The sequence below is a fragment of the Solanum lycopersicum genome, chromosome 7, assembly GCF_036512215.1.
Source record: "Solanum lycopersicum chromosome 7, SLM_r2.1".
Taxonomy (NCBI): Eukaryota; Viridiplantae; Streptophyta; class Magnoliopsida; order Solanales; family Solanaceae; genus Solanum; species Solanum lycopersicum.
In genome coordinates this window covers 56961366-57105544 of record NC_090806.1, presented here as the reverse complement: position 1 = coordinate 57105544, position 144179 = coordinate 56961366, and the positions used below count along the sequence as shown (strand labels likewise).

The following is a 144179-nucleotide window of genomic DNA, read 5'->3' as shown; positions in this document are numbered from 1 at the left end:
CATCCATCTTCAATTTTGGCTACCTTTTCTGTTTTGCTTTCATCATCCAAGGTAACTATTTTAGTGCTGTAAGATTTCCTGGGTAACTCAACCTCGACACCTAGAATTGAACCCTGTTAGCCAAATAATTCATCACTTGAGAACAAACAATCAGCAATGTTTCACTTTTGTGAAACAAAAAAATGAGGTGATGAGGATTCATAATCAAACATAGGCAGAAAATATATACTTTCTGATAACGAATAAAAAACAAAAGTTAATGAGACACAGTTGAGATCGATGTTGTTCTGACAACATATTTAATGAGACACACTTGATGACATCTTTGTCATGCGGTCAACTCCCATATCATGAAAGCACCAATCAATCATCAACAACTCCCCTTTCCCAAAGTAGTTGGGTCAGCTATATGAATCCTCTAAGTCAATTCTGCTCTACTCATGTCCGTTTCATTCCAATACAAAACCTGGCTTTTAAGTCAAACTAGAGATCTTGAATACTAGAAGAGAATCTCACACTTATTCCAACTAGTTTATGTTGCCTCTTTGGTTCATGTCATACAAGCATCAAACACTCTGAAGTATGTTCATTTCTTCTCACATCAAAAAGGAACGCCATCATTGTAACTATTAATACAGAGAACCAGAATGGGGAACTATTAATACAGAGAACCAGAATAGGGAACATATCAACTAGACATGCTACATTGCCTCTAACTAGGGAGGAAATTATAACACAAACTTAGCAAATATCCAAACATTTTCTTAAGTTTCTTTGGAAAGAAAAAAAAGGGAACTGTGTTATCAGCATCTTTAGAGGGTAAAATTAGAAATCTCATTGTTTTCTGAGGAAATATATTATCAAAGACTGGAGCATACTAGTACCAGCTTCTGCAATCGATAATCTTTGTCCTACTAAGAGAGAAAACCTGAAAGATATTGTAAGCAGTCAAAAGATTCCTATTATCGTTACATTAATCATCAAGCCAATTATTCCAGGATTAAACATTTTCCAACAGATAAAAGATCGTGCGAACTAACAGTTTATAACTTCTTTCTACATCCATCAAGTAAGATAATCTTAAGCTTACAAGTAACTTCTTAAAGCAATAATTCTAAAACAGTGGAGGAAACCTTTAATTCTTAAAGTAAAGATTAAACTAAACCAACAGTGTAAAAATTACTCTTCATATATATAACCTAATAGAGAGAAGCTTTTTCTTTTTTCTAAGACTAACAGCTTAATGCGATCTCTACTTTCTTTTTTTTTTTCTTTTTGATTGGTGGTTATGCGATCTCTACTTTATTAACTTCAATAAAGTATTTTACCTGTTCATAAAGAGAAACTCAGAAGAAAAAAACAGTTGAATTACCTGTTCACCCATGGGTACAGCTATACGACAGTCACAGCTACGGCTACCCATGACACAATGCACACGCCATGATCCTGTAACAGTGATGAACGCCGTATCCAAATAACAATCAGCTTCAAGTGAAATTCCGTTCATCTGAAGAGGAATCAAAGCAGGAGGATCACACCTCCCGTGCACGTGAGGCTGGTAGCTCGGAATATCCGGGTTATCAACGATAGCAGGATCACCAATCACAGCATACAACATAGGAGATTCCGGCAGGTAAGACAGTGAGGCTTTCGCCATCGCCGTCATTGGCTTAGGTGGCGCTACCGCTCTATCCTTTCCGAAATAAATTCTTTTCGCTAGATGCACACCATCTTCAACTGATTTCACAAATTCCTCCGCCATTTTAAATTCCGGCTAAAAGAGAAGTTGAGAATTATGGAATTAGAGAGTCGCTGAGTCGCGGGTTAAAGTAGATCGGAATAATAATTTTCCGACGGTGATGCCGTCGATGAGGGTAGGGATGTCTTTTAGTGTATTGAAGAAAACGAAGCACGTTAAGTAACGTATGATTTTTTATTTTATTTTTTTTCAAGTACAAGTATTGGCTTACAGTTTGTTTTATACGTTGATGGAAAGGAGGGGCCATTTACGTGGCTTAACGGAATAAGTACAATTTTTTGTTTTTATTTTCATTTTTATTTGGGAATAAATGCCGGCCCGTTGCATGGCACTAGGGGTCCAGGCTGGAGTTCATTTGTAGGGAATTAACTCTTTGGCCCACAGGTTACCGTTGGGCGTTGGTTTTATCCGTTTTTAGATATTTTTTGTATTATTAACACACACTTCATTTAATAAAAGGTCAAATTCATTGGGACTCTTTAACCTTGGTAAGATATTTCACTCAGATATCTTAATTTAGCGATATTCATTTTAAATATCTTAATGGTAAGAATTTATTGTGTTATTTTGATACTTTTTTAATATCTATAAAAATATATAATTATGTGTGTTTTACTCGCAAATGAAGTGTAAAGTGACGAATTAAAGATAACAACTGTTATTTATGTAAAAATCAATTTTTAAATAACTAATATTGAGTAAAAAAAACAAGTCAATAAATTAATGATACAGATACTTTTACCCAAAATCATTTTTCTAAAATTTACAGCAGTAAAAAAAACCCATAATCATTTCCAAATACCCCCAACACCCCCGCTTGTCTTCTCCAAATACTCCTAACCCCTCCCCCCACTTCGACAGTCTTCTCTAAATACACCCACCCATTTTGCATTCCGATTCAGCAGTGTCCAGATCTAAACATCTTTGTCTCTTCTTGTTTAGGGTTCTCTAGAAGCACAAAACGATTTGGGCGGACTAGGTCTAGTTGTCTCATTTCACCCACACAACTAGTATTCAGCCCCCTTTTACTATTGTAATTACTGGTACCTGACCCCGTCGGCTTGACATTTTTGCAAGCATCAATCCTGACTCAATAGGGTGATTTATAGAGGAGAATGAGGACAAATGGTTACAAAGTCAGACTAAGAACATTAATGTATGATTGAAAATTGTCGATGTATACTAGTCGGTGCTTGCAGGTCTGACTAGTTGCTTGGCTTCGCCAAAAAAATCTCATCTCTAAAAGCCTGGCTCGCGAGGCGTTCTTTTGCAGTACGGTTTCAATTATCCTCGTCTCGCTCTTGTGACATGCTATGTTTTCCTTCTCTATTCCCAAGTTAAGGGTGAGTCTCATGCGTCCGTTTGTGAATCGCGCTCTCGCGCACTAATCCCTACAGGTGCTCGTAGTGGGTCGATCGTCCTACCTAAATCAATCATCATATCGGTCCCTAGGACCCATTGCTGGAAAGGCTCAGCTTCAAAACCATACGTGGAGCTTCCGTCTCATACGACTCCTCTACGAATGGAGGTGGGCCCGTCCCAAGCTTGTGCGGTTAAGGTTGTTGTACACGAACTCATAGGAAAAGAATTTTTAAAAAAACATTATTTCCCTTCCTGCACGTTGTGCACCATTTCTTTTACAAAAAGCATAATCACATCTTACTTTCTTCCTTTTTTTTATTAGCTCGATAGTGAATGTAAGCATTTCATGAATGGATTTATTCTTAATTCTAAAATATTTTTTCGTCATTTAGCTGAAAATTTCATTCACAATGGATGAAATTTAAATTGGGTAAAATGGTGGTTGAAAATGGGGAAGAAGAAGAAGAAAAAAATTAAAAGTTAACCAAAGAACCATTTCACGCACCTCTCAAGGTGTGAATACACTCATCATGCCATGTAATCAAAAAATGTCAAAATGACACTGCAAGATATTTCATGAGGTGTCTAAAATGAAAATTGTCAAGTTAAGGTATCTAAGTGAAATTCTGTGTCGACTTTAAGGGATCACCAATGGGTTAGGCCTTGATAAAATGATTACACTTGTACCGTGTACTCCCTCCGTCCTTCTTAGTTGTCATAGTTTTCGTTTTGAGAGTTAAATGATACTAGTTCTATTTCAAATTAATTGAATTATTAAGTCATTTTTCATTTTTCAAATTAACTTAATTTTTCATTTTTCAGGATTATTTTTAGAATTTTAGTATTGGAATTAGTTATTAATTAATGTTTAGTTATTTTGATCATAAATTTGATAATACTCTCCCCGTCCGAAATTGTTTGTCATGTTGCGCTTTTCGAAAGTCAATTTGACTAATTTGCAAAGTTAAATTAGATCATATTAATATGATATTTTAAACAAAGAAATTATATATTCTAAAACTATATGAAAAGTATTATTAATTGCAATTTTTTGCATATTAATATGATGACAAAATATATCTTAAAATGTTAGCCAAAGTTTAATAGTTTGACTCTAAAAATAGAAATCATGACAAATAATTCCGGAAGGAGGGAGTCATTAATAAGGATAAAAATGGAAAGTTATATCTGATTTATGTCTTAGTCCTGTTTTCTTAAGGGGTGACCTCAACAGTTCAATTAATTTGAAATGGAGGGAGTGTAAAATTTTGACCAATACTTTAAAATATATTCCATTTATCCAATATTTGTCCACTATTGACTTGGCACACCCTTAAGCAACAATAAATAATAGGGGTAAATTATCTCTTGATTTTCTAATTGAATAAATATTAAACAACTATTTTTAGTAAAGTGGACAACTATTATTGCACAGAGAGAATATTTCTGAGAGGTGTACATCATAGATGTTTTAAATTGACTATACGATTTTGTCGTTCCAACTCCAAAATTGTTCGTGTATGTGCTTGCAATGTGTATTTGTAGAACCAGAGGATGAGTGTCCAATAAATTGAATAAGCACTCAAACAAAAAATTTGAAGTTGGAAACTAAAAGAAATGAGAATTTTTTGCTTGGAGGAAGAAGAGGAAACTGAAGTTTAGTATTGATTATTAGATGATGAAGTTCTACATACAAATATTGTAGTTGTCACTAGCGACAGAGGTGTCGTAGAATTGGTCGAAAATATGGGGGATTTTAATTTGGGTATATTATTATGATGTTAGTGAGTGATGGGTATAGAATATCGGAAAATTACTTAACTATACACCATTTATTATCATATTTTATTATTTCTCCTATCATTTCAAAAATATCAAAAATCTCTTCTTTTCCTTCCATCATTCCCTTTTCCGGATACATTAATTTGAAATCTCATATCCATCATTTTCTTTTCCTTTTTCACGCTCAATCTCTCCATAATTACATCAATCAATCTATTTTAAATTTCAAATCTTTTCTATTCCCAATTAATGATTTCAAATTATTCAAAAGGTAGATTTATTTCCATCACTTACATTTCTGATTTCTTTTATTATTATTTTTAATTTTTCATCTTAAAAAATCACCTCCGCCCCCCTAACCCCATTGAAATCTTGTTAAACCTTTACAATTTCAGTTAATAATAACGTCATTGACAATTTTTCTTGAAAATATTTATTTTTTAAAATGTGTATACTATTGAAAAACGTTCAAAAAAAAAGAAGAAAAAAGTTGGATCTGTCATTGCACAACAATCACTATCAAAGATACAGATTTTTAACGTATCTCGTTTACATCGAGTCTTAAAATTAGTTTTTATTAAAGTTATCATTGATCTGATACATCACTTCTACAATAATCTTTGTTTTATGCAATGTATCATGTTCATATTTAAGGTTTTGATACATACTCTAATATTTTTGAATCCTTTATTAGTGTTTATCATGTTCAATATAAATGTACTTGATACATAAAGTTTGTGCTATGTATCACACACAAAAAGAAGAAGTTAATTTGGAACAATTACATGTTTAATGTATTTTTTAATTTTAAATTATAATTTCTCGAAAAAAATACGATACATAAATAATAATATATCATGTACTAATTTCTTAGTTATGATATATAAATTCGAATTTATACTAAATGTATATGATACATAACAATTACCAAACAACAATGTATCGATCTCAAACTAAAGTCTTGTGAGCAACACTTTCTTATTTAATGTATCTAGTTGAAATACAACACTTATTAATTTAAATTGAAAAGAGCTTCATGATGTATATCTTCTCAAAAATTTTAATTATTTTGAATCAAAATTGAAAGGATTTTCAATGAACCAAGAGAATAATTTTGAAACTCAAAATTTTCAACAATTTTGGATCAAAATTGAAAGGATCTTCAATGAACTAAGAGAAGAATTCTGAATCTCAAATTTTTTGACAATCTTGAATCAAAGAAAGGACATTCGATGAAATGGAAAATTTACAAAAGAAAACGTTGGTCCAACAACAATTCCATCACTTTTGTATCTTTCACAGTTCACCTTGCTTATGCAAAATTTCGACAAAAGTATTTATGAAATACAGAGAACGATAAACAAGAAGAAGAAATTTATTTTAAAATTTTTTCGTTAGTTACACTATATGATTGAATTCTTGACAATAATTTGAAATGAAATAGCCCAATTTATATGATCATAATTTGATTTTTTTTCAATTTTTTTTCTCCTTAATTAGTGCAATAGATGGATGTTATGAGATCTTAATTTAAATTTTTAGTATTTTTCTCCTTAATAAGTGCAACAGATTGATACATAATGTATCAATAATAATGTATCCGGATCCTTAGTTATGTATCCAAAATGCCTAAAAATATGAGATTTGTGTAATTAGAAAAATAAGAGGGATAAAATGTAATTTAGATTTTATACTATGAAATTATGTAAGCTATACTAGAATATTTAGGCGGGTTTTTATTAATTCAGGTGGTTCTTTGTTTTTGGGTTAAATTTAATAAAATATCGGGTAAAGGTACATGATGACGTCACGTGTCCATTGGTTAAAGTGAAAGGAAAATATATATACTCTAATTTTTGGAAGACATAGGCATCAAAATCTCAAGAATATATCATTTTTGAAAATTCAAGGATATATTTATCTTTTTCTCCCAATTGTTAGTGATACTTTAGATAGGAAACTCACACATCTTATAGTTTAAACATGAAATCAAAAAAGTTATAATATTTTATGTTTATTTTTACCCCTTAACTCCATTAAATATTAAATAGGCCTGTAATACTCCCTTTGTCTATCTTTACTTGTTTTTTGTATTATTTTTGAATGTCCAATAATATATGTTCAGATTATAAAATTAATAAATAATTTATCATGTTCTATTTATTTTACCTTTACCATTAAATACTACTATGTTGTGCTTGTTAATCCCTATATCACATCAATAATGGATAATTATTGTTGGACAAGAGAAGTAGAATTTAGTTTATAGATATATCTTTATATTCTCTAATCAAACATTTAAATCCTCCCTACTATGAAAATATAAATACAAATATTAGCTTGAATTAATTTTGTTTTACCATAGAATTGAATGTTTAATTTAAACAAAAAGAAATTACGAATATATATATATATATATATATATATATATGCTAAAAGTGTCTATTTAATTTTATTAAACTTAAGCAATAATATAAATACTTCTATTTGAGTATCTTATTCACAATATGATTATTTGAAAGATTAAAAAATATTTTTAAAAACTTTTAAATAGGAAATGAACTACAGATAACTTGTATTATTAGTAATAACTTCTCTCACTTGAAACATGTAATATTTATATTTTTTATTCCAGTTATCTTAAAATTTACTTAGGTGTATAATAGTTCACTTGTGTATGATTTTTGTAACACTAGTATTATATAAGAGGTTTAAAATAATTCTCACAAAATAAGGAATAACATTGTATGAATGGATCAGGCATAAATAATTTAAGTTTATGATTTTGAAATATAAACAAAAATTAAGTCATATTATTATAAAAACATTTTATATGATTGCTTTAAAAAGAAATTAGATAGAGAAGAACAATTGAGGAGTCAATGAAATCCAAACTCATGTATTTTAATTTAAGTTGTGAAATTTTGACCATTAGTTTATTTTGGAGGATGGACTAGTTTTCTTCTCTTTTATTCTATCGAAAAATTTAATCTTGTAACTTTTTTGAAATAATTACATACCTATTTATTTTACAAGAAACCAATAGACAATACCACAAGCGAATGTACATAAAGCATGTGAGGGCTTTGTATAATTATTTCTTTATACAAATTATAGAAAGAGACACAAAAGAAATCATTTCTGCATTTTGTCCTTTTCCATATATTATTAACTATTTTATTTTATTGAGGTAGATATAAATGTCCTTTGCCTAAAGGACAAAATATGGAAGCACCATTTCTAGTAATTTGTTCTTTTGTATAGCACATGATGAAATGACTTTTTTGCTTTTTTCTTAGTCAAGTCTCATAGAATTTTCGAGTAGGAACAAGAAAAATTTTCAGAAAATTTAATCAAAATTAATATATTTTAATTAAAATAAAAAATATTAGTTTATTATAAAATTAAAATAATATCATAATCTTTTTTAAAAAAAATTCTAATCATTTACTACTTTCATATCTACTGATCTCAAATGACTATACACATTCATACAATTTATCAGTCGAAGATTTTATATATATATATATATGTTTTCTTTCATTATGTTGATATATTGTAGTAGAATATGAAAAATATTAAAAGTAAACGAAAAATATTATGTTTTATTTACATTTTAAGGTTTGTATAGTGAAAAACAGTATTAAGACAAAAAATTACTAAGTTTACACTTTGTTCACAATTGATGGAAGGTGTTTTTTTAATGAAGTTTTAAATTCTTCAATCTATGTTGTTATATTTTAAAAGAGATGCAAAAAATTCTACTACGGAATTAATGAAAATTACATCACATTAAATTTAAATTTCTTTAAAGAAAATGAAATATTCGCAAATCTCATTTCCCATTGTAATATATTATATAATATTCAGCAGCATGTTCATTTATAAAGCATAAAATATGTCGAACAATGTTCGAGGTAAAGAAACGGTATATATCATTGATATATAATTGAAGCCCAGATCACCAATCACCACTAATTGACAATTAATGCATGAAAGAGACGTCATCTTGCATGCCCAATCAATAGTTTTCTTTATATGCTCACTCTAAGTTACATAATACCAAAAAAAAAACAAATTAAAATGTCTTTAAATTATGAAAGACTAGATTAAAATATCTTAAATTAATGGTTTGATCTAATATTATATTTATCGTTAATAGTTGATTATATTCCAAAATAGCACATACAATAAATTTGATAAGACTATGTAGCTATAATTTTGATAATTGTGTTTCATAGTTATAGTTTTGATAATTGCGCTCCATAGATATAGTCGATTTATTTGTTAGGGAAGCTGCAATTGCATATTCCACTTGCCCATTTGTATATTTGTAACGACCTGTTTAGTCGTTTTGAGCAGTAGAATTACTTTTGATAATAACTGACTGTGTCGACGGATCACACGACGGATCGTCATGGTCACGACGGACCGTCGAGTGTCTTCGTGCCAAAACACTTAAACTCTGAAATTTGGGTACGGGGAATCAACTCTCTGAACTTCGCGACGAAATTGCAGCACGGACCGTCGTAGGTACGACGGGCCGTCACAAACCTTTTTACTGAAGTTGAGTCTCTGAACTCTGTGACGACCCTGCAGGACGGACCATCGCAGGCACGACGGGCCGTCACGAGCGGCGTAACCTCGACTGGATCGGATTTCTGCTAAAAGTTTTTAGGGGTGTTTTGGACTATTTATGACAAACTGTATGAAATTAGTGGGTAAGTTTAATAACTTATTTACTTGGGGGTTAAAGGAGATAACCTTAAAATAAACAATGGGTTACTTTTATTATAATGAATTATATGATAATTAGGGTAAAAAGAAAAAGAGAAAGAAGAGAGGGAAGAACGAACGAGAGAGGGAGAAGTGAAGAGGAAAGCAAAGACTTGGAGAAGTAGCTTGCTTGATCACGATTCATCGGTGGAGGTAGGTTATGGTTTATGCTATTTCATAGTAAACTCTAAATAGCGATCGATATGTATTGGGTGGTGTTGTAAAGTCTTCTATATGCTTAATTGTGTTGTTGCATGTTGTGATTATGTAAATGGTGATGAATTATAATGATGATACTGTGGAATCTTAAAAACCTTAAATCCACTCTATTAATGATGATGCCTTGATATAAAAGAAGGCTTGATGAACTAAAAGAATGAGGTTAATGGATCGGGTGTCACGAACCGACACGTAGTATTAGGGGATCGTGTGTCACGAACCAACACGTAGTATTAGGGGATCGGGTGTCACGAACCGACACGTAGTATTAGGGGATCGGGTGTCATGAACCGACACGTATTATTAGGGGATCGGGTGTCACGAACCGACACGTAGTAATAGGGGATCAGAGTGTCACGTTCCGACACAAGAGGAATAAAGAGAATGAATCTTGAATTATGGAAATATGCTCAAACTTAAAGAACCTATTTCCCAAATGAGTATGGTGTGGAGGCTTGAGTCCCCAGGTGTGATCTTGATACCGTTGACTTAATACGTGCTTACTTTATTGTTATTGACACTTGTTCATGTTGTTTGTTGCTTATCACATGTTAAGTGCTATAGTTGATTTTATATTATTACTCAATGTATATTGCTTTCTATTTTGAGTTGGCCGATGATACCTACTCAGTACGTGTTCCTTGTGCTGACCCCTACTTGTATTTTCTTCTCTTTGTTATTTGTGGAGTGCAGCAAACGTGCCATCGACTTCGACTCGTCCGCAACTCTAGCCAGTCTTCAGCACATCAGATTTCATGGTGAGCTATTACTCCTAGCTCGTGCTGGATTCTCTCCTTCACGTCTTGATGTCTTGAAGTTCGAACATGGACATCTCTTTTACTTATTTTTAGCTTCTTAAATACTCTTAGAATTAGAAATTTGAGGATAGATGTTCTTGGTGTGATGACTTCCAGATTTTGGGGATAATAAGTTGATAAACTTTAGAATGTTTATTTATTAGTTATATTAATAAGATTTTGAGTCTTCCGCATTATAGTCTGTTTATTATGGTTGAAATATTGGGGTTTAGATTTGTTAGTCCGCTCACATAGTAGGATAAGTGTGGGTGCCACTCGCGACTCGTTTTGGGTCGTGACAATATTTCACTTGCAAATATACAAACATGGTAAGTATATACAAATGAAGGTTGTAGTTTGTATATTTCGTTTATTTGTGTGTTTATTTCGCTTGTGAATATACAAATAAGGTAAATATATATAAATTCAGTATTTATAAATTAAGAAATTTTTCAGAATTTCTTTTTTTTTTGTATATTTCGCTTGCCAATATACGAACATGGTAATTTATAATGAATTTTTACATAAATCGTATATAAATAGTTAGGGTAAGCATATACAATTCTGAATTTATACAATCAGAAATCGAATTATACAAATATTAAATTTATATAATTAGAGACCAAATATATAAATTCTAGACTTATACAATTAGAAAACGGAATAGCAAACTTTTGGAAAATTGTAGCCACAGATTTAAATAACCGAAAGTGTTACTATATTATACAATATATTCTAAATGTTTGTCATTTCGCGTAATTTTTCCTTAATAGTTTGGTCTAAAAATACTTTTATCGTCACTTATTAGGTCAAAATATCTTTTATCTAATAAATATATTTCTTTTCTCTATAAACATATTTTTTTCATATTAATATTTTATTATAATCAAATTTTTATCCTGCTTATATTCAGAAAAGATAAAACTATTATATTACGATTTTTTTATGGTTATCTAAATAATAACTAATGATGGAGTTAGAGCCCGTGGATTGGCTTTAAAAAGTAGTTTTTAAGTCAAAAATAAAATGTCAAACTAAAATGACTTTTAAGTCAAAAATAAAAAGTAGGAGGAGACCTCTTTTGGTTTCTGATTTACTTTAAGTCATTTTTTTTACTTATTTTAAGTCATTTTTTACATCATCACACGCTTCGCAATTTATTTTAAATAATTTTTTCCCTTGCCAAACACTTTTAGAAGTCAAAGATTGACTTAAAAGTAGGTTTGATTGACTTTTAAGCCAATTTAAACAGGCTCTTAGTATAATCTTGCATATGACATATTATAGAATTAGTCTATTTTAATAGATAAAATGAAATTTAGAAGGGGAAAAACTGTACTTATTTGTTAGTTAAAGTGACTATAAAAGAAAAGAAACAAAATATGATTCTTTAAAAGTAACACTTTTATTAGGAATCAAATGTGTTTAGAAAATAAAAAAGGGAATTTTCTAAATGTGTTGGGTATTTTCCCTTTTTTATTTTCAAATATTTTGTTTAAAAATTACATTTCATACTAAGTATATTCAGCAAAGTGTTGAGATTCAATAAATTGTTTTCAGACGGTTCTTTCAATTTGATGCTTATATATGCTCAAGTCAGTCTTTACCTTGTAGTTAGCCAGGATGAGGGTTCTCTTAGGGACCATTAATGGTTCTTGAGGTGCCGGTCACGTCCAGGGTGTAGGCTCGGATCGTGACACATACCCCAAGCCCCATATGGATGTATGGTTCAAAAATGTCATTTCCCTAATAAAAACATTATTTTTTATTTGGGATAATGCCCAAGTACCCCCTCAACCTATGCCCGAAATCTCAGAGACACACTTATACTATACTAAGGTCCTATTACCCCCCTGAACTTATTTTATTAATAATTTTTTACCCCTTTTAGCTTACGTGGCACTATCTTGTGGGCCCAATGATGGTTGACTTTTTTTTGAACTAGCGCCACGTAGGCTAAAAAGGGGTAGAAAATTACATTTAAAATAAGTTCAGGGGGGTAATAGGACCTTAGTATAGTATTAGTGTGTCTCTGGGATTTCGGGCATAGGTTGAGGGGGTACTTGGGCATTATCCCAAATAAAAAATAATATTTTTATTAGGGAAATGACCTTAGTATAGTATAAGTGTGTTTCTAACCGACAATCATTACCATGAGCCTAGCAATAATATAACGTTTCACCTCACGTTGTCAGACATCCTATATCAATTCGTGTATAAGATGATATTGTGACTATAGATCCATCTAATTGGTCTTCTCAGAGGCAGTGAATAATCGTATGAAAAGTGTAAGACGCCAAAATGAGACAGGGTGTCTAGATCCTAACATGTTTGTATTAAGTCTATAAGTTCCTAAAATTATTTATAATATGGTTTAGAGGTTGTGTGTAAAGTTTGAAGTGATTTGAAAGTCGAACGTCAAGGGACGACCAAAACGTTTGACGACTAATCGCCTAGGTGCCTCGTGTGTACATGTATGTTTATATACTGTGTTTTATGATCTTATTAAGTCCTACAATGATTTATAATGATGTTTAAATATGGTATATGAATTTTCGAGAAGTTTGGAGGTCAAACGACCAAGAAAGTCCAAGGCATTCGAAAGATAGCCCGTAAGATGCTCAACATGTGTTTAGATGGGGCCTAGCCTATTTGGACGAGTTTCAGGTGTTTTATTTGGGTGAAACTTATGTGTAAGGTCTACAAATTGTTAAGGGTTGTATTTACATTGGAAACATTTGGTACTACTTCTAAAGGGCCCCACAAAAGGCCCCACAAGAAGGACCCAAGGTTGGTCGAGACACTGCCTTGGCAGTGTCAATCGACAGCCATTTGGTCAACCAACAGCCCGTAGGTGAGGTCTCGTCGATTGGTACTTATCTTGGGCTGGTATAAATCCAAAAATTGTCCAGGGACCAATCGACGGAAGCCAATGCACGACCCGTCGACTGACCAACGACCAGTAGATAGTTCCGTCGATGGTGCCTGGAACCTGTTGCCTGTGGACTGTTTCATTAAAGGGGTGAATGGGAAATTCACCCTACGTTCTAACCTGACCCCACATGATTTATTTGGTTATTTTTTGGTGTATTTAAGAGATAATAAACGTTATCAACCCATTCCCAAACAACCTCACAAAAATTGAACTTTTCCCTCCAAAAATATTCTCTCTAGAACCTCCATTGTTGGTGAAGCTCAATAACAACTTGGAGCTTGTATTTCCATGTATGAGTCATCAAGTTTTAGAGATTTTAATGTAGATAAAGGTATGGTTATCCTTCATCTATAGTTATCCTTCCATCTAGAGAGTTAATCTCAAAGTTTTCATAGAGAAAATTATGATCAAGTTCTTCTTCTTCATTCTAGCCATGGGTTCTTTCTTAAATTGATTTAAAAATAATAATATGAATGTATTGATGATTATCTACTGATTTGGACATTATTTCCAATCCTATTGCATGATGAACCCATGCTCTTTCACAAAATTAATTTTAGTTTATGTATGGCCTTATGATCTTGATCTTATGCATATAGATTTGTGATTCAATTATGTTAATATGATTATATATATTGTTTAGTAGGTATATTGATGGTGATTCATTGATGAATTACCCATGTGAATCCATGTATGAAAATTTGAACAAAACTAGCCTATGATCTATGTATTCATTGTAAGGTTGGCTTTATGTCGATTGTTGTAAGAATTTTGATTACATTGAGTTGCTTATAGCTACTGTTTAAGGTTATATTATGGATGAATTGTGGGTGTAAATCCTTGATGATTAAATTAAAGAAAGCTTACATGAATTGATCTAGATTCTCTTAGTCTATGAATTAATAATGCTATATTCTAAGATGAATAAGGTATGAATAAGACTTGATTTCATATCTCTTTAGCTACTTCCTAGTATGTACTTTATTGGTAAAATATAATTGATGATCAATACTTTGGGAAAATTAATAAGATGACCTATTCTCCCTACTCTACATTGAATTGATAGTTTGATGCCTACGATAGTAGCTTCATCTTGAAGAGCTTTAAGCACGTTTTCAATATGATTAAGTGTATGATTAGCTAATGCCTTAAATTGATATTATTAATTAAATATGAATTATAATCCATGCAAGTGAAATTGGTTGATAGTCTATGTCCTTCTACATTCTAGAAGGTTAATGTATTGTACTAATTGTAACGTGACCTTATAGTGGCTTATGCTTAACTTCATGTATGATTATGGTACCTTAAGCTACTGCCCTATACTTGATTTATTGATAAAAGAGTAGTAATGGTCAATGATAACCAAAGGCTAAAGGATTGGTAAGAATTCCTTTACTCTTCTACTTCTCTATTTCTTTATAGTAATGTTGATGACGCCTTGTATAGCCATGAAAGAAAATTGATGAATATATGAACATGTGCCTATTATGATACTATGTGAAGCTTATGCCTACTTTCCTATTCTAGTTGTGATTTAGGTTGTATGGCTATTGTGTAAGCATGTGTATATCCATATTAGGGTAAAGTATAGGTGCTGCCATTGATGAGTTAAAAATGGTTAATAATCCCTTACCTATGTACTCGTATCTGAATGCATGAATAAAACAATTTAGGAGTCTTAAGTGTAATATGAAGTTGAATAGTCTCCTATGCTATTGTGTGTTGTGTGGTTAATGCTTGAAAGAGTATTATGGTCTAAGAGGATAGCTGCCTCAATATGTTGTTAATAGCCATTATGTTATCATGTTGACCAATGTACACACACACTCATTTTACATGCATGTTACAAGTAATATAGTTCATGGTGTCTAAATGAAAGGTAGTTCTCATATTCACTAGTGTCTACTACTATGCATGTTAAGATGATGTTTATGAAAGCATGATATGTGTTTCCTTAGCTAGGATGACGTGATAGGTGTACTAGTATGGGCAAGGGTATGGGACATTTCCTATGTATTGCACATGTGTACCTTGATAGGATAGTTCTAGTTTTGGTTTCTATATGTATGAATATGTATGTATGAACATGCGTGTCTTAATGTGTTATGTGAAAGTATTGCTCTCATATATGTATACACACACACATATGTGAAGACCTAGTTAAGAGAGGGGCCTTGAATGGTGTGTTCATGTGTACCCTAAACTAGATGATGTTTTACATATGCTATGTTCATGTGAAGAGATTCTTTACATGATTTAGGTTGATGAACTTTCATCTATGACCTATGATTTAAGCATATAAGGGGATGACTCTCCTAAACCTATGTTTTATAAAGTTAAAATATCATAAAGGTTTTCAATGAAGAGAACTTAGCTTAGCAGCGAATGAATTTGAATATGAGTGTGTGTCCCTTCCTATGGTAGGAAGGCAGGTCACCATAAATCCCATGAGGTGGATAACCATAATGCCTCAATGGGCATAAATAGGGTTTCCCTAAGTGAATAACTACAATGCATAATTTTGGCATAAAGAGGGTTTTCACATGTACCTCCAAGTTCCATAACTATGTTGCCGCCATAGGATACTAGCTAGTGGATCCACCTAGAAATCTATGTCACATTTGGTTCTACTTTGGCCGGTAGACCACCTTCTTTCGGTATAGGGTTCTATGACACCGGATTCCATGTTTAGCATCACATGGTCTGTGTCGGTTAAGGCTATAGTTTCCCTAAAGTAAAATGGACAATGGAAGTAAATGACTAGTACCCTAAATAGAATGACTTAAGGGAGGTTACTTAGGATATGTGGAAGGAAATGAACCCATCTCGACATTGCACAAGTAGCTCCTTAGGAAGCTTTAGGAAGGTGTTCTAATGCATGTCACTATGTATGTGTTCTTTATACATGACATTGTAGTATTCGTCTACTTTTTATGAAGATGTGTATGATATGAGTCTTTATGCTTGATGTTGATCTTGTTGACTATATGATGTAGGTCTTGACTTAACTATGTCTATGTTGTACTATACTCGTATGATGATATGTGTTGGCTTGTGTAAGTAGTATGTATGGTTTTCCTTATGGTCCTAAGGTGATGCATTACACCAAGTATCACTAATGGGTTACTTGGGAAGTTAATAAATAAAAAAGGAAATTACTTCACTATTAAGGGAATTGAGCTCACTGTAATGTGACTCAAAAATGTAATAAATCCTATATGTGATTCTATGAAATGTTTAGCCTTTGAATATGATTGTATGAAGTGTATGAATGATATAAATGCTATTGTTTCAAGGTTTTATAAAGATTTACTCAAAAAAAGGTATGAAGTATGATTTCAAGAAAATATCCCTTTTAAATGCATGTTTTTGCATGGTTGTCGTACTTAGTGCATTCTTGTACTAATCTCATTCTTCTCTACTTTTTACACAAAGTGTAGGTTATGGATGATTAAAGGATGCTTATATGATTGACGATCTTGATATGTGATTTCCAAGCTCAATGAAAGGAATCCTTAAATCCAAGGATTTCCTATATTATAGTTTACTGTAAAGTCTTAAATATTGTACTCATGTTTATGTCTTAAGGGTCGTGTTCCTAATGTATTATAATGTTTTTGAGTCTAAGATGTCAAAAAGTCTTAGAGTCTCTATATGTATTATGAATTATATTTTAAAAATGTATATGAAGTAAAGTTTCTAGCATATGAGGTGCTATGAAAAATTTTAAAATTTTCGCTAAATTTACTATGTCGATGCGATGAATGATAATTGTGGGCTATTATAAGACCTCCGAGAGGTCAAGTACGTCATGTTACTTCTAGGGGGTGCTCCCCGGATGTGAAAATGTGGTATCAAAGTACGAGGTTTTTAAAAGTGGTTTAGGGTCCAAGAAGTCTCATATTGCCACGTCTAGTATTGTCTTGTATCATTGGTGGTGAGTCGCGACACATCAAATGGTACAAGAGGCTATAGGACGATAGAGTTTCACTTCTTCATCATTCTCATATCGTGCCATAGAACTTAACTCTATAAGATCTCTCTCTTATGTTTTCTTATCTGGTGGTCTTTTAGATGTGATTGCTTGGATGAGATTATTTTTATGCTTGAGGGATAAAAAGTGAGTTTAAATGCTTATATTGGTTTTATGGTTTGAATGAGTATGTATGAAGGTGAATTTTGGTATGTTTTGATGATGTGATGCCAATTTTGGCTATATATGAGTTAATGTGAAATATAGCATGTTATGTTGAAGAATGTGTGTCATAATATGGTTAAAGCATGCTAGAAATTGTTATGGTTAGAATGAGTTTCTTTTGGGAATAATGTGTTACTATATGGTTTTGTATGATGGTAGCCTAATACTATGATTTGAAATTGAAATGCTTAGTGACTACCTATGGAAGCATGCTACTAAGAATATGTGCTTAAATATGTTCAATGTTTCTCTTTGTATATATGTAATCCTTGATAAGTTTCTTAGTATGGATTGGAGTTCTTTGTATAGAATTGATGCATATGAGCATGATAATGAATGTAAAAAGGATTTTTTCTATTTGGAATGAAGAATGTGAGTCTTATGGCATGATGAGTTGTAGGATTGTTTCTAACTTCTTATTATGTTGTGAGTCCCTTTATGTTGTGGAATTGATGTTTCCCTAGAATTGAGGGTAGTACTCTTATCTATGTAGGGTGATGAATTGGGTTTGATTGACCTAGAAGTTACCTTATATTAATGTTGAAAAAAAAAAGAGTCCTTAAGACTAAGTCTCCTAGATTGTTTCCCCTAATGATGAATGACCTTGGTGTCTATTGTATTGTATGAAAACCTTATGTGGTTGAATGAGATGATCTAACTTGATAATTGGAGATAAATTGGCTAGATGATAAGGTTTAGAATACCTTGGTGTTCCTATGATAACTTACTATAATCCCTTCCAAAGTTGTAATCACTTTTATGTGATGAAAATGAAGGTTGTTTAGTTAAGATCCTCTTAAGGTTGGGTTAAGTTGCTCTTAATTGGATTTACCCTAAGTGGGGATTGGTGATGGAGTAGTAAGGTTGTAGATATTTTTCTACCATTGACCTTCTATTTTGGCTTGAACTTGTATCTATTGAATTTTTAGTAAGCTTGTTCATGAATAAGAGTTTTGCATAAAGTATGAATTGCATGACCTTATATGTTTGGTATGCATTAATTGACATTACCTTAGAAAAATTGTAAAGATTCCAAGGTGAATGCAAGAAATTTTTTGATAACATCCATGTTTTCTCATGTTAAATTACATCTTGATATGCTAGTTGTGCATTTGACTTCAAGAGGTAAGATAAGCAACTTGTTTAAGTCACTTGTGAGGTGTAATGTTTAGCCTTATAATGAAAATTTGAGTCTCTTTAAAATGAAATATGTTGAGTCTCTTAAAAACTATGTGAATTTTATGATTTGGAATGCATAATTATAGGCTCATTCTTGAAAAGTAAAAGCATGTTTAGATAAGTGCTCATGTGTGTGCCTATGATTTGTGTGATTCCTCTCAAAATATGCTTACTATGAAGGTGATTACTGTGTTAGAAAATAATATTTTGTGAAGTTACTTGTCCTACATGTTGTGATGTGTTTGGTGTGACTTACCATTTAGACTTCACTAGGAAGGAATCATGAGCATGTCTTGGTTAAAAGTTGAGAATTTCTCATTTTAAGAGGAAATTAACTTTGTACCTTGCTTAGGTGTGAACTCATAATACATGTAAGTGTGTTAAGGAGAAGGACATTCCTCCATGGACACCACTAAGTATGGTATGATTGAGTATGACCTTCATGGCACTAGGTCTAACTGATGAAGATCTTTGTCGATTCAATTAACTCAAGTCTATGTGCATTGTAGTATGAGTGCCTACTTGTTTTGGGTATTGTTGAAATCTGCCTATGTGTGGCCTTGCAAGATGATCTCTTAATGAATTAAGGTGTGATGACCATATTATGATTAGGACAAGGATGTTCCCCAAAAACATGATAAGAGCCTTTGCGTTTGATGCATCAAAGAGTGAGTGAGTAATTGTTTTGCTGGCTTGTGTGCATCGAGTGATAAAATGATTTGATGTTGTTAAAAATGTTATGAACTGCTCTATGATGCTTTGAAGTCCTTGTTGTGATTAAAGAGCTCTAAGTGTCACTCGAGGACGAATGTTCCCAAGTGAGGAATATTGTAAGACCCCAAAATGAGATAAGGTGTCTAGATCCTAACATGTTTGTATTAAGGCTCTAAGTTTCTAAAATTACTTATAATATGGTTTAGAGGAAGTGTGTAAAGTTTGAAGTGATTTTGAAGTCGAATGTCAAGGGACGACCAAAACGTTTAACGATTAGTCGCCTATGTGCCTCATGTGTCCATGTGTGTTTATATACTTTGTTATTAAGACCTAAAATTAGTTATAAAGATTTTTAAAGGTGGTATATGAAGTTTCAATAAGTTTTGAGGTCAAACGACCAAGAACGTCCAAGGCGTTCGAAAGATAGCCTTTAAGACACTCAACGTGTGTCTTGATGGGGCCTAGCCTGTTTGGACGAGTTGCAGGTGTTTTATTTGGGTGAAACTTATGTGGAAGGTCCAAAAATGTTTAAGGGTTGTATTTACATTGGAAACATCCGGGTACGACTTCTAAAGGGCCCCACAAAAGTCCCCACAAAAAGGACCCAAGGTTGGTCGAGACACTGCCTTGGCAGTGTCAATCGACGGCCAGTTGGTCAAACAACGGCACGTAGGTGAGGTCTCGTCGATTGGTAATTATCTTGGGCAGGTATAAATCCTAAAATTTTCCAAGGACCAATCGACGGAAGCCAATGCACGGCCCGTCGACTGACCAACGACCAACAGATGGTTCCGTAGATGGTGCTTGCAACCTGTTGCCTGTGGACTGTTTCATTAAAGGGGTGAATGGGAAATTCACCCCACGTTCTAACCTGACCAAACATGATTAATTTGCTTATTTTTTTTTTTGTGTATTTAAGTGATCAAAAACGTGATCAACCCATTCCCAAACCAACTCACACAAATTGAATTTTCCCTCCAAAAATATTTTCTCTAGAACCTCCATTGTTGGTGAATCTCAAGAACATCTTGGAGCTTGGATTTCCATGGATGAGGCATCAAGTTTTAGAGATTTAAATGTAGATAAAGGTATGGTGATCCTTCATCTCTAGTTATCCTTCCATCTAGAGAGTTAATCCCAAAGTTTTCATAGAGAAAAATATGATCAAGTTCTTCTTCTTCCTTCTAGCCATGGGTTCTTTCTTAAATTGATTTCAAAAGAATAATATGAATGTATTGATGATTATCCACTGATTTGGACGTGATTTTCAATCCTATTGCATGATGAACCCATGCTCTTTCACAAACTTAATTTTAGCCTATGTATGTCTTTATGATCTTGATCCTATGCATGTCGATTTGTGATTCAATTATGTTATATGTCTATGTCTATTGTTTAGTATGTATATTGATGGTGATTCATTGATGAATTACCCATGTGAATCTGAAAAAAACTAACTTATGATCTATGTATTCATTGTAAGGTTGGATTTAAGTCGATTGTTGTAAGACTTTTGATTACGTTAAGTTGCTTTTAGCTAATATTTTAGGTTATATTATGGATGAATTGTGGGTGTAAATCCTTGATGATTAAATTAAAGAAAGGCTTAAATGAATTTATTTAGATTCTCTTAGTTTATGAATTGATAATGCTAATGTTATGTAGGTGATGTGATCTATATTCTAAGATGAATAACGTATGAATAAGACTTGATTTCATATCTTGTTAGCTACTGCCTTGTATGTAATTTATTGGTAAAATATGATTGATGATTAATACTTTGGGAAAATTAATAAGATGGTCTATTGTCTCTACTCGACATTGAATTGATAGTTTAATGCCTACGATAGTAGCTTGATATTGAAGAGCTTTAAGCACGTTTTCAATATGATTAAGTGTATGATTATATAATGCCTTAAATTGATATTATTGATGAAATATGAATTATAATCCATGCAAGTGAAATTGGTTGATGGTCTATGTCCTTCTACATTCTTGTAGGTTGATGTATTGTACTAGTTGTAATGTGACCTTATAGTGGCTTATGCTTAACTTCATGTATGATTATGGTACCTTAAGCTAATGCCCTATACTTGATTTATTGATAAAAGAGTAGTAATGACCAATGATGACCAAAGGCTAAAGGATTGGTAAGAATTCCTCTACTCTTCTACTTCTCTATTTCTTTATAGTAATGTTGATGAAGCCTTGTATGACATTGTGTGGTATTGTCCAATTATGGTGGCGGTGTTTACTTTATTCTCAATCTATATATGTGTTGACCATGGCCATGAAGGCAAATTAATGAATATATAAACATGTGCCTATGATGATACTATGTGAAGCTTATGCCTACATTCCTATTCTAGTTGTGATTTAGGTTGTATGGATATTGTGTAAGCATGTGTATATCCATGTTAGGGTAAAGTATAGGTGCTGCCATTGATGAGTTAAAAATGGTTGATAATCCCTTACCTATGTACCCTTATGTGAATGCATGCATAGCAAAAGTCAGGAGTCTTAAGTGTAATATAAAGTTGGCTTGTCTCCTATGCTATTGTGTGTTTTGTGGTTTATCCTTGAAAGAGTATTATGGTCTAAGAGGGTGACTGCCCAATATGTTGTTGATAGCCATTATGTGATCACGTTGACCAATTTACACACACACTCACTTTACATGCATGTTACAAGTAGTATATGTCATGGTGTCTAAATGAAAGGTAGTTCTCATATTCACTAGTGTCTACTACTATGCATGTTAATATGATGTTTATGAAAGCATGATATGTGTTTCCTTAGCAAGGATGACGTGATAGGTGTACTAGTATGGGCAAGGGTATGAGACTTTGCCTATACATTGCACATGTGTTCCTTGATAGGATAGTTCTAGTTATTATTTCTATATGTATGAACATGTGTGTCTTAACGTGTTATGTGAAAGTATTGCTCACATATATGTATACACACACACATGTATGAAGACCTAGTCAAGAGAGTGGACTTGAATGGTGTGTTCATGTGTACCCTAAACTAGATGATGCTTTACATGCTATGTTCATGTAAAAAGATTCTTTACATGATTTAGGTTGAGTAAATTTCATCTGTGACCTATGAGTTAAGCATATAAGGAGATGACTCTACTAAACCTATGTTTTATAAAGTAAAAATATAACAAAGGTTTTCAATGAAGAGAACTTAGCTTAGCACCGAATGAATTTGAATATGAGTGTGTGTCCCTTCCTATGGTAGGAAGGTAGGTCACCATAAATATCATGAGGTGGATAACCATAATGCCTCAATGGGCATAAATAAGGTTTTCCTAAGTGAATAATTACAATGCCTAATCTAGTCATAAATAGGGTTTTCACATGTACCTCCAAGTTCCATAACTATGTTGCCACCATAGGATACTAGCTAATGGATCCACCCAGAAAGCTATGTCACATTTAGTTCTACTTTGGACAGTAGACCACCTCTTTTTAGTGTGGGTTCTATGACACCGGATTCCATGTTTAGCATCACATGGTCTATGTCGGTTAAGGCTATAGTTTCCCTAAAGTAAAATGGACAATGAAAGTAAATGACTAGTACCCTAAATAAGGGAGGTTACTTAGGATAGGTGGAAGTAAATGAAACCATCTAGGCATTGCACAAGTAGCTCCTTAGGAAGTTCCAGGAAGGTGTTCTAATGCATGTCACTATGTATGTGTTCTTTATACATGACATTGTAGTATTTGTCTACTTGTTATGAAGATGTGCATGATATGAGTCTTTATGCATGATGTTGATCTTGTTAACTATATGATGAAGGTCTTGACTTAATTATGTCTATGTTGTACTATACTTGTATGATGATATGTGTTGGCTTGTGTAAGTAGCATGTATGGTTTTCCTTGTGGTCCTAAGGTGATGCATTGCACCAAGTATCGCTAAAGGGTTACTTGGGAAGTTAATGAATAAAAAAGGAAATTAGTTCACTGTTAAGGGAATTGAGCTCACTGTAATGTGACTCAAAAATGTAATAAATCCTATACGTGATTCTATGAAATGTTTGGCCTTTGAATATGTTTATATGAAGTGTATGAATGATATAAATGTTATTGTTTCAATGTTTTATAAAGATTTACTCTAAAAAAGGCATGAAATATGATTTTCAAGAAAATATCCCTTTTAAATGCATGTTTTTGAATGGTTGTCATACTTAGTGCATTTTTGTACTAATCCTGTTCTTCTCTACTTTTTACACAAAGTGTAGGTTATGTATTCTTAAAGGATGCCTATATGATTGAGGAGCTTGATATGTGATTTCCAAGCTCAAGGAAAGGATTCCTTAAATCCAAGGATTTCCAATATTATGGTTTACTATAAAGTCTTAAACATTGTACTTATGTTTATGTCTTAAGGGACGTATCCCTAATGTATTCTAATGTTGTTGATTCTAAGATGGAAAAAAAACTTAGAGTCTATATATGTATTATGACTTAAATTTTATACGTATATGAAGTAAAGTTTCTAGCATATGAGGTGCTATGAAAAGTTTTAAATTTTTCGCTAAATTTACTATGTCGATGCATGAATGATAATTGTGGGCTTGTCTAAGACCTCCGAGAGGTCAAGTACGTCATGTTACTTTTAGGGGGTGCTGCCCCGGATGTGACAAAGAGTCAATGTTATCCTATCCTACTTTAGCTATGTTGTTCTGTGGGACTTTCAAATCATAAGAGAATCTGACCTAGCTCGGTGCTCGATACTACTCCTAAAATAATTACTATAACTTTGTGCTCAATTCATCCATTACAAGTAATGGACTTCTTACATTACTTGAAATATTTTTCAAACACAAGAGACGTGCTTACCTTCTTGAAAACATGCACTTATGAACTTATCTTTAAAGTCCAATAATCAACATAGGTACATATATATATATATATATATATATATATATATGTACGAATTATTTAGAAACTCTTAACTCTTTATGAAATATAACATTTAAACTTTTTCTCAAAACTCATTTTGCTTCCTCAAAAACTCAATGTAAAACTTAAGTGTTGGCTTTGAAAAACTTCTCAAGATTTATAACACAAAATAGGGTTGATGCTAATTATAGATATGAACAAATCAACTCAAGGATATAAATAAAAATATTGAATCTTAATACTTAGGAATGGATTTTTTTAAAAAAGAAACATGAACTCAAAATCAACTTCTCTCTAGATACTCAAATCTAGGGAAAGAATCCTAGATTACTCTTTTACTGATCTGAAAGTAGATGTAGGGCGTGAGGATGAACTAGTCCAACATATGATAGCCTTTCATATCTGGAAGAATCAGGTTCTTGAAGAATCTTGAAGAAGAACTTGATTAGAAGCCTTGAAACCCTCGCTTAAAGGAGAAAAATAAAAAATAAAACCTTTCTTATGAAGTAGTTTCTTGAAATCTTTATGGCTAAGATTTATTATTTTCACTGGTGAATCATAATTGTATGGAGGAATTTGAGTTGGAAAGAATGAAATTCTTCGACAAAAACTTACCTTGAAGAAGAATCTTGGAATTTATGGAAAGAATATTGAATGAAGTCTTCTTCTTTAATTTTTTTCTTAAAGCTTTGCCATAGAGTTTGATGGAGAAAAGAATGATGGATTGAAAAATGAAAATATGATTGTTTAGGACTTTGTAGAGTTAAGAAATTCGTTTTTAAGGTTTTCCTAGTGATATAAAGAGAATAAAATTACCTTATTTAAAAATTTTCCGCGGCTAAAAGGGAACTTCATTACACCAGTTACTAAAATGGTCATACATTTTACTCAAAGATCTAATTGTTGCGAAATCGATGGTGTTTGATAGATAAATCAAAAACCTTTAATTTGGTAGGTTATGATCCATGTAACACTTTATATTCTAAGAGATGTGATCGTTTTAAGTTGACCTAAGTAAAGTCTTATGTCAAAACTTAATTGATAAGGAAACTTTCAACTCAACTTTGTGTTAGGAGTTTTTTATAACCTTAATTAATATCTAATATCATTCTCACACTAAAGAATTTACCTAAAAATTAAAGAAAAATCAAGAGTCACTAAATACAAACTTTTACGCGTTTCAAGAATTGTTTGGGCTTAACTTAGAAATTTCTAGAGCGTTACATTATGTTAGAAGCAAATTATGTTGACATGGAAATTTTTAGACCACACTATTAACGGAAATCATTTTTGTTCAATTTCACATAGTTTATGAACATTTTTACCATTCTTCATATAAATTATTAATTATAGTAAAATCATGTAAAGACATTATTATTATTAAAACTTTATATACTGAACAATGAAAATATCTCCCAGTGTTAATCGACTTTTATATCTTTAATAATGAGATATGATTATTATGTTAACGTAAAAAATAGTAAAATAATGTATTAATTATAGGGTTCAAGTCTTAGCATGTAATAGGATGATGTATTGGCATCTTAATAAAAAAATGAATTCATAAATACAATAAGACTCTCAAATCATATAATTTTTATCGTACTCAAATTCTTTGAAAATTGTATTTTTCTAGAAGCAAACTCCATAATTGAAAATCATAAATTCTTTCAGATTTCAAATAAAAATTATTGTGGTCAAAATTTTAATGGATAAGTCATATAACGTCGTAGGTGAAATTCTATGTCATGATAATGTGGTATCATAACACTAGGTGCACAAGTGATGTGAATTATGAATAACGAATAAGTAGAGTTTTGCTCATAAATATATAGAGTTTCATGTATAAACAAGAGGTTATAAGAAAACTTATAAGTTTATTTTTCTTCTTTCATTCATTTCTTGTGCTGCAAAATTGGGTTGTAGAAATTCTGACATTTCTCATTGTCTTTTCTACTGATAATAAGAATATGTTCTTAGTTCTGTCACTATTATATGGAGATGATATCTCGAATGAGGTGTGAGATTTTTTTTCATAATGTGATCAGGGTAGGTCAGTATAAACAATACATGAACAAATATAAATCGCAGTTTGAATCGAAAACTCAGTAGATTGAGGTGTCAATTTAGGGGAACTTTAGTCCAATAATATTTATGAAATGGAAAGGATGGTATAGAGATCAACGAAATAAGAATGTCCTCATAGTTAGTTTCTTGACAATTGAGCGAGTTGCCTCTACACCAATGAAAGTAATGGAAAGAATGATTGCCTGTATGATTGACATGACACATAGGTGATAGATGTGGAGTATCTAAAGACTACACTTGAAATATTTGGATGAAAAAAAAATGATTTGTTTGAGACACATGAAAATGTTTAATTTCTTACTATAGTTTAAAGACAAAATTGTATCAATGGATCTTATAGACCAATATAAACTTAGAAGATGCGACAAGAAAATAATAATTATGATAAGGTTAAATTAAAGAGCAACTTTCACATATAACAAATATAAAAATTATATTTGTATGCTATAACTATAGTTTGCATAATTGCGCTCCATACCAAACTTAAAGTTTGTTATGGAGTATCAAATTGTATAAATCGTTAAGGCATCAGCTTTGTATAAAATTGTTGACAGCCTCTCATTTGTATAAATCGTTGGTAGACTTGATTTGTATACATCGTTGAAAGTCTCTCAATTGTATATCATTTGCAACCTTTCCTTTGTATAAATCGTTGGCATCCTCTAATTTGTATAAATCGATGGCAACATCTCTTTTGTATAAATAGCTGGCAGTCTCTCCTTTGTATAAATCGTTGGCAGCCTCTCACTTGTATCAATCACTGACAGTCTCTCCTTTGTATAAATCGGTGATAGCCTCTCGTTTGTATAAATCATTGAAAGCCTCTCAATTCAATTGTATATATGTAATTGTTATGTATACTTATTAATGATTGTGTTTGTATATCTACATAAACTTTGAATTTATATACAATTGGATCGAAATAAAACATTTGTATATCAAATCTCTCTCGCTTTATATAATACAAATCATATATTGTGATTTATATAATTTGTGTTTGTATAAAGTGAGAAAGATAGACAATGCAAAAGAGAACTGGTAGAAATTTTTTTTTATTTGTATAATTATAAGTGTATCGGGCGAAACTATATGCATTTATAAAAAATTGACTTGAGGAGAGATTTTAGGAGAAATTTGGAAAGAAAAGATACAAAGGAAATTGTATAAAGTAGTTCTGTAACGACCCGTTTAGTCGTCTTAAGCAACAGACTTCAATTCTGGAAAAACTGGCAGAAGCGACGGACCCCACGACGGACCGTCAAGGGCACGACGGACCGTCGCAGGGTCTCGTTTCAAAACACTTAGAAAATCTGAAATTGGGTACTGAAAATCGACTCTCTGAACTTCGTGACGGAATGGCAGGACGGACTGTCACGGGCGTGACGGACCGTCACGGAGACTTCAGTGAGAATCCACTCTCTGAACTTTGCGACGGCCTGCAGGACGGACCGTCGCAGGCACGACGGCCCGCCACAGGCACGACGGCCCGCCACAGGTTGCACAAATCCCAGGCAGAATCGGATTTCCTTACACGTTTTAAGGGACGTTTTTGGACTATTCTTTCCTTAATTATAGATTTCGTGGGTTTATATTAATAACTCAAATTCTTGGGGGTTAAAAGAGGTAACCCTAAGTCAATTAGTGGGGTATTATCGCCATCTTTTATTCTTAATAATAACTAATTAGGGTAAAAGAAAGAGGGTTTGAATAAGAAAAATAAAAAAAGAACAAAAAAAGACAGAAAAAGAAAGAGAACGAGTAGAAAGAGAGAGAAACGAAGAGGATAGCAAGGATTCTGAGAAGATAGCTTGTTGATTTCAATTCTTTGGTGGAGGTAGGTTATGGTTATTTCATGCTATTCGTAGTAAACTCTTAATAGTGAATGATATGTGTTAGTAGTATTGTAAACCCTTCTATATGCTTAATTGTATGCTTGCATGAATGATGTGATTATGTAATTATGAATAAATAAGCATGATGAAGCTATTGAATCCCAAATCTTGAAAAGAAACCCTAATCTACTTTGATAATGATGATGCCTTGGTATGAAAGAAGGCTTGATGAATGAAAGTAGTGAGATTAGGGGATCGGGTGCCACGTTCCGGTACCAGGATAGAATATGGATCGGGTGTCACGTTCCGACACCAGGATAGAATATGGATCGGGTGCCACGTTCCGGTACCAGGATAGAATATGGATCGGGTGTCACGTTCCGACACCAGGATAGAATATATATGGATCGGGTGCCACGTTCTGGTACCAGGATAGTATATGAGGATCGGAGTGTCACGTTCCGACACCAGGATAGAATATGGATCGGGTGCCACATTCCGGTACCAGGATAGTATATTGAGGAGCGGAGTGTCACGTACCGACACGAGGGGAATAAAGATAATGAATCTTGAAATATGATAATATATCCAATCTAATGAACTAAATTCCCAAATGAGTATGATGAGGAGGTGTGAGTCCTCATTGATGTGCTTGGTGTTGTAACCAAGGGTTATGGTAACTATAAATGCTGCATGTTAAGGATATTAGTTGATTTTATGATATTGCTTAATACATACTGTTCCCTATTTTGAGTTGACCGATGATATCTACTCAGTACCCGTGGTTTGTACTGACCCCTACTTTTATGTTTTCTTCTGGTTATTTGTGGAGTGCAGCAAACGTGCCGTCATCTTCGACTCAACAGTAACTCAAGCCAGTCTTCGTCACACCGGATCTTCAGGGTGAGCTAACGCGTCTAGCTTGGACTGGATCTTCTCCTTCATGTCTTGATGCCTTGAACCTCCGGCATGGACTAGCTTCTTATGTATTTTTAGCTTTTAGAAACTCTTAGAATTAGTAGTTTAAAGTAGATGTTCTTGTGATGATGACTTCCAGGTTTTGGGAATAATAGATGTTGAATATTGATAGTTATTGAATTGGTTTTTATTAATGAGTTTAAGTCTTCCGCATTATTTTCTGTTGATGTTACATTGAAATGTTAAGGTTTAGATTGGTTGGTTCGCTCACATAGGAGGGTAAGTGTGGGTGCCAGTCGCGGCCCGGATTTGGGTCGTGACAAACTTGGTATCAGAGCATTAGGTTCGTTGGTCTCATCACACAAGAACAGGTCTAGTAGAGTCTTAAGGAACGGTAGGGGGACGCCTTTACTTTTCCTTGAGAGGCTATAAGACTTTAGGAAAATTTCACTCTTTCGTTCTTTCTTTCGTGCTACTACTTGAGTCCAATTGGTATCTAGGCGATATGAATTGGTATTTGACCATCTTCACTCTCTTTCGCAGATGTTTAGAACTAGAGCAACGACTACGCCTACGCCAACACCAGCACCGGCGAGACAAGGTGCGTCTGAGCCAGCCACTGGGGCTGTAGCTCGAGGAAGAGCAGCGGCAAGAGGCCGTGGTAGAGGTCGTGGGAGGGCGTCCTCTAGAGGAAGAGGACGAGCACCTAGCCCATCTGATACTAGGGCAGTGACTCCCCCACCGACTGAGGAAGTGATAAGAGAGGGGGAGGATGGGGTGAATGAACAAGTGAAAAATGAGGAAATGCCACCCCAACCTACCCCAGAGATGATCAATCAGGTTCTGGCTTATCTTAGTGGGTTGTCTGATCAGGGCCAGACACCCCCAGTGTTTTCTGCACCAGCACCTCAGGCTCCGGAGGTACAACATGCGGCTACTATGGCTCCCCGCATGGATGTTCCATTGGAAATAGGCACGTTTCCACGTTTGACTACTGGGCCTATAATGACAAATGATCAGCATGAACTTTTCAGTAAGTTCTTGAAATTGAAACCTCCAGTCTTCAAGGGTGTGGAATCTGAGGATGCTTACGATTTTCTGGTTGACTGACATGAGCTACTACACAAGATGGGTATAGTAGAACGGTTTGGTGTTGAGTTCGTGAGTTATCAGTTTCAAGGGAACGCCAAAATGTGGTGGCGGTCACATATTGAGTGTCAACCAACAGAGGCACCACCTATGACTTGGGCCTCATTCTCTAGCTTTTTTATGGAGAAGTATATCCCCCGAACTTTGAGGGATAGGAAAAGGGATGAGTTCTTGAGCCTAGAGCAAGGTAGGATGTCGGTAAATGCTTACGAGGCTAGGTTTCGCGCACTATCCAGATATGCCACCCAATTATGTTTCAGTCCCCAAGATCGAATTCGCCGGTTTGTGAAGGGGTTAAGGTCAGAATTGCGGATTTCGGCCTTACAGATAGCGGCAACGGCAAAATCCTTCCAAGAGGTGGTAGACTTTGTGATAGAAGTGGAAGGAGTAAAGCCAGATGACTTCACTACGACATCGACATCAAAAAGGTTTCGAAAGGGAGGTGAGTTTAACGGTACTTACACTAGAGGACAGGGTTCGGGAAGTTACTAAGTCCGACCAATTCAGTCTTCACTACAGACTGTAGTTGGGGGTCCACCTCCGACCGGTCAACACTTCTCTGAGAGACCTATGCATGAACCCAGAGAGTGCTATGGATGTGGGGAGATTGGACATATTAAGTGATATTGTCCAAAACAGAGTTACAGACCTCCAAATGTTAGAGGTAGAGGTGGTCATGGTAGAGGCCGTTATTCTGGAGGACGTGGTGGTCGAGGTAATGGTGGTTACCAGAACGGCCGAGGTGATGGGCAACCTGGAGCCACTACATCACAACATGGTAGGGGCAACGAACAGACAAACGATAGGGCCCATTGTTACGCTTTCCCTGGGCGGTCTGAAGCGGAGGCATCTGATGCTGTCATCACAGGTAATCTTCTGGTTTGTGATTGCATGGCTTCTGTATTGTTTGATCCTGGATCCACGTTTTCTTATGTATCTTCCTCATTTGCTAATGGTCTAAATTTACATTGTGAATTACTTGATATGCCTATTTGTGTCTCTACTCTGGTGGGTGAGTATGTGGTAGTTGAAAAGGTATATAGGTCTTGTTTGGTAAACTTTGTGGGGAGCAACACTTATGTAGATTTGGTTATCTTAGAAATGGATGATTTTGATGTGATTCTGGGTATGACTTGGCTTTCTCCGCAATTTGCAATCTTGGATTGTAATACTAAAACGGTGACGTTAGCCAAGCCTGGGACAGACCCGTTAGTGTGGGAGGGTGACTACACTTCCAATCCGGTCCGCATCGTCTCCTTTCTTCGTGCTAAGAAAATGATTAGTAAAGGGTGTTTAGCTTTCTTGGCACATCTCAAGGATGACACTACCCAAGTACCTTCGATTGAGTCGGTTTCAGTAGTTCGTGAGTTTCTGGATGTGTTCCCTGCAGATCTTCCTGGTATGCCACCGGATAGGGATATTGACTTCTGTATTGATCTCGAACCGGGCACACGCCCCATTTCTATACCCTCTTATAGAATGGCTCCCGCGGATTTAAGAGAGTTAAAAGCACAACTTCAAGTGTTATTGAACAAAGGCTTTATTAGACCAAGTGCATCTCCTTGGGGTGCTCCGGTTTTGTTTGTAAAGAAGAAGGATGGGAGTTTTCGAATGTGTATAGACTACAGACAACTAAACAAGGTAACCATAAAGAACAATTATCCTCTTCCCCGCATTGATGACTTGTTCGATCAGTTACAAGGTGCTTGTGTCTTCTCTAAGATTGATTTGAGATCCGGTTATCATCAATTGAAAATACGGGCAACGGATGTGCCAAAGACTGCTTTTCGAACGAGGTATGGGCATTACGAATTTGTAGTGATGTCTTTTGGTCTAACGAATGCCCCTACTGCGTTCATGAGCTTGATGAACGGGATTTTTAAGCCATATTTGGACCTCTTTGTGATCGTATTTATTGATGATATATTGGTATACTCAAAGAGCAAGAAGGAGCATGAAGCGCATTTGAGATTGGTATTGGAAATGTTAAGGGAGAAAAAGCTTTATGCCAAGTTCTCTAAGTGTGAGTTTTGGCTAGATGCAGTGTCCTTCTTGGGGCACGTGGTTTCTAAGGAAGGAGTGATGGTGGATCCTTCTAAGATTGAAACAATCAAGAATTGGGTAAGACCCACTAATGTGTCAGAAATAAGGAGCTTTGTTGGGTTAGCTAGCTACTACCGCCAATTTGTCAAGGGATTCTCTTCTATTGCTTCCCAATTGACGAACTTGACTAAGCAGAATGTTCCATTTGTATGGTCGGATGAGTGTGAGGAAAGCTTTCAGAAGCTCAAGACTTTGTTGACTACCGCACCTATCCTTACCTTGCCAGTAGAGGGTAAGAACTTCATTGTTTATTGTGATGCATCCTATTCTGGTTTGGGTGCAGTACTAATGCAAGAGAAGAGTGTGATTGCTTATGCCTCAAGGCAACTAAAGGTTCATGAACGTAACTATCCGACCCACGATTTGGAATTGGCTGCGGTGGTGTTTGCATTAAAGCAATGGAGACACTATTTGTATGGGGTTAAGTGTGAGATCTATACGGATCATCGTAGCCTACAGTATGTCTTTACTCAGAAAGATTTGAACTTAAGATAGAGGAGATGGATGGAGTTACTAAAGGACAACGATATCACTATCTTGTATCATCCGGGAAAGGCGAATGTTGTAGCGGATACTTTAAGTAGAAAGGCGGGAAGCATGGGAAGTCTAGCTCACTTGCAAGCTTCTAGACGCCCTTTGGCTAGAGAGGTTCAGACTCTAGCTAATGACTTGATGAGAGTAGAAGTAAATGAGAAGGGAGGATTGTTGGCTTCTGTGGAGTCAAGATCTTCTTTTCTTGACAAAATTAAGGGAAAACAGTTTGATGATGAGAAACTAAGAAGAATCCAAGATAAGGTATTGCGAGGAGAGTCTAAGGAAGCACAAATCGATGAGGAAGGTGTTTTGAGAATCAAGGGAAGGGTATGTGTACCCCGCGTCGATGATTTGATCAACACTATTCTGACAGAGGCTCATAGTTCAAGGTATTCTATACATCCGGGTGCAACCAAGATGTATCGTGACCTAAAACAACACTTTTGGTGGAGTAGAATGAAGCGTGACATTGTGGATTTTATTGCCAAATGTCCAAACTGTCAATAAGTAAAGTATGAACACCAAAGGCCCGGAGGAACACTTCAGAGAATGCCCATTCCGGAATGGAAGTGGGAAAGAATAGCAATGGATTTTGTGGTTGGTCTTCCAAAGACAATGGTTAAGTATGACTCCATTTGGGTGATTGTTGATAGGTTAACTAAATCAGCTCATTTCATTCCGGTCAAGGTGACTTACAATGCAGAAAAGTTAGCCAAACTTTACATCTCAGAAGTGGTGCGATTGCATGGGGTTCCACTCTCCATCATATCAGATAGAGGTACGCAGTTTACTTCTAAGTTTTGGAAAACATTGCATGCGGAATTGGGTACAAGGTTGGACCTTAGTACTGCGTTCCATCCTCAGACCGATGGTCAGTCTGAAAGGACAATTCAAGTGTTGGAGGATATGCTTCGTGCGTGTGTGATAGAGTTTGGTGGTCATTGGGATAGCTTCCTACCCTTAGCGGAGTTTTCATACAATAATAGCTATCACTCAAGCATTGACATGGCTCCATTCGAATCCTTGTATGGTAGGAGATGTAGATCTCCCATTGGTTGGTTTGATGCATTTGAGGTTAGGCCTTGGGGTACTGACCTTTTGAGAGATTCGATAGAGAAAGTGAAGTCTATTCAAGAAAAGCTTCTAGCGGCGCAAAGTAGACAAAAAGAATATGCAGATCGAAAGGTTAGGGACTTAGAGTTCATGGAAGGTGAACAAGTCTTGTTGAAGGTTTCGCCCATGAAAGGGGTGATGCGGTTCGGAAAAAGGGGTAAACTAAGTCCAAGGTACATTAAACCATTTGAAGTATTTAAGTGAGTAGGAGAGGTGGCTTATGAGTTAGCCTTGCCTCCAGGGCTGTCCGGAGTACACCCGGTATTCCATGTGTCGATGTTGAAAAGATACCATGAGGATGGGAATTACATTATCCGATAGGATTCAGTTTTGCTTGATGAGAACTTGTCTTATGAGGAGGAGCCTGTTGCTATTTTAGATAGAGAATTTCGCAAGTTGAGGTCAAGAGAGATTGCGTCCATCAAGGTGCAATGGAAGAATCGACCGGTTGAAGAAGCCACTTGGGAGAAGGAGGCGGATATGCAAGAAAAATACCCACATCTGTTTACAGATTCAGGTACTCCTTTTCGCCCTTGTTTTCCTTCTTTTGATAGTTCGGGGACGAACAATGGGTAAATTGGTATCTAATGTAACGATCCGTTTAGTCGTCTTGAGCAACAGACTTCAATTCTGGAAAAACTGGCAGAAGCGACGGACCCCACGACGGACCGTCAAGGGCACGATGGACCGTCGCAGGGTCTCGTTTCAAAACACTTAGAAAATCTAAAATTGGGTACTGAAAATCGACTCTCTGAACTTCGTGACGGAATGGCAGGACGGACCGTCACGGGCGTGACGGACCGTCATGGAGACTTCAGTGAGAATCCACTCTCTGAACTTTGCGACGACCTGCAGGACGGACCGTCGCAGGCACGATGGCCCGTCACAGGTTGCGCAAATCCCAAGCAGAATCGGATTTCCTTACACGTTTTAAGGGACGTTTTTGGACTATTCTTTCCTTAATTATAGATTTCGTGGGTTTATATTAATAACTCAAATTCTTGGGGGTTAAAAGAGGTAACCCTAAGTTAATTAGTGGGGTATTATCGCCATCTTTTATTCTTAATAATAACTAATTAGGGTAAAAGAAAGAGGGTTTGAATAAGAAAAATAAGAAAGAACAAAAAGAGACAGAAAAAGAAAGAGAACGAGTAGAAAGAGAGAGAAACGAAGAGGATAGCAAGGATTCTGAGAAGATAGCTTGTTGATTTCAATTCTTTGGTGGAGGTAGGTTATGGTTATTTCATGCTATTCGTAGTAAACTCTTAATAGTGAATGATATGTGTTAGTAGTATTGTAAACCCTTCTATATGCTTAATTGTATGCTTGCATGAATGATGTGATTATGTAATTATGAATAAACAAGCATGATGAAGCTATTGAATCCCAAATCTTGAAAAGAAACCCTAATCTACTTTGATAATGATGATGCCTTGGTATGAAAGAAGGCTTGATGAATGAAAGTAGTGAGATTAGGGGATCGGGTGTCACGTTCCGGTACCAGGATAGAATATGGATCGGGTGTCACGTTCCGACACCAGGATAGAATATGGATCGGGTGCCACGTTCCGGTACCAGGATAGAATATGGATCGGGTGTCACGTTCCGACACCAGGATAGAATATATATGGATCGGGTGCCACGTTCCGGTACCAGGATAGTATATGAGGATTGGAGTGTCACGTTCCGACACCAGGATAAAATATGGATCGGGTGCCACGTTCTGGTACCAGGATAGTATATTGAGGAGCGGAGTGTCACGTACCGACACGAGGGGAATAAAGATAATGAATCTTGAAATATGATAATATATCCAATCTAATGAACTAAATTCCCAAATGAGTATGATGAGGTGGTGTGAGTCCTCATTGATGTGCTTGGTGTTGTAACCAAGGGTTATGGTAACTATAAATGCTGCATGTTAAGGATATTAGTTGATTTTATGATATTGCTTAATACATACTGTTCCCTATTTTGAGTTGACCGATGATATCTACTCAGTACCCGTGGTTTGTACTGACCCCTACTTTTATGTTTTCTTCTGGTTATTTGTGGAGTGCAGCAAACGTGCCGTCATCTTCGACTCAACAGTAACTCAAGCCAGTCTTCGTCACACCGAATCTTCAGGGTGAGCTAACGTGTCTAGCTTGGACTGGATCTTCTCCTTCATGTCTTGATGCCTTGAACCTCCGGCATGGACTAGCTTCTTATGTATTTTTAGCTTTTAGAAACTCTTAGAATTAGTAGTTTAAAGTAGATGTTCTTGTGATGATGACTTCCAGGTTTTGGGAATAATAGATGTTGAATATTGATAGTTATTGAATTGGTTTTTATTAATGAGTTTAAGTCTTCCGCATTATTTTCTGTTGATGTTACATTGAAATGTTAAGGTTTAGATTGGTTGGTTCGCTCACATAGGAGGGTAAGTGTGGGTGCCAGTCGCGGCCTGGATTTGGGTCGTGACAAGCTCTTTCGTTTCTTGAAATGCATGGGGCCTAATCGATTAAAACAAAATTGATTTGGGGAGAGATTATAGGAGAAGTTGAAAGAAAATGGAAGAGAAAAATAGTTGAATCATAGCATCAGTGAGAATTTTGGCGATAAAATGATTCGCACCAAATTTGTGTGTCTTGTACGTTGTAGTTTGTGCGGAGATGTTGTGACATGAATGGAGACATGTACTCTGGATTTTCATCGGAAAAGATGCGATAGTTTGATGTAGAGATCGGAGCAGATGAAATGGAGCACTTCCATTTTTGTTCTGCTTTATTTTGTTTTTGCTCGTTCAATGCATACCACTTTTGGGTATGTTATGTATCCTTTTGTTTTATTAAATAAATGACCCTTTATTGGGTTGCTTTAAAAAAAAATCTTTTGTTTTGTGAAAAAAATTACGGGTCCTAAATAGCAAAAATAGTATAACATTAGCTGCGTATACAAATATATGAAATAGTAGCTATAAAATTTATTTTAATTTAAATTTTTGCTATTATGTACGATAGCAATAATTCATACAAGACAAATTCATATGATGAGATACGTGATTGATCGACTTTTGATGAAAGAAATTTATTTCTTCTACAAAAGGGATGTGTTATAATGGAAATTTTGATAAATCATCCTTGGTGACACAACAATAATATGGATAAAATATTGGTATGAAGAAAATAATGAAATGTACTATGTTTATATCACACGTGTCAGCAATATGTTATGACAATCGAACAAGTTTAAATTGTTGGGGGTCCTCAAATATAATGTTTACTAGGAGTTTGTTACTAGAAACCCTCTTTATGCTAATTAGCATTGTAGTTTCCACGTCATGGGAACATCGAATAAACCTATCTTCCTTTGTGAAGGAACACCTCTCATTGTCAAGTTCACTCGGTGCTAATCTAAATTTCCTTTTTGAAGTATCTTTAAGTCTTTCTTAACATTAATTTATAACATAGGTCTTAGGAGTTTAACCCCTCATATAACATGTTCATAGCTCATAGTTTTTGGGATGACAAAACCCTTTGATCACAAACCCAACATCATGTGAAAACATTACTTCATGACATAGTCATAAGATGTACATGAGAATTACCTTCAATCCCTCATATTAGCATACCTATCATAATATTGCCACCATCATATTCATAGCATGATCATACATTCATAATTTCATCATTCATACTTCAATTAATCAACATTACCAAGGATAAACCACTAATACTACTATAGAATGTTCATGACCTTGAAGATCTTACCAATGGTCTTCAAGAAACCCTTTCAAGACTTTATCCCAAATCCATGATATTTATCCATAAAATCAATTATCATCATTGTACAATAGTTAATTATAAAAGAACATACTCAATTACATTACCTTTAAACATTAATCAACATAATTCAAGAGTTAGGGTTAAGAAAAGAGGGACATTCATGGGTCTTCAAGAATTGGGTCAAAAACCTAAGGTAATCCTTCAAATCAATCATAAAAATTCTTAATCCATCATTATTAATCAAATATATACCAAATGAGTCAAGTTTAAAGGGGACCAACGAATTTGAGCGATTTCTAGGAAATGGGAAGAACATTGAGAAATCAATATAAAGGAACCTTTTGTGGAAAGAAGTCCCAAGAGTGGAGAGTTCTCATACATTATCAATCCTTAAGGATTAATGAATAAAATCCTTGTTCTTGAGCCCTAATTGAAGCTTTGACCTTCTTCTTCGATGGAGTCTTTGTGTAGTGAAAGAGAATTTAGAGAGAAGCTAGAGCAATTGGGTTTTCAATTTGGAGATTTGTTTTGGTATGGGAATGGGTGTAAAATGAATTAAGTTCAATATATACTAAGCCCCTAAATACCAAAAACACCCCTCACTTGGTTGGACCTTTTAATTAGGTCTAACTTGACTTTTATTTTTGGTGTTTTCATCGCGGAACAAGTTCGTGCGGAAGAGGTGTTACCTGGAGTTTCTGGAAATTAATTTTTGGATAGAGAGGTGCGTGAAAACGTCCACGACACGCACCAACATTTTGGATTTTGATGGAGCTAGTCCGTGATGCGGACACACTCCTTCACTCACTGGACAAGCTGTCCTGTCCAAATGTTTGGGTCCTTCTCAAGGATCCCTAGGGTGGTCCTTGGGGGGTTGCACCCAAACATTTTGATCCTAAAAATATTTTTTACCTATTTAAAGCATTTTTAAAAGTTGTACCCTTCATACGACACTCCCAAACCTTCACAAGACCTAAGAACACCTATTGGTTCAATTTCACTAGTTTCTAGACGTCATGGTCGTTTCTCATGTTTAGGCTCTAATACTTCAAAACAAGTTAATTATGTTAGTATAGGTCCTATAACATCATTTTTACCATTTTTAAGTTATTAAACTTCATTCAAATATCTAGCTTAAATAATTAGAATTTCTGAGGTGTAACAGACCTGCATCATGAAAACAGATGCAAAGTTTAATATGAGTATCAAAACAACAAGTACCTAGTAGGCATCATAAGCGACTGAGCAAGGTAAAAATAGACGGAAAAGTAGAATCAAACACAAATAGAGGTTACCATAAATAAGAGCAGAACAATCAGAGAGATAGTTTAAGGATATTTAACATAAACTCAGCTACACCCCCCTTAAGACCCTCTAGGTACACTCACGCACAAACAAGCAAGAATTCAAAAAGACTCGCATAAGCTCGACAGGTACACGGAGAAGCCAAAACTACGAAATGCAACTCCAAACCAACACAACTAACAACTTCAACCTAGTTAACAAGTCTCACTTCAACATCAGGCCACCTAGACCTCAACAACTCCGAGGCATTACCTAGTCAGGCGAGTGTCACATGGGAATATATCAATCCCCTTCAAAAGCCATAATCCAACTAATAAATAGGCAAACACTTCGAGGGGATGCCTAAACCATCAAAGTTTGCCATTTAACACTCTTGGGGGACTTGCCCTGGCCATACAAAGTGTGTGGGGCTGTCAACTTCGAAGAAGAGCTCAAGTAACTTATATCCAACTACCCAACCAGCTAATCACTTCAAGGGCCTTGTCCAGTGCCAGTCAGGTGAGTCAGTTATCACTTCCGGGGCCTTGACCAATCCTTGACAGAGAGTGCGAGTAAAAACAACTTCTTAGAGGATTTAAAATTCCAAACTATGGTGGATCGACGTTCACTACCCACTACCTTACACCAGAACCGACCATAACTCACCCAAACCAAGAAAAAACAATGCCTCTGATAACTCATAGGCAGCACAAAAATGAGAGACAAGCCAGAAGGATCACAATCACTAAAAATACCAAATCTAGGGTCAACTATCATACAAGAATCTGCTATGCCGGTCTACAAGGACCTTGCCCATCAGAATCAACATCGAAGATATACAAAAGTCAACCAGGTGCATGGTTCTACGACACTAGTTTATTCTAGACTAAGGCCAAAGATAAATTCCAATATAAATAAATAGCCAATTAGATATTATGCATGTAACGACAAATAAACAACCCAACAGGTAATTCACGAATACCCAAAACTGAACAACCCCTCCAACAGCATAGTATTAACCCAAAACAACATGAAACCAAACCTACAACATAGTTTCTGAGAAGAAGATAAGAAATACTAGCAGCCCACTCCAGATTCACACAATTCAACATGCATTTACACAATCATGCTCAATCTAAATGAGAGGAAGTCGTAGCCTTACTTGAAGGTCGACCGCGTGCCTTCAAATCACTATACACGAGTTTTCCCCTTCTAGACGACCTCATATTGCTGCCACAATATCAAAAATAGATTCACAACATCAACACGATCATTTAGAAAATAGAATCATCGAAATTGGATATAAACCAATTTAAGAGTCAAAATCGGGAAATATGGGACCCGCTCTCGAATTTCAGAAATTGACTTCGTGAAGAGGTCCTAAACTCTCCCCTTAGCTTGTCTTCCAAAATGAACTAGATATGTTTACCTCCCTTAAATTTGACATTTCGGACTCAATGGTGCATCATAATTTCCATATGAGGTCATTTCGATAAAAAAGTGTACCCCACACCCAAATGCCATTTTTAGCCAATTTTCACCACGGGCCTCAAAATAAGATCGAAATCCCCAAAAGCACACGAAGGGTCATTCTAGATCAAACTAGACATTTCAAAACTAACCGCGCTGACAGAATTTTCATCCGAGCGCATTTACCAAGAATGTTGACCAAAGTAAAATTTAAGCCAAAATTCATAGACTAAAGCCCCAATGGCCCCAAGTCACAACGAAAGCCTCGAAACTCATACAAACCATGCTACTAGCCTAATTTAGCCGCTCTAGAGCTGATGCGATTGTCAGAATTCTCATCTGAGGTCGTTTACCTAAGTTTATGATTGAAATTAATTCTTCAAGTTTCAAAATCTCCAAAATAGGAAAATGAGCATAAAACCCAAACAAACGACCAGTCGACGGAAGACTTAGTGCCACCAATTCATAAATGACTTTGGGTCGCCACAAGAATGCTCTGAATGACGAGAAAATGGTATTAAGGCAAAAATGACCTGAATGAATATTACAACCTCTTAGGGTCATATACGTCATGTCACGTCTAGGGTATAATTTGGGTCATGACACATGTGTACCATAGTTAGTCAGCATAAGAATTTGCTTGGAACCATTAATGATTTTAAATATTGGTCACATCTAAGGTGTAGACTCATGCCGTGACATATTTTTTTTGTGAATCATCATAACTACATAAATCTTAACAAATAGGTGAAAAAGGTGATGATAAAGTTTAGGGAGATCATAAAGGTAGAATTAGAGGATAGGGGTAGAAGATGGTTGGGGGAACCCCCAATGTATCTGTCAATGTTTTCCATAAATCAAGCTTTCACAAAAAAAATTAGGGTTGAAAACATGATTGAAGACAAAAGGAAGAAAAGAAAGGAGGAAAAAAATTCAAAAAATAATAATTTACTAGTGAAATACACGTGCACATATCTGGTTATGACGTTTTAAGGGGTTATATATTTCAATTTTAACAAGTTTGGGGGGGGGGGTAATATGTTAGGTGGATTTGATTATTTAAAGGTAAGTATTTGTAAATATGAATATAGGTGTGCGGGGGGGGGGGGGGTTGACTATTTTCTCTATTAATAGTATAGAAATTAGTTACCAAAAAAATCTATGTATTAGTTATATAAGTACTAGTTATTTCACATTTTATGCTGCATAAAATAAAAATAGATTGCCTCATAACTTATACACTTACTATTTATGCGGGTTTCTAAATTTTCAATCGAATATTTATTTATATCACAATAAATAACTTACTTTCTATTTATCTAGGGAAAAGGGACAGATATATCCCCGAACTATTGTAAGTGGGTATAAAAATACCCTTCGTCATACTTTTGGACATTGGAGCCCGTGTCGTCATACTTTTTAGACATTGGTGCCCTTGTCGTCATACTTTTGGGACATCGGTGCCCCTGCCGTCATACTTTGAGGACATTAGTGCCCCAATCCCTTCGCTGGAGTGAAGAGCATATATGCTCTAATTTATGGACGACAAGGACACCAATGTCCCAAAAGAATGATGGAGGGTATTTGCATGCCATTTACGGTAGTTCGAGGGTATATTTGTCCTTTTTTCTCATTTATCTATCAAACGTAGTATAAGTTATATGGATATTAATACATGAGTAACTTCGTTTTTTATCCTATTAGACGACCTCAAATTTAATGCTCACATAACTAATAAGTGCATAAAATAATGATTTTCTCATAATTAATCCCTACATTCTTTTAGAAAGAAAAAAAAGTATGTGCCGTTTGTATAGATCGAGAGTTGTAGCTTGATTCGTTACTCATTCCATATCGGGAAGAATTGCAGGAACGATATATAAGAGGGAGTTAGAGCACATAACAAGTAACATGTGTGCTATACTTGGAATTGTAATTGAGCTTGAGGGCATCGATGTCATTTCAAGCTTCCACTTTATGGCTTGATGCTTTGGGGATGTTGCACTAATTAGTATATTGTTTGTATCTTCTCCCTTATGGGGAAAAATGTGCTATATTGTGGTTTATTTTTGCTCTTATCTGGGCCCCACCTACGTTCGTGTTCAACTCTTTATTTGACTATTATTTAATTACTTCAATTCCAATTAAATCAAATTGTCTTATGCTTTCTAGTATTTACTCCGTCCACTTCATTTTAATTATTTTAAATTTTTAAAAATGTATTTCATGTTTAATTTAGTTTTATTAGCATATAATTTATCCAAGATTATATAACCCATTTTAGTTATGTCATTTCATTTTAAATTCATATCTTTTCATTATAGATTTATTATTTTGAATGTCTTAATATGTGTGAAAATTTATAACTATTTGAGTAAAAATTATCGATTGATGGAGGAAAAAACAGCAATTATAGACATCTAAATGAGAATCCTCACATTAAATTTCTGAGGAAAAAGAATGAGGTGATTTTAAGAACAAAAATTCAAAATCATTTAACTAGTGAAAGTTAAAATTTATTAATATTGCTAATATTTATTTAACACTTAATAAAAAATTTAAAATTATTTAATTAATACTACTTGAAAATATAATTTATCAATAACTTAGTGTTCTTCATAACTAGTTGCTAATATATGCATAACTCTAACCAACTACCAAATGACCCCTTACTTAATATGAACGATATTTTAGAAAACTTAACATTCATTTTTATGAGACTTAGGCCTCAATTGTTTGCACTTGATGAAAATCTGAATTTCAATGCTTCAAATATTAATTAAGTGTTTTTATTTTTTTCTATTTTAAAATTTATTAATGGATCTGAATGAATCAGATATGTGATAGGATCTTAATCTTATTTAGACTTTAAAGACACTTTTATTTTTTAAATAAATTGTGCTCTATACTATTTTTTTCAAAAAAAAAAAAAAGTTCAAAGTCTCTCTACTTCTCCAACTTTATCAATTATCCAAATTCTTTTCAACCTTTTAATTTTTGTTCTTGCTTCTTGTTTATCAAGAATTGATGAAATTTATTTCATTGGATTAGAGTGCAAAACCACTTCATAAAAGCATGTGTTGTTGAGATTTTATAAATTTGTTTTAAGCCATTTGAATGTATCATGCTAATTATTTATTTTAGAGAAGAGTACATGGGCAAATACATTATAGAACATACATGTTTCACTTATTTATTCAAGATTAATTTATGTTGATTTTTTTAATAAAAAAGATGGCTAATATCTTTTTTAACAATTATAGTTAATGTAATACTTAATTACTATTTTATTTGAATTAAAATACTTATTGTGTTAATGTAATACTTATAGAGAGGGGGGAGGGGGGGGATTTTAATTATTTAAATGAACATTTAGATTAAAATATTTTAATCTTAATAAAAACAAATGAGGCATTACTTATATTTTAAAATAATATTTTATGTAATTTGTTTACTCTTTATATTTATATTTATACTAGTTAACATATTCGCGCTTCGCGCGGACATTAATAGATTTATGAATAATTTTTTTTGATTAAATATATCGAGTCAAATATTATTATCATTAAACCCAATAATTTATATTTTTCAACTTGTTGTTCACTATCTATATTTTTAGTATTTTAAATATAGTTGATTTCGTATAATCTATTTTGTATGTTATCTTTAAAAACATGTAAAGAAAGAAGAATAATTTCATGAAAATTTTCTTTTTGTTTATGCGGCTGTAGTAAATTCTAATTATATTTTAGGAGGGAGTTAAATTATACAGTGTTCATAAAAATATATTAATAAAAAAAGTTACTCTAAATAAATTGATAACCGACAATTTAATAAATTAGAAAACATATCATATATAATTCCTAGAGTGGAAATATACAACTAATTTCAAGTCATACTTATCATATTATTTTATCTAAAATAATTACATCTTTTAGAATCTATTGCTTGTAAAATAATAAAAGGTTGACTTTTATTTTGGTGAAAATCATCTTCGGTATATTGAGAAATCATGTCACACTACATAAGCAATTCAATAGGAGCATCATATTTTCATTATTCAACTAACAATATACTCTACTTAATTTTTTTAATTTAACATAAATCTAATATGAAAAGCAAACATTCAATATTTTTAAAAAAAATAGCAACACAATAATTATTATTACAGAACGGAAAAAAAAGCAATTGTTGCAATATACCAAATTGTTAATAAACACTTATAAATTTATAATATATAAAAAAATACTAATAAAATACAAAAACTCTATAGAAAATCTCTTTAAAATTGTTACTTTTAGCAACTAAGTAAAATAAGAAAAACTATATAACTTGCACATTAATTACTTTAGGGGGTTATCCACATGAAAGGTTTTGAAGTCATGAATATTATTAATTAACAATTAACAATTAAAAATAAGTTACATATATAAAAAAATGTTAATTATGCAAAATAATACAATTAAGTAATTATTTGGAGAGGAAATTTTAAAAATATATTTTACAATATCACACTGGTGAAGAAAAATAAAAAACATGTTAAATAATTTAGAGAAAAGATAAATGCGATCGGAGGTGATAGAAATGTACCACGTCATCTTATCTATTTCTAACATTCTAACTTTATATGTAAATAGATATATTGGTTGTAAGTAAATAATAAAGAGAAAATAACTTAAAATATTTTTTTAAAATTGTTATTCTAAAATTATAATCAGAAGAAGGTCAAAAAAAAAGAAGGAAAAGAAAGTGGAAAATCAATCTATTAGGATTGGAAATTAGATGTGAGTTATGGATGATTATTATTTACTCCTAATAAAGTAGTATGTGAATTTTTTTTTATTGTAAATGTTTCTCTATTAATAAAATTTATTTTTAATTAATTAAGTAAATTACTTTTACAAAAGTTAATTAATTTAAATAAGAAAAAAGGTCAACAAAGACAAGATAAATGTCACATCACTTTCTTTTATGTTTCTCATTTTCAATAATTAAGAGAAGTTAAATAAATTACACTTTTTAGTTTTAATATAATTAATGTGACTAAGGGAAAAAAATTTCTTCATTCTTTTCATTAAATAATTTATTTATTCATTAAATTTTTTAAAAGTACTAAAAAATGATTAATTTATTTTTTGTTTAGTCTATGACTATTTTTTAATATGATAAACTACTTCATATCATATATTTTTTAGGGACATCAATATGCAATAGCTATAAGAAATGTATCATGTGCAATATTATATTTTTCAACTGTAACAAAAATTAAAATATTAATTAGAACTTGACGAAAAAATTACATAAAAATAAAACTATATAACTTTTCATCTTCATTCATTCACATAATAATAATAACAACAACAACAACAACAACAACAACAACAACAACAACAACAACAACAACAATAATAATAATAATAATAAGAAAAAGAGCAAAGTAAAATGAAGAAAATAATGTTAATTGAGCTTTCTAATGTGTTAATTAGTAGAGTTTCATAATTTATTTTTTGTTGAATAACATGAAATTATATATCTAACTAAAAAATATAATCAAAACAATACATGAATGAATTAATCTTCAAAATATTTGGAAATCATTCAAACTTTTTTTTACTAATATGACCATCTTCTTGATGAAATCTTGAAATAATTATGATTCCTTCTTCATTTTCATAAACTTGTACCAAACTAATGCAAACATCAATTTGATGAATCTTGAAGAATATATCTATGATCTTTATCAATATGAAGATCATGTGGTGAACTTATTAAGTACATGATTGATGAAAAAGATGAAGAAAAAAATGTAAAAGAGGAAAAAACTATACTAATAAAAAGAAAGAATGAGAAAATGAGAATGATCATTGAACATAGATAGTTGTTATTTATAGTTTGTGTAAACCATAAGAATAATTAAAAATAAGTTAAAAAGACATATTATTTAAGTAGGGAATATAAATAGATGGAGGTTTTATTTTAACTTATTAGGTATAATTAGAATAATAAATATGAATGAATTTTTTAATTAATAAACAAATTATAAAATGAAAAGAAATGAAAAAAAAAGGAAAAAAAGAAATTGAACAGCTCCTCTATGATCCTCATATATATATATATATATATATATATATATATATATATTGATTGGATTTGGGCTAAGTGGAGAAAGCTTATCATTAATTACTGAAATTTGTGTATAGTTTATGTCTCTTAAAATTTATGCACATTTTAACTAATAAATATGTGGTCAAAATATCACTGACACAAAAGTAACAAATAACTTTTTGTGAATCAAATATTTCTGTATCATAATTTCTCACAAGACATGTTATAAAAGACATAATAAATTATGTCCTGATACCAAATAACAAAGAACTTTTTGTAGTATACATTTATATGCTTTTACTATTAACATCCCACAAGTTATTTAATTTTACTTTTAAAAAACAGGCCTACACATACTTTATAGTTCCACATTAGCTATCAATATTTTTTCTCAAAAAGAGATAAATAACATACATCTCAAAAGTCAAACTCGTGTTACAAAACACTATGACAAATTCTGAAAAATATTACACAACTTGTATCGAGTGAGATAATAATTTTTAAATCTATCGCGAGCAAATTAGATCGAAATAAATAAGTGTACTTTGATCTATAATATTTTGATTAAATGATAACTAAAGAAAAAAACTAAAGATCATTAGATTTAAGGGTGAAGTCAAAGACCAACCCAAAATAAGGACAGTCAATGCAAAAACTTAAATTTCAAGGTTACTTACCAGTATGCATAAAAATGATTCTATTGATACATTCAGATAATTAACCATTTCATAATTAGTAAAAAAATTTATTGTTATAACCACAAAAATTCTTTTCAACAAATGGTTATATGTATATGCAATATATCAATATTTATTCATAACCTATTTATATTGTATAAACAGTGTATAATCATATATAAATGATGTATAGCTGTGTATAAGAGATGTATATAGATGTGAACTACATTATTTATACAATATTTATACATTACATATCAATCTTTTTCATCTCAATCACCTTTAATATCCACTAAGTAATCCCAAAATTTTGATATGAGCTCCTTTCAATATTTTGAGTCTTTTGATATATTATTTTCTTGAAACGATATATATGTGTGACACATTAATTTTGAAAATGTAAAAGAAGACGAATGAAGGAGAAAAACATCTACGATATAAGGAAGAAGGAGGAGAGAAGAAATATGTCACGACCCAAACCGGGTTGCGACTGACACCCACACTAACCCTCCTATGTGAGCGAACCAACCAATCTAAACCTTAACATTTCAATGTAATATCAACATAAAGTAATGCGGAAGACTTAAACTCATTAATAAAAACCAATTCAATAACTATTATTTCCCAAAATCTGGAAGTCATCACCACAAGAACATCTATGATCAAATTACTAAACTAAGAGTATTCTAAGAAGCTAAAACAAATAAAAGCTAGTCCATGCCGGAACTTCAAGGCATCAAGACATGAAGAGGAAGATCCAGTCCAAGCTAGAAGCATTAGCTCACCCTGATATCCGGAGTAATGAAGACCGACTAGAGTTACTGTTGAGTCGAAGATGACGGCACGTTTGCTGCACTCTACAAATAAACAAGAAGAAAACATAAAAGTAGGGGTCAGTACAAAACACGGGTACTGAGTAGATATCATCGGCCAACTCAAAATAGAAATCGATATATACCAAGTAATATCATAAAATCAACTATGATACTCAACATGTAGCAACAACAAGCACTATATCATTAACAAATACCATTAAGTTCACACATGAGGACTCAAGCCTCAATACCATACTCATTTGGGAATGATGTTCATTAGATTGAGTATATTAACATCTTTCAAGATTCATTATCTTTATTTCTCTTGTGTCGGTACGTGACACTCCGCTCCCTCATATTCATTAATCCTTTTGTGTCGGTAAGTGACACTCCGATCTCCTAAATCTACGTGTCGGTTCGTGACACCCATTCCCCTAAACCTACGTGTCGGTTCGTGACACCCGATCCCCTAAATCTATGTGTCGGTTCGTGACACTTGATCCCCTAAATCTACGTGTCGGTTCGTGACACCCGATCCCCTAAATCTACGTGTCGGTTCGTGACACCCGATCCCCTAAATCTACGTATCGGTTTGTGACACCCGATCCCCTAAATCTATGTGTCGGTTCGTGACACCCGATCCCCTAAATCTATGTGTCGGTTCGTGACACCCGATCCCCTAATCTCCTTCTACCAATTCATCAAGCCTTCTTTCTTACCAAGGCATCATCAATCTCATTATTTTAGTTCATCACGCCTTCTTTATACCAAGGCCTCATCATTAACAAAGAGATTAGGGTTTTGCAAGATTCGGGATTCAATAACTTCGTCATGCTTATATAATCACAATTATATAATTACATTCATGCAAGCATACAATTAAGCACATAGAAGGGTTTACAATATTATCAATACATATCATTCGCTATTAAGAGTTTACTACGAATATCGTAAGAGAAACCATAACCTACCTCCACCGAAGATTCGTGATCAAGCAAGTGATTTCCCAAGCTTTGTGTTTTTTCCTGTCGTTCGATCCCCTTTCTCGTTCGACTTTCTCTCTCTTTCTCTTGTTCTTTCTATTTTCTTTATTCAAACCCTCTTTCTTTTACCCTAATTACTATATAATTAAGAATAAAATATGGCAATAATAACCCACTAATTAACTTAAGGTTACCTCTTTAAACCCCCAAGTAATTAGACTTATTAACATTAACCCACTAACTTTATAATTAAAGCAGGAATAGTCAAAAATGTCCCTTAAAACAATTGAGGAATTCCGACTCAGAGTGGGATTTACGCAGCCTGTGACGGCCCGTCGTGCCTGCGACGGTCCGTTCTGCAGGTCGTCGCAAGGTTCAGAGACTGGATTTTCACTGAAGACTCTGTGACGGTCCGTCACGCCTGTGACGGTCCGTCCTGCCATTCCGTTACGAAGTTCAGAGAGTCGATTTTCAGTATCCAATTTTAGATTTTCTAAGTGTTTTGAAACGAGACCCTGCGACGGTCTGTCGTGCCCATGACGGTCCGTCGTGGGGTCCGTCATTTCTGCCAGTTTTTCCAGAGTTGAAGTCTGCTGCTCAAAACGACTAAACAGGTCGTTACAATAGATACCAATTTACCCATCGTTCGTCCCCGAACGATCACAAGAAGGAAAACAAGGGTGAAAAGGAGTACCTGAATATGTAAACAGATGTGGGTATCTTTCTCGCATATCAGCCTCTTTCTCCCAAGTGGCTTCTTCGACTGGTCGATTCCTCCATTGAGCTTTGATGGATGCAATCTCCCTTGATCTCAACTTGCGAATTTCTCTATCTAGAATGGCAACAGGTTCCTCCTCATAAGACAAATTTTCATCAAGCAAGACTGAATCTCAACGAATAATATAGTTTCCATCCCCATGGTATCTTTTCAACATAGACACATGGAATACCGGATGCACTCCGGACAGCCCTGGAGGCAATGCTAACTCATAAGCCACCTCCCCTACTCGCTTAAGTACTTCAAATGGACCAATATACCTTGGGCTAAGTTTACCTCGCTTACCAAATCGCATCACCCCTTTCATTAGCGAAACCTTCAACAAGACTTGTTCACCCTCCATGAACTCCAAGTCTCTAACCTTTCGATCTGCATACTCTTTCTGTCTACTTTGAGCCGCTAACAACTTTTCTTGGATAGATTTCACTTTATCTAACGATTCTCTCAGAAGGTCAGTACCCCAAGGTCTAACCTCAAATGCATCAAACCACCCAATGGGAGACCCACATCTTCTCCCATATAGTGCCTCAAATGGGGCCATATCAATGCTTGAGTGATAGCTATTGTTGTAGGAGAACTCTGCTAAGGGTAAGAAGCTATCCCACTGACCACCAAATTCTATCACACATGCACGAAGCATATCCTCCAACACTTGAATTGTTCGCTCAGACTGACCATCGGTCTGAGGATGGAACGCAGTACTAAGGTCCAACCTAGTACCCAATTCCGCATGCAATGTTTTCCAAAACTTAGAAGTAAACTGCGTACCTCTATCTGATATGATGGAAAGTGGAACTCCATGCAATCGAACAATTTCTGAGATATAGATTTTGGCCAACTTCTCTGCATTATAAGTCACCTTGACCGGAATGAAGTGAGCAGACTTAGTTAAACTATCAACAATTACCCAAATAGAATCAAACTTTCCCAAAGTCTTTGGAAGACCAACCACAAAATCCATTGCAATCCTTTCCCACTTCCATTCAGGAATGGGCATTCTCTGAAGTGTTCCTCCGGGCCTTTGATGTTCATACTTTACTTGTTGACAGTTTGGACATTTGGCAATAAAATCCACAATATCACGCTTCATTTTACTCCACCAAAAGTGTTGCTTTAGGTCACGGTACATCTTGGTTGCACCCGGATGTATCGAATACCTTGAAATATGAGCCTCTGTCAGAATAGTGTTGATCAAATCATCGACGCGGGGTACACATACCCTTCCCTTAATCGTCAAAACACCTTCCTCATCGATTGTCGCTTCTTTAGCCTCTCCTTGCAACACTTTATCTCGGATCCGGATCAATTTTTCATCATTAAACTGCTTGCCCTTAATCTTGTCAAGGAAGGAAGATCTTGCCTCCACACAAGCTAAGAATCCTCCCTTCTCATTTACTTCTAATCTCATAAGGTCGTTAGCCAGAATCTGAACTTCTCTAGCCAATGGGCGTCTAGAAGCTTGCAAGTGAGCTAGACTTCCCATGCTTCCCGCCTTTCTACTTAAAGCATCCGCTACAACATTCGCCTTCCCCGGATGATACAAAATAGTGATATCGTAGTCCTTCAGTAGTTCCGTCCATCTCCTCTATCTCAAATTCAAATCTTTTTGAGTAAAAATATACTGTAGGCTACGATGATCCGTATAGACCTCACACTTAACCCCATATAAATAGTGTCTCCATTGCTTTAATGCAAATACTACCGCGGCCAATTCTAAATCATGAGTTGGATAGTTACGTTCATGCACTTTTAATTGTCTTGAAGCATAAGCAATCACATTCTTCTCTAGCATTAGCACTGCACCCAAACCCGAATAGGATGCATCACAATAGACAATGAAATTCTTATCTTCCACTGGCAAGGTAAGAATTGGTGCAGTAGTCAACAGGGTCTTGAGCTTCTAAAAGCTTTCCTCACACTCGTCCGACCATACAAATGGAACATTTTGCTTAGTCAAGTTCGTCAGTTGGGAAGCAATAGAAGAGAATCCCTTGACAAATCGGTGGTAGTAGCTCGCTAACCCAACAAAGCTCCTTATTTCTGACACATTAGTAGGTCTTACCCAATTTTTCACTGTCTCAATCTTAGAAGGATCCACCATCACTCCATCCTTAGAAACCACGTGCCCCAAGAAGGACACTGCATCTAGCCAAAACTCACACTTAGAGAACTTGGAATAAAGCTTTTTCTCCCTCAACATTTCCAATACCATTCTCAAATGCTCCTCATGTTCCTCCTTACTTTTAGAGTATATCAGTATATCGTCAATAAATACGATCACAAAGAGATCCAAATATGGCTTAAAAATCCCGTTCATCAGACTCATGAACGCAGCAGGGGCATTCGTAAGACCAAAAGACATCACTACAAATTCGTAATGCCCATACCTGGTTCTAAAAGCGGTCTTTGGCACATCTGTTGCCCGTATTTTCAATTGATGATAGTCGAATCTCAAGTCAATCTTAGAGAAGACACAAGCACCTTGTAACTGATCGAACAAGTCATCAATGCGAGGAAGAGGATACTTGTTCTTTATGGTTACCTTATTCAACTGCCGGTAGTCTATGCACATCCGAAAACTCCCATCCTTCTTCTTTACAAACAAAACCGGAGCACCCCAAGGAGATGCACTTGGTCTAATGAAGCCTTTGCTCAACAACTCTTGAAGTTGGGCTTTTAACTCTCTTAACTCCGCGGGAGCCATTTTATAAGGGGGTATAGAAATGGGGCGAGTACCCGGTTCAAGATCAATACAGAAGTCAATATCCCTATCTGGTGGCATACCAGGAAGATCTGCAGGGAACACATCCAGAAACTCACGGACCAACGAAACTGACTCAATCGAAGGTACTTGGGTAGTGTCATCCTTGAGATGTGCCAAGAAAGCTAAACACCATTTACTAACCATTTTCTTAGCACGAAGAAAGGAGATGATACGTACCGGATTGGAAGTGTAGTCACCCTCCCACACTAACGTATCTGTCCCAGGCTTGGATAACGTCACCGTTTTAGCATTACAATCCAAGATCGCAAATTGCGGAGAAAGCCAAGTCATACCCAGAATTACATCAAAATCATCCATTTCTAAGATAACCAAATATACATAAGTGTTGCTCCCCCACAAAGTTCACCAAACACGACCTATATACCTTTTCAACTACCACAGACTCACCCACCGGAGTAGAAACACGAATAGACATATCAAGTAATTCACAATGTAAATTTAGATCATTAGCAAATGAGGAAGATACATAAGAAAATGTGGATCCAGGATCAAACAATACAGAAGCCATGCAATCACAAACCAGAAGATTACCTGTGATGACAGCATCAGATGCCTCCGCTTCAGACCGCCCAGGGAAAGCGTAACAATGGGCCCTATTGTTTGTCTTTCCATTGCCCCTACCATGTTGTGATGTAGTGGCTCCAGTTTGCCCATCACCTCGACCATTTTGGTGACCACCATTACCTCGACCACCACGTGCTCCAGAATAACGGCCTCTACCATGACCACCTCTACCTCTAGCCATTGGGGGTCTATAACTCTGTTTTGGACAATTTCTCCTAATATGTCCAATCTCCCCACATCCATAACACTCTAGAGTCAAGCATAGGTCTCTCAGAGAAGTGTTGACCGGTCTGAGGTGGACCCCCATCTACAGTTTGCAGTGAAGACTAAATGGGTCGAACTGAGTAACCTCCGGAACCCTGTCCTCTAGAGTAAGAACCATTAAACTCACCTCCCTTTCGAAACCTCTTTGATGTCGATGCCATGGTGAATTCATCTGGCTTCACTCCTTCCACCTCTACCACGAAATCTACTACTTCTTGGAAGGATTTTGCCGTAGCCGCTACATGTAAGGCTGAAATCCGCAACTCTGACCTCAACCCCTTCACAAAACGACGAATCCGCTCTTGTGGACTGAAACAAAGTTGGGTGGCATATCTAGATAGTGCATAAAACTTAGCCTCATATGCATTGACCGACATCCTACCTTGCTCTAGGCTCAAGAACTCATCCCTTTTCCTATCCCTCAAAGTCCGGGGGATATACTTCTCCATAAACAAGCTAGAGAATGAGGCCCAAGTCATAGGTGGTGCCTCCGTTGGTTGACACTCAACATGTGACCGCCACCACATTTTGGCGTTCCCTTGAAACTGATAACTCACGAACTCAACACCAAACCGTTCTACTATGCCCATCTTTTGTAGTAGCTCATGACAGTCAACCAGAAAATCGTAAGCATCCTCAGATTCAGCACCCTTGAAGACTGGAGGTTTCAATTTCAAGAACTTACTGAAAAGTTTATGCTGATCATTTGTCATTATAGGCCTAGTAGTCAGACGTGGAAACGTGCCTATGTCCAATGAGGCATCCATACAAGGAGCCATAGTGGCTGCATGTTGTACCTCTGAAACCGGGGGTGTTGGTGCAGAAAACACTGGAAGGGCCTGACCCTGATCAGACAACCCACTAAGATAAGCGAGAACCTGATTGATCATCTCTGGGGTAGGTTGGGGTGGCAATTCCTCATTTTGCACTTGTTTATTCTCCCCTTCCTCACCCTCTCTTACCACTTCCTTAGTCGGTGGAGGAGTCACCGCCCTAGTATCAGACGGGCTAGGTGCTCGTCCACTTCCTCTAGAGGACGTCTACCTCTACCACGGCCTCTTGCCACTACTCTTCCTCGAGCTACAGCCCCAGTGGCTGGCTCGGACGCTTCTTGTCTTGCCGATGTTGGTGTTGGCGCAATTATTGCTCTAGTTCTAACCATCTGCGAAAAAGAGTGAAGATGGTCAGATACCAATTTGTATCACCTAGATACCAATTGGACCCAAGTAATAGCACGAAAGAAAGAATGAAAGAATGGAATTTTCCTAAAGTCTTATAGCCCCTCAAAGAAAAGTAAAGGTGTCCCCCTACCGTTCCTTAAGACTCTACCAGACTCGTTCTTGTGTGATGAGACCAACGAACCAAATGCTCTGATACCAAGTTTGTCACGACCCAAACCGGGTTGCGACTGGCACCCACACTTACCCTCCTATGTGAGCGAACCAACCAATCTAAACCTTAACATTTCAATGTAATATCAACATAAAGTAATGCGGAAGACTTAAACTTATTAATAAAAACCAATTCAATAACTATTATTTCCCAAAATCTGGAAGTCATCACCACAAGAACATCTATGATCAAATTACTAAACTAAGAGTATTCTAAGAAGCTAAAACAAATAAAAGCTAGTCCATGCCGAAACTTCAAGGCATCAAGACATGAAGAGGAAGATCCAGTCCAAGCTAGAAGCATTAGCTCACCCTGATATCCGGAGTAATGAAGACTGGCTAGAGTTACTGTTGAGTCGAAGATGACGGCACGTTTGCTGCACTCCACAAATAAACAAGAAGAAAACATAAAAGTAGGGGTCAGTACAAAACACGGGTACTGAGTAGATATCACCGGCCAACTCAAAATAGAAATTGATATATACCAAGTAATATCATAAAATCAACTATGATACTCAACATGTAGCAACAACAAGCACTATATCATTAACAAATACCGTTAAGTTCACACATGAGGACTCAAGCCTCAATACCATACTCATTTGGGAATGATACTCATTAGATTGAGTATATTAACATCTTTCAAGATTCATTATCTTTATTTCTCTTGTGTTGGTACGTGACACTCCGCTCCCTCATATTCATTAATCCTCTTGTGTCGGTACGTGACACTCCGATCCCCTAAATCTACGTGTCGGTTCGTGACACCCGTTCCCCTAAATTTACGTGTTGGTTCGTGACACCCGATCCCCTAAATCTACGTGTCGGTTCGTGACACCTGATCCCCTAAATCTACGTGTCGGCTCGTGACACCCGATCCCCTAAATCTACGTGTCGGTTCGTGACACCCGATCCCCTAAATATACGTGTCGGTTCGTGACACCCGATCCCCTAAATCTACGTGTCGGTTCGTGACACCCGATCCCCTAAATCTACGTGTCAGTTCGTGACACCCGATCCCCTAATCTCCTTCTACCAATTCATCAAGCCTTCTTTCTTACCAAGGCATCATCAATCTCATTATTTTAGTTCATCACGCCTTCTTTATACTAAGGCCTCATCATTAACAAAGAGATCAGGGTTTTGCAAGATTTGGGATTCAATAAATTCATCATGCTTATATAATCACAATTATATAATTACATTCATGCAAGCACACAATTAAGCACATAGAAGGGTTTACAATATTATCAATACATATTATTCGCTATTAAGAGCTTACTACGAATATCGTAAGAGAAACCATAACCTACCTCCACCGAAGATTCGTGATCAAGCAAGTGATTTCCCAAGCTTTGTGTTTTTTCCTCTCGTTCGATCCTCTTTCTCGTTCGACTTTCTCTCTCTTTCTCTTGTTCTTTCTATTTTCTTTATTCAAACCCTCTTTCTTTTACCCTAATTAGTATATAATTAAGAATAAAATATGGCAATAATAACCCACTAATTAACTTAAGGTTACCTCTTTTAACCCCCAAGTAATTAGACTTATTAACATTAACCCACTAACTTTATAATTAAAGCAGGAATAGTCAAAAACGTCCCTTAAAACAATTGAGGAATTCCGACTCAGACTGGGATTTACGCAGCCTGTGACAGCCCGTTGTGCCTGCGACGGTCCGTCCTGCAGGTCGTCGCAAGGTTCAGAGACTGGATTTTCACTGAAGACTCTGTGATGGTCCATCACGCCTGTGACGGTCCGTCTTGCCATTCCGTTACGAAGTTCAGAGAGTCGATTTTCAGTACCCAATTTCAGATTTCCTAAGTGTTTTGAAATGAGACCCTGCGACGGTCCGTCGTGCCCATGATGGTCCGTCGTGGGGTCCGTCATTTCTGCCAGTTTTTCCAGAATTGAAGTTTGCTGCTCAAAATGACTAAACAGGTCGTTACAAAATAGCAAAACAACCATTACTCATTATTACTTGGAAAAAGGTCATACAAGGAAGAAGATGAGGGGAAGAACGCATCAAGATGTACTTCGTGACTTCGTATGTAATTACATGAATGGAATGATAGTATTATGTAATTAGTAATAGTTAGATATTAAGATAAGTGTCAAAATTTGTATAATTAAACTATTTTTTTTGTAGTTTCATGTCTAAATTGTTTCAAATGTGTGATTCATGTCTAAATCATTACTAGGGGTGACAATTACGTGAATTTGGCTAAATTTGAACAGGTCAAAATGGATCAAGACTATAAACGAGTCAAGACTCAACCAAAATTTATTTGGACCAAAATGGGTTGGGTCAAAACGGGTTAGTAACAGGTGATAACCCAACCCACCCAACCAAGTTTTATTAAGTTTTAATAGTTTCATTTGTTTTGTCAGTGTATAAATTTTTAGTATCTAATAAACAAATCTTTATCATAACTATATATAAATATAAGATCAAAAACAGTTTTAACACAATATTTTGACAAGATTTTTTAAAAATCAATTTAAATTATGTATCAACTCAATTTTTAATAGGTTGAAATGAGTGGAGTTGAAATAGACTGAGCTAACAAATATGAGGGTCACTAAAACCTAAATGTGTTGGGTCGGATTGAGTTTAATTTTGTCACCCCGAATTAGGAGTGTACATGGATCGATTTGGTTAGATTTTTCATTAAAAAAAGTTAAATCAATTATGTCGATTTATTAAATCCAATCAAACCACCTAAAGTGGAGATTTTCAATTTCAGCTTTAGTTGGTTCTTTTTTAGATTTTCTATTTTTTTGATATTTTTGAATTTCTACAACTATACGGTGTTTGAAAAAAGAGATCAAATATATTTTCACCTACATGTGTGATAAGCTAAACTTAAAAAATGTTAAATAAATAGATATCTTCAAAAAGAAGATAAACTCACACGAGTAAAATAATATATTTTTTTGAATTTTAAGGTTCAGTATGTTAAATTAATAAGATCAAAGGCTACAATCAAACTGAATACTATATAAAGTAAATTGTAAACTTTGAATTTGAAAACTACAGCAATATTGTAACTTCTGATCTTAGGACAAAATCAAATATTTGTAAAATTTTATAAGCTCAAATTTGAAATAATATACATAAACATTGAAAACTATAAGCTAACTAAAATATATGGAAAAATATATAATTACCCCATTAAAGTAAGATCTATTTTTGAAAAAGACACTCAAACTTTGCAGAGGTCCTAATACACCTAATACACCCTTTAACTAGATTAATGTGAAATTATTGAACCATTTTTTGATATTTATAGAGAGTTTATAAGATTGGGCAGCGAACCGGCACGGGACCACCTGACCGACTCGAACCGATAGCAGATCAAAATGAGACGGGTTGACTGGTATCGAGATAAATCGGACCGGAATTACTGGGACAAATACTCAATTTCGTCATGTCCCACTATATACCGGGATAGAACCGGAATGGAACATGATGGAATAAAAGGGATGGCACATCTGTTTATTTCAAAAAATGATTTCTTTGGATTACGAAAATATGAATATTTTTTTTTACCTTTCTAAGTTTAAATTAATAGTTTTTAAATTTATAATGTAATTTTTACTTAAGTTTATTTAAAGATTTTTTTTTTAAAAAATTACTGATTAAGTTTGCAAGTTAAATCTAATCAAGTTTTTCAAGATTTAATTCTTTTGAAGTTTATAAGTTATTACTTATTATTTATTAATATGTTATAACTTATAAGTTATATTTATAACTTTAAATTATATAAATTAAATTTATAATTTTAAAAATTAAATAAAAATAATGATAAAATAATTGCACAAATTAAAAAATATCAATTTAATTTATTTAAATTTGCATTATAAATTACAATTTTAATTTACAACTATTATTAGAGTGCATAGTTTACGCAGCCATCTTCTAGGAAGGGTTCTGTTTCAACTATGTCTCGAATGTAATACTAATAGTTGTATAGTCCTATAGATTCTCTTTCTAACTCAGCTATAGTTTGACCATAATCAACTTTTGGTCTTGGTAAAGTTCGCTGATGATTTTGAAATTCGATGTGATCGTCACTACCACATCCATTGGTTGAATGACTTGAATCTATGAAAATTTCAAATTGACTATCTAATTTTGGAAGTCCTTGATTTCTTCACTCAGCATTTATCCAATCTCCAAACACCACTGATATCACCAAGTTGTCTTCTGCTAATGAATATATGTGGTCTCCAATTTGAAATCTTGTCGTGCTGAAAGCTGCTTCTGAAGCTACTGATGATCCTTGAATTGCAAGCACATCCTTCACCATCTTACTAAGTTTTGAAAATTGAGTTCCACGAGCCCTCCTCCAGTTCAATAGTTGTGGTACACCTTCATCGTTTGTAATATCATCCGAACCTGGTTCAAGATATTTAACAAATTGACATTTATTAAAAGAGTCAAGACCAAGTTTATGTTTCATTCGTCCATGAGCACCTACTTGAGGAATAGACATTTGAGGATTTTCAACATTATCTAAGAAAGAATATTTATCATACATTTCTTTAGCAAGTAATTTTATACTATTTTGACATGTTACCTGTTTTATCGGAAAAATATTTCGAAAAGGGTTTGTTGGTTTTTTTAATATTTTTTTTACTTTTAGGAGTTGCCACTTAATTTTTAAGGAAAATTAAGAAAACTTGTTTTCATATGATTAAACAGAAAATCGTTTGAAAACCTAAGGGTTCGGGATTCCTATTAGCGTCTTAGGAAGGTGTTAAAAGCACCTAAGACGCTCCGCTAACTATGGTTTTCCGGCGATTAAATACTTGACTATTTTTTAAAAGGCTTTGCGAATCTATTTTGAAAATAAATTTCTTAACTCTAAATGAACTTGCAAAATATTATTGTTTTAAGATTCCGTTTAAAGTTAAACCTTTTTTTAAAACTTTGACTCTAAGCGAACTTGTGAATTTGAAACGTCTATCAATTTTACGTCTTAAGTTTAATAAAGCAAAAGGCGTTCGATGGGGTTTGGAGTTTCTAATCCTAAACTAACGGCATTCGAGTCAAAACGTAAGCAGATAGTAAAGAGAGAGAGAGAGAGAGATTTTTGGGTCCAAATTCGGGTTCTGTTCGCCTTGACCGAATTTTGGACCCACCTGTTTTGGGGTTTTTGACCCATTCATCTGTCCTAATCTAAACATACAAAATAAAATACGAGAAAATAAAGCGACAAGGGCTTATGCCCATTACAAATGAAAATACAATTCAGGAAAATAAAGGGTCTTCTTGATCCAGCTCCTTCAGCTCCCTGAATCCTCACGCTGGTCGAATTCAACATCTATCCACCGAACTTTATGGGATTGACTCGGAAAGAGGAAATTAAGCCTTTTATGGCTTTCTCAAAAAAGAAACCGAGAGAGGGGGAATGGGAGTTCATGATGAACTCGAGGCCAAATTTCATGCAACACAAAATAATGAATAGTCAGAGATAAATGACATGGAATAAATAAATAAAATATGAACAAAAACTAATGAGAGAAACCAACTCAAATAAAAAATAATGGAGATAAGATGAACGATATGCCAAGGACGGTTAAGGAGATGAGGCGAATTTCATGATGAAAGACAAGATAGTGTCAAACCAGTAGTAAATAAACTCTAACAGAGATGCTCCAAAATGTCTCGACATATGCTATTTGGTCACTTTTTAAACAAAAGTAAGACAGACCATCTAGCCCCCTAAACTTGTATGGAAGCTTCAAACAATATCGATAGGGAGTTCATTAAGATTGTAACACAACTAGATGGACATATTGACTCCTCCTCCAAATAACCATGAGAACTAACACTCAAACAAAATTTTTCAAACCAACTTAGAATTAAAAGGCTTAGCTGCCATAACAAGAACTTTTGAATATAATAATCAATCACATGCTCAAACTTAAATAATAAACAGTGAGAGAAAATCCAAAGTACCCCGACACAAACTCCCGGCTTTTAACGAAACTCAAACAGTTTTTACAAGGCCTAAACTCGAACTCGACACATTCCTTTTATAAGTAACAATTTGAACATATGCACGAATCGAACTGGGCAGTAAGTTGATCGCATGACATAAACTCGTCACCTAGACAAACTCATATTCAAAACTAACGCCAAAACACTAGATTTCAATGTACATGATAAACCTAATAGTCTTCTAAAGGTGACAAGCTGGGAGGGAGTCAAGGCAGGCCACCAAGTCGAATAAATGAACCTCTAATGGCAAAATAATATGATAAATCGAACGATCTGTGCTATAAGGTCAGGCACAGATTAACAAAATCACATATAATGCTACTTGTTCACAGATAATCGTAGCAATGGACAAACCAACAAAGCTTACTGCTCATAATGTCAAGCTACAATCGCCACAACCACAACAAGCATGCTGCCTACAAACAGCCTAACAAAACCGAAAGGCTAATGTACAATCGAGTAAGAACATAGATGATCGAAACGAGAGCCAAAACAAAATCAAAACAGCGAAAACAACAAACAACCAAGGCATTGCATTCGATGGTTGAAGCAAAACGTGAGTGTAAGGGGACATTACCTTTCTTCGAGCATCAAAGCTGGGAAGAGAATGAGCAGGGGATGGGGACGACTACCACCGTGCAAGCACGAATACCAGTCCACGCTCTGTCGACAAACAAACGAAGAACGAAAGCCTACCCTAATCTTGTTTCCGGCGTGGTGAAGATTCCAACATGAGATAGCTTAGACAATTTCCTCCTCTCTTTTCTAAGAACACGAAGCAGAACCCCTTTGTAAACACCTCTGTGATAAAGAAATCTAAACAAAATTTCTAATCCCCCTTGTTCTTCAAGAAACAGAAACCCCAAAAACTTCTTTGCTCGAAAGTTCCCGACTCTTTACCCACCGAAAATTTCGACCTCCAAATTTTCAAGCCTCTTCTAAGACAGACAAAAAAAAAGAAGTGAAATATTTTCAAAGATTTTCTCTACTCGAAATCTCCCAAACCCCAAAAATCCAACCTAAATTTTCCAACCTAAAAGAACTTCTTTTAGTTTTCTCGGAATAAACAGAAGGACCAAGAGAATTTTTCGAAATGAAATTTCCCCACCAAAATTCTTCAACCTTCTGTGATGAAATTCACTTTCCAAAAATCCAACCTAAAACTTTTTCAACAAAAATTCCAACCCCTTTTCTGAAGGAGAAAAGGGGTTTAAATAGAAGGAGAAAATTAGGGTTTCAAAGGGAAGGCCTGACAGATGAAATTTGGCCCATTTCCCATTTCGAAATTTGAAATCCCCTCCAAAGCTGAAGGAATATCCCATTTTGATGGTTTTTTGAATAATCATAAGATATACTAATTATATATATACGCAAGTTATGTTAAAACGTATTTGAAGCAACATAAAATTCATGTATTATATTATATGTTCGTAAAATTTATAAAATTAATTAATTTTAATTATTTGGAAAATTTAGGAAGCTCGATAATTAATTTATACCGACGCGGGTCAAAAATTGGGTGTCAACAACTGTCCCTCATTTTACTTGGGTTGATGCAAGCAATTCGAGGAAAATGAAATTGACTAAACCAATTTTGACCAACCCCATTCATTTTAAAAGGAAGGCTTCGACAAAGGGTTTAGGAAACATGGCCGAACCCTTGAAACAGGTTTCCTACATATCTCAGGCTATATGAGAAATTAGGCCATTTGGAGTTCAATAAGCTTGATTTACCGCACGATTTTGAAAGAATCAAAAGCCACCTCGATATCGAATTATGAAGGTATCGAAATGTTCGAGAATAGGATTCGAGAGCGAATGTTGGAATACAGCCGAGTTTTCGACATTGAACCCGCCTACATATCCTTAAACCGTCGGAATCAGGCTGTGTTTAGTTCGACTCGATCGATGGAAAAAGGAATCTATTATGCTAGATAACCTTTGGCTTTGGACAAGTGACAAATTAACGAGTATGAAAAGGAGGATTGTAACCTCTTAGCCATGAATGTGGCGCGCTTCACACCCATAATTAAGAACTTACACGGACATAATTTCCAAATCTCTTGGCGTATTGTCACTCAGATTGGAAACTTGCTTCTGATAAAATCGAAACTTCCGGATGCGAGAATGAAACTGACAGAACTAAAGAAAAACCGCATGCCTCGAGAGGGGTGGTTCGATTGTGGTGGAAGTCGCTCCTCTGCTCGCGTCCTAAGAGTTTGACACTCCTCTTTGGAATTGTGTCCCAGTTCGCTGCTAAGAAAAAGTTTCACGTTGTGCTGCATCCTTATTTATGTCGTCCGCACTTGTGGTTTTGGGAGAATTCATCCTTTTGGATGCTCTCTACAAAGACTGAGATAAAACTCGTCAGCTTAAAAGTGCAATTTAGGATGGGAGACAGTGTCTTTTTACCATGTCGACACTTCATTGTTCTCCTCGAATCGACGTCGACTCGATCGGTCTGATGTCCAGCAAATAAAGCTTACGCCTTGTGTTTTGCAATATAATCTTTAATGTACTCTATACTTGATGTCGAGATAAATAAATAAATGTTGATGTGATATTGATGTATCTTTCGTCGTTATCTTCAATGCTCTTCTTGGTGTTTACTTTTATAAGAAATAATAGAATGCAATCGAGGCCAATGGATGAGTGCTGCTCTTTCTTTATCCGTGTATGTCCTCTTGAGGGGCATGAATATCTTTCCGCGATACGTAAATTCCCGCGAGGTATGAATGTTCTCGCGATGCATAACTTTCAGCGAGGCATGAAATCTTCTCGCAATGTGCAAAATTTCAACGAGGCATGGATTCCTCTCGTGATGCATAAATTTCGATGAGGTACGAATTCTTCTCGCGATTTCTAAATCTCACTGAGGCATAAAATCTTCTCGCGATGTATAAATTTTGACGAGGCATGAAATCTTCTCATCGTGCATAATTGTTAACTCGCAATGCATGATTTTCTGCACTGCATGACTTTTCCGCGATGCATGATTTTCAATGAGGCATAAATCCTTCTCGTGATGCACAAATTCAAGCGAGGTATAAATTCTTCCCGCGATGTCTAAATTTCAGCGAGGTATGAAATCTTCTCGCGATGTATAAATTTTGACAAGGCATGAAATCTTCTTGTCGTACATAATTGTTGACTCGCAATGCATGATTTTCCGCGATGCATGACTTTTCCGCAATGCATGATTTTCAACGAGGCATGGATCCTTCTCGTGATGCACAAATTCCAGCGAGGTATAAATTCTTCTCGCGATGTCCAAGTTTCAGCGAGGTATGAAATCTTCTCGCGATGTATAAATTTTGACGATGCATGCAATCTTCTCGTCGTACATAATTAGGCCTGGGCATAATATGATTCAAACCAAAAAAACCGACCGAACCGAATTATTTTTAATTTCGGTTTTTCGGTTATTTTGGTTGGTTTCGATTTTAAATTTTAATATTTCGGTTCGGTTTTCAGTTTTTAGATTTAAAAATTTGGTTAACCGAAAAAACGAAATTATATATATACATAATTGTTATTTGTTGTTACCCTATAACCCATTCCTAAATCCTAATTCCTAGTCCTCTCAAGACCAACTACATAAATTCCTATTACTCAGCCCAAGCCCAATTATTCAAATTCTTAAATCGTAACCCAAATACCCATAACCCAATTACCCAATACCCAAGCCCCAAGCCAATTTCTAAATCCCTAAATTAATAATGAAGTCTGAAAGTAAAACCTTCTTCTTTGAAACTTGAAAGTAAAACCTTCTTCTTTGAAACACCATTCACCAAACACTTCCAGTCCACTGCCAGTCTGCCACCGACGTCGACCCACTGTCCACCGTCCACCATCGTCAACTCCTCCATCTGTCCGCTACCAGCCGCCACTCGCCACGCAGGCCAGCCACCGCAGCAGCCAGCAGCACTGCTAGTCGTCGTCGTCGATCTCCGCCTGCCGGCTCTCTACAGGCCCACAGCCAGTCAGCAACCACTCTCATTCATCTCTCAACTCTCATCTCTCATTTTCGTCACTCGTAAGTCATAAGTTTCTTATGCTTTTATAAAACACATCCAAATAATAATAATAATAATAGTAGTAGTAGTAGTAGTGAAAGAAAGAAGATAACTAAGTTTGTGAAAATGCTTTTTTCTTTTCTGTGCAAATCTGCTATTTTGGTATTGAAGCTGAAGAAATGATAAAAATTTTTGGTTATACTAAATGATTTTTGTTAGTCTTAATTGTATGATTTAATTCAAATCATTATTTTTGTTAGTCTTAATTGTATGATTTTTTTGTTTTTCCATTATTTGCTATTTTGCTAATACTAAATGATTTTTATCTTATGACTTTTTTTTAATTAATAATTACAATTATAAAATTAGAATGATTCTTTATGATTTATAATAGATAAAGAAAATTTAAGTACTTTTCATATAGATTGAAAATAATAGTGTGCGTAATATTTTTTTTTTGGAGTTTTGTGTAGTGAAAAAGTGTTGTAAGATGTTGATTGTTGTTCTTGTTGTTTGTTTCAATTTTGTATAGATGGCACAAGCTGGAAATAAGGGAAGTGAAAGTGGAGCTTCGGATGAGAGCATACCTTATACCTCATCTCCAAGTGAGGTTGAAGTTGATGTTGATACTTCAAAGAAAAGAAAAACCATGGAACCTAGAGCTAATTGTTGGAAGCATTTTGAAAAGTTCACCGATAAAAATGGAGCTAGTAAAGCCAAATGCAAGTATTGTGCAAAAGCTTATGCAGCTTCTACATCATCTAATGGTACATCATCAATGAATACTCATTTGAGAACATGTCCTAAATTTCCTCGTGATACCGTAGATAAAGGTCAAGATCTAATTAATTTTCTACCATCTTCAACGGGATCAAAGGAAGGGGTCATTAGCACTTGGAAATTTGACCAAGCACATAGTAGGAAAGCTTAAGCCAAAATGATAATTGTTGACGAGCTACCATTTAATTTTGTTGAGAAAGAGGGTTTTAAAAACTTCATGAGAGTTACAATGCTGCAATTTCATATTCCTTCTCGTAGAACTGTGACGAGAGATGGTTATGAATTATACCTTGGACCTCTATACAAAAAATAAACTACATGTGTTTGACAGCCCACTTTATAGATAGATATTGGATTCTGCATAAAAGAATAATAAATTTTTGTCCTATTTCTAGTCATAAGGGCGTGGATATGGTGGCTTGCATTACTAATTGTTTGCTTGAATGGGGTTTGGATAATGTGTTAACTATTACAGTTGATAATGCTAGTTCTAATGATGTTACTGTGAAAGAAATGTCTAAAAAATTGAGCAATTGGGGAACTAACATTATGGATGGTGAACATCTTCATGTGAGGTGTATGGCACATATACTTAATCTTATTGTGCAAGATGGGTTGAAGGAAATTGGTAAGTCTGTCAAGCTAGTGAGACAAGCCGTGAAATACATTAAACAATCTCCCGCAAGACTTAGAAAGTTTAAAGAATGTTGTGAATCTAAATTGATAACTTGTAAGAAATCATTATGTTTAGATGTTCCTACTAGGTGGAACTCTACATATTCGATGCTTGATATAGCACAACATTTTGAGCTTGCATTTAAAAGATATAGTTTTTATGATATTGGATACTTGAATCATCTTCGTACCTTTGGTTCTGATTCTTCTGAAAACAAAGATGAAACTAGTGTTGATGATGGAACTAGTGTTGAAGATGAATTTAGTGTTGAAGATGGAACTATTGCAAATATTCTTTCAAGTGGTGACTGGAAAAATGTGAGGTCAATGGTGAAATTTCTTGAAACTTTTTATGTACTTACTTTGAAGGTTTCTGGTTCTAATTATGTCACTAGCAATACACACTTTGTTGAAATTGCTGAACTTAATCTCATTTTGAAAGAGATGATGACAAATGAAGATCGTAATTTGAAAGAAATGGCGGAAAGTATGAATGAGAAGTTCAAAAAGTATTGGGGTGAACAAAAAAAAATGAACAAGATGATCTTTATTTCATCTGTCTTGGATCCCCGTAACAAGCTTGATTATGTTCCATTTGCAATTGTGGATATGTTTGGAAAAAAAGTTGGGGAAAAGCTATGTACAGAAGTGAAAAAATACATGAAAAAATTGTTTGAGTATTATGTCAAGAAATCCCCAAAAAGCTCTTTACATGTACCATCTTCATCCACTTCATCTGGCAATTCATCAAGTATATCTAGTGTGAGTGGTTGTGGCAACTTTGTAAATAGAGGAAGATTGAGAACGAAACAACAATTTGAGAAGCATAAAGAAGTTAGTGGAAGTTCAAGTAATAAATCAGAATTGGAAAGATATCTTGCGGAAGATATTGAGCTAGATAGTGATGACTTTGATATATTAATGTGGTGGAAAGTTAAATGAGCCGAGATTTCCTATTCTCGCGGAGATGGTTCGTGATGTGTTAGCACTTCCCATTTCAAGTGTCGCATCGGAATGTGCATTCAGCACAGGAGGTTGTGTTCTTGATCCCTTTAGGAGTTCATTAACTCCTAAAATTGTGCAATCTCTTATTTGTGTTCAAGATTGGCTTAGAAGTGAGTCTTTTCCAATCAATATTGAGGAAGATTTAGAGTATCTTGAACAACTTGAACTTGGTAAGAATTTGATATTTGTATTAACTAAATTGAAATTTCATATTTTTTTAGATTTTGCTTTTAGTGGGACTGAATCTAGTATAATTGATATATAGTTGCAGCTTGTAAGTTCAACTATCAACTAGTGATGTGCGGTAACGAGTAAGTAAAGAACTTATTTACATAAATTGCTTGATAGTTTTATATATTCAATTATGAAATGTAGATCATTTGTCTGAACAGTTCTGTTTTCTCGCAGGTCCATCAATGTTTTGTTATTTTCTTGGTTGCTATCGGCTAGAACTTGGAAGCTATTGCAATGGAGGTTGCAAGTTGCAATGATGTTTTGTTGGTTTTCTAAATCTCTTTGTTGCTGGAAGTTGCAATGAGCCAGATAATGATGACTTTAGTTTGTAACTAACTCTATTTTAGTGATGGACACAAGTTTGTTGAACTTTCTTCTAGTGTTGTTGTGATGTTGTCTTGAGTCTTGACTTTTCATAGTTTTTTTGTTATTATCGATTGAGTCGATATTTAGTTATCACGATGGCCGTTTTACTATTTTTTAATTAAATTTAGTTAAACCGAAACCGAACCGAAATAAAACGAACTGAATTTATAATAACCAAACCAAACCGAATTTATCGATTGACTCGCAATGCATGATTTTCTGCGATGCATGAATTTTCTGCGATGCATGAATTTTCTGCAATGCATGATTTTGCAATGTATGACTTCCACGATGCATGATTTTCCGCGATGCATGACTTTTACGCAATGCATGATTTATGCAATGCATGACTTCCGCAATGCATGATTTTTCAGCAGTATATGACTTCCCCAATGCATGATTTCCGCGATGCATGACTTCCGCGATGCATGAATATTTATGTCGTCTCTGTCGATAACAACGGCAAAACGACCTCCAAATAATATACCGACTTGATCGATAATAACAAGTAATAATAAAATGACTATCTCTTCTGGGGTGATGCATTGTCTTGATTGACAATAATTATCTTGTTTTGATAACGTAATGCAAATAGCGTCCTCTACAGAAATCGTGAAATCCTCGTTGAGATTCCTGTTTGATTCCCCTTTGAATCTGGCTAGACACTTTGTAAATTTCATATTGTTGCGAATGTCTTGAAATAAACAAACACACTCTCAAGCATCCTGACACAAACGAGATGAAAAGCCTCCCGCTCTCAATAAAATCACTGGTTTTGGAGATAGTTTTCTCCTCTTTGGGAGCTCTCTGTATTCATCCGTCGGGAGAATTCGGCCGATTTCAAAGCAAAGCTATAAACCTGCATCCACAGAAAAATTTTCCGTTTTTAAAACATACTGATCTGTGTCGATTCCTTCAGTTGTTTGCTCCTTGTCTTGATATCTCCGGTTGATTTCCCGATTTCCCGACTCTTGATAGATAAGAAAATATCTTATGCCAAAACAAATGAAACATAAAAGGGAAATTTTAAGAGAAACAAGAAATTTTTAAGATATAGTATCTTGAAAAAGTCATTGCCGAGTCATGTCATATCAGGCTTAATGAGTTCCTTTGAATCTGACACTTGCTGATGAGTTTCAGAGGCACTGCGGACTTGTAGGGAAGATTCTAACGAAATTTTGAGGCCATCCTTAAAATTTCTGTCCCAGTTTACTGTCTTGCTTATCTTTCTACTGTAATTGAGCAGATAGCGGGATTTTTGAGATCTTCTCAAAAATTCTGTCCCAGACGCAAATCTCAAAACGTCTTTAGTTTGACTTGCTGAAGAGAAGGCTTCTTCTGGAGAATTTTTGAGTCCCTCTCAAAAATTCTGTCTCAGTTTTGCTGTAAGAGGGGATAGAACTTACGGTAAGTATGACCGAACCCTTGTGGCGCCTACGTATCCCGTTGATGCAGGGATCAGGTCGAACGTAGTTCTCCTTAAAGGTTAATAAGCATAAAATTTATAAAGAAACTGACCGAGGATGACAAAGGCCGCCTACGTATCTCCTTTTTGAGAATTCAGGTCGAACGTAGTTCAGATAAAAGAAGTAATTAAAAGGGATAAATGGGGTAACCGAAGCCGACATAGGCCGCCTACGTATCTCGTTTTCGAGAATTCAGGTCAGACGTAGTTCATTACAGGAGGGATAATAATTCAAATTGAACAAATACAAGCAAACAGAACGATTACAAGTAAATAACAGAAAAATGCGAAAATGGAACTTCACACATAGTATCTCTTGACAGCATCTGAGTTGATAGGGTTGGGCCATACAGCGCCATCCATCTCTGACAGGACCAAAGCACCTCCAGATAATACTTTACGAACCATGTAAAGACCCTGCCAGTTTGGCACGAACTTTCCTTTGTACTCGTCTTGATACGAAAAATACGCTTAAGAACCAACTGACCAACTTCAAAATTTCTGGCTCTTACTCTTTTGTGAAAAGCGCGAGTCATTCTCTGTCTATACAACTGGCCATGGCAAACGGCGACCATTCTCTTCTCATCAATCAAAGCCAGTTGATCAATCCATTTATTAACCCATTCGGCGTTACTTAATTCAGCTTCTTGGATGATCCTCAACTATGGTATCTCGACCTCAACAGGTAAGACTGTCTCTGTTCCATATACTAGCAAGTATGGAGTAGCCCAGTCGATGTTCTGACCGTCGTTCGATAACCTAGTAAAGCATATGGTAACATTTCATGCCAACCTCGCTGTTTGTCAATCATTTTCCTCAAAATCTTTTTGATATTCTTGTTGGCGGCCTCTACAACTCCGTTCATTTGGGGGCGATAGGCAGTTGACTTTCGATGAATAATCTTAAATTGTTCACATATCTCTTTCATCAAATGACTGTTGAGATTTGCGTCGTTATCAGTAATGATGGATTCAGGAACTCTAAATCTGCATATCAGATTGTTGCGGACAAAATCGGCCACCACTTTCTTGGTTACCGACTTGTAAGAAGCCGCCTCCACCCATTTGGTGAAATAATCAATGGCGACTAGAATGAATCTGTGCCCATTAGAAGCGGCTGGCTCTATAGGACCGATGACATCCATTCCCCAAGCTACAAAGGGCCAAGGTGAACTCATGGCGTTAAGTTTGTGAGGTGGTACCTGTATCAAATCGCCATGCACATGACATTTGTGGCATTTTTGCACAAATTTGCAATAGTCATTCTCCATAGTCATCCAGAAATAACCGGCTCGAAGGACCTTTCTTGCCAAAGTAAGCCCATTCATGTGTGTACCGCAAACTCCAGCATGTATCTGTTCAATAAGCCTCACAGCTTCAGCAGCATCCACACATCTTAAAAGACCCAAATATACAGGACTTCTCCATTCAGAAAGAAATTGAGAGCCATACGACGTATCGACTTCTTCTGATTAGATGTAGCATCTTCCGGATATGTTCCAGACTCCAAGTACCTCTTTATGTCAAAATACCAAAGCAGACCGTCTGGTTCTGACTCAACATGTGAACAGTGGACTGGATGTTCCTTCAAATCTATATCCAGTGGGTTGATGTAATCAGTATCCGGATGTTTGATCATTGAAGCGATGGTGGCAAGAGCATCAGCTAATTCATTCTGTATTCTGGGAGTATGTCTGAACTCGATCTTGCGAAACCTTTTTACACAAATTTTGCACACACTGTACGTAAGGTATAATTTTCGGGTTCTTCACAGCCCATTCTCCTTGAACCTGATAAATCAAAAGGTTTGAATCTCTGATAACCAATAACTCGTAAACACTCATGTCAATGGCCATTTTCAAACCAAGAATACAAGCTTCGTATTCAGCCATGTTGTTTGTGCAATTGAATCGTAGAGCTTCCATAGGATAGTGCTGTCGAGATTCTGATACTAAGACTACTCCAACACCTTTACCTTGGTGATTCGCCGCTCCATCGAAGAATAATCTCCAACCTAGATAAGCTTCATAGATATCTTCACCCACAAATGACACTTTTTCATCGTGAAAGTAAGTCTTGAGTGGTTCATATTCTTTGTCAACGGGATTTTCTACAAGATGATCAACCAAGGCTTGTGCCTTTATTGCATTCTGAGTCGCATACACGATATCAAACTCACTCAACAGCATTTGCCATTTAGCTAACTTTCCAGTCGGCATCGCTTTCAGAAAAAAAGAACTTCAATGGATCCATTCTGGAAATGAGATATGTAGTATATGAAGACAAGTAGTGTCTCAATTTCAGGGCAAGCCACGTCAGAGCACAACATGTTCTCTCTAGCAAAGTGTACCGAGACTCGTACGGAGTAAATTTCTTACTTACGTAGTAGATAGCCTTTTCCTTTTTCCCTGTCTCGTCGTGTTAACCGAGTACACATCCAAAGGCACTATCCAAAACAGACAAATACAGCAACAAAGGACTCCCTTCTCGTAGCGGAACCAGTACTGGCGGGTTAGACGAATAGCTCTTGATAGCGTCGAAAGCAGTTTGGCACTCCTTAGTCCACTTAGTCGAGGCGTCTTTCTTCAACAACTTGAAAATAAGCTTACACACCACTGTTGATTGTGCTATAAATCGGCTGATATAGTTTAACCTCCCTAAGAAACTCATCACCTCTTTTCTCGTTTTCGGCGGAGGTAACTCTTGAATTGCTTTAATCTTGGAGGGGTCAAGCTCAATACCCCTTCTGCTGACTAAAAATCCCAACAACTTCCCAGCTGGGACTCCAAAAGCGCATTTGGCGGGATTTAGCTTCAAGTTATACCGGCGCAAACGTTCAAAGAATTTTCTCAGGTGTGTCAAATGATCCAAACTCTCGCGGGATTTGATTATGACGTCGTCCACGTACACTTCATTTTCCTTATGAATCATGTCATGGAAAATAGTCGTCATGGCTCTCATGTAAGTGGCACCGACGTTCTTGAGGCCGAACGGCATCACCCTGTAGTGATATACACCCCAAGGTGTAATGAATGCCATTTTTTCCGCGTCTTCTTCATCCATCAAAATCTGGTGATAACCTGCATAACAGTCCACAAATGACTGCATCTCATGTTTGGCACAGTTGTCAATCAAGATATGGATATTTGGCAACGAAAAATTATCCTTCGGACTAGCTTTGTTGAGATCTCTATAATCAACGCAGATCCTGATTTTTTCATCTTTCTTGGCGACCGAAACGACATTGGCCAACCAGGTTGGATATTGCGTTACTTCCACTAATCGAGACTCTATTTGCTTGGTAATTTCTTCCTGAATCTTTAAACTCAGTTCAGGTTTGAATTTTCGAGTCTTCTGTTTCACCGGCTCGAACCCTGGGTTGATAGGTAGCTTATGAGATACGACGTCAGTACTCAACCCCTGCATGTCACCGACTTCCCAAACAAACACATCGCTGTATTCGGCAAGCAAACGGACCAGGCTCTCCTTCTGAGTTTCATTCAGGTAGGTGCTGATCTTAACTTCTTTGACGCACTTCGAATCTCCCAAATTCATAGTTTCTGTCTCCTCTAGATTTGGTTTATGTTGATTCTCAAACTGTCGAAATTCTTCTGCAACATAGTCTGGTTCCCCACTTTCTTCGTAGTCATCAACCTCATCATCATTTGTCTCATTTTCCTCATGACATGACATGACATTGGCAGGTCTGTAACTTACGTTACTGAAATCATAAACACACAAAATTAGGAAAGTAAAGTATAACAAGCAACTAAATAAACAGATTCAAATAAGGAGGCCTTCAGTTAAAACAAAAATGCAAACTTGGGTCATGGCACAGGGCCATGTCGCCTTTTTAAACATCACGATGGAAATTCAAAATTCGAGAAATTAAGAAAAATGTAGAAATGGTGGGTCTCGGGCATCTTTCGGACGACCATCGATTTTAGTATGCATAAAATAACTCCTTTTTACCAAAGAGTTTGGGACATCAGGATTGGCGTGGAAGTCCAATTCTGTAGCATCTCCCCTGGTTCAGCATAACGAATGCCAGCTGGCTCGACCTTCCTTGATGATAGCATTGATCTCCTTGAAAAGGTCACAGATTCCTTCCCCACAGTCTTCTGGCTCGGCACACTCCCGGACTAGAAAGGATTGATACAGATGCGGTATTGGTTTAGCAAACTCTTGATCCTTTTTTCTCTTAATCTTCACATCATCATCTGTGGGGATGTACCCCGAACCATATTTTGATCCTGTAGCAAGGACTGGAACTGGCTCGATCATCCCCTGGGAATTTCTTCCCAATTTGAAACCTGGTTCGAACCCATTCTGCAGCATTACCGTGGTGATCATTCTGTACATGGCCAACATGGGGGCCTGCGGGGAAAAATCCTCATCAGTGGCATTTACCAACTCCACCGTGTAAAAATCTGAACCTTACGACGTCTCGTCAAAGACCGGCACCTGCTTGCCTGAGTAGCTTCTTTCACTGTGAACAACTAGCTCCTCATTTTTCCATACCAGTTTCATCATTTGGTGAAGAGTGGAGGGGACGGCTCCAGCCATGTGAATGAATGGCCTTCCCAAAAGAAGGTTATAGCTGGTGTCGATATCCAACACTTAGAACTTCGCGTCGAACTCCGCAGGGCCCATTTGGAGGGTCAAGTTCACCGCCCCCAATGTGTCTCTTTGCACACCATCAAACGCTCCTACATTAACCTGTTTTTGATCCAACTTTCCGAGTTCAAACCTCAGCTGCTTCAATGTGGACAAGGGGCATATGTTCAAACCAGATCCATCGTCTACCAAAACACGATTGACAACCTTTCCGCGGCATATCATAGTGACGTGTAGAGCTTTGTTATAGGATCTCCCTTCGGCTGGCAATTCATCATCGTAGAAGCTAATGCGATGTCCCCGAATGACCTGGTGAATCATGGCAGCTAGATTATCGCTGCTTGTTCCTGAGGGCACATACGTGTCATCCAGAGCTTTCATCAAAGCCTGTCTGTTGGACCAGGAGCTCATCAGTAGGGCCCACACAGAAATCTGGGCTGGAGTCTTCTCCAAGTGTTTGACAATGGAGTAATCTTTAGGCTGCATTCTTCTCCAGAAATCCTCGGCTTCTGCTTCACTTATTGGTCTCTTGCCATGATCTTTCTTTTGCCCTCTAAGAGCAAGCTCATCAGGAGTGTAGCATCTACCAGATCTAGTCATGCCTTGGGCCACAGCCATTTCTATGACAAACTTAGGTTAGCCGAGAGTCTTCGAGGGCACCAAGGCAACAGCCTTTGCAGTCGTTAGAATAACGAACTCTCCTTTTTCCCTGACTCTCATAGAAGCGACAGCCTTTTCCAAGTCTTCCTGCACCAACAGGAATAATCCTCTTGGTTTCACACTCATCTTCGTCTGTTTCTATCATGTTGATATTTCCACCCCTATGATTCGGCAGCGAATTTGTATTGACGTTCGGCGCCGCAGGCTGAAGGGAAACCACTTCCTGGTCGATCAAATCTTGAATCTTGTGCTTGAGATTGATACAGTCTTCAGTGTCTGGTCCAACACTGTTGAAATGATAAGCACATCTCTGCTCCGGTTTGTAGAATTTAGAGTTGACATCCACGGGCTTGAGCCCCACCGGGTGGATGTATCCGGCCGCGGATAATCTTTCAAACAGCTGGGTCCGGCTTTCATCCAGCGCGGTAAAGTTTCTGGAGGGCCTCTTCTCAAACCTGGGACGAGAAGGACCATACCCGCTTTGCTGAGGGGGAGGAACCTGTTGATAATTGCGAGCATTTGGGCGAGGAGCTTGGGTTCTAGGGTAGGGATTTGTCTGGTGATTTGGCACTGGAGCTTGGTAATTCGGGAGGGGGCTTTGATATGCTGGAGTTTGGACTTGATATGTGGGGGAAGGTGCTCGATAGCTTGACTGCACGTTAGCACAGCTGGGAGCTATATTCTTGTAAGGGGGAGGGATTTGATAAGATTGGGGGTAATTTGGGTACAGGGAGGGATGGATTTCGATATGAAAAAATTTGGGCATCTGGATAAGTGGGGGCAGCATTGTAATTGCCGGAATGATTGGATTATGGACGATAGGCTTGGTGAGACTTTGGTGGAGGCTTGGGGCTGTCTTGAGGACGTGATGAGTTTCTGGGGACTTTTCTTCACCCGTATGAAATAGCGGCAATCTCGTCTCTCTTCTTCCTCACCAGTCCAGAAGATCCAGGCAATGCGGATACTTGGACTATCTTCCCCGACTTCAGGCCGTCTTCGATAGTCTCACCAACTTTGACTATCTCGGCGAATTTGGCTCCGACTAACAAAATGATTCTGTCGTAGTATTCGGGTTCTTGCACCCGTACAAACACTTCTACAATCTCTTTTTTAGTCATTGGAGGCCTCACCCTCGCTGCCTCTTTTCTCCATCTATAGGCAAATTCCCGATAGCTTTCTGTCGATTTCTGCTTTATTTTCTCCAAGGAGTACCAATCAGGGACTATCTCGACATTGTACGCAAGTCTATCAATGAAATCTTTTACTAGTGCGCTCCAACTGGGCCATTGTCGAGTTTCATGTGACGTAAACCATTCCAGGGCCTCACCGCATAAACTCCGGCTGAACAACCTCATCAGTAAAGCTTCATCTTTGCCAACTCCCACGAGTGGTCACAGTATGCTCTTAAATGCGCCATGGGGTTGCCTACCCCTCCGAAGGTATCAAAATTTGGGATTTTGAACCCTTCAGGAAGGTTCAAGTCTGGGTGGATGCACAATTCTGCATAGCTCAATCCAGCGACGTCTGGAATGCATTGCAACTCTTTCATTGCCCTTTTAATCTCCTCCTTTATGTTGATCTTTTCTTCTTCCCTTGCCTTCCAGTCTCTCTCCTGCTTCTCATAATGATCCAACTCGGAACCATGCACCTCATGTTCGCTCGGGACGGGGACTTGGAATGTAGTTCTTTTTGGGAGGGGTGGAGCTATGGAAGGGCTCGGGACGTTTTGTGCAGTTTGGTAGTTTTGTGAGTAGTTTTGAGGGTTAGTGTTTTGGGTTAAGTGGGGATGTGGTGCTTGGGGGTTGAAGGTGGTCGGATTTTGATTTTGATTTTGAGGTGGTGGGGCTGTTTGAGCATTCTGGGGGTGTGGTGGCATTTGAGGAAGGTTATTTGGAAGCGGTGAGGGTGTTTGATAAGATACGGAAGCATACATGGGGTTTTGGGCTGTTAAATCTATTCCAAACGGATTGTGCACAGGTGTTGATGGCTGGTTCTGAGTTGGATCCAAGTTGGACGAGGGGAAGTACATCAGGGGCCTTGCATCAGCAAAATTTGGGCCGAATCCGGGTGGAGACGTGTCCTGCCTTCGCTGCATCTCGACCCTCATATCTACTATCTGCTGCATCAGTTGCGCAATTAGTTCATTTTGTTCTGCCACGGTGGGCTGAGCCACCACAACGTCTGTGAGGCTGACCTCGTCGTGATTATCTCCCATAGTTGTATTTCCTCTGTCTGAGTTTGGTCTGGGGAAGGAATCCGTAGGACCTTTCGATCTGGTAAAGTAGGGATGATCTGCCAGCTTTTATCGACACAAACCAGTTAAAGGTACCTGAGAAGTGAAACAACTCAAAGTCAAATTTGTTAGTGCATATTCGGAGTACAAAATGCATAATATCGCATAGAAAGCAGATAAACACATAAGTCACTTCGTTTGAGGATATTTTAACCCACGAATGAGGACGGAAATATATTTTGAACAAACAGGAATTTGTTTGTTTAACGCTATCTCGGGAAGGCTGAATCACGTTGAGCTATGGTATTCTCGGGGCTGCTTTTCGATGCCCGTTAATCCGATCTTCATATCTTCATAACACGGAGGAGAATGAAAATTTTCAGCGATAGGGGCCAGGCCGGGAAAGTTTGCCTAGGTATCTCACAAGGAGAATTCAGGCCCAACGTAGTTCGAGTTTAGGATGAAATATTTTCGTTCATTTTTTCATTGCGATTACAAGGAAATTAAAAGACAACATTGAAATTCCTAGACGATGACAACAACATTTTGGTGATTTCTCCCCTTATGGTTGAGTCGTTCCGTTCCTTTCAGACAGTCGGAAATGGAGGCTTGTAGACGATTTCCTCCTCATCGTCCTCCTCGTTCAATTCATTGTCGTGGCCATTGTCGTCTACTCCCTGGCCACGAGCGAGGTATTTTCCGCTCTTTAAGTTGCCACGGGTCAGCAATTCCTTAACAAGTGACGCGTTTTTGGCCAACAGTACGGCAGTCTCAATATCTATCTTTGCTTCTCTCGCCTTTCCTTCGTGTAACTCCAAACGAAGCAAGTTTAACATTTTCCTCAAGCTTTCGGTTTTCATCTCTACCTCTTTCTTTCCTTTTATTTGCGATGCCAGATCCTCATCCAATGTCACGGCTGCAGCTTTCTAGATTGCTGTGGTCATGTCTACTTTGAGTCCTTCCTCCTTAACCTTCTGAATTTCTCGAGTGACTCGCTCGATCTTTTTTCGCAATTCCTCTTCAGTGAGCTCCGTCTGGACGTTCTTGCCTTTGTCCATAGCGGTGATTCACCTTTCCTGAGACGATAGAGCGGTATTTAGGATTTGTGGTATGGGAGATGGGCTTTTGAGTGAGAAACCTGAGACTCGGAAATTTTGGTCAGACATTTGTAATAGTAGCTTCTGTATATTCTTTGGAATTTCTGGCTAAAAGTGGGTTTATGACATCCTCATTCAAAGCAACATAACACATAAACATTTAAATACACATATATATCGCGTCCTAATCATGCGTGGGGACCCTTTTGTGCCAAGGGTAGGCCTAGCGCATTCAAATGATGTATGTGTGAATTTAAACCAAATAAATGATTCCCCCCAAAATAATATTTAATAATGAGTAAAATGTTCAAAAAGGGAAAGAGACATAAAGAAAAACCCACGCAGGGGCCATTAAAAAGTGCAACAAAATTAGGCCTACGCAGGGGCTAAGGTAGTGTAAATACAAGTAAAAACCCACGCAGAGGTGATGTCCACTATGCTGCTCCGGACGGTCCTGCTCCGTTGTCATCTTTCTGGATGTTGTGCTGCTGAAACATGTACCTCAACATCAGTAGAAAACCTTCACCCAGACGCCCTTTGTCTTCCAGACTCTCATATCGCATCCACTCGATTTTCTGCTGGATCCAGCTGTCAAACTCATCATACCCCTGCCGCAGTCTTTCGATCTCTCGAGTCACCCTCTCAAGAGCATCTTGATTCTCTACGAACTTGGCATAGACCTCATTGGCCTCTTCCTTCATCTCATGCAGTTTGGCCACTGCTTTGGCCTCTCTGTCCATCACACTGCGAAAGCTACGCGGAATCTGAAAGGAGATATTCTATATGTCCTTCTTCAGCCACTCTTTGTAACCTTCGTCGTATCCAACATTGAATCGGTCCAGGGCGATAGTGTTTTTACCCATGCGCTTGGCGTTTTTCCACTCCCTAAGCATTTCCGAAGCGTCATGCACTCTGTCATCTCTGATGTCATACACATAAGCGCCGTGGTACACTTCTCTGGGCACAGTCTATTTTCTTTCGAATTGTCGCAAGACTTGGAAAGGCGCATAAGGGCGAATTCCCCGAATGCCTGGTAGAGGGAGCACGACACATCAGCGACTCTCCCCGACAACTTCCTTAAATATGAAACGGTCGAGCATTCATTGGAGGTCCTCTTCTCTCAATTCAGAGAAAATTTGGGCCCATCTCCCTCTGGTTCTCCTATTGTTCATATTTGCCCAAAATAGGAAATCGTTTAAGTCTTTGAGAGTGTTCTTGTTGTCGAGGGTGTGCAATTCTCGAGTTCCAGTACCTTTCGCCAAATGTATAAGAATCTGCCACTGGAGGAGCAGATTACACCCTTGGAAATATCGGTATCCTTCTTTGCACTTACCCAAGGCCCGATACATGTCCGATAATATTACTAGGGCTATGGGGTAGTATTTTGTTGTTCCTTGATTTTCGTATCCTTTGAACAACATGTGGACAAGCGTTATGATTCTGGTGTTGATGCTCAAACTCGGGCCGTGCGGGAAGACCATTGTTCCCAGCAATGCCACGATAAACGCTAGGGGACGGACCTCATTCCACTCCCTGTAGGAAATCTTAAACTCCCGATTATATGCGGCGTAGAAACTCGCGTGTCCGAATCTGATATAGAGATCTCTGAACATCACGTAGGAGTCCTGACACCAATAGGTGAAGTCTTTTCTTAGTCCCAACCAATCCGCGATATTCTCTACGGAAGGTTTGTTGGGGATGAAAATATCCTCTTGTTTTCGGACTCTCCTCTCTAAGTCAGTGCCCACAGTGTCTATGCAATCCCTTATCTGTTCTAGCATAGGGGTAATTTTGGTCGTTCCGAAGTGTCCAGTACCCCGTAAGCACCTCGATTAACTCTGTCCAACCATCCATGTGTATCAGCTCGGTTAAGGCCCCTACATACTTGTTAAGGGTTCGCCTATGATCTCCGTCTAAGTCGTTGTGCCACATCGTAAGCTGAGGCGGTGCTGAGATGACCATATCGAATTTGGGGAAGCGGTCCATATCTGTAAAATAAAACCCGTTAGATTTTCCCCTACCCACAAGTTGGTTTTCACACATACACTTATTCGAATGTCAAACAACATAATGCGTCGTGAGGTCGAAGACCTTAGACGTGATTTTGGCGGTTTTCTACTAAAATGGACTTAATACGCCTTGGGTATTAAGTCATCCTAGGTTGATGCCTAATTCAATTTTGGTTTCGCTCTATCTTAGGCTTTCTAGAGTTGTTTTCAAATAGACAGTCACCCGAGTCGGACAAACATCGGGGTGGAGCTATCGAACAACGCCGGATGACCACATTCCGACTATTTGTTTGATACTCCCAAATGATTTCTTGGGTGTATCTGAAGAAAGTCGTGGTAAGCCGCGTAACTTCCGTTTCCTAATGCAATCTATTTGCCGTTTGGCGGAAGTTATGCCATGAAATGCAATTTTTGAAAACTAAAGTATTTAAACATTTAGAAAATTATTGCAAGTAGTCAGATAAAGTTAATCTTTAGGGTTAGAATCCTCCTTTCCCCAGCGGAGTCGTCATTCTGTTTTATCGGAAAAATATTTAGAAAAGGGTTTATTGGTTTTTTAAAGATTTTTTTGACTTTTAGGAGTCACCACTTAATTTTTAAGAAAAATTAAGAAAACTTGTTTCCAAATGATTAAACAGAAAATCGTTTGAAAACCTTTTAAGGGTTCGGGATTCCTAGTAGCGTCTTAGGAAGGTGTTGAAAGCACCTATGATGCTCCGCTAACTACGGTTTTCCAGCAATTAACTACTTGACTATTTTTTAAAAGACTTTGCAAATCTATTTTGAAACTAAATCTCTTAACTCTAAACGAACTTGCAAAATATTATTGTTTTAAGATTTCGTTTAAAGTTAAACTTTTTAAAAAAAAATTGACTCTAAGCAAACTTGTGAATTTAAAACATCTATCAATTTTACGTCTTAAGTTTGATAAAGCAAAAGGCGTTCGATGGGATTTGGAGTTTCTAATCCTAAACTAACGGCATTCGAGTCAAAACGTAAGAAGATAGTAAAGAGAGAGAGAGAGAGAGAGATTTGGATCCAAATTCATGTTTTGTTCGCCTTGACCGAATTTTGGACCCACCTGTTTTGGGGATTTTGAACCATTCACCTGTCCTAATATAAACATACAAAATAAATTACGAGAAAGTAAAGCGACAAGGGCTTATGTGTAACGACCTGGTTAGTCGTTTTGAGCAGCAGATTTTAATTCTGGAAAAACAGGCTGAGGCAACGGACCCCACAACGGACCGTCATGGGCACGACGGGCCGTCGCAGGGTCTCGTTTCAAAGCACTTAGAAAAACTGAAAATTGGGTACTGAAATCGACTCTCTGAACTTCGTAACGGAATGGCAGGACGGACCGTCATATGTGTGACGGACCATCACAGATTCTTCTGAGAAATTGAGTCTCTGAACTCTGTGACGAGCAATAGGACAGACCATCGCAGGCGCGACGGGCCATCACAGACCGCGCAATCCCAATCTGGGTCGGATTTCTTGATACGTTTTAAGGGACGTTTTTGACTATTCTTGCCTTAATTATAAAGTTAGTGGGTTAATGTTAATAAGTCTAATTACTTGGGGGTTAAAAGAGGTACCCTTAAGTTAATTAGTGGGGCATTATTGCCATCTTTTATACTTAATTATATACTAATTAGGGTAAAAGAAAGAGGGTTGGAATAAGAAAAAGAAAAGAACAGAAAGAGAGAGAAGGGAATCGATAGAGAGAGAGACGATCGAGAAGGGGAAACACAAAGCTTTGGAGAAAATTTTCTTGCTCGATCACTAATCTTCGGTGGAGGTAGGTTATGGTTTTCATGCTTTCATAGTAAACTCTTAATAGAGAATGATATGTATTGATAGTATTGTAAACCCTGCTATGTGCTTAATTGTATGCATGCATGAACATGATTATATAATTGTGATTATACTAAGCATGATGAAGTTATTCAATCCCAAATTTGGTAAAAAAAAACCTAATCTCTTTTTAATGATGATGCCTTGGTAAGGGAGAAGGCTTGATGAGTTGATAGAATGACATTAGGGGATCGAGTGTCACGAACCGACACGTAGAATTAGGGGATCGGGTGTCACGAACCGACACGTAGAATTAGGGGATCGGGTGTCACGAATCGACACGTAGAATTAGGAGATCGGGTGTCACGAACCGACACGTAGATTTAGGGGATCTGGTGTCACGAACCGACACGTAGATTTAGGGGATCGGGTGTCACGAACCGACACGTAGATTTAGGGGATCGGGTGTCACGAACCGACACGTAGATTTAGGGGATCGGAGTGTCACGTACCGACACAAGAGGATTAATGGATATGAGGGAGCGGAGTGTCACGTACCGACACAAGAGAAATAAAGATAATGAATCTTGAAAGATATTAATATACTCAATCTAATGAACATGATTCCCAAATGAGTATGGTATTGAGGCTTGAGTCCTCATGTGTGAACTTGACGGTAATTGTTAATGATATAGTACTTGTTGTTGCTACATGTTGAGTATCATAGTTGATTTTATGATATTACTTGGTATATATTGTTTTCTATTTTGAGTTGGCCGATTATATCTACTCAGTACCCGTGTTTTGTACTGACCCCTACTTTTATGTTTTTCTTCTTGTTATTTGTGGAGTTCAGCAAACGCGCCGTCGTCTTCAACTCAACAGTAATTCTAGCCAGTCTTCGTCACACCGGATCTTCAGGGTGAGCTAACCCTTCTAGCTTGGACTGGATCTTCTTCCTCATGTCTTGATGCCTTGAACTTCCGGCATGGACTAGCTTTTATTTGTTTTAGCTTTTTAGAATACTCTTAGTTTAGTACTTTGATCATAGATGTTCTTGTGGTGATGACTTCCAGATTTTGGGGATAATAATAGTTATTGATTTTATTTATGAGTTTAAGTCTTCCGCATTACTTTCTGTTTATATTATATTGAAATGTTAAGGTTTAGATTGGTTGGTTCGCTCACATAGGAGGGTAAGTGTGGGTGCCAGTCGCGGTCCGGATTTGGGTCGTGAATAACTTGGTATCAGAGCATTAGGTTCGTTGGTCTCATCACACAAGAACGAGTCTAGTAGAGTCTTAAGGAACGGTAGGGGGACGCCTTTACTTTTCTTTGAGAGGCTATAAGACTTTAGGAAAATTCCATTCTTTCTTTCTTCTTTCGTGCTATTACTTGGGTCCAATTGGTATCTAGGTGATACAAATTGGTATCTGACCATCTTCACTCTATTTCACAGATGGTTAGAACTAGAGCAACGACTACGCCAACACCAACACCAGCACCAGCGGGACAGGGTGTGTCTGAGCCAGCCACTGGGGTTGTAGCTCGAGGAAGAACAGAGGTAGAGATAGTCATAGTAGAGGCCGTTATTCTGGAGGACGTGGTGGTCGAGGTAATGGTGGTCACCAAAATGGCCGAGGTGATGGGAACTACATCACAACATGGTAGGGGCAATGGACAGACAAACGATAGGGCCCATTGTTACGCTTTTCCTGGGCAGTCTGAAGCGGAGGCATCTGATGCTGTCATCACAGGTAATCTTCTGGTTTGTGATTGCATGGCTTCTGTATTGTTTGATCCTGGATCCACATTTTCTTATGTATCTTCCTCATTTGCTAATGGTCTAAATTTACATTGTGAATTACTTGATATTCCTATTCGTGTTTCTACTCCGGTGGGTGAGTCTGTGGTAGTTGAAAAGGTATATAGGTCCTGTTTGGTGAACTTCGTGGGGAGCAACACTTATGTAGATTTGGTTATCTTAGAAATGGATGATTTTGATGTAATTCTGGGTATGACTTGGCTTTCTCCGCAATTTGCGATCTTGGATTGTAATGCTAAAACGGTGACGTTAGCCAAGCCTGGGACAGTTCCGTTAGTGTGGAAGGGTGACTACACTTCCAATCCGGTGCGTATCATCTCCTTTCTTCGTGCTAAGAAAATGGTTAGTAAAGGGTGTTTAGCTTTCTTGGCACATCTCAAGGATGACACTACCCAAGTACCTTCGATTGAGTCGGTTTCGGTGGTCCGCGAGTTTCTGGATGTGTTCCCTGCAGATCTTCCTGGTATGCCACCAGATAGGGATATTGACTTCTGTATTGATCTTGAACCGGGTACTCGCCCCATTTCTATACCCCCTTATAGAATGGCTCCCGCAGAGTTAAGAGAGTTAAAAGCCCAACTTCAAGAGTTGTTAAACAAAGGCTTTATTAGACCAAGTGCATCTCCTTGGGGTGCTCCGATTTTGTTTGTAAAGAAGAAGGATGGGAGTTTTCGGATGTGCATAGACTACCGGCAGTTGAACAAGGTAACCATAAAGAACAAGTACCCTCTTCCTCGCATTGATGACTTGTTCGATCAGTTACAAGGTGCTTGTGTCTTCTCTAAGATTGACTTGAGATCCAGTTATCATCAATTGAAAATACGGGCAACGGATGTGCCAAAGACTGCTTTTCAAACGAGGTATGGGCATTACGAATTTGTAGTGATGTCTTTTGGTCTTACGAATGCCCCTGCTGCGTTCATGATCTTGATGAACGGGATTTTTAAGCCATATTTGGACCTCTTCGTGATCGTATTTATTGATGATATACTGATATACTCAAAGAGCAAGAAAGAACATGAGGAGCATTTGAGAATGGTATTGGAAATTTTGAGGGAGAAAAAGCTTTATGCCAAGTTCTCTAAGTGTGAGTTTTGGCTAGATGCAGTGTCCTTCTTGGGGCACATGGTTTCTAAGGATGGAGTGATGGTGGATCCTTCTAAGATTGAGACAGTGAAGAATTGGGTAAGACCTACTAATGTGTCAGAAATAAGGAGCTTTGTTGGGTTAGCTAGCTACTACCGCCGATTCGTCAAGGGATTCTCTTCTATTGCTTCCCAACTGACGAACTTGACTAAGAAGAATGTTCCATTTGTATGGTCGGACGAGTGTGAAGAAAGCTTTCAGAAGCTCAAGACTCTGTTAACTACTGCACCAATTCTCACCTTGCCAGTGGAAGGTAAGAATTTCATTGTCTATTGTGATGCATCCTATTCAGGTTTGGGTGCAGTGCTAATGCAAGAGAAGAATGTGATTGCTTATGCTTCAAGACAATTAAAAGTGCATGAAAATAACTATCCAACTCATGATTTGGAATTGGCTGCGGTAGTGTTTGCATTAAAGCAATGGAGACACTATTTATATGGGGTTAAGTGTGAGGTCTACACGGATCATCGTAGCCTTCAGTATGTCTTTACTCAGAAGGATTTGAACTTGAGACAAAGGAGATGGATGGAGCTACTAAAGGACTACGATATCACTATCTTGTATCATCCTGGAAAGGCGAATGTTGTAGCGGATGCTTTAAGTAGAAAGGCGGGAAGCATGGGAAGTCGAGCTCACTTGCAAGCTTCTAGATGCCCATTGTCTAGAGAGGTTCAGACTCTAGCTAATGACTTGATGAGATTAGAAGTAAATGAGAAAGGAGGATTGTTGGCTTCTGTGGAGGCAAGATATTCCTTTCTTGACAAGATTAAGGAAAGACAGTCTGATGATGAGAAACTGCGCAGAATTCAAGATAAGGTATTGCGAAGAGAGGCTAAGGAAGCACAAATCGATGAGGAAGGTGTTTTGAGGATCAAGGAAAGGGTATGCGTACCCCGCGTCGATGATTTGATCAACACTATTCTGACAGAGGCTCATAGTTCAAGGTATTCGATACATCCGAGTGCAACCAAGATGTACCGTGACCTAAAGCAACACTTTTGGTGGAGTAGAATGAAGCGTGACATTGTGGACTTTATTGCCAAATGTCCAAATTGTCAACAAGTAAAGTATGAACACCAAAGGCCCGGAGGAACACTTCAGAGAATGCCCATTCCAAAATGGAAATGGGGGAGAATCGCAATGGACTTCGTGGTTGGTCTTCCAAAGACGATGGGTAAGTACGATTCCATCTAGGTGATTGTTGATAGGTTAACTAAGTCTGCTCATTTCATTCCGGTCAAGGTGACTTACAATGCAGAGAAGTTAGCCAAACTTTACATCTCGGAAGTGGTGCGATTGCATGGGGTTCCACTCTCCATTATATCAGATAGAGGTACGCAGTTTACTTCTAAGTTTTGGAAAACACTACATGCGGAATTGGGTACTAGGTTGGACCTTAATATCGCGTTCCATCCTCAGACCGATGGTCAGTCTGAGCGAACGATTCAAGTGTTGGAGGATATGCTTCGCGCATGTGTGATAGAGTTTGGTGGCCATTGCGATAGCTTCTTACCCTTAGCGGAATTTTCATACAATAATAGCTATCACTCAAGCATTGATATGGCTCCATTTGAAGCATTGTATGGTAGGAGATGTAGGTCCCCCATTGGTTGGTTTGATGCGTTCGAGGTTAGACCTTGGGGTACTGATCTTTTGAGGGATTCGATGGAGAAGGTGAAATCTATTCAAGAAAAGTTTCTAGCGGCGCAAAGTAGACAAAAAGAATATGCAGATCGAAGGGTTAGAGACTTAGAGTTCATGGAGGGAGAACAAGTCTTGCTGAAGGTTTCGCCCATGAAAGGGGTGATGCGGTTTGGTAAAAGGGGTAAGCTAAGTCCAAGGTACATTGGACCATTTGAAGTACTTAAGCGAGTAGGGGAGGTGGCTTATGAGTTAGCCTTGCCTCCAGGGCTGTCCGGAGTACATCCGGTATTCCATGTGTCGATGTTGAAAAGATACCATGGGGATGGAAACTACATCATCCGTTGGGATTCAGTTTTGCTTGATGAGAACTTGTCTTATGAGGAGGAGCCTATTGCCATTCTAGACAGAGAGATTCGCAAGTTGAGATCAAGGGAGATTGCATCCATCAAAGTTCAATGTAAGAATCGACCCGTTGAAGAAGCCACTTGGGAGAAGGAGGCGGATATGCAAGAAAGATACCCACATCTGTTTACAGATTCAGGTACTCCTTTTCGCCCTTGTTTTCCTTCTTGTGATCATTCGGGACGAACGATGGGTAAATTGGTATCTATTGTAATGACCTGGTTAGTCGTTTTGAGCAGCAGATTTTAATTCTGGAAAAACAGGCTGAGGCGATGGACCCCACGACGGACCGTCGCAGGGTCTCATTTCAAAACACTTAGAAAAACTGAAAATTGGGTACTGAAATCGACTCTCTGAACTTCGTAACGGAATGGCAGGACGGACCGTCATATGTGTGACGGACCATCACAGATTCTTCAGAGAAATTGAGTCTCTGAACTCTGTGACGGGCAATAGGACGGACCGTCGCAGGCGCGACGGGCCGTCACAGACTGCGCAATCCCTGTCTGGGTCGGATTTCTTGATACGTTTTAAGGGACGTTTTTGGCTATTCTTGCCTTAATTATAAAGTTAGTGGGTTAATGTTAATAAGTCTAATTACTTGGGGGTTAAAAGAGGTAACCTTAAGTTAATTAGTGGGGCATTATTGCCATCTTTTATTCTTAATTATATACTAATTAGGGTAAAAGAAAGAAAGTTGGAATAAGAAAAAGAAAAGAACAAAAAGAGAGAGAAGGGAATCGAGAGAGAGAGAGACGATCGAGAAGGGGAAACACAAAGCTTTGGAGAAAATTTGCTTGCTTGATCACTAATCTTCGGTGGAGGTAGGTTATGGTTTTCATGCTTTCATAGTAAACTCTTAATAGAGAATGATATGTATTGATAGTATTGTAAACCCTGCTATGTGCTTAATTGTATGCATGCATGAACATGATTATATAATTGTGATTATACTAAGCATGATGAAGTTATTGAATCCCAAATCTTGGTAAAAAAAAACCTAATCTCTTTTTAATGATGATGCCTTGGTAAGGGAGAAGGCTTGATGAGTTGATAGAATGAGATTAGGGGATCGGGTGTCACGAACCGACACGTAGAATTAGGGGATCGGGTGTCACGAACTGACACGTAGAATTAGGGGATCGGGTGTCACGAACCGACACGTAGAATTAGGGGATCGGGTGTCACGAACCGACACGTAGATTTAGGGGATCGGGTGTCATGAACCGACACATAGATTTAGGGGATCGGGTGTCACGAACCGACACGTAGATTTAGGGGATCGGGTGTCACGAACCGACACGTAGATTTAGGGGATCGAAGCATCACGTACCGACACAAGAGGATTAATGGATATGAGGGAGCGGAGTGTCACGTACCGACACAAGAGAAATAAAGATAATGAATCTTGAAAGATGTTAATATACTCAATCTAATGAACATGATTCCCAAATGAGTATGGTATTGAGGCTTGAGTCCTCATGTGTGAACTTGACGGTAATTGTTAATGATATAGTACTTGTTGTTGCTACATGTTGAGTATCATAGTTGATTTTATGATATTACTTGGTATATACTGTTTTCTATTTTGAGTTGGCCGATGATATCTACTCAGTACCCGTGTTTTGTACTGACCCCTACTTTTATGTTTTTCTTCTTGTTATTTGTGGAGTTCAGCAAACGTGCCGTCGTCTTCAACTCAACAGTAATTCTAGCCAGTCTTCGTCACACCGGATCTTCAGGGTGAGCTAACGCTTCTAGCTTGGACTGGATCTTCTTCCTCATGTCTTGATGCCTTGAACTTCCGGCATGGACTAGCTTTTATTTGTTTTAGCTTTTTAGAATACTCTTAGTTTAGTACTTTGATCATAGATGTTCTTGTGGTGATGACTTCCAGATTTTGGGGATAATAATAGTTATTGATTTTATTTATGAGTTTAAGTCTTCCGCATTACTTTCTGTTTATATTATATTGAAATGTTAAGGTTTAGATTGGTTGGTTCGCTCACATAGGAGGGTAAGTGTGGGTGCCAGTCGCGGCCCGGATTTGGGTCGTGACATTATGCCCATTACAAATGAAAATACAATTCAGGAAAATAAAGGGTCTTCTTGATCCAGCTCCTTCAGCTCCCTGAATCCTCACGCTGGTCGAATTCAACATCTATCCACTGAACTTTATGGGATTGACTCGGAAAGAGGAAACTAAGCCTTTTATGGCTTTCTCCAAAAAGAAACCGAGAGAGGGGGAATGGGAGTTCATGATGAACTCGAGGCCAAATTTCATGCAACACGAAATAATGAATAGTCAGAGATAAATGACATGGAATAAATAAATAAAATATGAACAAAAACTAATGAGAGAAACCAACTCAAATAAAAAATAACGGAGATAAGATGAACGATATGCCAAGGACGGTTAAGGAGATGAGGCGAATTTCATGATGAAAGACAAGATAGTGTCAAACCAGTAGTAAATAAACTCTAACAGAGATGCTCCAAAATGTCTAGACATATGTTATTTGGTCACTTTTTAAACAGAAGTAAGACAGACCATCTATCCCCCTAAACTTCTATGGAAGCTTCAAACAATATCAATAGGGAGTTCATTAAGATTGTAACACAACTAGATGGACATATTGACTCCTCCTCCAAATAACCATGAGAACTAATACTCAAACAAAATTTTTCAAACCAACTTAGAATTAAAAGGCTTAGCTGCCATAACAAGAACTTTTGAATATAATAATCAATCACATGCTCAAACTTAAATAATAAACAGTGAGAGAAAAACCAAAGTACCCCGACATAAACTCCCGACTTTTAACGAAACTCAAACAAATTTTACAAGTCCTAAACTCGAACTCGACACATTCCTTTTATAAGTAACAATTTGAACATATGCACGAATCGAACTGGGCACTAAGTTGATCGCATGACATAAACTCGTCACCTAGACAAACTCATATTCAAAACTAACGCCAAAACACTAGATTTCAATGTACATGATAAACCTAATAGTCTTCTAAAGGTGACAAGTTGGGAGGGAGTCAAGGCAGGCTACCAAGTCGAATAAATAAACCTCTAATGGAAAAATAACATGATAAATCGAACGATTTGTGCTATAAGGTCAGGCACAAATTAACAAAATCACATATAATGCTACTTGTTCACAGATAATCGTAGCAATGGACAAACCAACGAAGCTTGCTGCTCATAATGTCAAGCTACAATCACCACAACCACAAAAAAAATGTCGCCTACAAACAGCCTAACAAAACCGAAACGCTAATGTACAATCGAGTAAGAACACAGATGATCAAAACGAGAGCCAAAACAAAATCAAAATAGCAAAAACAGCAAACAACCAAGGCATTGCATTCGACGCTTGAAGCAAAACGTGAGTGTAAGGGGACATTACCTTTCTTCGAGTAGCAAAGCTGGGATGAGAATGAGCAGGGGATGTGGACGACTACCACCGTGCAAGCACGAATACCAGTCCACGCTCTGTCGACAAACAAATGAAGAACGAAATCCTACTCTAAACTTGTTTCCGACGTGGAGAAGATTCCAACATAAGATAGCTTAGACAATTTCCTCCTCTCTTTTCTAAGAACACGAAGCAGAACCCCTTTGTAAACACCTCTGTGATAAAGAAATCTAAACAAAATTTCTAATCCCCCCTGTTCTTCAAGAAACAGAAAAACCCCAAAAACTTCTTTGCTCGAAAGTTCTCGACTCTTTACCCACCGAAAATTTCGACCTCCAAATTTCCAAGCCTCTTCTAAGACAGACAAAAAAAAGAACTGAAATATTTTTGAAGATTTTCTCTACTCGAAATCTCCCAAACCCCAAAAATCAAACCTAAATTTTCCAACCTAAAAAAACTTCTTTTAGTTTTCTCGGAATAAACAGAAGGACCAAGAGAATTTTTCAAAATGAAATTTCCCCACCAAAATTCTCCAACCCTCTGTGATGAAATTCACTTTCCGAAAATCCAACCTAAAACTTTTTCAACAAAAATTCCAACCCCTTTTCTAAAGGAGAAAAGGGGTTTAAATAGAAGGAGAAAATTAGGGTTTTGAAGAGAAGGCATGGCAGATGAAATTCGTCCCATTTCTCATTTCGAAATTTGAAATCCCCTCCAAAGCTGAAGGAATATCCCATTTAGATGCTGGATTCCAACGGATTGAGGGCGATGTGGACGCTCTAGATCGATCCCTCATCCTTGCGAGGCGACGTGGTGAAATCTCGCCACCAACGACAAACTTTTTCAGCCTCCTTTGCTGCCAGACCTGCGTGAGTGTACTATCGTACGAGTCGCAGAAGACAACGACACAATGGAGCCGTTGCACAGCTCGCGTGAGAGAGAGGAGGAGAGAGAGGGGGAGAGCGTGGGGGAGACGCGGGTTTCTGGGAATTCTTGTTGGGTTTCCATTTTCGGGTGTTTTTTTTCTGGGTTTCTGTTGGGGGCGCGCGTCTGTTCTTGGGGGGATTTCAGCGTGAGGGGCTGGGTGGAGAGGAAGAAAGGAGAAAAGGGATGGGGCCGGGTCGGATAGGTCGAAGGGATTAAGTTTAGTGTTGGGTCGTTGAGGAATTGGGTTGGATTAGGGAAAATGATATTGGGTTGCTGAGTTTAAAAATTGAAAGAGGGAGAAGCGGGCCTGGGAATTAAGCAAAATGGGTTAGAAGTGGGCTGCTGGAAATGTTGGGCCTGGATGTTGGACTTGGGAAGTTGTGGTCTGCTGAGAATGGAATCAATTAAAATGGGGAAGGGGATTGGGTTAATTTGATGAATAACCAATTAAAATGACGAATTTTGCATTAACCAATTAACCAGCTTTTTTATTTAGCAAAATAATTATTAAAATCGCAAAAAGTGATTCAAAAGTGTAATTATAATTTAAATTAAACTAGTTTAATAAAACATTTAGATGTATATTTTGATGTTTTTTTGAATAATCATAAGATATACTAATTATATACATAATTGTGTAAAAAATATATTATCGAAAGTTATGTTAAACGTATTCGAAGCAACATAAAATTCATGTATTTTATTATATATTCGTAAAATTTATAAAATTAATTAATTTAAATTATTTGGAAAATTTAGGAAGCTCGATAATTAATTTATACCGACGCGGGTCAAAAATTGAGTGTCAACATCACCAAATCAGGTTCTTCGTCTAGTTTAATATCTAAATTTTTATAAATACATTCAACTAAAACTTTTGCACCATATTCTTTATATTCGGTGTTGAAAAGAGTTGCGGTTAAATAAATTTGAGGGTTAGAAAAAAATATTTCTTAAATTTTGTAATCATAACTTCAATAGCAGTGGTAAGTAAATTATTTGTTTGATATTTAGAAAAGGTAGATGAAATCTCACATATGTGAACTAAAATTTTAGAAATAGTAGGATAATATATTCGAGAAATTTTTTTAGTAGCATCATAAAATGATTTCAAAAATATTCTAAGTTCATTTACTTCATCCTAATCACTATCATTATGTTTAAATTCAGGATAATCATTATAATTATTAAATAGCATAGTAATAGGTTGTCTATATGTATAAGTGTTGCGGTCAAAGCATACACGCACGTGCACGTGATCGTACAAGCAATATAATGGCCCTTGTTAAGGAGCCGAATGTCGTTCCCACAAGGGACTTCAGTCTAGACTATACTAACTTTTCCAACTCTCATCTTCAATCCAAGTGCAATTTCCAGATTTTATAAAAAATGTTAAATTGTAATTATATGTAACTAAAAGTAACTATGGTGATTCAATTTCTTAAGTTTCAAACAATAATATGAGAAACATCTAGGACTACAGCTTTTATCAGGAATCATGAAAATTGTTATCTTTTACTAAAGATTTTCTTGAAATTATATCCTCGTTGAACCACAGGGTTAGATATATGATTATGGTCTCTCGACCTCTAATCGAATACAACAGTTACCACCCTAACTACATTGTTGAGCGCGGATAAGGTGAATAAGAGTTGATCATTAAGTTATCTTCCTGTATGGTGATCCAAACAAGATTTCTAGGTATACATCTATCCTAGAAACGAATCAACTCTAGCTATTTAGCGTCAACTGAACTTCTTACATTCCATGTTATATCCTCTTATTTCTATCTCGATTTCAATTTGGACAATGAGTTTATTTCTATGGTGGTCAATCATGAAATTCAAAAAACAAGAACATAAGAACGAATCATCGATAACTCATAGTAAAATCCTTAACAACCTAAACAAGTTTCATTCATCATGTAGCCACAACCCTAGAACTAGGGTGTTTCGCTACTCATAATCTCCAAAACAATCATCCAATGTATATAAATCATTCCCCAGAATTTAAAGATGAAAGATAGAATATAATCCTAAAAACTTTCAGAGTAGCGTTCGTGATTCTCCCCATTCGAAAATTAGAAAAAAGAATGATTATAAAATTATAATAAGGCCCTATTTATACTAAAGTCGAATTTACCAAAATAGGGCTCCAGGCGCGCGACCGCAAAAGTCTTTAATTATTTGGATCAATACGGAGGCCTTCAGCGCCACGAGGAGGTAGTACGAAATCCTCTGCCTCAAAATTTAATTCCAGACTTAAGATTCTTCAACTGGTTGCGCGACGCGGAGACTACACGTAGTCTACTGCTTCGAAATAAATAGCTTGATAATCCTCTCCCTTCTGTGCGACGCGTAGCTGACACTTAAATGCCTTTGAGGCATTTCTTAAACTTCATTTTCTCCACTTCCTCCTTAGATTTTCAGGTCGCTTTTTTTCCCTTTTTGTGCACATTTTTTCACATAGTCTCCCTACACAACTAATCACGTCAGTTAGTTCAGAAACACAACATTAACCCAATATGACAAGTTAACCTAAATTTAACGACTTCAAACTAAGCCTAATAATGGGTAAAATTAGCACTATGGGCACACAAATATGCCTAAGATCAATAAGCAACTTCAAACATATCATAAAAGGAATTCCATCTATTTTTTACATGCTTCAGAACTTTTTTAAACGAAAGTTTGAATGCGTTACAAAGCTCTTTAAATTGATTAATTCTAATACTATTATTCATATGAAAAATATAAAAACAAGCATTATCAATTTTATCACAACTATTTTCAAATAATTTCATACCTTCACTAACAATCAAATTTAATATATGCGCAACATATCTAGCATGAAAACATATTTATTAATAGGACAAAGTCTATGTTCTAGCATATTAGTAGCATATAAATTAGCAGAAGTATTATCTAAAGTAATACTAATGACTTTATCACAAAGACCGAAAAAATTTGAAATTTTCATTACTGTAGTAGCAATACACGTTCGAGTTTTTTTCTTTTGACAAATTTTATAACCAATAATTCTTTTTTGTAAATTTCAACTATACTCAATCCAATGCGCAATTATAGTTAAATAATCAAAACCATTAGGACTACGACCCATATAAGTGGTAATAGCAACTTTACAATCCATCGGTTCAAAATAGGCACACAAATATTGACAATGTTTTTCTTGAAATTCAAAAATATTTCTTTTACCATGATTCTTGATAAACCTTTAAAACTAGGACTATATGTTTCACGAATATATGCAATAAAACCTGGATGTTCTCCAAAATGAAAAGATAAACAACAAACAACAACCATTTTAGCAAAAAAAAATCGATAACAATCCTTTTTATAGGTTTGATGTGTAAGAGGACCACTTGAGTTCGAAGTATTTCATTCATCTAGAAGCATATTTGATCCTCTAGCCGATGCTTCAAGCTAGAATTTTCACCAACTTCAAGAAAAGACATATATACAAATCACTCTTTATTATGCTTGTTAATCAAATGTTTTTTAGTCCCCCCATTGAATCTCCATTCTCACCAGATGTATATTTAAAATGTTGTTTACAAATATTACATATACAAAAAGTTTTTTCATCATTCAAATAACAAAATTTTCACACATGTAATTTTAAAGAACGTTGTACCTTGGTCTTACCTTTGGTTGAAATAATAGGGGGACAAGTAGCTCCAACCGGAGATGAAACTTCAGTACCTGTACTATTGAGGTTAGGACTAGTTGGTGTATCATCTAGATCTACTTCTTCATCTAAATTTACTTCTTCATTTTCTTGATTAATACCATAATGTCTTTCATAAATTTCATGAGGAATTAAAGGAGTATCCGAATTAATTTCTATAGGATCGGGACGGGGCAAATTAGTTTCATTCACATGCGTAAATTCATCTGTATTCATTCTAACAAGAGGAAATTCAGATTTAGAAAAACTACCACCTTTATTATTATTTTTGTAATAGTATTTTTTACTGATTGTACAAAACATTATTTACGTCCACTTTTTTTAGGGAACTCCATAATATAAAATTATAAATTATAAAATACGAAATTTGACAAGAACAAATAATATATAATAAGAACAACTTTAAATTACAAATAAAAAATACAAAAAATAAATATAAGATTAAAGAATGGCACGAAGTTACCAAACGTTTGTGTAAGAACAAATGATTATAATCGAACATTAAAAAATTTATGTCGAAACTTAAAATTTGAAGAAGATTCCTCCTTCAAAATACACCAAATGACATTATGATTGAAATGTAGAACTTAAATATTGAAAGTTTGAAATTTTGAGAAAGATAATCATTAAAACATAGAAACTTAAATGAAAATATATTATCAAATTTATGTATATATAGCTTTTAGAAATTGTTTGGGAATTGTCATTATAGGTTGGAATTAAAGAATATAGCCGTTTATACAAAATGGTCATTGGGCGGCTAATTTCAACTTTTTCCAGTGTTATAATTTATGGAAATCAGAGATTGACCATTGAAAAATGGGGATTGGGGAATAAAGGCATGGGGAGTGGGGACTAACTGGCCATTGGAGAATGGGTATGGGACAACAACTTTATATTAAATCAAAGGGCAGGGGCGGCAGCTTTATATTAAAGTTGCAAAGGCAGGGGGGAGGGCCGCATGGGTCAGGACCTAGGGGTAGTTGGGTAGTATTTACTATTTAATATAAAATATACAATATAAATTAATTAATAAATATTAATTAATCAGAACCGAATCGCGATTTCGTTTCGCTTCTTGTATTAGTTCACGGTGTCCCGTTCTGTCCCGTAGACAATTGAATCGGGACGAACCGGATGGTAGTGGACTGGTACCGGTACAATCCGAGTTGTTGCCCAACCTTAGTGTATACTCACCAGAAGAGAGTAAAAACCAAAAAAATAATGAGATGAAACTTTTCTTTTGCGATATTTTTTTATTAATTATACAAATAATCTTTTGTTTTATTGTTATTTTTTTTCTTCTCCTTCCCGAGCTTCACCATTGAAGGAGAGCTTGAAGTTTTTTTTCCTTCTTTTTTGCTCTCTTTTCGTTTTTCATTTAGATTGAATTTTGACAAAGAGATTCAATTGTAACTAAATAACACAATCTAGTACAAAAAAATGTCGTTTCACTCACAAAAAACATTCCATTGCTAACGGAAGCAACAACAGATTTTGTTGTTTCATCCTCAGATTTCTTCTCCTCCTTCTTGATCGGCTGGCATGAGAAGATCCAGGAATATGATTGCGACTTCAAAGATAGAATCACCAACATTATCTCAATTAACCCCTGATCAATTTACGAGGACCAAAATTTTGTTAAGACCAAGCAAAAATAATCCAATTTGCGTTTGGAGAAATTTTTTTTGTTCTTTTCAAATACAACCTAGGTTGATTTGGAGAGAGATCAAAGACAACATACAATAAGAAGACTTTGATAGAAATTTTAATTTGAAAAAAATTAATTTTGGAAGCGGATTTGATTTTTCAGTTTTAATTTTGATTTAGTGTTGTATATGATATTGTAGCGATGGTGGCCACTCCACAAGGGTGCAGAACGGAAGAAGACCAACAAATGGGTTAAGCATAATAGAATAAGAAAGAAAAAGAAAGAATAAAACTAAAAAAATTTAAAAAATAATAATAAAAACAACGATTAGGAAATTATATAAAAATTGACAAGTGGCAAATAATAATTGTTGTGTGCTTACACCTTCTTTTTTTATAAGTGAGATTAACTAAAAAATGAGATATTTATCACTTTTAAATTATTTAGTGGTGTACTAGGACCCTTATAAAGTTTGAGTGTCTTTTTTTTAAAAAAAATCATTGAATAGGGTAATTATCGATTTTCTCAAAATATATCAACAAAGTAGATTATAAATAATATTTTTATCTATAAATAAAGTAAAATTATATATTTATATTATGGAAGTTTTGTTTGGGTTTGATTTGACTTTTTGTTTTGAATACCGAACCAAACCTGCAACGACCTGAACCCATCATTATGGAAAAGTAAATGAAGAAATAACTGGGGCTAGAAAACTCTTTTGTAGGAACTTGAAATTCCCAATCTAGTCCAGATTTGGATGAAATCGGAGGCATTTAGGTGTAGGGAAATCTAGTAATGAATGAGAGTTCTAATTGTGAATTTTATCACATGAGTGGATAACTAAGAAGATAAAGAACCAGTAGCACTTTACCCAATCGAATTTGAACGAGTAGAACTCCTGAAAATGATTTTTTCGTGAATGAATACATTTTGTCGTTGCTGAGGCCGCTGTAGCGGGATTCAGGTTGCTAGAGTGGCACATCTGCAACGGGATGGATCCGCTAGAGTGGGTCAGACGCGTTATAAAGTCGCTAATAAATCTTTAAAATGATCATATTTGGTATTTTTCGACTTTTAGGGCTAAGGAGGCAACCCAGATGAGTTCTTACCAATTTTCACCATTTTTTAGGCTAAAGTAAGATTTTAACTCCCCAAATTCATTTTTCAATCCGTGGAACCTATTTTCTTTGGTTATTATCGATGGGAAAGGGTTTTTATCTAAGAATTATGGTGAAAAAACTCTAATTTGGGTATTAGGATCTTGGATTTGGTCTAGGGTTATTAAATTTGTTATAATCAGAATAATTAGACCTTTAATTGTTGGTTCTTACGTATATTAATTGTTGTAGATCTAGAACAAGCGGAAAAAATTTGGAAAGGAAAGATTCAAGTGCCTAAGGGATTCAAGCTTGGATTCAAGGTAGGTGATGATTGTGATTTCATGTTGGTGTGTTATACGTTTGTTATTGCTTCATTATAATGCATGTATGCATGTGAATGTTGCATTATTTATCACACACTATGTAAACGAGTATGAGCGAATAATTGAAAGGCATGAATCACCTCTTGTTGTGTGATCTTGATAATGTACATGTGTATGTGATTATGGTGTATTGATGAGATCAGATTGCCACGTTCCGACATACTAACTTGGATCGGTTATCACGTTTGAGTATAAAATTTGAATCGAATTGCCACGTTGCAGCATGCTAACAGTTTGACTTTGGATTCCGTGAGAGACCAACTACTCGTGATAATTGTATTTATTGTTTATGAACTATGACTTATGACTTCACAAAGAGTTCTACTTAGTGTGAGTGGGGGAGTGAGACTTCGTTCATGCATTACACAAGTGGACTTTAAAATTGGTTGTGGTGCGGTTGGTTCTCTTATGCTATGAAAATTGTGTTAATCAATGGGTTTGATATTCGGTATGTTACATGATTATACTGTTGCTTTAACTTATATATGTTTCACTTATTGAGATAGTCGGGTGATCATACTAGTACACAGTGGTTGTAAAATGATTTTGCACTTATTTTGTTGAATACAGTGCATCTTCTAATGGCTATTGACAAACCTCGTTTAGAAGATGAGTGACCGTTCGAATTTAAGGGTGAGCTAGTTCTTCGGGGTCTGCCTTGAGTTCTCTTTAAGTCCACTCTTTTTGGACTCAAACTATTATTAAGGTATTAATGTTTAGCTTTTGGGGTGTACTCCTTGTTCTTAGACTTGTCGTTGGTAAAGTTATGGTACAATGACTTTTGAGTTCTAAGCATATTTTCTGCATTGTTTTAGTTTATTTAACTTGCTTCTATAACTTAAATACCTTAGTTTTAGATTATTTGCTTTAGTTGGATGACAGTAGTGTTTTACCTAAGGGAGAGTTAGGGTGTGTGTCAATCACGACAGGTTGGGTCGTGACAAAACCAAGAATGATCGATTTTTTTCAACGCCAAACCAACCAAATCAAACCACAAATCAATTTTTTTGGTTTGTTTGATTGGTTCGTCGGTTCGGTTAGACTTTACGGTTTGACTTGTACACCCTTACCCCTAACCATCCATTATGACTTATTAGTTTGAGAAACTCACCGTCCAAATAATTTAAGCGGAGCTTTCAGAAATATCCACTATAATAAACTTAATTATGTTCTATAACTATAATTTGCATATTTACGGCTTGTAGCTACAGTTTAAGCTATCTCGTTGTATAATTCTAGAGTTTGTATAATTTACAAGTTTGTATAATTCGCAAATATATTTGTATAGTTCAATTATTTTTGTATAAACTTGGAATCACGAATTAATATAATCACAAGCATTTGAAGTGTAAACAATTATACACTTTTAATAATGTAAAAATTTAAGAAATCCCATAGTGTAATTCAATAATTACATTCTGTCCCGACTAGTTTAGTAATTACAAAAAATCCCTTAAAATTGTTGAGTCGTGATACTTTAGAATGTAGTGATACATGGTAACTTAAAACTGTTAAGAAAAAATAGGGGATAAAAACGGTAAATTTAATGTTGTTACTAAAACAGCTTAATTTGTGGTAACAGATCATTAATCAGCATTAAATTAGCACTTAATTGGATATTAATTTCAAAATTTGAAAATCAAAGATTGTATCAGTTATTTTAAAAATAATTTGTTTTACACAGTCTGTTAAATTGGAGCTACCAAAATTTTGTTGTTGTTGCAGTGAATTTTTGAAGATGAATACTTCGATTTTGATGAGACATTCCGGAACGAATTGCAGTATGAAAGTTACAAAATTGATGGAATCGTTGTTGGAGATTCAATTTCATTTTCTAATCTCAAAGCAGCAATTGTGGCCGAGTTGGATATTGAAATTCGATACATTGTAGAAGGTAACTCCTGTCCGATGAAACTTAAGAACGATATGAGTGTTAAACTATATTTTGAACTGGAAAAAAAAACGAGCCTGGATTTTCAATATATCCATTATGTATTGACACAATTGAGAAGAATAGTGGTACTGTACATAACTTTGATGGAAGAAGTGGAGAAATAACATGTGTAGAAGGCACAACAAATGATACACAGGCTTTGGCAATAGTTGAAAATAGCTTATTTGAGTCACATGAAAATGCAGAAGTTGGAGTTGAAAATGTTATAATCAATTCAGATATTGTTGATGTGAAGACAGGTCAGATATACAAGGATAAAGCAACACTTGTAGATGTGATGACGAAATATAAGATAAAGAACAACTTCAATTGCAAAGTGAAGAGGTCTGATCAACAAAGGTATGACAGTGTTTTGATATTTTAATGTATCATGTGTTGTTTTGTAATTTAATTAGTACATGAAACATTACTGTTCTATATGAAAACCTGCATGTTTCATATGTTATTTTATAATCTAATATATCATCATTTCAGGAATTTATTTTTGATACATTGAAATAACTATATTTGATACTTGAAAGTACTACTACTGATATAGTAAGGACTGTATCAGTTTAAACAGTCATATCACAAATAGTGGATAATTTTCATAAAATTTTGATAATTTTCTTAAAAATTGGTTGATAATTTTTGTGTGATTCATTGTTTGATTACTTTAAACATTATTGTTGAATATATTATATATGATGCATTTGATATGTGTATTAATATGCTTAAAAAATGTATGCAGCTATGTGTTGGTATGCTTTTCAGACAAATGTGGTTGGACTATGAAGGCGTCGTGCAGGAAAAAATCTGATATATTCATTGTTAGAAATTTCAATAGTGAACATACGTGTCCGATAAGGGAGAGGGTATTAACCAAAGTCCAAGCAACAGTGAGATTTGTAAGTGGAGTGACAGCTCCAAAATTGGTCAATTATAAACGAATTTATACACCAAGGGATATAATTGATGATATTAGAGAATATTATGGTGTTGAAATATCTTACCAGCAAGCATGGCGTGCTAAAGAACGTGCACTCTCCATGATTAGGGGAAAACCATCTGCAGGATATAGACGGATGCCGCGATACATACACATGTTAAAAACTGTGTATCCAGATTCTTATATAAGAATGCATAAGACTAAAGAGGATGAATTTATGTATCTGTTCATCGCCTTAAGACCATTCATTAGGGGATTTAAATACTGCAGACCAGTAGTTGTTGTGGATGGTGCACATCTGAGTGGAGCTTACAAAAGGACATTTGTATCAGCAAGCACACTTGATGGCGCAGGTATTTTTTATTTATAGTAATGATGTCTTTTTATATATTAAGTATCAAATAATATACTGTGTGTGTAATCAGGTTGCATATTTCCATTGGCATATGGTGTTGTTGACACCGAAAATGATTGTTTGTGGACATGGTTTTTCGAACAGTTCAAACATGCATTTGGCGATAGAAAAGATATGTGTGTTGTTTCAGATAGAAATGAGAGTATCATGAAGAGTGTAAGGATTGTGTTCCCCGATGTACCTCATTATGAATGCATCGGGCATCTTTGGAAGAATGTATGTTTGGAAACTTCAAAAGGAGCAGAAAGGCCATAAGTGATCTATTCTACTCTATGGCCAAGGCATATAGAAAGGAAGATTTTGATAAGTTGATGGCTAAGGTTGATAGAATTGATCACAGGGTTAAGGAGTACCTTGAATATGCAGGTTACGAAAAGTGGTCAAGAGTTCATGCAATAGTAAACAGAGGTAGAATGATGACTTCAAACATTGCAGAATGTATCAATGGTTGTCTTGTTGAAGCACGCCAATTAACTATATTAGAATTCTTGGAAGAGGTTAGAATTCTTTTTGGATCTTGGCATTGCAAAAAACAGAGAAGTAGCCTCATACACAAAGGACACATTAGGTAGAAAATTTGAGGAATTGTTGATTATAAACGCGGCTAAAAGTTTAAAAATGGAGGTATGTATCATTATATAATACTTTATATTATATGTATCTAATTCTGTGTATCATTATGCTTTTTTTAACATGATTTGGTTTTTAAAAGTTATATATTTAAAATTTTTAATGTACACAGGTTGTTCCATCATCTGAGTTTATTTTCTCAGTTTATGAAAATGGAAGAAGATATATTGTTTGTCTTGAGCGGAAAGTATGTTGTTGTGGTAGATTTCAACTAGATGAGATACCTTGTTCACATGCAATCACTGTATTGAAAAAAAAGAATGTCACCGATATAAATCCGTATTGCTCTGATTATTACAAGCCTGATGCGTTGGCAAAAATATATGAAATTCCAATGGTGCCAATGCCAGATAAGAAAGATTGGTCAGATCCTAAACACGTGGTAGCTGAAACTGTGCATCCACCTAGATACAGAAGATCATCTGGACGACCAAGAAAAAGAAGAAGAAAGAATGCAGATGAAAAGATTTCGGTGAACACAAACTGTTGTGGACAATGTGGACAAGAAGGGCACAACAGAAGAACTTGTACTTTCTACCCAAAAGAGAAGTGAATTAGTCGCAATGTTTCTATGATATCAAGAATAATTTATAACGTAAACATTTTAATGAATTTCAGTTTTCATTACAACTGCAAATTGAACACTTTTTGTTTAGATAAATAAACGTACAAACATGTGGTAATTAAATTTGAAGTCGTGCTTATGATTATAAATACTTTCTTATTATTGGTGTTGATAAATATACTTGTGTCAATATTTGTTTTGAATATATAAATCTTATGCTACAGTAAGATATATAATTTAATAATTAATAGGTAACATAATGTACATGATACATAAGGTTTATCTAGTGTATCATGTACTTTTATTGTGTGTTTTTGGTACACATTGTTTATATAATGTATCATGTACTTTTAGTGTGTATCATTGGTTTGCACAGTGATACATCTCCATTAGATAAAAAATACAAATATATTGGTGAGGTTATTGTGTACTTTGGAATGACTATAAATCATGTATCATGTGAATTTATATAATTTAACTTGTGTAATGCTTTTTTTGTTATGCTTTTATTGAAATATACAGTAAATAACTTTCCTTTAAAAAAATAATACCAATTCATATGAATATGCTATTCAATTTACCTAAATATCTTGTAAAATTTAAGGATTAGAGTGTAACATATTGTACATTATACATACGGTTTAGCCAATGTATCAGTTATTTTTAGTGTGTGTTTTGTACATATGTATCATTTGGTTTTGGCAGTGTATCATCTCGATTAAATAAAAAATTTAAAAATCTTTATGTCTATGTTTAATTATAAATACTTTGATTATACTTTATTAAATGATTTAAACCTGGTTTTGGCAGTATTTATTATGTCTATGTTTAATTAAAAATTTAAAAATCTTTATGTCTATCATTTGATATTTATATTTTCAATATAAGCAAATTTGTTACGTAATGTGAAAAAAAAATATTCATGGAAATTGACAAAACCAAAAAAATAACATTAAAAAGGATAAAAATAGTTGTTCAATAACATATAAAAATAATAAATATAACATTAAAACATTGTTTTATCATGAAATGCTACACTATGTGAACTAAATCTTCTTCTGGGTGGTGTGACTACGCCCCTGGATTTTGGTGGATCATCATTGTCGCTAACATATCCGCACTTAGCCTTCTCACTTCCATAACTCCACAGCAATGCTCCATATCTTTGACGCAGGTAATCAGGATTAAAATCAGCATAAGATATATTGATTTGGTCACTGATATACTCAGCAAATGCAGTAACATATAACCCACAGTCTCTACAAAAAATACAGAATAAATTAAAAACTTAATGATACATTAAAAAGGGCAAATGAAAAATTCTTGATACTTACAGGCTATCGCTTTCCTGTGTAGGGATGTCTTGTGCAAATTCTATCATGAAAGGAACTTGAGGCTCCAGAAGTGAGTCATTATTGTTGTCTTTATATGCTTGACAATCAGCAAATTTTGTGCGTTCATTCTCTTCAAAAAATCCACTGTCAAGTAGGTATGAAGGAAGCATTTTAGACAACATCTTGATCTCATGAGGAATTGTTTGTTTCCTTGTGCTAATTGATGAGTCAAAAACCCTTATCAACCTGTTTTTCAACTCAACAACAGCCAACACCCAATGAAATTCTTGATCACAGTTAATTGGGATGTAGACCTCATCTACAAGATGTCATGATAAAGCAGCTGGTATTCCAAACCCTTTGATGATGTTAATTATTGACCTCTCATGTACAGATACAACTGAAGCGCGATCAATATGTTCTTGTGTAGTAAGACTATCATCATCATCGTCTATGTAATATCTATCATAACAGTTTTTTACATGTGACATGACCAAACAGTGGGTTGTTGTGTATCTGTATTGATCCATGCTGCAAAGTTTTTATTTTTTACGAAGGTAGTAAAAAATCACATCGATGTGCTATAAACAAAATGAAAACAGAGTAAGAAATTATTTACATCTAAACAATATAAAAAAAGAAATATAATTATGTGAATATAGTATGATACTTTTGCAAATTAAATAGTATGATACTTATACAGAATTTCTCATTGCTAATTAAATAAGTGTGATACTTATATAGAATGTCATGATGTTATAATATAGATATGTGTGATACATATTTCATAAATAGTTTAATATTTTACCTCATCAGACCAACATTTGTTTGGCTGTGACATGACATAAAATCAATTCTTGTTCATTAGAAAAGCAACAACAAAGTCCATCATCGTAAATCCAAAAGAAGAAGATCTTGATCTGTATTTATCGTCCGATGGGTTCCTGCATATATGATACATAAGTTTTCAATGTATGTACATGATACATAACACTGACTTATTTACAGTTTTTATATAACAAAGTATCATGAATTAGTTGTATATAAAATGATTACGCCTAACACTGAGAAAAAAAATGTATAAAACTTACTTATTGTTATGATTTTTTAGAAGCCCCCTCAACAACCAATTCATGTAATCCTCAATAAGTTTCGGCAAAACTTTATCTGCAATGCCACATCCTTCGAACGGGAAATGGAGTCGAGCCATATCCTTCAATTTCTCTTTTCCCTTCTCACTTGACCCAAAAGAAGTACAATATGGAGATTGAATCCTTCTCGAAGGCATTCTATTTCTATGCGCAGGAGTGACTGCATCAGATTTAACAGCAATCTCCGTTATTGGAATATCAGTGGGTAATTGACGGTCGATCAACAAGTACTGGCTGCTAGTTATATTCTGTGAATCGTAAGAATATAATGGTCTAGCATTAGTAGCATCTTTACCCAAATCTTTGATAAGCGCATCTATTGCCGCTTGAGTTGATGGCGATATTGTTGTTGAAGTTGAAGAATCCTCTATAATATGATTTAATGATTTTTAGAATAAATTTGTGTGTAATGAAATTGTGTGTCATAAATCAAAATTGAAAAATGTACCGATGAATCCGTTGTTGTTTTTTCGGGCAACACATGAGAGATGTTGTGATGAACATTGTCATCAACGGCTTGGTCCATGATATGTTCATTTAATTCTTGGTGCGACTGATGTGCGTCACCATCCTGAATATGCAGTTTTGAAATAAAAACTGTTAATATAATTTGTGCTGATACGTAACATTGATTACAATCACATGACACATAGTATTGAGTAAATATGCATGATACATGACAGAATATAAAATGATAAAAAAATGATCATGATACAAAGCATTGACTATATAAGCATGATACACAACATACCCAATGTATCATAAACATTACCTTTAGATTATCACTGACTATTTATTCACCCTCATTTACGGAAACACCAACACCATCCATATCGACATCCCTTGCATTGTCGACGATATGATGCTCACCATTTTTACCAGAAAAACCACCACCATCCTCAGCTACACCACCCATATCATCGAGATCAACTGGTATTTGCTGAGATGTTTGTTTGTTAGACTGAAATGTGCTTGTATCAGCCTGGAAATTGATGTTCTCTTTTCTAATGGATCGCATCAGCTGGTGTGATTTGCTTTTATCAAAATAATCAGTTCCTCAAATTTCTTGTCAACCTAAAAATTGTAGATACATTTAGGATAAATAAAAGTTTGATTAAAAATAACAAACAAATTTACTTACGTAAGTTTTCAAATGTCCTTTCAACTCTTCAATATGAGGAATTATATTGTTGACATTCTGTGAATCTGCATATCCATGAACATCAGCAGCCGAGTTCTGAAAAACGTCTGGAACAGAACCATGTACATCAGCAGCCGATTTCGGTGACACTTGTGGAATAGAACCATGTACATCATCAGCATTCGAATGTTGAGGCAGACTTGACATGAAAACATGTACATCATCATCCGGTGTCGGAGACACATTTGATTGATCAGGCTGTTTCTGTTCTGACACCTTCTTTTTCTGAATAATCGATTTTTTTTTCTTTTTGGCGGTGGTGAAGGAGATGTATCAGACACTCTAGAATATGTCCTCAATAACTGTTCGGGCGGTTTTGTGGAGAAATCATCTAAATCATCTTCCTCGTTTGGTTGTACTAATGGTATTGATGTAGAACGAGCATGTTCAACTTGAGCAATATCAAAAGCTTCAATTTCCTCTGCTGTTGGGACAATGTTTGAACATGCATTCTAAATGTATCACAAACACATAAGATAATTTAACAGTTAGATACAGTAATAATTCATAATGTATCACAAAGACATAAATAACGATATTCTATATACAAAAATAAAATTTTACCTCTTGGAAAATGGTAGACATAAGCATTTCAAACTTTGCCTTTTCAGACACAACTCTCCAATTGCATATTCTTGGGATGACATTGCGTTCTCTCACAGCTATTTCTGAATTTAAATTGGATGCATATTCGTATATCCAAACATTTAGTGCATATGGCATCCCATATAATCGGTACAACTTTTTACTAACGTCAAAATCCTGTCTAAGTGAACCAATTAGTTTGGAAAATGATAGCTGACCCCAAGGAAAATGTTGATATCTACCATCTTCAACCATTAGAAAGTCGACAATAGATATCGCTGTATTATCAAGAGTAGCTAATACAAATGTATGAATAAAGAACAGTATAGACATTTGGAGTGCATCCTGATTGCTCTCCCAATTACCCATCTTAAACCTTTGAACTAGTTGATGCTTTGTAACACTATTGACTGCACCAGGGAAATACTTTTTAAAAAGCATACAATTAGTTTGTTCTGGGTATTTGAAATCATTGGTATTTCCTCTGACCTTAAGAGCTTGTTTGGCTCAGCTTAAAAGCTGGTCAAACTGACTTAAAAGCTGGTTTTTGACTTATTTAACTGTTTGGCAATACTCAAAATAGCTTATTTTAAGTTAAAAAAAACTTATTTTAAGCCAAAAGTTAAAAGCTGGGGTAGGGGTGCTTTTTTTTTTTTAGCTTATAAGCTGTTTTAAGTTGACCACGTTTTTATGTTTTTTCCCTTAATATTTTTATACAATCTCCAAATTACCCATATAATCCTAACATCTCTTTCTTCTATTTTTACCTTTTCACGTTTGGCATAACAACTTCAGCACTTTTATCCAAACGCATAACTGCTTATTTTAAAAATAAGTTTCAGCACTTTCAAAAGTACTTTTTTAAAGCTGCTTTTATTAAGCCCATCCAAACGGGCCCTAAGTCCTGTTAATAATGCAAATTCATCTATACCAAATTTCAGGACACACCCGTTGGAATGTCTAATATGCAACACATTAGGGTTGCTTTGTTCCAATTCTAAAAGCAATAAGCACTTAGTTATTTGGCCCTGAAAATTACATTTAGAAATTGTTGTATCAGTCAGGAATTCATACTACATGCAAAACATGTGATACATAGCTACTACATGTATCAGTACATTGATTAGACAATGTGCACACAGAATCTACATGTATCATCAAGCACAGTTTATACTTTACTACACTTATTGAATGATACATAATAATAATTTTCAAAAACTTAATGATACATATAAAATATTATGAAACACAACAAATTCACGTATCAGTTGACCATCTAAAACACTATACACCCTTTTTCAAATGTATCAGCAAGCACACTTGATTCCTTAAAAATTTTACTAATTTAAACAACACCATTTTTAAGTACCAAAATACTAACCCGAGACAATTTAGGCCTAACAACAGTGTTTGCTGCTTCTTTTTTCCTTTTTTGTTGTATTTTTACAACCTTTGATGTTTCGCCATGGTCTTTGTTTGAATCCTTTTGAAGATTCATAGGATCATGCAAAGACTTTTTCCTACTTTCTTTCCAATTATCATCGTCGGAATCATATATCCTTCTATTAATTGACGGATCCATTACTATGATGTAATAGAACAATTAACAAAAACAAAAAAGAGAAGAATATACGAATTGATGATGGATTAGTTATAAAAAGGGGTCTGGGTTCATACGATTCAAGATTAGGAAGATAAAGTCGAATATGGTTTAAGAATAAAAAGAAGAAATATGTTGGGTTGAGAAGATTCAAAGTTAGGAAGAAATAGTCGAATGAAGACGATTAAGGAAAAAAAAGAATTGAAAGTTGACGTTGGTAAGAACAAAACGGTAGAAGGCGGTGGAAGTTACCGTGCTTCCTGATTTTTTGAATTTTGAAATTCAAAATTTCAAAATTTGTTCTTTTATTTAAATTTAATTAAATTAAATAATTCAAAATCAAAAAGCTGATTAAAAGGTTGAGTGTTTAAATGGATAAAATTTAAAATTAAAAAACTAATTTAAGAGGTTGAGTGTTTTAATGGAGAAAAAATAGGCATTAAAATTGGTAAATATGTATTATAGGAGAGAGAGTGTAATGTATCTAAAAACTTACACTAAAATAAAAAAAATAGGGAATTAAGTAATATTTAAAAAAAGTAGGGAAAATTAGAGAATATAAAAATTATTAGTTGTGTATTTAAGTTATTTTTCCTTTAATAATTTAGATATGAAACTAAAAAAAGGATCCAAATTAGGCCTAAAGGCAAATTACATGCAATTTTTTTTAAAAGGAAAGGGATAATCCATCGGTGGCCCCTTAAAGTTGGCATCAACTTTCATTTGGACACTCTAACAAGACTATGTTCATTTTAAGCACCTCATGTCAAATCTCATTGTGTCATTTTGACACTTTTTATATTTTCAAAACAACATTTTAAGAGCGTACATTCAGACGTCTCTTATGTGAAAAATTAAACAAATCTAACACATGAAATTTTATTTTATTTTTTTAAAAAAGTTAGTTTTACTTTCTTTTTTCTTTCTTCCAGATCCCAAATCCCATGCCCCTGCATCTTTTTCTTCTTCTTCTTGTTCTTCCTTCCCTTTTTCATTTGTTCTTCCTCATAAAAAAGACAAAAACATAGGTTAGTTCACAAAATAAAATACGTTAGAGAATAAGAAAATCATATCAAATCGAAAAGTTTTTTATGACATTTAGAAGAAAAGTATTTCTTGAGCTACAATGATTGAGATTCACAATGAAGTATATGTAAATTATTTTTCTTTTTTTTTTCATTGGAGGTTGTTCTTTATTTTTTTTAATCCCTTGAAATCAATTTAGTTTCGTAATTTTAATGGAAAGGTAAGAATGTAAATTAGTTTTTTCATTTGAAAGAAGTTGATTTCTTTTTTTGTTTTTGATATGATTCTGTTTTTGAATATGAATCAAGATGCAAATTTGATTTTCAAAGAAGATGGAAAAATCAAAGAGTGTAACCTATTAAAGTATTGTAAATTTTTTTAAAAAAAGTTGTATGGTGATGGAGGATGGTAGAAGGTGAAGAAGATGGAAGAGAGAAAACAAGGAAGAAGAAGGAGAAGAAAAAATTTACAAAAAAAAATCAAAATACTTACAAAAAGCATTTATAACCCACTTAAACTTCGTATAACACACGTATCATGCTTAGTCAGCGACAAATATCAAAATGACAATAAAATACTACATGAAATGTATAGAATAAATAAAATTTAGTTTAAGTATTTAACCGAAAATTTGTGTCCACTTTTGGGGTTCACTGATGAGTTAGCAAAAGGAAATAGATTCATACTATCTCAAATATATATATATATATATATATATATATATAAAAGGTAAGAGATTAAAAAGAAAATGAAAAGGAATAATAGGGTAATTTTTTTGACAGTGCCGCCGATCTACTGGGCTTGATATCTCGGTGGGAGCTTCGACGCTAGAAAGTATCTTTATCAACTTCATAAGCCCCTATAATCACAATCTTGAATTATTCAGAGATGTTGGTGCTAACAATCAGACAGGCGAGACAGAAAACCAGAGCCCTCTTCAATCATCCTCCATATTCTCAATCCGCCATTAACAAGAATACCCTTTTGTTCTATCTATTTTACTCCACTGATACTCCTTTTGCCGCATCCTCAAAGGCAATCCCTTCATACCCATATCCCTTTTTACCAGTTTCTTCAAATGTTTTGTCAACTTCAAGAATCGGTGAATTGCAGCAGAAAGATGTTGTTTTATCCTTCAAAGAGTGGTTCATGACCAGAAAAAATCCACTCTTTGATCAGATCTTTGAGATATTACGAACTAAAGATGATATTACAGCTGATATATCAATGTCGAGATTCAATCTTAGACTCTCTGAGGCCTTGATTCTGGACGTGTTAAATTATGAGAAAAATAAAGATGTATTGTCGTGTTTGAAATTCTTTGATTGGGCGGGTCGACAACCCGGTTTTCATCATACTCGTTCTACTTTTAATGCCATTTTCAGGATTTTAGCTAAGGCCAAGTTGATGTCTTTGATGGCTGAGTTCTTGGATAAGTATATGAAGGAAAGGTATTTCCATAAAGCTAGGTTTTACAATACTTTGGTAATTGGGTATGCGGTGGCGGGCAAGCCTGAGCTTGCACTCCAACTGTTTGGTAGAATGCGGTTTCAGGGTGTTGATTTGGATGCATTTGCTTATCATGTGTTACTCAATGCTTTGGTGGAGGATGGTTTCTATGATGGCTTTGAGATGGTTCTGAAGCAGATTAAATTTAGAGGTTTTGAGGATGCAATAACACATGCTATATTCGTTAAGAGTCTTTGCCAGCAAACAGAGCTGGATAGAGCTGAGGAGTATCTTAGAGACTTGTTGAGGAATGGAGGGGTAGGATTGAGTGGGATTGTCGTGGCTAATCTTGTCGATGCTTTATGTAAAAATAAGAAGTTCACAAGAGCTGCAAGTTTGGTGCAGGAATTTAGAGAGTCTGGTTTGGTTTCAATGGAACAGGCATATAGTGTGTGGATTAAGCACCTTGCTCGGGCTGGGGAGCTAAGTGAGGCAGTTGAATTCTTGAAAGGCAAGAAACTGATTGATGGGTATGTTCCTGACGTTTTTCGCTATAACAGCTTAGTGTGTCGGCTTTTAAGAGAAAATAGGCTGGAGGAGGTTTATGACTTGCTGATGGACATGAAGGATCAAGATATAATACCTGATGATGTCACCATGAATGTAACTTTGTGCTTCTTCTGCAAGGTAGGGATGGCAGATGTTGCCGTCGAGCTATATGACTCGAGAGCAGAATTTGGCCTCTCTGTAAGCAGTATGACCTATAACTATCTTATAAATACTTTATTAGGTGATGCAAGTGTTGATGAAGCATATCTCGTGTTGAAGAATGCCATTCAACAAGGTCATTTCCCTGGTAGGAGGACATTTTCTATTATTGCTGATGCTCTTTGCCGAGAGGGGAAGCTTGATAGAGTGAAAGAGTTGGTTCTTGCTTCTCTGGAACGGAATTGTGTGCCCAGTGACTCAACCTATAACAAGTTCATATCAGCCTTATGTAGGGCCAGCAGGGTGGAAGATGGATACTTGGTACATGGAGCACTCAGCAGATTCGATAAGGTTACTAGCAGGGCTACTTATTTTGACTTGATTAGTGGCTTTAACAAGTCAAGCAGGGGAGATATTGCAGCAAGATTGTTAATAGAAATGCAAGAAAAAGGTCATAGTCCAGACCGTCGATTATACAGGGCGGTTATTTGCTGTTTATGTCAAATGGAGGATCCAGATAAGCTATTTTACAGTTTATTAGAGGTTCAGTTGTCTCGGCATGAACCTAGCTGCCTTGTTTATAATTACTTCATTGATGGAGCTGGTCATGCTGGAAAACCTGAGCTGGCCAGAGATGTATATGAAATGATGAAGAGAAACGGTATCACACCAAATTTGCAGTCTGACATTTTAATCTTGCAAAGTTACTTAAAAGCTGGAAAAATTGCTGATGCCTTAAATTACTTTTGTGATTTGTCAAATAGAAGAGGTCTAGGAAGAAAACTATGGAACAACATGGTTGTTGGGCTTTGCAAAGCTAACAAGCCTGGAAATGCATGGAACATGTTCTGGGAGATGAGGTCAACTCATTTGAGGCCAAGTATGGAATGCTACGAGGAACTTGTTAAGTTGCTTTGCTCACATAGAGATTATTATAAGGCTATTCTTTTGGTTGAAGACTTGATGCAAGTTGGTCGTCAGGTTTCATCCTTCATTGGCAATGTACTTTTGTTACACTCATTACAAACTCATAGAGTCTTTAGTGCTTGGATGCACTCAAGAGACTTGAGCAATACAAAGGATAACAGCTTAGCTCTAGGCGATCTGATCAAGACTTTCTCTGGTGGTAGTGATCTGGAGAGTGATATTTTGCAAATTGAAGAACTGATTCGACAATGTTTTCCCCTTGACATCTACACTTACAATTTGTTGTTGAGAAAACTAACCATAAGCGAAATGGATCTTGCTTGTAGTTACTTTGAGAGATTATGCAAGAAAGGATATGAGCCAAATAGATGGACTTACGATATATTAGTTCATGGTTTCTTAAAAGTTGGCCGGTCTTCTGAGGCTAGAAGATGGATGGAAGAAATGTTCAGTAAAGGTTTTGATCTGACTGAGGCTACGAAATCATTTGTTTAAACTATTGATGAATCTCATTCAAGATGTAATGGGGTTCCTCATTCAGGTATTTAATGCTACATCGTTTGATATATTACTTTTGTTGGGTTCCTCTTGTAAGGAGGAAGATTTTAGCTTCCTTTAATTTTTTACCACGAAGATTTTAAGTGCTATTTGTTTTAGTTCTTTCAGAATGCAACTCCTAAGACAAAAGAAGTAGACTAGGATATTAAGTTAACTTCTTACTGCCTTCTAAACATTGGGCGGCACCTGCTCTATGAGTTTTGAAATCAAAACTACTATTTGTAATGTTGAGCTGCATTGGCATTGAGTTAGTAAGACTCTATGATGGCTTACATGGATTCTTTAGTGATATACATTTTTTAATAGGTATATTTTCTGCTACAGATAACTTCTATTGTTACTACTTTTTAAAGTACAAGCTGTATTGTACTGAGGTGGTCAGCATTAAGTGAAAAAAGCTACTTGAGTTAGTATAAAAAATAAGTGGGAGGGACATAGCATTGACTAGGATATTTTTTACTTCACCTGACCTGGTATCTATCTGTTATGGAAGTGTTACATATAAAAGCAAAACTTGATTTCTATGCTAATGTAAGCTGGATGGGGAAATCTTGCTATGGAGTAATAATTCAGAACTATCTGTTTTGTATAAACAATTCTTATTTTGCACCAAAAGGCGTGGCTGAATGAGGAGAGAACTATGAAGGCTTAGGGTTCAAATCGCAGCGGCAACAAATACTAGGTGATTTTCCATCTGTCTGAGCCTAGATGGACAGAGAGGTATTCAATGGAAGTAATTGAGGTGCGCACAAGCAAGCCTGGACACTACAATTACGGAAAAAAAACCTTATTTTAACCATAAGAAAATTTTATTTGTTTAAGGTGTAGTCGATGTATCCTAGTGCTGTTGTAACGTTCATAAGGGCTCATATCATTTTACTTGAGTTTAAAACTCGTTACTGCACTGGCCAAATTTAGGGGTCTGTTCAAATTTTCCAGCCAGTATTTAGGGGGAAATTGGGGAAATCAAGGTAACCAAATACAAGCTTGCCTCTTCCTATTTTCTTCTGGGGTTTAGTGATTTTTGTTGCATTTCATGTAATACCATATATGATGAACTTTATCTGTTCAAGATCTTTCTTGCAGTCCCATGTTTGCAATGTAAACCATCTTAGCTGTTATTTTTCTGCCCCTTACTTTCTTTTCATATCCAAATTACCTTTGTATCTGACTTCGACATTCTGCATCTTAGGTTGGTCTGCTTGGCTGTGATTGTTGATGTGGCTGTCTGAAAGTAAGCTGGTGGCACATGAAACCTAAATAGAAATATTAGTGCGTTTGAAGATGGAGTACTATTGGTATCGGTTGTCCTGATTCCTACAGAGTTATGGGGCCGGGCTGGAAAAGTTCTCTGGGTGTAATGCATCAGTCAGTCAAGTAACCATTATAATGGGCGCCATGTCCTGTGCTCTGAGTGAATCTTAAAGGTAGAGAAGCAGTAGCAGGAACATGGAGAAAAGCCTCAACGGTGTGATGCAAATTGATTAACAAGCTTACTTGGTTCAGGTTTGAAACCGCTTGAGCTGATCTAATATCTTTGTCATGTTGTGGAATCTACCTTGAATTTTCCATTCACCATTCTATTTGATAATTTCCTAAAACTAAGTTTCGTGAGAACTTTTGTTCACCATCAGCGTAAGTTATTATATAAGGTACATATTTGGTTTTGTCAAGATGATTGGTCTCCGTGGTGAATAAGATGAGGGAAGGGAGGCTAAGATGGTTTAGGCACGTGAAGAGGAGATGTGTAGATCCCAATGAGAAGATGTTAGAGGTTGGATATGGCCGGGATGAGGTTAGGCAAAGGTAGGCCAAAGAAGTATTGGAGACAGGTGATTATGCAAGAAATGGAGGATCTTCAGCTTACTGAGTACATGACCTTTTGATAGTAGGGTGTAGAGGTTGCGGATAAGGGTAGAAGGTTAGTGTCAGAGTGTTGTCTAAGTATTAGCCTATCTATGTAGTCTTTGGCTTGGTGGTAGTCTAGATTATTGTGTACGTCGGAGTATTAGCTTATTCATGTAGTCGTTGGCTTTTGATATCTGTTATCATTTGTTGTTTACTACGTTTAGGTGATCGCACCTTGTTCATGTTAGGATTCCTTGCATACATGCTTCACATTGGTTGCCCATTAGTTGTTATGTTTTTCTTCACTGCCGTTTTTTCTTTTATTACTACTTTGATTTGCTTCCCTTGAGGTTCCTCCGGGAACCTCTCTACCTCCAAGAGGTAGAGGTAAGGTTTGTGTATACTATACCCTCCTCAGACCTCAATTTGTGGGATTTTTCTGGGTACGTTGTTGTTATTCTTGATCTGTCAATCATGTCTTGCCAAATGCATCTCTTTCCAAATTGTGGTTGGGTATTGTTATCTGACTCAGATTTTTGATTGCTACTAGAGCTTGAAAAGTTTCAGAACAACAATAATTAGTACTCTTCTTTATGTCCGTCCCCCAATTTGAACTGGACACAAAGTTTAAGAAAGAAAAAGAAGATCTTTTCACAATTAAATTAGATGTGGATAATATACCAGAAGTACTTCCAGTTCCATACCCAATAATTTGCCTTTGTAATCAGTTAGCCTACGACAAGCATGTCAATTGCAAAATGGGTACAAAAGCTAAATGGTTTTAATTATAGAAAGATGTCAATTTTTCGCAGGGAAAAAAAGGAAATAGTGCCAAACAAATTGGGATAGAGGGAGTATTGATAATTACAAGAGCTATCATAATTATTTATTGGTGGGGTGAAATGCATGTTTAAGAATTTAACAAGTGATTATGCAGCATATCATCATTGATCTCCTTCTCCTCCTCGTAATCATCATCATTGTTATCCTTTTATAGGTTCTGCATATGTGCACATTTAAGATCCTTTAAAGTGAGTTAAACATCATTCCTGCACTATTGTGATTGTCACCTCTCATCTTAAAGCAACAACAGTATACCTAGTACTATCCTACAAAGTGAGGTCTGGGGAGGGTAGAGTGTACGCAGGCCCCCTACCTCAGATTTAGAGAGGCTGTTTCGATAGACTTGTCTTGAATCAGTGATGTCTATTTTCAAATGCTTAGCAGTTTATATCATTGAACTTTGAGCTGCTTTGCACGCCGCCATCCATGCCGGTTACCAAGTTCCCTCCACCTCTATTTGTTAGCAATATGAGTATGATGACTATTGGGGCCAATATATATCAGCAATAAAGGCCTTTACAAAGTGGATGGATCACAAAAATGATCCTGTTCTTTTACTATTTCTGATACCAAATAAACTTTCTCCGAGTTATGTGGTGATCAGACTTCTCCCAACCTATCATGATGACACTTCCCTACACAAGATGGTCCAAAAGTTTGTGAGTTCATAGAGGAGAACTGATATAGTTCTTCACTTTATATGACAGTTCTTGCTAATTTGTGTTCTCATAGGAGCTTGTAAGGTTCTTAAGAGGAGTTTGTAAGGCCTCATCTTATGCGGCTAATTTTCTGGATGGTTGTCTAATACATATTGAAATTGTCAGGCACCATCACATAATAGTAAAAAGATGATAATCTGTTATATATTGTTGAAGAATCCTTTAAAAGCTTCACTGTCTATTATCAAAATAGCTGCTTGAGCATAGGGTAAGGCAGTTGCTTATGTAGTGATTGATTGGTATGTTCTGTAGAATGTTAAGCATCAGTCGAAGCAAAACAGTGATAGTCAATTTTAGTTTATTGGTCTGTCGATAAAACTCGAGGGCTGTGAGTTGTGTAGAATCCCGTTATATAAAACTATGAGTCGAGTTACTATTCTCAAGATTAGTATTGCTGTGAAGACATTTTAAGAAGTTGCTTCTTTTGAAAGAAAACATTCTTGGCTTTTATTTAGCTTCTACTCAAAAAGTAAACATTCTTGGCTTTTGTTAGCTTCTATTCAAAGGTTCTTTTCATCTTTGATGACAATATATTTCTCTGTTTGTATCAACAAGTGTTGTATATATCTGGGAGAATTTTGCAGTCTTAGTTCCTGTGATCACTTATTGATGCAAGGTTCACACGTTAGTTCTTTGTTTATTCTGCTAGAAAGAAAATTAACGTCTTACTTATCCAAAAATATTCTGCTTGAAAGAAAATGTTGGTCGTAATCGTGGACAGTTATCAGAGATGTCTGTAAAACATATTGTTGTCCTGCAGTATATTATGTCCTACTCCGATGACCTTTTGGCAAGTTAAGAGGATTTCGTGATTTTCTGGATCTAATTAGTTGCACAGTGAGTGCTTTCTAGAACAGTAGCAGAGATGATAACAAATTGGAGAATGACCAACTGGATGCTGAGAAGGAACACATGGGAAAATAGCCACCCTAAGTATTTATGGCTAATATGGGGAGAGACACATGCTAGAATCTTCAATAGTTGAGAATTGAATATCAAAAGTCAATTTTTTCTCTTGTTTCATTTGTGTCCTTGGGAGAAAATACCATGCTGTTTAGATGGTAAGACTAAGGAGGTCTAACGGATACTTGGATCAAACTTTGGTTAGTTTGTATGACTAACAACCGCATTGGTCTGAATCGATGAATATACTTGACCAGTTGACCTCTTAAAAATTAAATTGCATGCCAATTCTTTTTTCTTTTAATCAGTAATTATGTGGTATTCATTTGCTTCAGTATTTTAAGCAGGCCCGATGATAACCAAGCTTCTGCTGGGTGGCCCCGAGAAAGGAGAGAGGACCGTGAGAACTGGAAAGACAACTGCTCTACTTCTATCCATTACACCTTTTCTTGAGGTAGTCACAACTTATAGCAACGTGGAAGATGCCTTGGTCCATGTAAATGTCATCTAGCCGAAGGCACTAGTTCAGCGCTATTAGATTCAGCTATATTTTATGTCCATAATCAACTTCATGGATAGCAGCCATATGAAATTAAGAGTGCTGCTCCTAGTAGTTTCTGACCGTGCTTCGATCCTGGAACAGTCATTTTGTTGCTCAGGCCTTTCAATCTTTCTCTGCCGCTCGTAATTAGCCTTGGGGAATACTTGGAGTATCTAGCCTGCGGAAGCTTGAAACATGTCTTCCATGATGGCGTTGTTTTGATAAACTACTCTACGTGGAGGTCCTCCTTTATATTAATATAAGATGAGCTTATTTGATGTCTCGTCTGACAAATAGAAGACTTACTATTTATTGCAGCAGACTGGATGTTTCTTTGTGCTTTTGGGTCTGAGAATCTCACTTTTATCATGAAGATCCACCAGGCATGACTTGCAACTGAGAGAGCTTACTTGTACATCGTCCCAGCTTTTATGCTTGATACATCCCACAAGGCTTTTTGTTTGTACTTTTGACATAAATATTAGTTTATTCCTTTTTTTTTTTGGTTGATTTTGTCCAAAGAACCCCAATTAAATTTGAATTGTCCATTGCAGGCTCATTTGGTGGTGCCGCTCTCAACATTCTATTTTCCATAAAATTAGTTTACTCTTTGTTACTAAGGTGGGAGGGATGACTGAGCTGGCTGATGGTCTGGAATTGCTTAGGCAACTCGCATCAACTGCTCTAACCTATTTTGTAGTTTGATTAATCATATCATATATATATTATTATAAGTGGGAACAAAAAAATTTAAAAGTTGAATTACGATTTTATCCTTACTATAAATTAAAATATTATAAAACATTTAACTATTTAATTTAAATATTAAATTGTTTCATTTTAATTAAAATGTTGATAGACTTTTGTACTTCCTTAGATTAATTCCTAATTAAAATGTCTAACTTAATAATACCTATTTTCTATAATATATATATATATATTCTCTTTTTTGAGATTTTAAATGTCTAAATAATTTGATTATTGTTTTATTCTCTATCTATAATTACTATGATTAAATTAAATTATATTAAATTGGTTAGTAAAAAGAGCAACCCTCAATCTCCCCATGTATAAAATCATGATTATTTCATTAAACATACAAATTCTTCAACTTTTCATCTTCTCTTTTAATTATTAATAATACTCAGTTATGAGTTACTGACATTAATAGTCTTTAATTTCTTATCTTAATATCAATTGTAGAGGTAAAGTTATGGTCTCCATTTATAATTCCTATAAATATTTTTTTTTAAAAAATTAAATGGTGAGGCTCGTAAGCCTGTTTTATATAAATCTCTAGCTAATGGAGGAATACTTTTTGTTCACCAATTACCTCCTTTTGATGAGATTATTTCGGCGATTTTCAGGTACAATTTATGTTTATTTTTTGTTTAACTATAATAATATTATATAAGAGTTTAATAGTGATATTTTATATCCTACTTTCATCATCATCACTTTAGATGACTATTTTTTCAACTGATTTGCTGTTTTATGAATTGTTGAATTTATTTGGAATCTTATATTTGTAAAATGTATTTTGCCATGTAAAATATCTTTTTTTTTTCTTATTCATATTATATCAGCTCATAGATTATCACAATATATTATTCTACTTCTTTTATTAATGTGGATTGTAGGGACACGTACAAAAAATTGATGGTTACTGATGGAGTAACTCATTCTTCTTATTGAGATTTTTGTAGCTTTAATGATTATTCATCCATAATTTTGCTAGATATCTTGTTTTTTTACAATTTATGTTTACTTCTCTTTTAATATTATTTTTTATTTAGATTTCTATTTCATAATCGATAAGCTACTTTTTAAAAACTGAGACATTTTCAAATTGATATTTGTTCAAATAGTTTATGTTATCGACGTATATCATGAAGAAGACTCTTGAATTTGATAGGATGTGGAAGAAAGAGTCAATAAGAACTCGAAATATTATGTACTAATTTTGTATTTATTTTTTAATCTACATTATTATTGATCAGCGTCTTATGAAGAATGTATACATTGTATTTTTTTTTCCTTCTCTATTTTTTCTGTGTTTTTTCCGTCTCTATTAGACATCTTAATTTAGTTTTCTATGAAGTCGTAAGTCTAAATATTTGTTTGAGCTCAAATTAGCCATTTGTGACTTTATTAAAAGTTTGCTAACTATTAACCAAAGTTTAAAAGTTATAGTAGATTGCTTAAAAAGAATTAATTTGAAACATCAAAATATGCCCCTCATTGGTGTTTTATGGTTATATTATTAAAGATTTATTTATAATTTTTGTATTATGTATTCATTGCATGTTATTTACACTCTATATGTTTTCGTTGCATTTTAATCATTCTAACATATCTAGGAACACAAAGCACGTGTCAAGAAACTAGTTATAAATTATAGGGAAAAGGGCTGAATAAACCCCCCTATATTATTTAAAATGTGCCCCACTTTTATCATCTGTTATATGTTTGAGCCAAAAATGTCTTTCAACTAGCAAAATAGCTGAAAACTACACTTGGAAAAATTTGGTTAATTTTACCTTGGACAGTTTGAAACAGGATGATTATGTCTTTGTTGTTTTGAATTATTTTATTTTTCTTAGTAGGGTTTCTTATTTTTTTTTAAAAAAACGGTTTTTCATTGGTGTTTGCAAGCCAACATTGGAGATTGCTCACTGTAGGTCCTATTTGGGGTAGTACTCTCAGTAGAATTTTTTCGTACTTAGACACGAGATCTTTGATTATGGGTGAAAGACTTTCAGTGGTGTACCACAATTCATGTTGGTGTAGTTGGTGTAGGTAAGGTATTGAGTGTACGAAGGCATTAAACATATTATGGCATAAAGAAAATAAAATATTTTAAACACTTAATTGTTTTGACAAATAAAAATGAAAAACACGTTTAGAAGAATCTTTTGGTTCCTATGTATTAAGTATGAATTTTTGTTTTTAAATTTTAGGGATGGTAATGGAGCGGAGCGGGTTTAAGGTTGTACAGGACCGGTAGAATGCAGGGCGAGTTGAAATGGGTTTGTTTTAAAATTAGTACCGGATGGAGCGGGTTGCGGGTATATGTAATTTTTTGTAGGTTCAAATTTATTGTAACTTTATATATTTTATAAGAGTGATAGAACGAACATTATTTATTAAGATAATTTCTATAAAACTACTAAAATATTCAAGATAGTAAATGAAAATGGTTCAATAAAAAATAATCAATTTCTTACTTGTTTCCAAATTGATCTCTACAAAATAATTTTTTAAGTCACTATCCTATTAAATTAATATAACTTTAGAAATTCTTCTAGACTTTCTCTTTTGCTCTGTATCGACTCTTCTAGCTTTTTTTTCACTTGCAACAATGACTTGTCCCATGAATCTTACCAAAAATCTGAAGTAATAGAAAGAGATGTGCCTCTTAAATAACTTGAAATTGATGCAATGTATGATAACGTAGATCCAACTTTTTTTCCACATTAGCTTTACAAGTCAAAGGTGCATCCTTCTTCGACTTTGACTTCTCTAAACTCAGAAACTTCATGAATAGAGATTTTGGCTTCATTGTTTAGATCATTTCAACAAATCCTTCGTCGTCAGAATAAAAAATACGACCCACATTATTCTTTTTTTGAAAATAATTGGATAATTTCAATACTAAAAAAATGAAACATCATCAGAAGAAAATACCTCTTCAAACTTTAAATCAATTGATTGGAAAGAGAAGATTAATTGAAATAAAAAATTGAAAGATGGATGTAAGTGGTGATGAAAAGGGGGAGAAAATGGTGGAGTCTTATGTATCAATTAAGAGAATGAGATTTTGTAATTTTTGAAATCGTAAGAAAATAGCGTAAAAAAGAATGCATATTAGGTAACTTTTCCTTAAAAAAATACATCTAATCTACGTATATATTCTACCATGAAATTTTAAAAAGATTTGGCAGCTAAAAGGGAGGAAGAAAGAATCAAAATAGGAAATTAATACAATTAGGAGATTAATAATAACTAAAACAGTGACCAACTAATAAGGAGAAAATCAAGAATTAATAATTACCCATTACTAAACACTACATTTAAGGGAAAAATATTGTAAATTAATTAGTTAGGAGTTATTTTAATTCAGTTCTTTTGTCCCTCACCCTGGAGAGTAGTGAGACATTTTTATCCTAGGAGGAGGCTTTGTTAACCGACTTCTCATAAATGATATTAGGATCGATCGACTCATTATAGGAAAGAAATAATAGACTCTGTTATTGATACACAAGTACAAATTGAACACAATATTCAAGTTATACTTGTGGGACGGAACTATTCGATTTATTATTATTAATACATTAGTATATTTGTTTTTTTTTATTTAGAAAAGACATAAAGTCACCATTGAAGTTGTCCTGAATTCTCATAAAGAGACACTTAAACTTTGCGACTGTCCTATTACCCCACTAAACAATTATGAACAAATATTATTATACTATTTTTCGATCAGCCCCAAATTTTAAGAAGCTAGTGAGTTCACGCACTAATCATTACATAACACGTGCTAATTTAATTAAAAATGTAATATTTTTTTTCAATTTAAGTTTATCCTTTATCTTTTTCTTTCTTTGTTTCTCTCTCTTACTTTTGATATATCTTAAATTTCATTTTATCTTCTACCTCCAACTTTCAAGTGATTCATCCCTCCATTTTTTTTTTCTTAACCTCCACCCCCTGTCAAATTGAACTTCACTTCCATTTTTTTCTTTTCATTTTCTTATTTTTCTCGGGTCAAATTCTTTATAGAATTCATACTATTATTTAGACTTTATTGAACAATTGATAACAAAATTAATTATTTTTCTAAGAAAATTTAAAATTTTGAAGGTATCATCAACTAATCATTTTCATATAAATTCAAAATTAGAAATGATAATTTTATAAGAATCAATTAATTTACCAAAAATTGAAAGAACTTATTTTAAATCGGATAAAAAAAACTATATGATACTTCCTAATCATCTTGAAATCTAATGAGCTTATCAAATTGTTCGAAATGTAAAAAAATATTTAGATAAAGTTTTAAATTTAAAGAGAGTAAAACTAAAAAAAAAAGAAGAAAAAAGGTGAAGTTATAGTAGAAATAATGACATTGAAATTAAGAAGCTTCAATGGAAGGAAATGTCAATGAACTCATGAAAAGAAAGAAGAAAGAAAGAGAAAAAATAAAAAGGAAAAAAAGTTAAAATAACAAGAAAAATAAGAAAATATATTTTATAATAAAATACTTGTAAAAATAAAATTATATTAGTTATTTTAGACTGTTCACTCTCTTTGAGAGAGTGAACATCACTCTCTATGTCAGGTGGACGCGAAAAAGATATAATAATATCTATTCAAAATTGTTTAGTGGAATAATAGAAAAGTTGCAAAATTAAGGTGTTTTTATTGAAAATTCAAAACAACTTTTTATGTCTTTATATATAGGTATATATATATTTAACATATATGTTACATCCGGTAAGTTTTTGGGTTAGAAACTGAAACATAAACAATAATGTCATAACTAGGGAGTAATGAGTAGTCTTATATATGGATTTTTCTGTTTTCTCCTCTTTCTAAGCTTTAAAGACTATGTTATAGTAGCTTTAGCCTGCAAGGTTTTGAAAAATTAACAAGATAAAATAGAAAAATTTAGGTGGTCGTGATTTTTATAAATAAAAGGATAAAAATGAATTAGGATTTAAGCATCATCTGATCACTAGAAAAATCCCCTTGTGTTGTTCTTCCAAGTACACTCTCATGTCTTACAAACTCACCGTACATGTCAAGGGTCAAGCCTCTTCCGTACCCCAACCCCTCAAAGAATCTAGTCTCTAACAAATGGTAGGACAAACCAAACTATAAATTCCAAAAATAATGTATAACTCATCTACTCCTAAAATATGGTGCAAACTGCTGTCTGATCAGCAATCCCCATGTATCAAAGCTGAATCCAACTTGTCAAGCTCCAATTGCCAAAATCATCCAAGACATTATTCAATTCAATTCATGTTGCACTAGTGTTGAAGAGATCAATGTTGAAGCACTGGTTCCTTGCCGGTCTTGCAATATTAAAGTTGAGCAAAAAGAACTTCATTCCATGTATCTGGAACACCAGGCAAGCACCAATGCAAACAATCCTGCATTCCAGGTGTTGATCTGATGCTGTATCGAGATATATGACCTTCATCTCTCAGCTGAGACAAAGCTGTGATGTCCAAAAGCTTCACAGCTGTTCCTTTTACAGCCGCTGCTGCACCAGCATCACTAGATTCGTCTTGTACAACCTCCTTTCCACCAGAAAGCGGAGTGGTGTTATCACAGGTGCCTCCAGTGTTCCAATCTCCATTAAAAAAATGTCTGGGCGATATAGACCGGTAAAATGCTTTAAGACCAGGGTATTTTGGCAGCTGTGAATCTACCCATTTAATGATACTGTGAATTGTAAGATTCTTGGCACCATTAATATCTGCTATTTTCCTGTTCGTGTTAGGAACACCATCCACATACATGACCCATCGGTTGGCGTTAAGCTTGCCTCTATTCCAATGGTGTCCTGTGTTAAGAACAAGGACATCAAATCTGGGTAGGAAACGACTTAAAAATGCAGGTGGACGATCCAGGTGCATGGCATAATCAGTAAGAGGGTTAGAGGCATTAATGGGTGTCAAGTTACACAAACTAGCAGACCAATAGTAAAGAATAGTTGTTTGGGTCCTTGGAAATCGATAAGCCCATCCATCAGGTCGTACAGCATGACGAGCCTTTACAAGACCATATTCACGTCCCACGTCAAGAACATCAGGTCTGTCTTCACCACCAGTAATCATACACATAAGCGACTGGAATTGTTGTCTGCCAAGGGAATCCCCAATGAAGGCCAGAGTTTTGTTCTCCATCCTAGATCCACAACCAAGTTCAGAAAATTCCATGTAGAAAGAGTCATGAAGTCAACTAAGTATCACATGAAGACTTGAGGAAGAGAGAAGACTGCAATATTTCTATGCAACAAGAAACTTAGACGTGGAAAAGTTGTCCAAAAAGAATTTTCTCTATTCAGACATTAGGATGTGCGAGAGATGAGGACAACAAGCGCTACATAATGGAGTTCCATAGTCACAATTTCTTGCAGTTTATGTGCGATATAAGTGCTAATCTGTTGGGTGGGTTCAGTCAAGCTCACTCTTCTGCTCTAGGAAAATACATGACAAGACATGGTAGGTACAGTACTTATGCTACTCAGAAAAAGAGAGAAAGTTCTAATAGAGCTCATAAGAATTTTTCTTAGGTTATACATATTGCAAGCATCAGATGTTGATCAGTTTCAGAAAAAAAGAATATACCTTTTCAGGAATTTAACACCTGTAAACTCTTCGATCTCGCAATCCCTTGGTCTCCAACGTAGTTTCTCGTATTCAAAATCCGTACGCTGTGTCAAGCGGCAAGCCCACATGGCTGACAACCACCGCTTGCAGCGAAATCCAGAATATAAAGGCCGACTATCATCTGTGACCCATCTACCTTTAGCATAATTACAACCTGGAAATTAAGATAAGGTATTAGTAACTAACTACTTACTAACCGTTGTAACAAATTCACCAAACAATTAAGGATACGTCGCTTGGCAAACAAGACCATTTTTCAGATTATCCAGAACCAAAGAAAGAGTGAAAAAATTATATAAGGAAAGAAATTAGGATTTAATTCAAAGACATTTAAATCAAATGACTCAAATCCATCAAGATTCAAGTTTTGTGAACATTAAGATAAAATTTACAGATAAATAACATTAAAGAGCAGGAACCAAAGAATCAAATAGAATGATAATCACCATGATCTTTTGAATCAGATGTCATATTTTCTATAGCGACGCCTGCAGAATCCAGTGGAGCAGCGACTTCATTTTCCTGTTCTCTTGAACTATTTTTTTCTCCCAAGGCTTTTAAATCTCCTCCTTTTTGGGTAAAGTTGAGAGGAATACCTACACTTCCTGAAAAGGACCATAAAAACATGAAGCTGTGGAGACTAGTGATTGATTAACCACAATGGTATCTCAGAGTACAAGGATAGTACAAAACATGAATAGATACCAGTGAAAATAGTTCTTTACTGCAAAGAAATAACACTGTAAAAAGGAACCGGGTGCACAAAGCATCTCAAGTTAGCAGGGTTCGGAGAAGGGCAACCCCCCCCCCCCCTAAAACTCACACTTTGGTAAGCATTAATAAAAGTTGAGGAGCTGGAAGCAACAGATTCAGTAATACAATAAGCAGATTAGGAGCTATTTTATTCATACAACTCAGGAAAAGGGAAGTTCACATTTGAAGGATAGAAAACTGACACATTACTGTACTATTACCACTAATTCTTCATGATTTGAGGCACGCAGGAAAATGAAAGATAGTACTCGAACATACTGTACCTTCGATCTCAGTATTAGTAATTGGTTCTTCAGTCACCTTATCCTTCATTGAAGAGTGTGAAATGGCAGATTCAAAGTTCACATTTTCTTCTGATTGCCCTGATCTATTTCTTTCTTTTAAAACTTCTTCATCTTTCACTTTATAATCTGCTAGAGAAACAAAGAATAGATAAGTGCTCCAATAGGATTTGGCAACATTTCCATCAAGTTCTATTTAACTTTTTGGTTTGTCCCAAAACAACTACGTACCTTAAAGAGGAAAGCTTTTTCCTCCCTCCAACATTTAAATTGATGTCAAATCATACTATATTTTATTGTTTCAAACTCTACATGACATCCGATCGATTAATATTCAACTTTTTTATATTTGAAACATTATGTTAGAACACTTATGCACCAAAATGCATAAGACAACTAATCCAAACATTCCACTCTCAATACCTAGAAAAGTCAAGGTAGGATCTTTAATGGGACGTATCCACTAAGTGGGGAATTTAGATTAGTAGCCTTATTACTTAAAGTTGTTGAAGAAACAGATGATATCATAATTTACTGGGAAAAAGTTGAGAAAAGAAGCTTTATGTTTTAGCATAATTCAAGCAGATCAACCAGGTGAGAGGTATCCACAACAAAGAGCTTCTGCCAAGTTTCATGTCATCTCAACTCGAATACAGCAATGTGATCCAGCGTAAATAAAACACCTTTGTTTATTTAGACATGATTTGTTCTGGTACGTGTTATCTACAATGGCTGCTCCAGTGGTATTGAGTTTTATGCAACCACTGGCTCGTAACTGCATCTCAGTAAAAGAATGCTTCATACCACTAAACAGATGCAAAGAGATTTTTTCTCACAAAAATAAAAAGGTTGAACTGCCAAATAACAGCAACTTTTATGACCTAATATACACTACCTTATCTTCAAATGGGTCAACATATTTGCTAATTTAAAGTGGAAAATGAATTACCAATGGTATGGAAAATGTCAAAAGAGAATTTATGCCAAACCTGGAGAAATCTGGAAGACACGGTCTTGAGATGATGTCCAATAAGAGAGAAAAGGGCTTTTCACGTATGCCAAAATAATAATACTGGCGCAGACAAATCCAATAAGGATGAGAGAGATCAGTGGAACCTTTAAACCTCCCTTCATCCTCAATGCATAGGATCTTATGTACTTGAAGTCATTCCAGCATAATGGATGTTCTGTTCACTTCAGTTTAGAATCTGAAATAGCTGAAAGGGAAATGTTTAAAGCAAGACTGGAAAATAGTGTTCTGGTGGAAAGAAATTGATTAGAGATTCACAGGACAATTTTAGACTCCTGATATAGACAACAAAAATTTACAACAGAAATATATAAGAAGCCACCTCCATGACAGATAGACAATAATTTTCTACTAGCCACCAATTATGCTGTAAAGTTTGTTTGAGTTAATTAAGTAGAAATACAAGCTTGAAACAAAAAAAATAAGTAGAAGTGATAGAGAGAGAGAGAATCAAAAGGAAACTAACACTCTTACAGTTACCCTCTCTTCTTATCTATATAGGGGGTAATGAGGGTGTTGTAGGCTCACAGTAAAATTAAGTCCAAAACTACTTCTATGTCCCCTTTATCATTAATTAGTACAGATATGAGATGTAAAACCTTCTTATCATTTGAGATGCATGATAAAGAAAAACCTTCCTTTGTATGAAATTACAATCAAATTGTCAACATTTGAGATTCCTCCTAGATCAGCAGAAGATATACTTCCTTTAGCTTCCTTCTCCATATCCAAGGGCCCTTTTTGGGTTCCCCCACCTAATTTCATGACCAAGCTGACCCTGCCTTTGCCATCTATAAGATCTTTTTAACCTCCATTTAACCCTGCATCTTAATGTTGAATACAAGTAGTTTCTCCCAACTTGAATGTTATCATTTCAAACTACAAAGCAACTTCGGTCTTATAAATCTTTTCAATGCAATTTTTCCCTTTGCTCACACTGTAGCAGCTCTAATTGTTGCTCTTTCTTATTTATCACATTTTCTCTTACACGTTCTTTCTTGATTGCTCACTTCTTGCTTGATCATAACTCAAAATGACCACCTCTATCTATAGGTGGTGATGGAAGCATTTAAGTGAGGGCATATGCTGCTCTCTTCTAACATATTACTTGCTTAGATCCTTTGCATGTCAGATCGTCCAAAAGTTACCCATTTTCGGAGAACCTGACATGTGTCCAGCTGCATTTTTGGATGATCCAATATAACCAAATACCTGTTTCTAGAATTCTAGAGCTGTTCTTTGAATTCTCATGAATTACTTGAATATTTATACTCATCTGAACATCAAAGAAATAATGTTGGTTTTGTTCCTAATCACTTCAGTTTTGAACAAAGCACCGAGCTACTTTTTCCGTAAGCACACATCAACTACTGAAGTTCAGATTGCAGCAGATTCATCGATGGTCTTTGTCCCCTCAAGTAGTGTTAACTTATAAAGTCAAAACTAGTTCCAAATGCTAGTTTTTAAAAATTAAAAAAAGGAATTATTTAACATTAAAAAAATGCATTAACAAAAACCCAGAAAACAAGACAATTCGTAGATCCTTACGAAATTACTTATCAAAATTTCTGGTTCTGTTCAAAACACATCTACACAAGTTACAATGATAAGTGAGCGAACCCTAGAAAATACTGATGAAGATATTATATAACATACACAACGCGAAATATTCAACAACAAGAATATGGATATTTAAGAAATTGGCAAATGAAAATTCACAAATACAAACAGAATTACGGCAATGTGAATCTAAATACAACAATCTAGAAATGCATACCTGAAAACGCCTGAAATCTAACCTCCGAATCCTCCTATTTGATCAGAAACGATAATTTCTTTAGCAAATAACAAAAAAATTGAATTCAGTTTCGAAAATTTTATGCAATAATGATGCAAAATTGAAGTTTAGAAGAAAAAATTAACTCAGAATACTAAGTTTGAAGGTGAAGAAGATAGCTGGAGAAGAAGGAAGAGCCAATGGAGAAACAGAGAGGAGATCGCGGATAGAGGAAAATGAAGGAAATTATTTATATAACACTTTGACTTTTAACTTAGAAATCAGCTGGGCTACAATTACGCACTTGTTAGAAATGCCAAAAAAATTATATAATTACCATGAATTATAATTATGTAATTTTTTTAAATTGCAAACGATTTCGTGTAGAAATTTTATGAGTATATAATTATGGAGAAATTTCGCAAATAGCCATAACAAGATAACTTAGCTAGGCTTTATAGGTATAGTTTTCTAATTATGATATATAGCTACATATTAGAGAGAAGACAAAGATAAACGAGATTGAGAGAAGGAGGAGAGAGGGTAGAGGATGGAGAGAGGTAAACTGTATTTGTATATATGCCAATTTTATATGTATATCTGTCAATGTAATTGGTGTACATATGTATATCTGGCGAGCGAGATTGACATAGAGAAGAGAGATGCGAGAGAGATTGGGAGAAGGAGGAGAGATGCGAGTGAGAGACAACAGAGAGTGAAAATAGGTGAATTGTATTTATATATGTCATATATCGTATATATATGTGTATAGGAATGGCAAAATGAATAAAAAATATGGATACCCATTTATTTTTACCCATTAAATTGGGTGGGTACCCAATGCTTTTAAAATGAGTCAAATATGAGTCCAACTCATATTACCCATTTAAAATATGAGTACTTAAATGGGTAAATTCTAAAGAAAGTCCATTTACTGTAACGAGAAAATAGGGTAGAAATTTGAATCACACGCGAACAAAATTGCTTCAGCTTTTCATCATCTTCCATCAATCAAAGTTGTCTCAGCTCCGGTGATTTCTTTGGTGAGACTCTCTCCTTCACCTTTACTTCTGTCTTCGTCTCTCTTTTCTCCTTCTCTATTTTTGTTGTTGTTGTTGCTGTGATACTTTGCTTTGTTGTTTTGATTGATTTGATGGTAGACTTTCTATTTGTTTCTTTTAGTTCAACTTTTAGATGTAGTTAGTGAATTGGGGTCTGTTTGATTGAGCTATGTGATTTTTTCAAGGTTGATTTATGTGTAAATATAACGTCTAATCGTGCGTACAACTACTTCTTAACCCTGCCTCTATAAGCATACCTGGTTCAAACTCAAATGAAGAAAGAAGTCTATGGTAGGTTGAAGGACAAAGAAGTAGTTCCCTCAATAGTGTGAAATAGATTTGGATTATAGACATAGTTTGTGAAAAGCTAAAGTAACTTTTGGTTCATTTCATATTCTTATTTTATTGATTGTTCTCTTATGAGTTGATTTTGTTATTTGTATGTATGACTCATTGTTTATGATTTGTAAAATTAGGGTGATATGTCAATGGAATGCAATGAAGAGTCTTGTGAACGAAGTACTGTAACTTCGTTGATACGAGCAAAAAGGAAAACATTTGTTGTTTGAAATTATTTTATTAAACTTAAGTCTAATTCTATTGACGAATAGTATGAAGTTTAATGCATGATCTATAAAAAAAATTTGCAATAGGCCCTATATTTGGAACAACAAATCTAAAGCATCATCTGGAGAAATATAATCCAGATAAGGCTAAAGAGGGTCAAAATCGGTCAATAGATCAAAAAACTCATCGAGAGAAGATGTCATTGGATATATGTTGGCATAATTATGCTTTTAATTTTGTAGAGCACAAAGGCACAAGGAATATTCATTCGTATTTAAATTCAATAGCGATGCATATATCAAGAAACACAACCAAGTCGGACATCTTAAATTTGAATGCTAGAGAAAAAAGAACTTCTAAAAGTTGAACTTGTATTGATTTCTAGTAGAGTGTGTTTGATATCTGACATGTGGATTTCATTAGTATCTAGTGGTTATATGTGTGTTTGACAGAAAAGGGTTTTGATTTTTCTTCATGTTCCTCCTCCACATTCGGGTGTAGTTTTAGGTCATTTATTAATTGATTTTCTTAAAGAGTGAGGAAACGAAAAGAAAATCTCTACCCTTACTTTAGATAATGCTACTTGCAATAAAGGTGTGGTTGATGTTTTGAAGAATCATTTGTCTTTGATGCGTTCATTAGTTTGTGAGGGAAAGTTGTTTCATGTTCCTTGTGGAAATTATATTCTTAACTTAGTTGTTAAGGTGATTTTAGCGAAGATTGATGCAGTTGATAAAAAAAATTAGAGATGGTGTTAAGTATATCAAGAATTCAGAAGTAAGACTAGAGAAATTTGCAGAGTGTCTTAGTAACCTTGGTCTACCATGTTCTAAAAAGCTATGCCAAGCTGTGCCTATTCAATGAAATTTAACCTATCAAATGATTGAAAGTGTTCTTCTGTATCAGCAGACATATATTCATTATGACTTGGTTGATCCTGATTTTAGACATGACATTTTTGAAGATGAGTGGAAAAAGGTTCAGATTGTAGCTACATTTTGTAGGTCATTCTATGATATCACAACTTTATTTTCTAGATGCAAGTACCCCACAACAAATTTTTATGTTCATAATATATGAAAAATTGAAATGCTATTGGAAGAACACAAAAGAAGTAAAGATCAAATGATGACTTAGATGGTCACTTCTATGTTAAAGAAGTTTTAAAATTTTGGGAGTTATATAACATTATTTTATCTATTGCAATGGTTTCTGACGCGGCTAATCAAAAAGTAAAGGTTTTCAAAGATAATTTAAAGTTATTATTCGAGGAGTACTTCATACCATTTACTACAACCTCGTTGTCAACTTCATTACTGAAGGAGCATGTTTGTAGTAGTAGTAGAAATTCAAATCACTGAAGCATTTAAGGAGTTTGATATGTTTCAAAGTCAATTAGAGTCGAGTATCAGTAAAACACAATCAGAGTTATAGTTGGAAGAAGTTAACATTGATAGTAAAACAAATCAGAATCTAGATGCACTTGAATTTGGAAGGATAACAAACTAAGTTATCCAGAACTTTCATAAATGGCACGTGATATTTTGAGTGTGCCATCACTACAGTAGCCTCTGAATTTTCATTTAGCACCGGAAGTCGTATCATTAGAAAGTTTGAAGTTCTATTCTTTCTGCAAATGTTGAGGCGAAACTATGTACTAGGAATTGAATATGTGGACAAGAAGGCAAATTTATCTTCTCTAGTTTTATTTGTTTAACATAATATAGTGAATTTACATTTAGAACTGTAACGACTTGTTTTTTTAAAATGTATTAAAGATCTTGAAGGATTTGAATCAGATTCTGATGAATATGAGATTGTTGTTGACCTTCAACCTTATGTTGATAAAATTAGAGGTAAGACTTGAGAGCAACTCACATTTTTCTGCCTTTCTTTTATATTGTTCTTAGTACTCTCTGTTGTTGATAACAATTTATGATCAACTGTTCTCATCTTTCTGAACTTAGATTTGTAACTTTAAATTTATCAAAATGTGTAATAAAAGTAACTTCACATTTATTAGAATGTGTAATGGAAGTAAGTAACTTCATATTTATTAGAATACTAGTCTTCGGGCACGTGCATTGCACGTGTATCCCAAATAAAAAATCAATAAAAAAAAAAGAAAAAGTATATAATAAACTATTAGGAGAACATGATGTTTTTGAGTGTTCTCTCGATATTTTCGATCTACTGTACATTAGATAAGTTTCCATAGCTTACCCATTTATAAGCAATTAAATGTACAGACAAACATCAACAACTAAAATTCATGACATTGATCAATCAAAAGATGATTAGATATCAATATTTATAAAATATTCCAAGAAAGACACATCAAGTTAAAGAATTAAAAAGGGAAAATGTGACGTTACTTAAAATCTTCTTGCATCCTTAATGTGTGTTGTTACAAATGTAACTACTTCCTTAGAAACTTTCAAATATACCTAGACTTACATTTATAGGCTTACAACTACTATCCATCACTGCTAGAGAAGACTTGGAGTTGCTAGATTTGTTGAAGAAAATGTGATATATTTTGCTAGCAAACAACTGCAATTTCAATTTATTATTAATAGTTTAAAAGTTTATAACATGGTTTCTTTTCTGCGGGAAACTATGCTTAGAGAGTTTCAAAGAGAGTTGATCATCATTCAACATCAAATCATATGTGTACAACACTCAATTTTTTATGTGTGATTATACCTTTCAAGCTATTTATTTTACATATTAAAAAAATTAGAAAGTTATCATTCAAATGAAGTTCGAAAATCAAACGGAAAAATCTAGACTTAATAAGATTGTACCTGAAAATTAGAAGACACTTTTGTACCCACTCAATGATGGAAGCTTATGCTGAATGACTAATATTGAGTATGTTTATATAGTGTAGTCTTGAAGATTTGTTGATAAAAACTCTTTGATATTCCTCAATTACTTAATTTGATTCCTTTCAACTTCTCATAATTAGCAAAATACATTTCAACTTCTATATTAATTGAAACTTTATTAGTGTTCATCCTATTTCGTTGTTTCACACATAGTAATTGAGTAGACTGCTGAACTTCTCATTTTGCTCTTCTATTATGTAATTCAAATATTACTATTTAATTAGATATTTAATTTATATTTGGGTAAAATATTTTATTACTTTTTAATTTAGTATAGGGGTAAAATAGTAATTCAACTTTCATTTTAGAGATTCATACTTATAATAATATATGATGTAATTAAAGTAACTTACATAGTAGCTTTTTTTAATTGTCTTAAATACACTTTTTACCTCTATTTGCTAGTTTAGTTAAAATGTACTCGATATGAATCTTTTCAAATTCGATCGAGTGATTTAGCATATCGCTCTTAAGTTACAATTAGTGAAGTGGTTTACATGTTTGTTATTTCTGTATCTCCAAAAATCATCCTCTTCATTTAATAGCAGAACATGTTAGGTGTAATTATTTTTGTTGATAATGGTAATCTCTACATTAACCAAGAGAATTGTTATCTTTTCTAATAGCAGCACATCGAGAGTGTTTGTATTATAACATTGAGTTAATTTTCATTGGAAATGGATCTGGAGCTACATGGTAGTAGTTCTCTAAACTCTGTGTGTGTGAGATATGTGAGAAAACAAATTCAGTTTTTCAATATCCTACATATGACATATTATATTAGATATCTACAAGTTTATGCATACCTACGATCTTATTTTTTTGTTTTCTTTTTCTATCAAATCATCACATCTCAAAAGTCAATCCACAATAGCAGAAATCACCAAGAGTTAGTAAAAATATTCTTGGAATTTTGTGGATATCACCGAGAAGCAAAATAACTACATTGATGCAAAAATTGAGTTTGATTGAGTAAAAAACAAAATAATTTTCTGTAAAGTTCACAAATATATCTCTTTTTCCTAACAAGTTTGGTGAATTAGACTGACTTAATTGTCATTTGATAGAAGTGTTCGAGTCACAATTGTCTAATTTAGCTATCTTCATTATCCAAATTGATCATTTAATGTCTTTAAATGCTTTATGACTTGGTCATTTTGGAGCTCATTGAGCATGCGAGAAACTTGACTCATGGATAATATGGGCAATATGGATATTCATATTATTCATTAGATAAATAGTGTTTTATCCATTTAAGATATGAGTTGAGTCGAATATTTTATTCATTTTTATATAACTTATTTTCCATCTACTCATATTCGACTCGATCTGCTCGTTTCTCACTCATGCTAATGTGTATAATTTGTATTTGTGTATGTATAAGAAAGGAGAGAGGCGGAAGGAGGAAAAAGACGAGAGAAATGTACGTAATTATAGCTAAAAAGAGTTTGTGAGTGATAATTAATTTAAACTATAACTATGTTAGCTAATTAACTAGTATATGTTTATTTATCCGCATAATTTCTCGAAATTAAGCAATACCCCATGAAAAGCAAAATAAGTAAAAACATATACACCTTTACATTCATACCCCAATAAATAATCATATTATATACCCCCTCCCAATTAATTTCGCTTAACTAATACTAAATCAATTTCGTATATTGTATTGGTATAATTGAAGCTGATAATTTCGTTTAACCTCTATATAATATATTGTATTGGTATCATTAAGGGTGATAATTTTGCTTAATTGATACTAAATCAATATATATAGTATTATTATCATTAAGAATTCTTGTCCAGATATTACTCATTAGTCAATATTATCATTAAGATTTCTTGTCCAGATATTACTCATTAGTCAATGATACTACAAGAGTATATACTATTATAGTATCATTGAGTAATGAGTAATTTCTAAATAGGAAAACTATCGTAAAATATATATGTATACTCTTATTTTACCATTGACTAGTGAGTAATTTCTGTACAAGAAACCTTAATGTCAATGATACCACAATAATATACATATACTCTTATAGTACCATTGACTAATGAGTAATTTCTGAACGAGAAACCTTAATGATATCAATGCATTATATGATACTGATTTGGAGCTTGTTTGACATTGCTACTAAATCCAACTTATTTTTAGAAGCACTTTTTTAAATGGCTTTTTAGAAAACTGTTTAAAAAAAAAAACATATATGTTTGATTAATTCATTTGAAAATTATTTTTCATAAGCAAATTGTGTTTGACTAATCTTTTTAAAATGTGCTTTAAGAGTCAAATTACAACAAATGACAATTGTTAATGTACTTCTAATATTAAAGTTATTTTATAGATCTATTATAAAATTTTAATTTAATTTAATTTTTTAAATTAATTGTTGTTGTTTTCTTTCTTTTTTCTGATATTATAAAAATATTGTCGTTACCTTTTTTCTATTCTACAAAATAAAATACAATATCTAAATAATAATATATAAATGTAAAATAAATTAAAAAATTTATTATATAAAATAAAATTTTAAGATTCTCAATTAAAATTTATTCAAACTTATGAAATATGCTAACTAACTAATAAGAAATTCATTGTTAAATATGTATTTATGAAAATAATATTCTAATCTTGAGAAAAGTAATTTTTTGTTTCTGTTTCTGCTTTTTTTTTAAAAGCTTAATTTTTTAGTTTCTTCCCAACATAAGGAAAACTTCGTTTCCATTTAAAAGCACTTTGAGTGATTTGTCAAAGACGTAATTTTTTTAACGGAAGCGTTTTTTTCTCTCTCAAAATAATTGTTTAGTTTCTCTCTAACAACAATGTCAAACAAAGTCTTAGTATCATTCACGCGAAAATTATCAGTTTGAATGATACCAATACAGTATATGACACTGATTTACTATTAGTTAGATGAAAATTATCAAGCTTAATGAATGAGGGATATGTGTTGTAAGTATTTATGAAAGAATGAGTATTTTCGAGAATTATTTTAGATTTGGGGATGAACTTGTAATTACTTTGAATTTTATGGACCATTTATATAGTTTTCTAACTAACAATATACATATACTCTTATAGTATCATCGATTAATGAGTAATTTCTGAACAAGAAACATTAATGATGCCACAACAATATATATATATATATATATATATATATATATATATATATATATATATAATATGCTACCACAACAATACACATGTACTCTTATAGTACCATTGACTAATGAGTAATTTCTGAACAAGAAACCTTAATGATAGTAATACTCTCTCTTTCTCTCTCTCTCTCTCTCTCTCTCTCTATATATATATATATATATATATATATATATATATATTTAAATATATAATGATACCAATACAATATAGAAAAATTGTACTTCCTCGGCTCCATTTATATGTCATCTATTACTTTGCACTTGCATTAAGAAACGCTGTAACTTTACCCTTGTAATGACCCAGATTCTGGAATCCGGACCGCAACCGGCGGCGTTGAACTCTCAGAGGTCGCAGACAAGCCTCTTCTTGCATTCATCACTTTCATATGGTTAATTTTAGCAGAAAATTTAAAACTTTTATATGTATGAAGTTTAGATAGACTTCAAATAGTCATTACGTGTTAAACATTATATACTAAGCTCAACATCAATACACAACCATCTAACATAAAGAATCAATTCGAAATTGAAGATGAATATATAATAAATAGTTTGCCAAACATGGCCTTACATCAAAAGGTTCGAAATAAAATATGAAAGAAACGCTAGGGACAACATCCACTAGCTATGTCTATATCTAAAGTTGGACTAATGCTTGTAGCATCCTCGAAATCAAGAGGACCTACTAAATGGTCTGGAGAAACGCTGAAGTCCAAACCGCTGCAAGTGTTGTCAATCTATTATCTGACCTGCACCTATAAAAATAGTAAATAGTAGGGGGTTAGTACACCACTTGTACTAAGTATGGGTGTATGCACACATACACATAAAGCTATGCATGATCAATGAAAGCTCTTCCTAAACAACATGCCACTGCTGGAAAGTCTAGTTATTAGACTTTCCTAATTTGTTATTTATGAATTGTGATATGAATATGATATATTTTAACGCATTCAAAACACACAACTCATTTTCTATATGATTGCAATTCATTAGTATCATCAACATAATTTTAGAACCCCTTAGGCGAAGATTTGAAATTTTAAGTCTCCCTAACGCGAGTGCTCTGTCCTCCATACTTAGTTTTATTTTCAATCTTTTTCTTTTTGTTGTTGTGTATTTCAATAATTCCTTTAGTCCTATGTTTTACTTACAAGTGCAATGATTCATTGTAGTCCCATACCCACAATAAATCGATGTAAGTAATCCAAGGACTAAGGAATGATTTCCCTACCTTATAGTGAGTCATTCTTTACACGATATATTCATTGCATTTCAAAAGCCATTTTATTTTGGTCATGCCATTTATTTCATTACTTTCATATTAGAGAAGTTATGAGGTATTTAATTAACATTGTTTTCTACTTCCCTTTATTGACATCATATAAGAAGTCATTCTAAGCCAATTTTATTTGGTTGTGCCCATTATTTGCTGAAACTTCATCAGTGTGATATTAAAACTTGACATTCTGAATCTCTTCATCATTGCTCACTTTGAACATACTTTCCATCATCATCATCATTTTTAATTTCATAGTGACCTCATTAGGAATAAAATCAAACGAGCTTAACATGAAATTCAGTGTCTCCCCCACACTGAAAAGAGGTGATTCACCGGTTAAACTAAATCTTAGACCATGTGAGCTACTCATGGAATTCGGTGTCTATCCCACACCGAAAAGGGGTGATCCCCGGCTAAGGCGAATCCATCTCTAGTGCTCACTCCACACCGAAAAAGAGTGACTCAAGGCTATAGTGAACCAAGAACATATCGTGAGCATTAACCGACATAAATCATGTGAGCTAATCATAAAATCCTGTGTCTTCCCCACACCAAAAAGGGGTGGAATCACCGGTTAAGGTGAAACCGTACATGCCTAGCTCGCTTAGGTGGAAACCACTGGCTAGTTCCTATGTTGGCTAGACATAGTTCGAAGACTAGGGACTTAATGAAACTACTTATCCACCTTGGTGGTAGCCTCGTCACATGAGACTTACACGTGCAAGCACATGCTCATAACTAGTCTATCGGTGCTATGCTAACTTTGATTATCTTCTTTATCTTTTAGAGTTGACTCAAGCATTATGGAACCTTGCTTCTAGATTGAGATTTACTTACTCTTTTGATGACTTATCATCCTTACTTTACATTGATGAAATGTGAATTGTCCTTACATATCATCCTTACTTTACATTGATAAATGTGAATTGTCCTTACATATCATTCTTACTTTACATTGATGAATGTGCATTGTCCTTACATATCATCCTTAGGTGTTAATGAGACTAGTCTCACACGTTCTAACACCATCATTCGTGAGTATGCTTTTAACATATTAACTTAGGTGTGAGTAAGACTTTCTCACTTTCTTTAACACCCCATTCTGGTCACTTACTTAATTTAGACCCTTTTAATTATATCATAACTCACGTTACTTCTTTACTTTAGTATAGTAGCTTTATTTCATCGTTTATGGACGATGAACACTTTTTCAATGAGTTACACATGTTCATAGTTCATTCTTGTAGAGCATGTTGGGAGTTGTCCCAATGAATGACATGCTCTTGGTTATGGATTCATTGAGTTACTTTAGAAGTGCTTATAATATACTTTATACTCTTACTACACAAGAATTGACATATGATTAGTATTGTCTCAAGATTTGGGATGTTAAACTAGTAAGCCATTTTTATTGGCATAAGCCAATTTTACGAATGTTCATATTTAAATTGAATATGTATGTACCCTTAGTCAATCTTTCAGTCATTTATATAAGTCCTTAGCCATTAACATGCATTCGTTTTAACCAAATAGTGTTAGCCAATTTTATTGAAACCAGATAGCCAATTTATTCAAGATGTGAAATCATAAAGATCCTTTTTAATCAATCTTAGTTCATGACTTTAGGGTAACGTTTTTAAGATATACTGGACAGCATCATATTAGCATCTGATGACTTTAGCATTCTCATAACATTGCAAAACAGCAAGTAAACATTCGTCCCACACACATCAACATTTGACATTTACAGACGTAACTGACATATGATCGATTCTTAATTCACGTTGTAAACATCAGCTTCATACAATCATAAGTTCATAGATTCATGCAACATTCATCATTCAAGAACATTACACATAAAATTAGTCAGCACCACATACCAACAACATGATTTTCAACCTTTTCAACATTGAAATCGAAAAGAAAACTAGGGACAAGGAGTTCGACGAGAAAGAGAACAATCCTAGTTTCAAGATCTTTAAATCGTTGGAAAAAAAGTTCTCTTGGAGAAATTAGTCCAGGAGAGAAGCTCATATCTTAAGTATAACTTAATCTACGAATAACACCTTGAACGAAAACTTGGAGAAACCTTGAAATCGCCTAGGAGAATCAATTAAATTTTCTGATTTTCTTTCGCTCGCTTGCTTACTGTTTTGCGTCGTGTATTTGTTTGAGTTTGAACGTGAGTTTAAGTCTTAGGGATTGATCTTGACTCATTCAACTTAGGGTTTAATAAGTTAACTAATTAAATAAATTAATTAACTAATAAAACGTCCCTCCTAAGTTGACTAAACATAGGAGAACATAACACTTAGTCAAATTTGGAAATTGGTGTTGACTATAGTTTCGGACAATATTTTGACTTTATATTAATTAATTAAATCGTTGATTTAATTAATTTAGGGACTTAGGGTAAGTACTAAATTACCCCTAAGTCATTGGAACTATAATCAACCCTTTAGGAACATCCCAGGTTAAGTACTAGGATGTTTCTTGAATTATACTAGGTTAGTAAAAGGATTTCGTTTTGGTCATTTAAATTAATTAATTAAATGGATAATTTAATTAATTAGGTGACCTAAGGTAATTACTAAAGTACCCTTAGGTCGTTAGGACCTTAACTAACTCTTTAGACTATCCTAGGTTAGGTACTACATTGTCCTTTTCTTGTCTTAATTGAAATCTGAAAATTGTTTTGTGATTTCGGTTTTCCCCTTAAAATTAATTAATTAAGTTGCTAAATTAATTAATTAAGTATCCTAGGGTAATTACTAAAGTATCCCTAAGTTGTTAGGACCATAACCAACCTTTTGGACCATCCTAGGTTAGGTACTAGGTTGTCTCTTCAACTAGTTACTAGGTTAGTGTCACCTGGTTAAGTCTTAGGTTGTCGGGTGCACTAATTAGTTTTTTTCGTTTGGTCCTAGGTTAGTTAGCAAGGTCAGTAGGTTAGATCCTAGAATTAGTTAGGAAGTTAGGCCTCACATGAAGTGGTTCCTTGTGCACGTTTTCCCCCTTAACTACCCTAACCGAATTTAGGGTGGTTCCCCTCCTTTGGCTGCTTCTTCACATGTCTTGTGCAAGTAGTACTTTCTTAACTAACTATTATTTATGGTTCCTTTGGGAATGTTTACTTATTGTCCCAAGGATCCTCACTAAGTCCTTGGGCACTGCTCACTCTACATGATCATTTTAAATGGTTATGTACTTAGGGTACTAGGCTTGACACTTGGATGTCTAGTACCTAATGTGCTTGCAACCGATGAATTTCTGAATTTTAGCTTAGGGTCTTCCTTGCAGGTACATTTCCTAAACAAGCTCATTAATACTTAGATATATGGCTAACACCCTTTAAGCCAATATTTTCTAATATACCCAACTTTTTGCTTATGGGTATTATATAGAAATTGGCTATTACCCCTTAACCAATTTTCTATACTATGCCCAATATTTCTCAATGTTGGGCATTGGAATGCCTATGTATCCCCAATACGCATTCTTAAAGACCTATTGGGCTCTTCACTAGATATAAAATTTTCCGGAATGTTACAACCCTTATTTAATGTTTTTTTCAAGTCAACTTTATTAATAAATGACAGAATTATTTAACTATTCTATCAAGGGTATAATAGGCAAAATATGGTAATTTATGCATAAATTTATAAAAATGACAAGTATTGTGGTCCAACTATTCATAGAATGGGATGTCTTATAAAATGGGACGGAAGGAGTATAAAATATCAAACTATTAATTCAAATTAAATGTCGTAAATCACAGTTTTATTTAATTCTAATTCGTATCAAACACTTTGTCATTCACCTCTCTCATCAGAAATCTCGCTCGCCACTCTAGCTGATCTCGCTCTCCACTCTCCTTTGCACGGCTCACTTTATACAAACACAAATGTATAAATTGTGTTTGTGTTTGTATAAAGCGAGAGGAAACTGTAGATACAGATACAAGTACATATCTTTTCTTCCTATACATTTATAATTGTACAATTCAAATCTTCTGCTGCCCAGTTCTCTTTTGTCTTTCTCTTTTTATATTTTGTATAATTTGTGTTTGTATAAAATGAGGGAGAGATTTGACTTGATTCAGTTGTATACAAATTCAAAATTTATGCAGATATACAAACACAAAGAACATAATGTATACAAACACGATTCCATAGACACATACGTCCGATTTATACAAATTATCGTGATAATACAAATCAAATGCCTGCGATTTTATACAATTGTCTGCAATTTTTATATTGATTTGAATAGCATACATAGTCCTATGGAGCACAAATAGCAAAACTGTAGCTATCGAGCGCTAATATGATTTTTATGTTTGCTAAACCTAAAAAAATTTACTCTACAGTATATGATATTGATTTAGTATGATTTAAGCAAAAATTATTTGCTTTAATGAATGAGGGTGTGAGTTGTAATATATTTTTTTTTAGAGAATGATGTTTGTTGAATTATTTTGAATTGTGCTATGAACATGTAATTATTTTGGATTTTATAACCCATTAATGTAGTTTCCCCAATACATTTGATAAGTAATACAAAATATAATTATCGTAATATGTAAAATATTTTTATGGCTGCAACTGTTTGGAGTTGATAAAGAGAGGGCGTGAGGTAGCGAGAAAGAGGGTAAGGGGAGAGATGAGAGAGATATTTGTTATAAAATTCTAGTATAGCTATAAATTGTAATTATTTAAAATTATAATAATTTATGGTTAATACATATGACATTCTTGGTTATGTAATTTTCGTAATTCAAATTACAAATCGAACCCCTAACTTCAAATTCCCAAATTTTATCTCATTTATATACTCTGTGCTTTCCCGGCAAAATCCTCTGTTCAGTTTCTTCTGCAGGAGTTATTTTTCAAGGTGTAGTTTCATCTTATGCAATTCATCTTCTAATCATCTTTACACTTGAATAACATTGTTCAAATCAGGATTTTATTTGTTTTTTTGTTCCGATTTGTTACTTATTTCCTTAAATTCGATATAGAATTTGAATGTAATGCTATTTTCTAGTTCTTCTACTAGAGATTTCTTGAGTTTTTCTATTTTATTGAATAATTGCGTGTTTTTCTTGCGTGGGTCTGTCATTCTCTGGTTGTTTCTTCGAGCTGTTTGCTGAGAAATTCGGGTTATTTCAAAGTTAGAATTTTGGGTATGTTGGTGTTTTCTAACTGGATTAAGGGACTATTCTGCTATAGTAATAAGATGCAAGACAAGTTGAATTAAACCATTGGGTGTTGTTGCAGTTTTTGGTGGTAGAAATGAACAAATCACTATTACCCTTGCAAAGTAATTGTGGACGTGAGAAGAATGTGATTGGGAAGGAAGCTTTAGTCAAACTATTGAGATGGCATTTTGGACATTCTGATTTCAGGGGGAAGCAATTGGAAGCTATTGAAGCTGTGTTATCAGGTAAGGTTCTTTACATGTTGACTGCCATTGTGCATTATGAAAGAGTAGGTGCCTGAAAAACATGCTATTTGTGGTACGATTTAATTAATTATAAGGGTTCTACCTTTTCTTTTCTGCTGGTTTGTAAAGAATGTGGGATGTGTGTGAATTTTTAGATTTTCTTGGGTGAATACAATAA

General features: G+C 35.1%; 10 protein-coding genes and 1 long non-coding RNA gene across 19 annotated transcripts in view; 6 read left to right on the top strand and 5 right to left on the bottom strand.

Moving 5' to 3' along the window:
- LOC101249103 (uncharacterized) overlaps positions 1–1980 on the bottom strand; it is a 9589-nt gene extending 7609 nt beyond the window's left edge. Inside the window, exons 1-2 of the mRNA XM_069286959.1 lie at positions 1373–1980; positions 1–113 (exon numbers count right to left, since the gene is read on the bottom strand). The exon at positions 1–113 is cut by the window's left edge and continues 40 nt beyond it. Coding sequence (XP_069143060.1) covers positions 1–113; positions 1373–1762 — 503 coding nt within the window. The 5' untranslated portion in view covers positions 1763–1980. The remainder of the gene's footprint in view (positions 114–1372) is intronic.
- A 63839-nt stretch (positions 1981–65819) lies between these two features.
- LOC138337523 (uncharacterized) lies at positions 65820–66218 on the top strand. The gene has a single exon (XM_069287438.1). It carries the CDS (start codon positions 65820–65822, stop codon positions 66216–66218), a length of 399 nt encoding a protein of 132 aa, XP_069143539.1.
- A 1178-nt stretch (positions 66219–67396) lies between these two features.
- LOC138337123 (uncharacterized) lies at positions 67397–68363 on the top strand. The gene is made up of 3 exons (XR_011210548.1): positions 67397–67917; positions 67969–68058; positions 68156–68363. It is a non-coding gene; the product is annotated as an uncharacterized lncRNA (long non-coding RNA).
- A 1749-nt stretch (positions 68364–70112) lies between these two features.
- On the bottom strand, positions 70113–72030 carry LOC138337522 (uncharacterized). Its single transcript, XM_069287437.1, has 4 exons — positions 71552–72030; positions 71326–71505; positions 70605–71206; positions 70113–70264 (listed from the first exon to the last, which is right to left on the bottom strand). The coding sequence occupies exons 1-4, from the start codon at positions 72028–72030 to the stop codon at positions 70113–70115; spliced, it is 1413 nt and encodes a 470-aa protein (XP_069143538.1).
- A 12211-nt stretch (positions 72031–84241) lies between these two features.
- Positions 84242–101992, top strand: LOC101263434 (uncharacterized). Its single transcript, XM_069287436.1, has 5 exons — positions 84242–84391; positions 100223–100334; positions 100580–100733; positions 101125–101675; positions 101748–101992. Exons 1-5 carry the CDS (start codon positions 84242–84244, stop codon positions 101990–101992), a joined length of 1212 nt encoding a protein of 403 aa, XP_069143537.1.
- Positions 101993–102009: 17 nt separating this feature from the next.
- LOC138337521 (uncharacterized) lies at positions 102010–102920 on the top strand. Its single transcript, XM_069287435.1, has 2 exons — positions 102010–102234; positions 102480–102920. Exons 1-2 carry the CDS (start codon positions 102010–102012, stop codon positions 102918–102920), a joined length of 666 nt encoding a protein of 221 aa, XP_069143536.1.
- Positions 102921–103861: 941 nt separating this feature from the next.
- LOC138337122 (uncharacterized) lies at positions 103862–104907 on the bottom strand. Its single transcript, XM_069286702.1, has 2 exons — positions 104267–104907; positions 103862–104191 (listed from the first exon to the last, which is right to left on the bottom strand). The coding sequence occupies exons 1-2, from the start codon at positions 104446–104448 to the stop codon at positions 103939–103941; spliced, it is 435 nt and encodes a 144-aa protein (XP_069142803.1). The 5' UTR covers positions 104449–104907; the 3' UTR covers positions 103862–103938.
- A 964-nt stretch (positions 104908–105871) lies between these two features.
- Positions 105872–107825, bottom strand: LOC112941783 (uncharacterized). The gene is made up of 3 exons (XM_026031824.2): positions 107183–107825; positions 106559–107070; positions 105872–106491 (listed from the first exon to the last, which is right to left on the bottom strand). Exons 1-2 carry the CDS (start codon positions 107642–107644, stop codon positions 106600–106602), a joined length of 933 nt encoding a protein of 310 aa, XP_025887609.1. The 5' UTR covers positions 107645–107825; the 3' UTR covers positions 105872–106491; positions 106559–106599.
- Positions 107826–109674: 1849 nt separating this feature from the next.
- On the top strand, positions 109675–118884 carry LOC101264345 (pentatricopeptide repeat-containing protein At1g71210, mitochondrial). 3 transcript variants are annotated; one of them, XM_004243881.5, is made up of 3 exons: positions 109675–113454; positions 114664–114977; positions 118132–118884. In XM_004243881.5, exon 1 carries the CDS (start codon positions 110718–110720, stop codon positions 113406–113408), a length of 2691 nt encoding a protein of 896 aa, XP_004243929.1. In that variant the 5' UTR covers positions 109675–110717; the 3' UTR covers positions 113409–113454; positions 114664–114977; positions 118132–118884. The 3 variants fall into 3 exon arrangements, with proteins under 3 accessions (XP_004243929.1, XP_010323991.1, XP_010323990.1); XM_010325689.4 differs by having other exon boundaries at positions 110475–113454; positions 118129–118884; XM_010325688.4 differs by having other exon boundaries at positions 110475–113454; positions 118120–118884.
- Positions 118885–124009: 5125 nt separating this feature from the next.
- LOC101250134 (protein trichome birefringence-like 14) lies at positions 124010–129929 on the bottom strand. Of its 7 annotated transcripts, none has more exons than XM_026031989.2 (7): positions 129737–129829; positions 129591–129624; positions 127773–128000; positions 126766–126915; positions 126175–126333; positions 125687–125882; positions 124010–125243 (listed from the first exon to the last, which is right to left on the bottom strand). In XM_026031989.2, exons 3-7 carry the CDS (start codon positions 127915–127917, stop codon positions 124415–124417), a joined length of 1479 nt encoding a protein of 492 aa, XP_025887774.1. In that variant the 5' UTR covers positions 127918–128000; positions 129591–129624; positions 129737–129829; the 3' UTR covers positions 124010–124414. The 7 variants fall into 7 exon arrangements, with proteins under 7 accessions (XP_025887774.1, XP_069143058.1, XP_025887775.1 ...); XM_069286957.1 differs by having other exon boundaries at positions 126766–126912; positions 129737–129827; XM_026031990.2 differs by having other exon boundaries at positions 127773–127991; positions 129737–129823.
- Positions 129930–143281: 13352 nt separating this feature from the next.
- LOC101250424 (ATP-dependent DNA helicase Q-like 3) overlaps positions 143282–144179 on the top strand; it is a 15203-nt gene continuing 14305 nt past the window's right edge. The window contains exons 1-2 of the mRNA XM_010325693.3: positions 143282–143452; positions 143836–144001. Coding sequence (XP_010323995.1) covers positions 143851–144001 — 151 coding nt within the window. The 5' untranslated portion in view covers positions 143282–143452; positions 143836–143850. The remainder of the gene's footprint in view (positions 143453–143835; positions 144002–144179) is intronic.

Coding starts and splice junctions, on each gene's coding strand:
- LOC138337523 (XM_069287438.1), top strand. CDS start 65,820: ATGGCACAAGCTGGAAATAAGGGAAGTGAAAGTGGAGCTTCGGATGAG.
- LOC138337522 (XM_069287437.1), bottom strand. CDS start 72,030: ATGCCGACTGGAAAGTTAGCTAAATGGCAAATGCTGTTGAGTGAGTTT. Junction 71,506..71,551: donor AAAATTATACCTTACGTACA/GTGTGTGCAAAA, acceptor GATCGAGTTCAG/ACATACTCCCAGAATACAGA. Junction 70,265..70,604: donor AATGATTGACAAACAGCGAG/GTTGGCATGAAA, acceptor TTTCGTATCAAG/ACGAGTACAAAGGAAAGTTC.
- LOC101263434 (XM_069287436.1), top strand. CDS start 84,242: ATGACTTGGCTTTCTCCGCAATTTGCGATCTTGGATTGTAATGCTAAA. Junction 84,392..100,222: donor TTCTTCGTGCTAAGAAAATG/GTTAGTAAAGGG, acceptor AACGAATTGCAG/TATGAAAGTTACAAAATTGA. Junction 100,335..100,579: donor AATTCGATACATTGTAGAAG/GTAACTCCTGTC, acceptor ATGAAAATGCAG/AAGTTGGAGTTGAAAATGTT.
- LOC138337521 (XM_069287435.1), top strand. CDS start 102,010: ATGGCCAAGGCATATAGAAAGGAAGATTTTGATAAGTTGATGGCTAAG. Junction 102,235..102,479: donor TATTAGAATTCTTGGAAGAG/GTTAGAATTCTT, acceptor TAATGTACACAG/GTTGTTCCATCATCTGAGTT.
- LOC138337122 (XM_069286702.1), bottom strand. CDS start 104,448: ATGTTGTCTAAAATGCTTCCTTCATACCTACTTGACAGTGGATTTTTT. Junction 104,192..104,266: donor ACACAGGAAAGCGATAGCCT/GTAAGTATCAAG, acceptor TATTTTTTGTAG/AGACTGTGGGTTATATGTTA.
- LOC112941783 (XM_026031824.2), bottom strand. CDS start 107,644: ATGCTTTTTAAAAAGTATTTCCCTGGTGCAGTCAATAGTGTTACAAAG. Junction 107,071..107,182: donor TGTCTACCATTTTCCAAGAG/GTAAAATTTTAT, acceptor TGATACATTTAG/AATGCATGTTCAAACATTGT.
- LOC101264345 (XM_004243881.5), top strand. CDS start 110,718: ATGTTGGTGCTAACAATCAGACAGGCGAGACAGAAAACCAGAGCCCTC.
- LOC101250134 (XM_010325690.4), bottom strand. CDS start 127,917: ATGAAGGGAGGTTTAAAGGTTCCACTGATCTCTCTCATCCTTATTGGA. Junction 126,916..127,772: donor TGTCTTCCAGATTTCTCCAG/GTTTGGCATAAA, acceptor TTGTTTCTCTAG/CAGATTATAAAGTGAAAGAT. Junction 125,883..126,174: donor ATCTGATTCAAAAGATCATG/GTGATTATCATT, acceptor CTTAATTTCCAG/GTTGTAATTATGCTAAAGGT.